The 144179-nt window shown below is 33.7% G+C and overlaps 5 protein-coding genes across 9 annotated transcripts; 3 read left to right on the top strand and 2 right to left on the bottom strand.

Annotated features, from left to right (window-relative positions):
* Positions 1-29900: 29900 nt before the first annotated feature.
* On the top strand, positions 29901-30740 carry LOC133313977 (uncharacterized). The gene has a single exon (XM_061515403.1). The coding sequence runs from the start codon at positions 29901-29903 to the stop codon at positions 30738-30740; it is 840 nt and encodes a 279-aa protein (XP_061371387.1).
* A 37940-nt stretch (positions 30741-68680) lies between these two features.
* On the top strand, positions 68681-79556 carry LOC133313992 (RING-H2 finger protein ATL47-like). 3 transcript variants are annotated; one of them, XR_009751887.1, is made up of 4 exons: positions 68681-68807; positions 68939-70220; positions 78426-78722; positions 79477-79556. XR_009751887.1 is itself a non-coding variant. In XM_061515421.1 (2 exons), exons 1-2 carry the CDS (start codon positions 69074-69076, stop codon positions 78548-78550), a joined length of 1272 nt encoding a protein of 423 aa, XP_061371405.1. In that variant the 5' UTR covers positions 68681-69073; the 3' UTR covers positions 78551-78764. The 3 variants fall into 3 exon arrangements, 2 of the variants coding, with proteins under 2 accessions (XP_061371405.1, XP_061371406.1); XM_061515421.1 differs by lacking the exon at positions 79477-79556 and having other exon boundaries at positions 68681-70220; positions 78426-78764; XM_061515422.1 differs by lacking the exons at positions 78426-78722; positions 79477-79556 and adding an exon at positions 77170-77342 and having other exon boundaries at positions 68681-70220.
* Positions 79557-85961: 6405 nt separating this feature from the next.
* LOC133313994 (uncharacterized) lies at positions 85962-94429 on the top strand. Its single transcript, XM_061515425.1, has 6 exons — positions 85962-86093; positions 86185-86364; positions 86451-86615; positions 92538-92735; positions 93612-93709; positions 93788-94429. Exons 1-6 carry the CDS (start codon positions 86027-86029, stop codon positions 94250-94252), a joined length of 1173 nt encoding a protein of 390 aa, XP_061371409.1. The 5' UTR covers positions 85962-86026; the 3' UTR covers positions 94253-94429.
* Positions 94430-97062: 2633 nt separating this feature from the next.
* On the bottom strand, positions 97063-100208 carry LOC133313999 (uncharacterized). Of its 2 annotated transcripts, XM_061515430.1 has the most exons (7): positions 100112-100208; positions 99934-100014; positions 99633-99809; positions 98627-98797; positions 98214-98426; positions 98040-98128; positions 97063-97826 (listed from the first exon to the last, which is right to left on the bottom strand). In XM_061515430.1, exons 1-7 carry the CDS (start codon positions 100206-100208, stop codon positions 97125-97127), a joined length of 1530 nt encoding a protein of 509 aa, XP_061371414.1. In that variant the 3' UTR covers positions 97063-97124. The 2 variants fall into 2 exon arrangements, with proteins under 2 accessions (XP_061371414.1, XP_061371415.1); XM_061515431.1 differs by lacking the exon at positions 100112-100208 and having other exon boundaries at positions 97063-97813; positions 98036-98128; positions 99934-100010.
* A 17154-nt stretch (positions 100209-117362) lies between these two features.
* On the bottom strand, positions 117363-122461 carry LOC133313990 (probable alpha,alpha-trehalose-phosphate synthase [UDP-forming] 9). 2 transcript variants are annotated; one of them, XM_061515419.1, is made up of 5 exons: positions 122327-122461; positions 119766-120582; positions 118553-119675; positions 118163-118436; positions 117363-118058 (listed from the first exon to the last, which is right to left on the bottom strand). In XM_061515419.1, the coding sequence occupies exons 2-5, from the start codon at positions 120538-120540 to the stop codon at positions 117735-117737; spliced, it is 2496 nt and encodes an 831-aa protein (XP_061371403.1). In that variant the 5' UTR covers positions 120541-120582; positions 122327-122461; the 3' UTR covers positions 117363-117734. The 2 variants fall into 2 exon arrangements, with proteins under 2 accessions (XP_061371403.1, XP_061371402.1); XM_061515418.1 differs by having other exon boundaries at positions 118553-120582.
* Between the last annotated feature and the right edge of the window lie 21718 nt (positions 122462-144179).

Genomic DNA, 144179 nt, shown 5'->3' with positions numbered 1-144179 from the left:
TGTGAAGTGTAAGTATGATGGCAGGGAGTATTTTGCTGACTTTATTGTCTTGCTTTTTGCCTCTGTGAATGTGATTTTGGGAATGTATTGGTTGTCTAAGTACTGTGTAAGGATTGATTATTGCAGCAAGACCATTTCTATTTCCTCTAACGATGAAGAGAGAGAGTCTCCGGGTCTGTCCTTCGGGTTGCAAATGTCTTGAAGGAAGGAGATTCAGAGTTTATTCTGTTGGAAGGTCTGGTTGGCATCAATAAGAAGTCAATTTCTGATATCCCTATTATCCTTGATTTTATAGATGTCTTTCTAGAAGAAATTTTGAATTTTTCGCCAGAGAGAGAAATTGAATTTTCAATTTACTAGTTGACTGGAGTGAGGCTATGTCTCTAGCTCCATACCGAATGTCACCTCTGGAATTATTTAAATTAAAGAAGCAGATTGAAGACTTAACCAGTAAGAATTTTATTAGACCGAGTGTATCTCCGTGGGGAGCACCGGTAATCTTTGTCAAGAAGAAGGATGAGTCCATGAGGTTATGTACGGATTACCGGCAGTTGAACAAGGTTACTATTAAGAATAAGTATCATCTGCCGCGTGTAGATGATTTGTTGAATCAGTTGCGTGGTGCGACTGTATTCTCTAAGATTGATCTCCGCTCCGGGTACCATCAGATTCGGATAAAGACAGATAATTTTTCGAAGACAGCTTTCAGGTCCCGATATGGGAACTATGAGTACTTAGTTATTCCTTTTGGGCTTACAAATGCACCAGCCGTTTTCATGGGTTATATGAATCGGATCTTCAAAGCCTATCTGGATCAATTCGTGGTTGTCTTTATTGATGACATACTGATATATTCAAAGAGCAAGGAAAAGCATTCTGAGCATCTAAAGATTGTTTTGCAGATTCTGAGAGAGCATCAGTTGTATGCTAAGCCATCCAAGTGTGATTTATGGCTTTCTGAAATACAATTTATGGGCCATGCCATCGCATCTGAAGGAGTGGCAGTAGACCCGAGTAAGATTGAAGTAGTGTTAGATTGGGAACGTCCTAAAAATATTACAGAGATCAGGAGTTTTCTTGGTTTGGCTGGATATAATAGGCGTTATATTGAGGGATTTTCACTGATGGTACTACCTTTAACACGGTTAACCGTAAAGGGAACCCATTTGTGTGAACCCAAGAATGTGAAGTGAGTTTTCAGGAATTAAAAAAAAAAAAGTTAAGTAACACTCCGGTATTAATTTTTGCCTGATCCTGCAGGTAAATTTGAAATATACTGTGATGTTCCTATGTTTGGATTAGGCTGTGTATTGATGCAGCAACGTCAGATGGTTGATTATGTTTCTCGGCAGTTAAAACTACATGAAGAGAATTATCCAATACATGATCTTGAGTGGACGGCCGTAGTGTTCGCATTGAAAATCGGACGACACTTTCGATACGGTGCCGATTTTGTTGTCTACAGTGACCACAAAAGTTTAAAGTATTTGTTTGATCAGATAGAGTTGAATATGAGGCAAAGCTGATAGGTTAAATTTCTGAAATATTATGATTTTGAATTGTAATATCACCCAGGTAAAGGCAATGTGGTAGTCGATGCCTTAAGCTAGAAGGCGGTCTGTAGGGCTAATTTGATGATTTAAGAGTATGATTTGATTGAAAAGTTTAGAGATTTCAATACTCCTGTCAGTTCAGAGGATAATCCGCATTTGTTGACTTCTACTGTAGTACTGAACTCATTAATAGAGCGAATTAAAGAGGCTCAATTATTTGATGAAGGAGTTCGGTTTATGAAAGAAAGGGATTTTTTATTCACTGATAAGCTCGGTGTTAAGTATAATTAGATCGGATCATTGTCCTGAAATGTCAGATAGTGGATGAGGTGTTAACTGAGGCCCATATGGGTAAGTGCATTATCCATCCTATTGCTACCCATATGTATTAGGCCGTGAAACCAAATTTCTGGTGATCTGGTATGAAGAAAGATATTGCTTAGTTTATGAATAAGTGTTTGATATGTTGTATAAGTGCATTCATTCACATTCATATAAATATTATATGATTTTTGATGTTATGATGATGCAATGATGATGTATGTTATGAGAATCCTGGCCAGTTACTTTGGTATGTAGACTGCCTATGACTTGACCCTGGGAGTTATTTTCATACTACAGTTTGTGTTGATTGCCTATGGCTCGACCCTGGGAGTCACATTAGACATGTGAGACATGTCAGTTAGCTATTCTTGGGGAGAGCCCTTGAATAGTTAACCAGAGTATTAGTTATGATATTATGTTTTCCATTTGGTATGTATCAAGGAGATTCCTTGTGTAATTCATAGAGTGTAATTTCTCTGCCCAGTAGAATTTGTAAATTGTATTATCGGTGGAAGGACTGATGTACAATGAAATTGAAATTGTATTATCAGTGCAAGGACTGATGTCCAATAAATTATGAATTATATTATCAGTAGAAAGACTGATACATTGATGTTTCAGTGGAATTATTTTATCAGTAATAAGATTAATGTAATAAGTATATGAAAGTCCAATATATGCTAAACAAGTCATGTTTGGACCAAAAATGATAAGTTTAGAAGTTTTACGATTTTTGCATGCAAACAGTGCACAATTAGTAATTCACAGTGCATTTCGTTAAAAACGGTGCAGAAACCCAACTATGAATTGTTAATACTGTTCCTTAGGGAATAAAAGTGAACTAAAATGAGCTCTGAGAAATAAAATGACGAATATAAGTTTGAGAATGAGAAGCCTATGGATTACTGCAGCCCTTGAATATTCCGGAATGGAAGTGGGTTAGTATTTTCATGGATTTTGTAGTAGCATTGCCGAGAACTCATGCTAGTTTTGATTTTATATGAGTTATGGTAGACAGATTCATTAAGTCTGCACATTTCATTCCAGTCAAGATGAGTTTCTCAACTGTGCAGTTGGCTCGATTATATGTAAAAGAGATTGTGAAACATAAACCCTTGAATTTTATGAAGGGAATCATGTGTTTATCTGTTTGTCTCCGACTACAGGTGTTGGACGTGCTCTTGGAATGAGGTAAATTAAGATTTGAAATTATTGTGGGACCACTGAAAGTTCTGGCTCGCGATGAGAAAGTTTTGAGAAACAAGGTTATTCTCATAGTCAAGATACAATGGGAAAGCTTGACTTCTGCAGACGCTACTTGGGAGCAGTAGAATGAAATTCTCCAGCAGTATTATGAGTTTGACGTCAGGTATGTGTAATGTCTTATGTTTGATTTTGTGGGCAAAATCCTTAAAAGGTGGGGTGAATATAATAACCCTTACTAGTAATTGTGGATTTAATATTGAAGAATAATTAGAAGTAAAAGAAATAAAGTCACCTTTGGTGAAAAAGGAGTTAAAATGACAGTTAAGGAGTAAAAATGCAGGTAAATAAAGTTACCCGAAAGTAAAAAGTAAAATTATAAATATTACCATAAAAATATTCTGGACTAGTATACAAAGTTTGGTAGGGAATGGAGATGTGTAGATAGGTAAGCTGTTACCCAGTTAAAGAGTAACTTCAAATAAAAGCCTTAAGAAACCCGTAAGCTTTCATTTCTACCTCTCCGTGCGCGTTGGTTACTATCATTTTTTTTCCTTAGAAGCCAACTTAGGGTTTCATCTTTTCATCCTTCCATTCTCACTCATTTGGTCACCAAAAGGCATGATGCCATACATGAAAATCATGGAAAAAGGTTCAATGAATCCATCCCACGAATTAGTTTGAGCTATCACTGAGTGTGTGAGGAGATATTCCCTTTCCCCTTTTCGTTTCACTATTCATGGAGGGTGAGAAATGGAGCTTTTGATGAAACTTTCTTTGGTGAATGCCTTCTAGACCTTGGATAAGTGGTTGGAGGTAACAAAACTCTACTTTTATGGTTTGATTTTTGTTATTTAAGCTTTGAAATTTGAAATGTATTTTGATGGAAAGCTTGTGATGGAAAAATTGAAAGTTTGTGATGTGTGAGTTTGGTAGGGAGTTGTAGTATAGAATTAGATACTAACATGAATAAAAATTAAAAAAAAAATCCTATGACTTCCTCTACATGTTCAGCCATCATAGGTGAAGGGTAGGATGTTGTGCAAAACTTTATCTTAAGTATTAGGAAGGTTTAATGTGTAGGAATTAAGTGGAAATTTGATAAAGTAGTGAGAATGCTAAAATGGGAAAAATTATATGAAATATGCCCTTATGTTTCGGCCTTGTGGGGCTTTGGAGGGACTTGATGCTCCAAAAAAATTAAGTTGGAACCTTATGGAAACATGCAATTGTATGTGTAAGTTACATGTAAGTGAAGAAAAAGAATAATTAAAAAGAAAAGAACCCTTGCCTATTTCCTTGTAGTGTTCGACCTTGAGGGTGGTATAGGGGTATATTTTGTTACATTTTATTTTAATAAAATGTGTTGTAATTCATTGTATAAAATTGATGAGTTAAGAAGTGAAATAGATTGTAAAATGGTTGAAAAATACCTTGATTCCCTAAGGTTATGTCCGCTGCCTTTTGAAGTAAAATGGCATGATTTATGTTGAAATTCTTAAGGGAATACTTGATTAAATTAAAGAACGCTAACGAGTATAAGGTGGTCTAGACTTGTGTATTGGCATAGCATTCGAAAAAAATATAAAGAAAGGAAGATAAACAATAAAATGTATGCCTTATGAAAAATCTAGGCATGATAGCATTTTATTGATTTGTATTTTGGATTCTTTCGCTAGGTGCGCCTAAGGACTGGAAAAGATCGAAATCTCTTGAAGATACAAAAGTAACTTGTGCCACAAGTAAGCAGATTGATACAGCTTCAAGAGGTAAGCTCTATGTTTAAGGAGTCTTCTCCTGCTTGAGTGCTCCACCATGGTTGGTAAACGATGGTTGGACTGTATGATTGTTATTTAGATACTTTGTATAGATGCATTCATATAGAGTTATTTGATAACATGATATGTTTTGCTCTGATATGACTTCTGTAATATGACTTCTGTAACAATCTCTGGCCATTGATTGTATAGTACCCTGATGTCCGCTTTGGGGTCCTCCCTCGGGACTAATGGTTTACGCCTCTGATATGTCTGGTTCCGCTTTGGGGTCCTCCCTCGGGAACACGTGCGTTGATTTCCGCTTGGGGTCCTCCCTTGGGAATGACGGCGCACATCTCTGATATGTCTGGTTCCGCTTTGGGGTCCTCCCTCGGGAACACGTGCATTGATTTCCGCTTGGGGTCCTCCCTTGGGAATGACGGCGGACATCTCTGATATGATATGGATATATGCTCTGTTCTGTTATGATATATATTATATGTTGTATTCGTATACTCTGTATCTGACTTTCATGCAGGAGTGAGCCAGGGGTATGGAGAATTCTCTATAAACCTGGAGCTTATTGAGATTTGTAATCTCACCCCTCGTTGGGGACATATTTTCAGGTGCCCAGATTCCCGGTGAGTCCTCACTAGGCAGGGACGCGACACGTGGCTGAGGCAGTTAACAGATCGGATTTTGAGTGGCTGTAGGCTACTACTTTTTGGAAGTATATTCATGTCGTTTTGTATTTCCGCCTTTGATGGATCATGACATTGATCCTTTATTTTGTATATGGCATGTATATGTCTTGTACATGTTCTTCAGTTTGATGCATGTACATCTTTGTATTCAGGCATGTTGATATGACCATGTGGTATTCAGTTATGTTTATGTATTGGATTGCATGCTGTTAGATTAGTGGCACGGAGTCAGGTTCTGCATGCACCCATGGATGGGTATCTAAGTATAATTACATGACTGGTACTTCTGGATATATATTGTTTAAACTGTCTATCAGGAACTCTTGAGAATGGGATTGGAAAATCCCCAGTGTCCGTTTTACAGAGGTTACGCTGTCCGATTTTCGACTCCGTCAAATAAGAATTAAATTAGAAGAAGTATGTAATGTGATATGTCATGTGAAAAAAGATTAAAGAACAAGAAAAAGTTAGCTCGTATTTTCGTAAGTTAAGTCTTCCGTTGTTTCTGTTTATATCGTATGCATGTTAATTGAACCGGCTCGAGACAGGGATGTTACACCTTTGGAAGTTGATGCATGATTAATTAATGACTAGAAAGTAAAGGCACGTTCCTATTAGGTGTAATTCATGGATGGATTTTAGGTTGAACTAATTGATAGTTTGGATTATATGTATGGAATGGATAACTGCCAATTAGGTACATTTGTCTAATATGGTATTAATCCCCAAAACCTCCAAATGCAAAGTCCGTTTTATTTTAAAAAGGATGTGGGGTGTAAGAAAGCATCACATAGTTTAATTGGACACGAAATAATTGGTGAATTGTAATACATTAGGAAAGGAAAAATTTTATTCAAGTTTTGACATAAGTTTATATGTGACTCAATAAGTTTAGCTTGCGCTTCTAATTGATTAAATATACCGCGCTTAATACCATTCACATGATAATAAATCAGGTGCACATGGGGTGTTATATTTTATGGTATCATATAACTTTCTAGGAAAATTCCTTAGTGTATTGCAATATCTGTGATGTTATAAGATATGCTTTATCGATGTTTTAGGCTTTCATTATGATTATGCATGTGTGATCACTAAATATGAGCTTAATTAACTCACTTATTTGTGTAACATATGCAGCGTTATGATGAGAGCCTGAGATAACCGTGAGGCATCAGATGCAAATGCAAATATTCAGGAAGATCATATAGCAGCCGCCTTGGCTAATATACAAGAAGAATCGAGGGCTAGTAGACAGCCCCAACAAGAAGAGAGAGAAGCTGATAGATCGGCTAATTAGAACATGTTGAATACTATTATGAATGATTTGAAGGCATTAAGAGAAGAGAACAGACGTTCACCCAATTTTTCACACACTCTCCATGCAAAGGGTGAAGCAGATGATGGGGATGGCCACTATGAAGGAGAAACTAGTCACCATATAGAAGGTGCTCCTGGTAAGGCTAGTCACCAGGTTATATATTCTTAGCTGCTTATAGAGGTGATAGTAGAGCAGGAGGCAATAGAGAGAAGGTTGAATGCTTTGAGGAAGCATAAGGCTCCATCCTTTGATGGAAGTTATGACCCGTTAGTGGCTGCAAAATGGCTATAGTCCTTGGATAAGATTTTCAAGCTTATACAATGTCAGCACCCACAGAAATTACTGTATGCAATCTATATGTTAGAGGGAGAGGCCAATAATTGATGGTCAAATACCAACCAACCTCTGGAAATGCAAGGGCAAGAGATAACATGACAGTTGTTTGAGGGTCTTTTCTTAGACAAGTACTTTCGTAGAGAGGCTAGGTAAAGGAAGCAGAATGAGTTCGCAAATTTGAGGCAAGGCTCCATTACATTTGATGAGTGTCTTGCCAAGTTTAATAAGTTGGCAAAATATGCCAATTACAAAAAGTCATTGCCTACTTCTGCAAAGCTAGTTGCCAAGTTGCAATGGGGCTTGAATGATAGTTGGTAGCGGATCTAGAGATTTCAATACTTTAATCAATAAATGCAAGGAAATAGAAGAAGTGTGTGGTATGTCAAAGAACAAGAAGTCTTCCAATGTTCAACAATCAGAATCAAAAAGAGTAAGCGGTTCTACTTCTTAGAAGGATATGAGGTATGCTGACAAGAGTAATGGAAGAAATTTGCAGGTTAAGCATCCATTGAATAAGTTCAAGAAAATCGACACTCATAAAAGAACTCCTGCCAGAATAATTGCTACCCCGACATATACTGGTTGTGGGAGAGAACATTGGGAACCTTGTTCCTCAGGCTAGCTTATTTGTTATAAATATGGCAAGACTGGCCACTACTCGAGAGACTGTCCTCAACGTGATGTTAGGGCTTCACATGCCTAGGCTACTATTACTCCAGCAGTTGCAGTACCCCAAGCTAGAGATTAGATTTATACCATGGATCAGCAGGAATCGGAGAGAGCTTCGAACCTTGTCAAAGGTATTGTCTATATTAATGATTGTGATGTTGATGTATTGTTTGATTTAGGAGCTACGCATTCATTTATTACGGGTCCTAGTGTTGTGAGACTACATTTGCTTAAGGATGAGCTTTTTCGTCCTTTGGAGGTTGTTACTGCCACTGGGAAGAAATGCACTATTGTTGATATATAAGCAAAGATGTTTCGTTTCAGTATAATGGTCGAGATTATACAATGGATTTAGTCTGTCTGCCCATGTTCGGTTTGGAGATTATTTTGGGTATGGATTGGCTATCCAAAAAATGTGCTATGATAGACTGCTATTAAAAAAGAATTATCATATCCTCTAATGATATCGTCATTGTTTCTTGTCCTTGTATATCTATACTTCAGGCTAGAAAGGGTATAAGGGAAGGGGCATTCGAATATGTCTTGTTGGGAGGTTTAGTGAGCGGCACTCAGGAACAGATTGCGAATATTCCAGTGATGAGGAAATTTGTGGAAGTGTTTCTTGAGAAAATTTCACATTTTTCACCTGAGAGGGAGATAGAGTTCTCCATTGATTTATTGCCTGGTGTAGGGCCTATTACTTTGGCTCCATATCGAATATCGCCACTGGAGTTATCCGAGCTAAAGAAGCAGATTGAGGATCTCTCAGCTAAGCAGTTTATTAGATCTAGTGTGTCTCCATGGGGAGCACAAATTATCTTTGAGAAAAAGAAAGATGGAAGCAAGGGGATATGTACTGACTATAGACAACTAAATAAAGTTACTATCAAGAACAAGTACCGACTTCCAGAAATTGATGATCTCTTGGATCAACATATGAGTGCTTTTTATATTGTAAGAATTAATTTTATCTTCTACACACACATAAATTTGTGTGGGATCCATTTTTTTCTCTTCTCTTTACATGGCCCTCATCCACTTTTATGAGTGTATAGGAGTTATCTCCTACAGCATGAGAAATATTAATACCGTATATATATATATATATATATATATATATATATATATATATATATATAATCAAATAACAACATTTAATATCATCAAAATCATGGTCTAGAATCTTACCCTAAATTCTTGAAATCTCAAAAATACATAATCCTAGCTCAAAGATTGTTCCAATCCAATTTCAACACAACCAACAACACTCCAACACATCATAACAATGATTAAATAATTAATACAATATCCATCACCGGAAATACCAAAAGCCCCAAATTCTATGAACCATAAACCATAATTTTTTGTGAAAACGTACGAAACTTTAAGAATGCCAAGAATCTTTACCTCAAGGCTTTCGAACAAGGTGAAGTTGAGTTCCTAAGCTTTAATAGCTATAAAGCCCCTTCCTTCTTCTAAGTCCTAGGCATACCATGTGCCAAGGAAAGATGGGTTTTTCCATGGCTCATGGTGAAGGGAAAAATGGTGGAAGCAATGGTCCCTCTTTCCAACAGTGGACATACATAGAAGAAGAAAGAAGATGAGATTGTTCCTCACCCTCTCTTGTTCCCGCCAAAGAAAACCAAAAGTGGAAAAAAGAAATTTGGTACCTTTAAGGAGAAGAGGACTGTGGAGGGGGACAGAGAGATGAGAGAGAATATTATTTAGGATTTCTTCAAAAATATCTCCGCTAGCAAAAGACCTTGTCACCCCTAGCTTCCCTTCCTATTACAACCCCAACCACTCAAGTCATTTTAAGGCCCAAAAGGCCCAAGATGGGTGTCTTATACACTTCATTTATTTTAGGATCTTACTGACTTTACATAATTGTATTTTTACCGCAAAACTTTTGTTATTTGTGCTTTTGCTCCGAAAAGTGAATTAGCTAGAAAATTAGATTTTTCATCTAAATAACCCTTTTTAGTTACAAAAATAATTCCCATTTATACCATTTAATTATTTGGATTATTATACAACATATTCTCGTTCATTGGTTTTTGTTTCTAAATTCGCTCCAAGACTTTCATTGTACAAGTACAATCTGTGCAATAGATTCCAGAAAGCAAGTTTGGTATGAGATAGATCTATGCCAACATATTTATGAGCCTGACTGAAGAATTGTTATTGCCTCAGGGTATTTGGATTATACATTGGATCTAGATATTGGGAAAGTATGCTCCAACCAGCCTTAATCACCTTATTTCTCTTCATCTCACTTATGTTGATTTTAATTTCTACTGTTTAAGTATTGGTTGGAAAAGAAAAACTATAAAACATTTAATATTATGCATTTGCATTCTGATACATGTTGTTGCTATTTGGCTCTTAGGGGCTGTTTGGTTGAGGAGTTCTCAACATTTGCCTAGCAAAATGGAAATGGGTTTCTGTATTCTCCTCGTTTGGTACACGGTTTTAATCACTTTTATCCGGTTTGCAGATTTATCTATCTATTTACAAAAGCGTGTAAAAGAGGGACAAATTCACTGTTAACGAATCCATCTTCTAACGTGGTATTGCTGTCAAAATCTGAGAAATGGAAAAGTGGATGAAGAGCGTGACAATTATATCCCTCTTCTTAACTATATGTGACCCCAAGCCTCGGTTACATCTCTCCCAAATATCTCCATTCCATTCGGTCTTTATTCTGAAACCCAAACCGAAGTTGACTCAAGAAACCCAGATGTGAGCATGGGAGGTCAGGTAACAGTAATAAAACTCAAGAAACCCAACAGTGCATAATCAAGACATAGACCTCAGAACCTTGTTTAAAAAAAACCATCCACGGATGTTCACGCATGAAATGTAACAAGAATAAAAAAGAAAGTTGACATCGAAGTTAACTCCATAGCCATAAACCATATGAAACCATGGGCTGATGAGAAAAGTAAATAACCCGAAGGATACGAACTGAGATTGTATACTTTAACTATCTCTGGAACCTAACTCCACCACAAACCCTAAGCTTGAAAGCACGACTCCAATGCATACCACTGCCCTAATTTGCAAGATTCGTTGTGGCTTTTGACTGAGAAACTAAACCACAAGCTCACTCACCGTCCGGTGCTGGAGGTTGCCGCCTGAAGAGAGGACAGAGAGACTCAAGCAAAGTGGATGGAGACGTTGTTGCACATTTTGAAGACGTTAGACGGTCCTTCAAAATTTTATTAAAAGGTTACTTTCGTAAATTCAATCTATTTTCCCATCAAACTTTTATTTTCAACCAAACATACACTCAGCAATTTTAACCCAATTTCCCCACTAATATTTTGTAAAACCAAACAACTTTTTTTACATTTTCCTACCAAATCCACTTTCCAACCATTTCCCTATCAATTACATTTCTCTAGTATTCAAAAAATTTCTCCTCAACCAAACGCCCCCTTAGTTTCTGATACAATTTCTGGTTTTTCCTTTCGTACACTTGCTTTTATTGTTTGATTCAAGGTTGTTGAATCACAATACGTATCGTGTATTGTTTGGACAATTTTTTGGGTCGTGTATCGTGAATCTTAAGATACATAAACATAGTAAAAAAATAATTTAAAAGTATATAATATCATATAAATCCAAATTCTGAAAAGAATCCAATTAGCAAAATATATAAGTAATAAAATTCAAACCAATTATTCTCAAAATTATATCTTTATTTACTTTTTCCAATTAATTGGTACTTTTCAGATTTTTTTATATGAATACTACCAATTTTGGTTTGATTTTTGTATCATACTATACAGCAACACACGGTCCAATAGAAGACTCATTCTGATACAACCATCTGATATATTTCACAGATATTCTAAATCATACTGTACCGTATGATATATATCGTGTATCATGCAATACTAACAATTATGGTTTAATTTACATACTTTTCTGCGTAGGAATGATAATCTAGGACATAGTACTCCTTTTTATCAGTTGATGTGTATACGTATATCAATAAGCTTAGTAATTGGTCCGTTGTCTTTCCTTGACAATTGCTGAATTTGCTCCCTTAAATACACAGGAGAGTAAATTTTAGCAAGTTACTACATGCATGTATATCTTTTCACAATTTCAGTCTTGAGTATGACAGCATTTATCTTCTAAAGAGCATTATTTACTTTAAAATAGACATGTAATTCACCTTTCAACACTTAATAACTCATCAACTTGAATATAATATATAAAGCTACATGCATTTCCTTTTCTGTCTTATAATTCTCTTTTTTAATGTTTGGATTTTACTGCATGTCTTACATTTCTATAATGTAGCATTCTTTTTTTTGTTGGTATTTCTGTCATGTGGCGTCTATTACTACCTATGATGCACCGACAACGACACGGGACACGACACGACAATCTGACACATTAATTCTAAAAAATGCTAAATTTCGACACGCTGAGACACGTTTTGATATTAAATAATATTTTTAATATATATAATATAGTTTACATTTAATACATATAGCAACTCATAATAAGTCATATAATTAATCAAATATTCAAATCTCATAACACAAATATTAAGAAAAATAATAGAACATCCCAAGAGTAACTTATATGCTCCCAAGCAAAATAGTTTGTACTTTCTGTTCCTGGTGCCTAGCTTGATATAGTTGAAAGAATAAGTTTGAAATCTATACGCCATCAATCCACGGCCCTCCAAAATATCTTCCACTACAAAGCCTAATACAGTAATACAAAAACTAAACAAGATAATGTAAATGTACTAAAAAAACAAGATAACGTAAAGTTTGAAAATCCTTCGTGGCGTTAGCTTGTTGTAAACCTTTTTAGTGCGACCGACACGTGTCCTTCGCCCGCAGAATTGTGCCCATGGTTCTTTGCTTCTTCGAAAAGCCATTTTACACTTCTCAGTTCCAAAATCCAACGAGAGCTTTTCTCTAGCACTTGTATTTCAGAAAGCAAGAAAGATAAAGATTATTTTCAGTATAAAAAAAGGATACATTCAATTCTGGGCATGAGTTTAAGGTACATGAGTAGGGTGTTATATCAAGGAGAGATGAGGCGAGAGGCGATAGAGATGACGAAGAAGAGAAAGAGTACCAGCGTCCGAAGAAGAGAAGGAGTAGCAGTCTCCACCGTCCAGCGTGAAGAGAGAACATAGGGTTCTAAATTTTTTAATTTTTATTAAATATTTTACTTTTCTTTTAAATTGTAATTGTTTTTATTTTTACAAAAAATATCAAAACGTATCACGTGTTCAAATACGTTGACCGCGTGTCAGATTCGGTCAAAATTGCGTGTCCCCCTAGTCAACGTGTCCCAAAAAGTTGACCACGTGTCGGAACGTGTCGGTGTCCGACACTCATTTTTCCCCAAAAAAATCGTGTCCTTGCTTCTGAGATTACTACGATGTGTACAAACATTTTGAAATGTATACTAATAGATTATATGAGATCAATTAATATGATTAATAATGATTTTAATCTGCAATTAATCCAGCATTTACAAATCCTAAATAATATTTACAAATGTATCTTAATTGGTGTAATTTTCTAATCAATTACTATAAAAATTCAAATTCCAACATTAAAATTAATTGCTATATTTTAGTATATATAAACTTTGGGTTCATTTTTTCTGCAGTTACTGCATATAAGTTATCTGCAGTTAGCCAATACGACGTCGTTTTGGGACAGAAATCATGGTGTTTTTGTAATTTTAATTTATTTCAGGGTTATAATAGTCTTTATATTTATAATTTTTTAAGATTTCAATACCAAAATGACGTCGTTTTGGAAACAAATGCAAATAACTTTTATGCATTAACTGGAGAAACATTTTTTCCATAAACTTTTCATAAAAACGTGTGGTAAGAAATAGTTAAAAGTTAATTTTAAATTTCTAATCAACTTTGACTTAATTTTTAAAGAGGATTTATAACATACTACTAGATATTAAATGCGTGAATATTGTACACGTAAGAATTTCATGACACGTTTTAAACTCAAAGCCTGTTCCCGTTCTTCTCTACAACTTATAGATTTTTTTCCACATAACCGCATTTCTAATTTTAATTCTCAGTTGCCGTTATTTTTTTAATGTTGGGAAGTTTGTTTGAACCAACGACTTCCCAATGTAAACTTCTTAATAAATTAAAATTTTTGAAATGTATAAGAGAAAAACTAACGAATTTAAAATAATTATTAAAAAAAACCTGTGCAATACATGTGTTCTAAGGTTGTTATATTATAATAAGGAAACAGTAGTTTTCATTCACGATTTGAAACTTTAAATCAATCTTTTTATCCGTGAGCAAAATGCAATCATTTATCGTTAGTAAATTTTATTTATTTTTTATTACCAAAAAAAAATTATTTATTTTCAACTTGCATGGGCCTAAATCACAAATTCTATGGAAAGCTTGTAGGATGAGGCCCATTAGCTCATTAATTCATTTCAACAAGGAGTTATGAACATGGTTCATTTTGGTAACAAAACTGAAACCCCAATTATTAAAAAGAAAACGAAACTCAATGGTCCACATTTATTTCATGCTTACAAAGGCTCATATATCGAAACACATTCTGGGCTGAGTCCAAAAGCTTTATAAAGTCCATTTCAGAACGTGAGGTTGTATTGTGGCTTCAGAGTCACCAACCTACTCATCATGACTAAAACTAAAAAAAGAAAATAGAAAAAAAAAAGTAATAATCAAATTGTAGATTTTTTTTATATATATAATGCTTTGCCCAGAATTTATAAATTCAAAAGCTGAAGAAAGAGATAATTAGGATGGGTATAAGAAAAAACAATTTTATTAGCAGTAAACAGAATCGTCACAGAAAAGAAAATGGGTGGCTGATTTTACTATCTCTTGCTTAGTCTATGAGATAATGATTAAAGATCTGTGTTGTTTTTTTTAAGAAAATCTATTTATTTCTAAACCATTTACGAAAGCTGAACCTAAAACTTTGTAAGCCGGTGGTCACGTCATTTGCTCGCTATTTGAGTTATGTTCAGAGCAGCAGTAGAAGCTAAAATAACCGTAAATCAATTCAAAATATCGTCCAAGGAGTAACATGATGCATTTGGTATACATATATATTTATTGTTACTGTATTAAAACTGTTGTGTTTGAATTAATTTATTTTTAAATTACTACCCATATTATAATTCCATTAACAAATTGTTCGGATTTCAAAAATATCAAATCTAACTGATTGATTATCCGAACCTCTTTTATGTTCTTGTAATAATTAGTACAAGTTTTTCAGAACTAAACATAGTTATTTTAGCAGAAAAAATATTTCTGCAGTTACTGCAGATAAATTATTTATATTTATTCTCAAAATAACGTCATTTTGAGATTAAAAAATTAAAAAAATTATAATTGTAAAGATTAAAATAACCCTGAAATAAATTAAAGTTATAAAATATCATGATTTCCGCCCCAAAATGAAGTCATATTGGACTTTCTGCAAATAACTTATCTACGGTAACTGCAGAAAAAACGAACTCTTACTTTATATATATATATAAAAAATTAGTTTACTCTTTCGAATTTCAGAACCCCGTATCAAGCTTTCCAATATGCGAATGGATCCACTTACCACCAAAAATGTTTACAACCTTTACAACCAACGTAATCACCGTTGATTTTCGTCAATCTAACGGCTATCATTTATTGGAATTAATAATTAATTAATAAATGCGACCAAATAATTTCTAATAAATGATAACCGTTAGATTGACGGAAATCAACGGTGATTACGTTGGTTGTAAAGGTTGTAAACATTTTTGGTGGTAAGTGGATCCGTTCCCTATATATATATAATAAGATCAATTTACACCGATATATGAATAATAAGTCTTACATCAAATTTTAGCCGTTGATTTTCGCGCATCTAATAGTTATAATTTATAAGATCAATTTACACCGATATAAGAATAATAAGTCTTACATCAAATTTTAGCCGTTGATTTTCGTTCATCTAACAATTATAATTTATTAGAAATTAATAACTAATTAATGAGTGTGACCCAATAAATTACAATCTTTAGATGCACGAAAAATAACAATTAAAATTTTGTGTAAAACTTATTATTTTTACATCGATGTAAGTGGATTCTGCCTATATACGTACACACACACACACACACACACATATATATACATATATATATATATATATATATATATATATATATGAGTAAGGATCATTTTACACCGGTATAAGTTACACTCTTAACCTTGGTCATGATCCTATTTATATCTAACGGTTCTGATTTATTAGATATTTGAGCCATTAAATGCAAACAAATCAATGATCAAGATTTGGTTTAAGATATTTTATTCTTACACCGATATAAAAATATCCTAACCCTTTATATGTATATATATATATATATATATATATATATATATATATATATATATGTTGGCTTATCATTTCTCAAGCTGCTGGAGATAACTTTATCTCCGGCTACGAAATCATAACCGTACAAAGATGGATCAACGGTGATAAAGGAAGAGAGAGAAAAAGGGAATCATAACCATTCAAAGGTAAATCAATATATATATAAAGAAATAAATAATCAAAACGACGTAGTTTTGGGGTGGACGAATTCTCTTCATTTTTTTAGTCATTTTTATAATCAGCGATTCTAGGGGGTCCAAATCCTTGATTGGGGGGGGGGGGACACCAAAGGCTAAGCATCTAAGCAATGATGAATTATGAATTGTCTTTTCAATAGGACTTGTTTTTTTATATTTCTTATTACTAGATAATGTCCATAAATTTCACGATAGGTACCAAGTATTTTTGTTCGAACGTTCATATATAACTAATGGAATGCTTATAGTATATTTTCGTCCGTATCAGAATGCGTCGGTCAATTCCGGATAAAAAATGGGTTATCTCATTTCATGGGGGATCGGCAAAGTAGATCATCCAAGGCACATTAGCATGGCGTACTTCTCCTGTTCGAATCGGAGTTTGAAACCAAACTTCTCCTCTGGAAGATAGATGGGGCGATTCAGGTGAGATCCAATTTAGATCCCTGGACTCTAGAGATATAGTAATATGGAGAAGACAAAATTGTTTCAAGCACCGACAGAACCAGAAGCGCTCGACCTGATGAAAAAAATGGGATCATTTCTTATGAAGCAGCTTGAGAAATGTTTTTCCTTATATATATATATATATATATATATATATATATATATATATATATATTTATAATCAACTTACACAATCTTACACCAAATTTTAACCTTTGGTTTTCATAAATCTAACGGTTATGATTTATTGTGTCACATTCATTAATTAATTATTAATTTTTAACAAATCATAACCGTTAAAATCACGAAAATAAATGGTTGAGATTTTGTGCAAGACTTATTAGTTTTAGACTGGTGTAAGTTGATCATGCCCATATATATATATATATCCTGTAGACGAGTACACGGTCGTTGCAGAAGAAGGAGAGCCTCAAAGTTAAGAATAGGCTGTGACCAGTGCTGAAAAGGAAGAGTAGGAGAAAACCATGCAATATGAGATGAAATCCTTGTATGAGAATCACACATTTAACCTGATCGAGCTTCCAAATGGCAGACGAGCTTTGAAGAATAAATGGAAACTCAAGGTGGAGGAGAACAAACTATAGACGAGGTAAAGCCTGGATAGTGGTAAAAGGACGCAATCATAATAAAGGCATAGACTTTGATGAGATATTCTCACCCGTGGTGAAGATGACGTCAATCTAAACTGTTCTAGGCATAACGGCCACTCTAGACTTGGAGGTTGAACAACTTGATGTGAAGACGACCTTTCTTCATGGAGACTTGGAAGAAAAAATATACATGGAGAAACCCGAAGGTTTTGAAGTTTCAGGTAAAGAACATATGGCATGCTGACTTAATAAGAGTCTGTACAGCCTGAAGCAAGTATAACAACCCTAACTGTCAAAATAGGTTACAGTAAATTAAATAAGTTTTTAATTTAAGGAAACGATGAACGGTAAATCAAGTAATTTACATGATAATTAAGTGAAGGATACAGTTCATGTCAGACAAGTCAAATAGGATCTTAATGGAATGAATATAAATGATTTGGGATCAAAGTATAATTATGCTAAAGTTTAGGGACTAGTTTGCAAATATGTAAAACTTAGTCTAAACTTAATTTGGATTGTATAATTAAATTGTTTATGGAATTTTATGGCTTAGAAGTGAATTTATTTTCATCATATGATGTCTAGATAAATTCTTAAAATTAAGTCAAAGTATGGAATTAATCAACCAATATAAATTGAAATATGTCAAATTGTGTATGAAATCAATAAGACTTTGAAAGTTAGTAAAACTTGTGAAATTCTTATACATATTCGATGACTACATGAGTTCCTTGTGTCATTGTACTATTAAAGTCAAGGGAGTCAAATGTTGATAGGAATTAGCCAATAAGAATTAAGGTTGAAAGTCTTAAGAATAAATGAGCCAAAAGAATTTAAGTTTGAAATTCAAATGTGACATGTAAAGATTTACTCACTTGGTTTCATGTAATTGGTTACACTTTGTGACATAGCAAGTAGTCAATAAAAGTAGCCAATGGAAGTGATTTTAAGTGTCAAAAGGTCTTGGTTGAAATAAAGAACCAATTGAAATTTATGTTGAAAGCCTAAAGATTAATGAACCAATGAGAATTCATTTTGAAAGTCATAAGTTGTAGGCTAAGTGAGTAACTTATTAATCAAGTTGTTTGGCTTGATATTTTCAACCATGTTCCTTCTTGTTTCACGCCACCTCATTTCTCTTTAAGGATGAAGTATTCTAGAATGTGGTATTAAAAGATGACAAGGCAAAATGCATAGAAAATCAACCAATGAGAAGATAGCTTGCAAAGTTGAAACACTAAGTAAATATCTCATTAAGTCATTCTTTCCTTCGTTCAAGATCAAAATCTACACTCTCTCTTTGTCTTCAAAAAATGGACACCATGGAAGAAAGAGGAAGCTTGGTAGATTGAGTTTAAGTCATTTTTTAGCAAACACTCATTACACAAAACTTATAGCCCTTGATCTTGTGATCAAAATCCTTTATTCTTTCATTTTGGAAAACATTATACCTAGAGATATTCTCCTCCAAAGGTGGCTGCCATTATTTATGCAATGTAGAAATTCAAGCATTCTTCAAGGTTCTAAGCATGGAAAGTGTTGGAGTGTTGTTTAGAAAGCTACTTAAGATAATATTCCTAAACTTTGATGGTTTAAAATGGATGTGTCGAGTGATTTATGGTTGATTAGGGTTAGGGTTGGCAAAACGGGCCAACCCGGCCCGACCCAACCCTACCCGCATTCAACCCGAAAAAAACGAGTCGGGTTAGGGTTGGCTCGAAAAAAAAACGAGCCAGAAAACCTGATATGCCTCTGGCAGATGTGGTTTTCTAAGTTTAATTTGATAAGAACTGAGTCATAAAAGAGCAATTTAAATAGATATTTGCTTATTATATTGATTCTTTCTATCTCAATGATATTTCTCACCTATTGTTGTGTTTATACAGGTAAAAGAAGTGAAAATTATAAAAATATAAAAAGCCTATTGACACGACTCCACACGGGTGTAGCACACTACAAATTCCAGCACTATGGCGCGAACTGGTGCCACACTGACGCGGACCCGCGCCAGTTTACGAATTTCACAGCAGAGCTTTGCAAGTGGCGCCAACTGGCGCCGGTTCCTTGAAGAAATGCACAAATAGGCAGTGGCACGGCGCCTAGTGGCGCCAAAATGGCGCCAACTAGCTCCGGTCTTCGAATTGCACAACGTCATTTTTGGAACGACACCTAGTGGCACCAACTGGCGCCGGTTTACGAGAAAGCAGGTCCGACTTTTACAAATGGACAGAGGCGTGGCGTGAACTTGCGCCACACCGGCGCCAACTGGCGTCGATTTGCGGGAAAGATACACCGTGTTTTCTGAAGTGCAATTTTGGAAGAAAGAAGTGAGGCTTATAAATAGGATCCTCATGACAGAATTAGGGATCGAATCCTATTCTATTGAAGAGAGACGACGATGGTGCTCAGAGAGGGTTCTGGAGTTCTTCTACTTCTTCTTCTTTCTCTCCTTTTTAATTTACCAGGTTTATATTGAATATTGAATATTTATGCATGATAATGGTTGGCTAGTTTCTTTTTATTGTAGTTAGGGTCACAAACCCTATGTGAACCCTTGTTACGACGGATTAGTTTACTTTTACTCGTTTATATAAATTATCTTTATCTCTACCCTGTGCGTATTTTATATTTTCTTTATTAGAATTGATCAATCTGATAGTTGAGGATAGTTTGAGGGTTAGAACCTAGATAGGAATATCGGGGTTTTGGTCTTGAAATGGGGTAAGACAACAATTTGTATGCATGCTGTAACACCTCGTGTATACCCGGTTTGTTAACATTACATCGTATTAAGCTGCGCTTAATAAAAATTGCGGAATATCTTTTTCTTTTCCAATTATGACGTCATATACTTAGCCAAGTTGATTACTTAATCAATTTCATAAAATATCGCCTGTATGTAAATTGCAATAAGACGTCTACTGAAATACCTCAATATATAAATAAAGTGTGTATCTAAAATCACGGATCTACAACTCGTAGTCCGGACCATAATCCTGATACATTATTACAACTCCAAATAAAACAAGACATAAACAAGACTATGTGTCATGGACAATCCCCATGCTCACCAAATCAACAGCGTCTCAACAAGATGATATACAATCATAAACTGAAGCTAAAAGCATAAAGAAGCAAGCATAACCAGCATCCAACAAGTCAGCATAATTAACAGCAATATCTAACTCAGCTCCGGCCTCCTGCCGCCTGAGATCTCAACCCCAACATTTACCTGAACCTGAAATAAGCGCCCTAAACGTGGGGTGAGATCTCTAACATAAATCTCAGTAAGACAAGGGGTCCTCAAGGATCTTCCACCCCAAGCTCACTTACATGTGCAATATAAGTTCAAAAGCAATTTAACAATATAATTTCCAAAATAGTGCAATGCAGCAGATAATCATGCCATGTGGGTTATAACTATTCTACTGATCAGAGAAATGCAGGAATACGTCTATTACCCACACAGTACCAGCCCATGTTGTATCAGCCCATGTTGTACCCACCCCCAAATGGCCACCCCATGGTTTCCCTTTAAGGCAAACACCACATAAATATCATATAGCAATTGCACTTAACAGCTCCATAGCATTTCAATAAAATAGTACATGAAGAAAACATCACGCATATAACCATACCTCCATGGGACATGGTGGAACGACAACATGGCTAAACCAAGGACACGAAAGCTTATCTTGCAAGCTCACTATCCAATGCCAAGAGTCCACACGGCTCAAGTCCAACACACAGCAGATCACAATTTGATATGGACCAATAATAAATCAATAAACATGCACTACAAGCATAAATATTAATACCACGCCTTCTCATTACGTTTTACGTCTTAAGGCTTCACACAAAGCCATAAGCCCTTAATCACATGATTCTGACTTAGTTCATTAATTACAGAAGTCCAACTTCATCAATCTAGGGTCCACAAACCCCCAATAGCCTACTGTACACACAACACAACTACTGTTCTACGAAATCCCAGAATATCTGGATATTCCTCGGGGTCATATCCGGATATCCAATATCCGGATATCTCACTGGAAATATCAGGATATCCCACTCGAAATATCAGGATATCTAATATCAAGATATCCCACTCGAAATATCAAGATATCCAATATCCGAATATCTCACTCGAAATATCAGGATATCCAATATCCGGATATCTCACTCGAAATATCAGGATACCCAATATCTGGATATCTCACTCGAAATATCAGGATATCCAATATCCGGATATCTCACTGGAAATATCAGGATATCCAATATCCAGATATCTCACTGAAAATATCCGGATATTTCGCGACAGAATGCAGTTTCTGCATTTCGCGATGATATCCTTCCAAGTTTCCATTTTTATCATTTTCAAACGTTAAAGCATGCATTTTTATACTCTTTTACGTCCACATACCAGTTGGTTACTTGTTTAACTCATTAAACATGCCAAGACATCTCATTTAAGCATTAAAACTCAAGAACAAGGTTGGTACAACATACCCAAGCTTCAAACTCAGAACAAAGAGGCTCTTGAAGCTCACTTGACACTCCCAAGGTTCTGACTTTACCCAAGAACGAAAATGGCAACATAAGCTATGTCCTTTCTTCACAAAGAAGGCTTCTTGAAGCTTCACAAGCCAAGAACAAGTGCTCTCACCCAAAGGGACACCAACTCAGCCCCTCAACACCTCACCAACAACCTCTCCAACTCAGAAATGGACACACACTTCCTTCACAAAGCTCACACACCCTCAACCAAGTGTTTAGATGGTGAAACAAAGAAGAAAATGTGAAGACTTGGAGGTTTCTCAAGCAAAGGTGACCAAGGAGAAGGGTGGCAGCAGCCAAGCTCTCAAAATGTCATGTAGGAGGCACCATTTCTGACCTAGAAATGTGTGCCATGGCCTTATATAGGCCCACTTAAGAATGAACGCACAGTATTAACTTTAATTGCTAAGCTTAGCATTTTAATCTCAAACTCAGGATTCCTAACCTACTCAATTTTACAAGAATTATCATATTTTTCTTATATTTTTCAGAGCACCTTCCCGGTACGCGCTTTTCATAACCACTACCAGTTTTCGGCACCAGTTCTCATCATTTGGACTTGAAACTCGTTTTACAAGTCCTACATATTATTCTAATAATTATCATGCACTTATTATAATTTTTCGGGATACTTTTTCGGTATGCATTTATACCGACTAGCAGAACCGGTATCTGCATTTTTCTTCCGAAAAGCGACTATCAGCATTCTTACTCACTAATTATAATTATTAAAGCCTCATAATAATTATTAGGATCAATTATGGAATTATTTCCTAATTTCACATGATTAATTAATTAAATCTCTTAATTAACGGTGCGATTTCTTACACTTGCTATGAATAGATGTATATTTAATTGCAGATGCTTAAATTATTGAGTTCATTGCTTAATGTCATGAGAAACATTGCAGGAATTGGGGTTTCAATTGGGATTAAAGGGTTAACCTTGCAAGGAATTGAGGGTTAACTATTAATGTTTTTAGATAATAATTTATCTGAGTAATTATATAAATGAATATTGTAAATGAATCCAAAGTAAGAAGTGGGGATCATAAGGTAAGTGCACTCTAGCTACGATGCTTTCTCTTATTTACAAAAAATCATTTTCTGTTCTTTTTCTCATAAACAAAAATTCAAAAATAAGTTTTACATCTAATTCTTATTATTCTCAAATCCACAACAATTTTCACACACCTATTTGAACTCTTTAGTCTTAAAATGAACAATTATTTGATATACGATCACAATCCCTGTGGAGACGAACTTTTCTTATGATTATATTACTTATGCGATCGGTACACTTGCCGGTGAGCATCGAAACCCAACCCAACCCGACCCGAGTCGGGTTAGGGTTGGCTCAAAAATATGGCTCGTGGGTTTGCTTGAAAAAATAGCTCGCAAGTTGGCTCGAAAATTGGCTCGCGGGTTAGCTCGAAAATTGCTCGCGGGTTGGCTTGTTTTCAGCCTATCTAAATGTCCCTGTAGTATTAAAGCACCAGCTATGTGGCTTCCATTAGCTTAAACAAAGGGTTACAAAATTAGAAATAAAAGCAAAATATTTTAGTTTCGAATTTTCTTCACACCAAATTCGCATCAACATAAAGAAACAATCAGAACCACTTGCTACCAAGTGGGTAAGATATTTGAACCAAACAGAGCCAGCATAACCTAACAATATAAAATTAGTAGGGATGTGAGAAGATTAGAGACTTAAGTTTAGAGAAAGAAGAAAAATGATGACATGTGTGGGTTTTGTTCATTTTTGTATATTATATTTTGTATTTTTTTATAAAAAAAAACTCAACCCGCGAGCTGACTCATTTGACCCGCGGGTTGGCTCATTTTTTCACGGGTTGAAACGAGTCGGGTTGGCTCGGGTTGGCAGCTCATTTTGGCCAACCCAACCCGGCTCATTTTTGGCGGGTTACGAGCCAACCCATCGGGTTGGCTCGTTTTTGCCAACCTTAATTAGGGTTATGTGTAAACATGGTCCTAAAACGTTATTTTAAGTGGTTTAATGTTCTTTGGTGGTTGATTGTTGGTTCTAAGTCAAACTATGCTTGATTAAGCTTAAAACAAGCATAAGGGTTTGATATTTTTCAAGAAGAACAAATCGGCTAAGAGAGTAAAAATGATGCACACCAGGTGTTTGATAAAATACCTAAGTGAAATTAGATTTTATAGGTGATTAAAATTAGGATTTAAGTGTTGAAGTTAATGGAAAATTGATTGAGTTGATTAGAAGTTAACAAATCCTAATAAAGGCAAATCAAACCTTTGTTTTGAAAAATTTATAATTGGAGTTTTAGGACTCCAAATTGAGTGTGGTTTATACCAAATTAAAGGTACACAAGTCTAATTTAATATATCAAATATTCAGTATAAACTGACCAGAATTGGAATATTCGTGAACTAAATAGTAAAGGCTATACAGGCTGTTAAAAACTATGTTAACATTTGAGCCCAGATTAGAAAGGGAATATCTCATTAATTTCTTAATGAAATGAGATGTAGGAGGTATCGAATTAAATCTTAAGGTGTCTAGTTTCTTGTCTCAAAAGATGAGATTTCTATGAGTGCTGGATCATGCCCAGAATTAGGAAAGGTAGACAGTACCAGAAACTGTCTTGTTGATAGCATGTTACATGAAGTTTGGAAAATTCATAACTCTTTCTTTCCTTAACGAAAAGGGACAAATCTTATATCAAATTAAAGCCCTATATGTCTAGTATTTGATATAAAAATTTGAAAATAAACTAGAGAGGGAAACGTTCCCAGAAAAATAAAGTATCTATTGTCCTATTTTTCTGACGTAGGAATTGAGCCATTTGCTTACAACGGACGTATATTGAGTTATACTTATCAGAATAAGGCTTATATATATTGTTGGAAAGCTTAAGACGTCTAGATTAAGATGGTAAAATATCGTAATTTTTGGTGAAAGGTTTCATGACCCCGTAAAGAAGGTTAATTATACATAGTTAATTAAAAAGTTTAAACGAGTTCATGAACCTTGTTTTATATGAATTCGGCTGTGGTAATTAAAAGACATGGAATGTAAATTCGAGTGAATGTTTAATATCCTTTGCTATAATAATTGAGTATGATTCTAGTGGTTTTAAGGTTTGTTAAGCCTTAATGAAGTGTGAGATGTTCACATGAGTTAGTGGTGCAAACTAACTAGTATTAGGATCTAGTTATTAAATGGTAAATTAAATGTTAAGACTTGTGGTACGACATGAACTGTAAAGATATATAGAGTTGTCAAAGTGGTTAAGAGAGTCACTGAGTTAAATATAAAATTAGCATGTAAGATGTTAATTGCTTAGATTACAGGTAATGTGTCTGATTGATAATTAATGGTATTTTTATAAATGATATCAAAGAATAGAATCAAATGAAGTAAGTGGGTGTAAAGTGTATAAGTATCTTGGACTGTGAGTAGGTAGCAGAGCAAGCTGATCATGTAAGTTCTTGGTTTAGGAGTTTTCTTCTAACATGTTGTTCCATCATGATTAGTGGGATTGTGGTTTCTGAATAGATATAACTGTTGTGAGTGTTAGAACTTGAAATAGTTGCTTTCATATAGGACAATTATGTATATAACCTATAAAACATGATTTATCTATGAAGTGTAAATATACTGATGGTCGTAATGCAATTGTTCAAGTTCTAATGTATTGATTGTTATATCATGATTAGATGTGAAGAGGCTTGATGCAATGTGAATCATTTGTTTGACTTAAATACATGTACATATGGTTGTGTTATGTGTAAACTTCTGTGTGTCCTGGGGTTAGTTCTTTTATGTGCTCCATCATGTCCTTTGAAAAGATTGGTTTTGTGATCTTTGATAATATGTGATGGAGTATGATCATGCATTCTTACCTAGATGTTGTTTGATATATATTTTGATATACTTATATTCTTGTTTGGTATATGTTTTGATATACCTGCATCTTTGACTAGTAGATAGATATTCTGTGGACTTCCACCGGATAGGTCTCCAAGTAGGGAGTTCCTGTTGGTGCGGTGCCTTAGAGTTGTTAACACTCTAGGAATGTCTATGGAGTTATATAATGGGGTCCTTGAACAATATCTCTTATGGATGTTCTCGTATTTGTGCCCAGTTGGTTACTGATTGTTTGATTGATTGGTTGATTGTTTGATTGTATGGTGTACTATATGGGTTATATCTCTGCTAGCACATTTTAGTGTGAATTTTGTAATCATTCTCGTTATTATAGATATTGGGTATTTGATAACTCTCTACAAGAGTTATTTTTGGGCTTAATTGTGATGTTTTGATGTCATGATTACACATAATTCTCTTGATTTTATATGATTAATGCATGAATTCTATGTTTTCATGATTTAATTAAGAATTATGTTCAATATGGATATTTGGATATAATTTGAGCATTGGGAACATTTAATGCATTTGTTATAATACTGCAGCCTGCAGGTCAATGTTGTAGCATCGGAAAGCAGTGTTGTAGCAGTGTAGATGAGGTCAGCAATGCATATTGTTGACATCATCACTAGCAAGCTATGGATCCAAGCCCAAATTGATGGAAGAAGCTTCTGAACGTGTAATCAAAGATCTAATCTGGATACGCGCTCAAAGACATTCAAGAAATCACAATCAAATCTTCATCAATTCAACGATTACAAATCCAATTCAGATTTGAATTACAAATCTGGAAAGATTCTTGGAAGATATGTAGTAGCATGCTCTGTCAGCATTACAGCAAAACAGAGTCATATTCTCAATCAATCACAAGGAAGATTTAAATGAGATTTGCATGAATATGAAGAGCTAATTAAAGCCCAAAACATCATAATCTATAAAAGGAAGACACTTGCACGCATCAAGAACGGCTGGACATGTTTTAGACACCCAATTAAAGTCAGATTTTAGAGAAAGAAAGTGGGGGAAACACTTGGAAGGAATTTGAGGGTTTGACTGAGAGATATCCAGCAAATCAAAGGAAGGAGCTAGGGTCCAATTGAGAGATCATTGAACCCAGTAACTTGTTCCAATATTCCGGCAGCTGAGGCAAGGTTGATGGTGGTGGAGCTCACGGTTTCTGCGAGAGCAGTGCTACAGCAACGTCAATGTTTTCTTTATTTTAGCTTTATGGAATCTTATTCTTTCTTTGTTGTTTCTTTCCGCCAAGTAAAGCTAAATTATTAAGATTGGGTGATAGAGTACCCTTATTGTGATGGAAACAGTTTGCTTAAACTTTATTGCATGATTTTCCTTTCAGTTGTTTAATAAAGTGTTAAATTGTCTCTATTCTTGTTGATTCATCGAGAGAGAGTTGCAAGGTACTTAGGATTTAGGCTATAGAGATATAGGTGAATCCTGAATGTTATTAAGCATGGTGTTTTAACTAAGTAAAATTAGTTAATTGTGGATAGAGAGATCATTCACACCACAAAATCATATGGAACTTGATCTTAAAGATTCATAACTTTGTTGGCCATAGAGATGCGGAACTTAGTATACATGTATTGTTGGTGAGAGCCCTTGCATGCATTAGTGTTCTAATTACTGAATGGATGATTGTTGTAGCATTGTTACTGCATTCTACTGAAATTGCAATAATGGGAAAATTAATCTCAATCTATCTTTGAGTACTTGGAAAACTTATTTGGTTACTGCATTCTTGTTAGTTAATTATTAGTCTTAGTTTATTTTATTTTTTAATTGTTAAATTAATCATTAGCCATTTGCAAATCATCTTTGTTACCTTGATTGCTTCACTTAGAGCTATAGCTTTACTTAATCTCTGTGGGAACGATATCTGAACTCACACATCCACTTTATTACTTGTTGACACGTGCACTTGTGTGATTTAAATAAATGATTGCGAAATTGCACAACAAGTTTTTGGTGCTGTTGCCAGAGATTATTATAAAGGTATTATCTTTTTATGAAGTAATATTTAATCTTATCTGCTTTTTGTCCTATCAAATATTCCAGCTAGTGTATGAACATTCCTCCTAACCAGCCAGAAGTTGCATTTGATCCAGAGATTGAAAGAACTTTTCTAGCAAGGAGAAGGAGGCAGAGACAGAACAGAGGTGTAGCAATACCCAGAACTGCAGACATGGAAGCAGAAGGATCTGTGAATGAGGATGAACGAGCTGAGATGCTTATTAGGGCACATGGAGTCCCCACACTCAACAATCTCCATTTGGGGATTGTACAACCTGTTGTTGCAGCAACAAACTTTGACCTGAAACCAAGTATGTTCAATATGCTGCAAACAATTGGCCAGTTCAATGGAATGCCAAGTGAAGATCCACATCTGCACTTGAAGAATTTCATGGATGTGGCAGATAGCTTCAAGAAGCAAAGAGTCACATCTGATGCATTAAAGCTGAAGCTATTTCCTTATTCATTAGCCATCAAGGCTAAGACTTGATTGGGCACTTTAGCCCCTGATTCAATCAGAAGATGGAATGATTTGGCTGAGAAATTCTTAGTCAAATTCTTTCCTCCAATCAAGGCAGCTCAACTAAGGAATGAGATCATATCTTTCCAGCAGAGAGAAGGAGAATCATTATATGAAAGCTGGGATAGATTCAAAGTATTGCTTCGGAAATGCCCTAGCCCTGACATACTCGAATGGCTTCAGATGGAAACTTTCTACAATGGACTGAATGAGCAAACCCGTGGAATAGTAGATGCATCATCTGGAGGATCCCTCTTAGACAAGACATTTACAGAAGCTTACCAAATTCTGGAGAGGATGGAAAATAACAATTATCAATGGCCATCCGAGAGGACAATTGCACAGCAGAAGGCTACAGAAGTACTGGAGCTAGATGTTATATCATCACTATCAGCGCACATATCCTCTTTGACTAATACTATTAAAACTTTGAATCTGAACACTGATGCTAAAGCACAGCCACAACAAGCACATGCAATTTCTAACATTTCTAATGCTATAACATGTGTTTTCTGTAATAGTCCTCATAGCTATGATGGATGCCCTCAAAATCCCCAATCTGTGTTTTTTGCAGGAAATTATAATAGGAACAATCAATATTCAAATTCCTACAATCAAGGATGGAGGAGCGGTAATAATTTGCCTTATTCTCAGGGGAAACATCAAGGATCAGGCTATGCTCCAACACAGTAGATGCAAAGGCCACCATTCTTGCAGCAGGAGCAGCAATTCCAATAGCCTAGACAGCAAGCTCAAAACTCTAGCTCGTTGGAGAATATGCTGAAGGACTTCATGGCAAGGAATGATGCCATTGTTCAAAGACAATCAACATCAATAAAGAACTTGGAGAATCAAGTAGGGCAATTAGCTGATGCCATGAGAAGAAGACCCATAGGAACACTGCCTAGCAAGACTAAAAATCCAAGAAGAGAATGAAGTGAGCAAATCAAGGCCATAGCATTGAGGAGTCAGAAAGAAGTAGATGAACCAGACCATATAAAAGACTACCGTAAGATGAAGGAGCTAGAAGGCCAGAATGCAGGAAAGAAGGTTGTTGTGGAAGAAGACGTTGGAGAGCAACAGGTTGACACTCAGACCAAAAGTCCAGACAGAATGCTGCAGCAAAGAAGTAGCATAGTCAGCCTGCTGACAAAGCAAGTAGACCACCGCCTCTTTTTCCTCAGAGGCTTCATAAGCAGCAAGATGACAAGCAAATCAAAAGGTTCATGGATGTGCTAAAGCAATTGCACATCAATGTTCCATTGGTAGAGGCTCTTGAGTAAATGCCTAGCTATGCAAAGTTCATGAAAGATATCTTGTCAAGAAAAAATGGGAGTCAAAAGGTATGAGACAATAGCTCTCACCCAAGAACGTAACAGGTCCTTGAACAAGTTTCCACCTAAATTGAAAGATCCAGGGATTTTCACAATCTCTTATTCTATTGGCAACACTTACGTTAGTCAAGCATTATGTGATCTTGGTGCATCCATCAATTTGATGCCCAAGAGTATTTTCACCAAATTAGAAATTGGAGAAGCACGTCCAACCACTGTTACCCTACAGCTTGCTGACAAATCCATCACTTACCCTGAAGGAAAGATTGAGAATGTATTGGTAAGGGTGGATAAGTTTATATTCCCTGCGTACTTTATTGTTCTTGACTTTGAAGTAGATAGGGAGGTGCCCCTTCTCTTGGGCAAACCATTCCTAGCTACTGGAAGAACTCTTATTGATGTTGAAAAAGGAGATTTGACTATGAGATTCAATGATGAGCAAATAACCTTTAATGTGTTAAATGCTATGAAGTATCCAAGTCAAATGGAGGAGTGCTCTGCAATAGAGGATGCTGATGAACCACTGCTACAACAACAGGAACCAAAAACTGAGAAGGAGCCACTGGAGATTGTCATAGCAGAAGAAGGTGCAATTGACAAAGAAGAGATGGAAGCATGTTTAGCTTGGATTGATGTCGAACCAGTGATGTCATTCAAAGAGAGACACTTTGAGTCTCTGAATTTGCAAGAAAGAAAAGCACAACCACCAAAGCCTTCAATTGAAGAACCACCAGTGCTGGAGCTTAAGCCACTGCCTGATCACTTGAGATATGCATATTTTGGGGAGAATAATACTTTGCCCGTAATAATTCCGTATCATTTGACCAAGTTATAGGAAGCGTAATTGCTAGAAGTCCTAAAGAAACACAAGACAACATTAGGGTGGACCATAGATGATATAAAAGGAATAAGCCCCTCACTTTGTATAAATAAAGTTTTGCTAGAGGAAGGCTATAGCAGTACTGTACAGCATCAGAGGAGGCTGAATCCTATGATGAAGGAGGTTGTGAAGAAAGAAGTTATAAAATGGCTAGATGCAGAAGTAATATACCCTATTTCAGATAGTCAATGGGTGAGTCCAGTCCAGTGTGTCCCTAAAAAGGGAGGAATTACAGTGGTAGAGAATGAAAATAATGAGTTAATCTCTACAAGGACTGTAATAGGATATAGAATCTTCATGGACTATAGGAAGTTGAATGATGCAACAAGGAAGGATCACTTTCCCTTGCCTTTTATTGATCAGATGTTGGATAGACTTGTAGGCAAGGAGTTTTACTGCTTCTTATATGGGTATTCAGGCTATAATCAGATTGCTATAGCACCTGCAGACCAGGACAAGACCACATTCACATGTCCTTATGGCACCTTTGCATTTAGAAGGTTGCCATTCGGACTGTGTAATGCTCTAGCAACCTTCCAGCGTTGTATGGTGGCCATATTCACAGATATGGTGGAAGACTTTGTGGAAATTTTCATGGATGATTTCTCAGTTTTTGGAGAGTCATTTGCTTCATGTCTTGCCAACCTATCAGATGTACTTCAGAGGTGTGAAGACACAAATCTTATACTCAATTGGGAGAAATGTTATTTCATGGTCAGAGAAGGCATAGTCTTGGGTCATAAGATATCAAAGGAAGGACTTGAAGTGGATAAAGTTAAGGTTTCAGTGATTGAGAAGCTGCCCATACCCATTAATGTGAAAGGAATAAGAAGCTTCTTGGGTGATAGAGTACCCTTATTATGAGCTAAATTGTTAAGATTGGGTGATAGAGTACCCTTATTATGATGTAAACAGTTTTCTTAAACTTTGTTGCATGATTTTCCTTTTAGTTGTTTAATAAAGTGTTAAATTGTCTCTAATTTGTTGATCCATCGAGAGAGAGTTGCAAGGTCTTAGGATTTAGGCTATAGAGATATAGGTGAATCCTGAATGTTATTAAGCATTGTGTTTTAACTAAGTAAAATTAGTTAATTGTGGATAGAGAGATCATTCACACCATAAAATCATATAGAACTTGATCTTAAAGATTCATAACTATGTTGGCCATAGAGATGTGGAACTTAGTATACATGTATTGTTGGTGAGAGCCTTTGCATGCATTAGTGTTCTGATTACTGAATGGATGATTGTTGTAGCATTGTTATTGCATTCTGCTGAAATTGCAATAATAGGAAAATTGATCCCAATCTATCTTTGAATACTTGGAAAACTTATTTGGTTACTGCATTCTCGTTAATTAATCATTAGTCTTAGTTTATTTTATTTCTTAATTGTTAAATTAATCATTAGCCACTTACAAATTATCTTTGTTACTTTGATTTCTTCACTTAGAGCTATAACTTTACTTAATCTTTGTGGGAACGATATCTGGACTTACACATCCACTTTATTACTTATTGACACGTGCACTTGCGTACTTGTGTGATTTAAATAATTGTTTGTGAAATTGCACAACAGTATTGTTGATGGTTTTATAGAGTTTTTAAATCAATATAAGATGATTTGATGAATAATCAAGAGACTCTAAATTATCGGAGAAAAAGTAAATGGTTATGAAAATATGTGTTGGAATGTGTATGGGTAAAAGAATATGAATTTGGTGATTGTATGCGGATATGAATTTTATCACTGTATAAATACGAAAAATATGTGACTGCATGTGAATATAGAATCTATATCTGTATGATGTTATCTATGTTCTGTGTTTAACAATTCACTAGAAATTGAGCTTATGGATAGAGTTTGCTCCATAAACCCAGAGTTTATTGGGATTCATTTCTCACCCTGTCGAGGGGCTGTAATTTAAATTACAAGTACATCAGTAGCAGGGAAATTTAAAGGGACAAAGAACCAGTGTAGTGAGGAAAGAGCAAAGTATTGTAGCAGATAGAGTAATGGATATTTATTCTAAGACTATCTGTATCTGTATATACATATGTCTATTCTTTTTAAAGTGTAGTGTAATGGAATGGCATGGAGCCATCTGTTTGTTGTATGTTTATAAATTTAGAAATATTGAGTTATTATCTATCAGGTGAAAATATATTATGAGAATATGATCCCTAGAAATGTTCAATTTACAGTCGTTATGCTATATGTGTTTCTGTCAGAAATAATACTTGTTATTATATTCGGGGGAATACTTTATAATTGATTAATAAGGTGAATGTTCAAGTAAGATTCTGTATGGTTATGGGGCCTTATAGAATTGAATCTAAATTGCTTAGTGAAGTAAGGCAATTACACGAAAGAAAGATAAAAAGAAAAAATTAAGTCTGTAGTTGATGGTAAGCTATAGTGATACTTTATTAAGTCTTCTGCTTATTTAATTCAATATGTAGCGCTTTTATTACCATAATGTGAGTTAACACAATGGCGGCCAACGAGATGTTACAGCAAGCACCTCGGTAACGGTACAAAAAGTTTGAATTCTTCATGACTTAGCACATTTTCAAGAAAACTCAAGCAAACTATTGTGTTTTTATCAAAAGATATGATGCCGACTTCATCATCCTCTTGCTTTACGTAGATGACATGCTAATATTGGGGAAAGACACGAGGAAGATTAATACCCTCAAGAAAGCCTTTAGCAAGTCATTCACTATGAAGGATTTCGGCCCAGAAAGACAGATACTCAGGATGAAGATTTTTCGGGATCACTCAAAGAATTGTTGTGGCAATCTTAGGAGAAGTTCATAGAGAAAATCCTAAAGAGGTTAAAGATGGACTAATCTAAGATGGTCAACACTTCTCTGGCTGGGCACTTCAAGTTGAGTCAGAAGCAGGGTTCAACCAGTGATGAAGAAAGAGACGAGATGTCAAAGGTTCCATATTAGTCAGTTGTAGGTAGTCTTATATATGCCATGATATACATAAGGCCTGACCTTGCTCATGCAGTCGGGATTGTAAGCTTGTTTTTGTCGAACCCGGGAAAGGAACCTTGGGATGCCGTCAGATGAATATTCAAATATCTGATAGGCACATTGAATGTAGATAAAAGGTATGTTTTGATGATAACAAAGTGGCAACAACAAAAAGAGAAGAGCTTTGATCAAGAGCAAAAATCATCAACCAATGTGGATATTGAAGATGTATGATGTAGCCACACAAGAAGAGTGATGTCATATCAAAAACTTTGATCAAGAGCAAAAAGCATCAACCAATGTGGATATTGAAGATGTATGATGTAGCCACACAAGAAGAGTGATGTCATATCAAAATGGCAAGATCATTGGATAAAGAGCAACAAGGAATAATTAAAAAAACTTTTAAGATTGAAGAATCAAAGTGATGATGTGGCTGCCACGATGATACTATTGATGATTCCACGTCAGCATAGTTTTGATGATAACAAACAAGTCAAAGAAGATTGCTTGAAGGTGAAGCAACATCCAAAAGAAATCAAATCAAGAAACATGCAAGCCAAGCATCAAGTCAAGTCCAAGATCTCAATGGTATATTTATCTAGGACTTAGGAAAATGTGTAAAGGTGTATAGTATTATAGCATTGCATAAGCTCAAGTCATACACATCATCAAATGCATAAATGAATCTTGAACTAACAAGTCAAACATGCATCTAAAGGTTTTTCAAATGACTTAAGCAAAAAAAAGAGAATCATGGCATTATAACAGTTACATATTCATGGCCTTATACATCCGTCAAGAAAAGTCAAATCAAGTGGTTTAAATCGTTCAAAATTGGTTTGGAAAGAGTACTTACATAAAATATACTTTTCTAGTTAATTTCCATAACCAATCATATGCTTTACAAGTCATAGAAACCATATTGAAAGAAAGGAATTTTCGAAAATGTGTAAAAAGGTCACTGCCATGAAATATTCGGATATTTGACCAAGAATATCCGGATACCAATATCCGGATATCTGATACTGAATATCCGGATATCACATATCCGGATACGTGCGCGATGAATATCCGGATATCTACTATTTAAACGGCTATAAAGGGCTATAATCACATATCCGGATACCAGATATCTACTGTTTTAAACGGCTATAAACGGCTAGTTTTCGAATTGGGTGCCTATATAAACCCCCCCCCCCCTAACATCTCAAATACACACAATTCGGTCATTGATCATTTACCAGGTCTTTATCACTCATTCTAGCTTGCTTTTGCTCACATATTACTCATTTTGATCATTGCATAGACTTGAGCTTATCTTTGTTGTTAGGCTATACACCTACTAGTTCTTCAATTTGTAATATCTTTACTTTGAGAGTACATATCCTCTCTTTATCACCTTCATCTTACATTTTGAATCAAAAGGGGAGTGAACCCTTATGTTGGTCTGCCAAGAGACAGAAGTCTTGGAAAGGGGAGTGAACCCTTGTTAGTCTGCCAAGAGACAGAAGTCTTGGAAAGGGGAGTGAACCCTTGTTAGTCTACCAAGAGACAGAAGTCTTGGGAATTTGTAAAGGTTTGTCAAGCACCCGTGAAGCTTGACCGTTAGTGAAAGATTTGATCGAGCGACTTCAGTCTGGACGTAGGTCACAGTGGTAGTGACCGAACCAGGATATATCAAGTTTGCAAATCTCTCTATCCCTTATCTCTTGCATAAGCATTGATTAATCATTTGAGTATATTTAAATTCATATCTCATCAAATATTTACCTGATCTATTTTTCTGTTATTTAGTCACTACACGCTGTAAATTATTTAAATTAAATAAATTAGCTTTTCATATGTCAAAGTGTACTTGAAATGATTATTTAGAAACTAGAAGGGGGCTTTTGCGAAAATCTTGTAATACTCAATTCACCCCCCCCTCTTGAGTATGGGAGCTACATTCCTAACATTGAACAAGTGTTTGTGCTTTAGGAGAGAAAAACTCGAGTTAGAAGCCTACTCGGATGCCGACCTGGGTGGAGATGACGACTTAAGGAAGTCGACCACAGGTTACCTGACTAACTTTGTACGGTGAGCTATTTCTTGGAAGTCAAAACTCCATAAGTGTCTCGCCCTGTCCACTACCGAGGCCGAATACATTATTGCAACTGAGGTATGCAAGGAGTTAGTGTGGATGAAGAGTTTTTTACAAGAGCTCGGACACAGTCAGGAGAAGTATGTACTAAAGTGTGATAACTAAAGTGTTATACACTTAGTGAAGAACTTAACATTCTATCCGCAGTCAAAGCAAATAGACATGCGATACCATTGGATCCGAGATGTGATAGAAGAAAATTTTGTCCATCCTAACAAAGTCCATTCCAACTTGAACTAGTCGGACATGATGACCAAGACGGTTCCAGCATGTAATTTTGGAGATTACTATGAAGATGCTAGGTTGACTACCTCGGCCCCATACCCTGGATGAGGGGGAGCTTGGATATCCTCCCTCATGGGCATGAATGGGGAGATTTGTTGGGTACATGACCCATGATGGACCCGACCCAAATTAATGGGTGCCCTAATCTTTTGTTGTAAGAGATGCTTAGATGCTAAGCCATTAGAGAGAGAAAACATGCAGGAGAAAAGTGCAAGCTAGAGACGAAGATTCTCTAAGGAAAATATCCAGCGCCATCGCTGAAGAAGAAAACTATCCTATAGAGTAGGATTTCATATCCCCTTTATAGAAAGAAACACTTGTGTGAGGCACTTGAGAGTATATCCTTCCTTTAGATGGTGAAGTCCTCTGATTATTGAATCAGAGTGAATCTTATAATCCCATTATTCATAGTGGAGTTTTTTCTGGACTTGGTCCTATGATTTGTATTCTTCACATTGAAGAGGTTTTCCATGTTAAAAGTTCTTGATGTTTTCTTCCTCCTTATCTTTGTTTTTAATTTGTTTTATTGTTACTTTATTGTCGCTTCTATAGGCCGACTTGAAGAAGGTCGGGCTAATTGAATCCGGAAGCGGGCTCAGAGTTGCTGGGCTCCAAGACATAACAATATCAAACATGTCCATGGATATTTTTTTGTTCTTTTATAAAATGTATGGTTTGATTATGTGATGTATAAATGAGTCCAAGTATCCATTGTAATCAATTAAAATAATGAGTAAATTCTCTAAAAATACAGTCACGAATGTTGTTCACTAAATTGGAGCTATTATACTCACAATTAAAAGGTAAAAAAATAACTCAGGATGTGGATAAGTTTCCTGAAACTTGGCTCAATAAGGACACAAGATCCTCCCCATTAATTTTGCAGCCTAAAAAAATCTTCATCTCGAAGCAAAACTAAAGTGCAAATGAGAAATTGTACACAACTTGTTTGTGTTTATTCATAAAAACGGATGAGAGCCTGGCTAAGACACAAAAATTGGTTGGGCACAAAAGGGTCTAAGTGTAGCAGGGGAACATGGCTCCAAATTAAATTTAAAAGATGGCATGGGGACAAACTAAGTTACTTTGGGTAAAGGGCTTCCTCATGTAATTGGAAGCAAGCATTGAAATCACGAGTACTTAAAACTTTGAAATAACGTTGAACAAGTAACATGTGCAAGCATGTGCGTTCCGTCCCACCACAAGGTCCAGCTACGAATCAATACAAGGCCACACTAACAGCATCAAACACAATCAGGTCACTGCTTCTTAATCACTACATACACCATTCTCATGTTTAGTAAGTAAGTTTGTCAACACGTCCCTACTCACAATCTTAAGACATTAAATTTATAGATAATTTTACTTATATGATTATGAGACTTCGTCATCCACATTTGAAATCACAATAGTCTCCCCACCCCATTTCTCCTTTCAATCAGAAGAGCTCCCCTTTCTATTTTTGAATCAGTGTGTTCGCTTTAATACACTAAGCTTCTTTCTAATGATGTTATAAATATTAACTAGAAGGAAAATATTAACCCAAAAAAAAAAAAAATTGTCGTTAAGTTGTCATTTTTTATTTATTTAATATTTAGCACTTGGATATATGAGTTATCTATGTTATTCGACTAATTATCCAATAACCACATCTTTGAATCTTGACATTTTTTTTATTAAATTCAGTTAAAATTTTCTTTAACTATATAACATTACTCTAATTAGAAATGGGCACAGCCGTTCTAATAATTTATGGGAACATGAATGAATATACATATTTGTCATTTATTGTCTCTAAAATTAATATCCGCAACTAAATAAATGCATGGCTAAGATCTTTCCCTTCTCTTTAAGTAAGATCATCCATCAGGCACTTTATTATTTAAATTTCTGCATTTCAGAAAATAAATCCAGCTCACAATAGTTCAATTCAAGCAATCCTCCTTGCACAGTAGAGTATAATTAATTAACTAAACCTTACTAGTTAGAAGATATTTGTCAAGCCATAACTAGAACTGAGCATATGTCAAGTAGTTATCAGCTATATTCATGAATGAGTAGTGAATATGATCATAGCTTATAATTGTATGCCCAATCAATGAATAGTCATGATCAATGACTTAGCAACCACATGGACTGTATATATATCTGGATCTGTTGCAACATGCAACCAATTGATTCAACATATAAATAGGGCCCTCGATCAAAATAACCATCCAAATGTATGTGTGTGTATACAAATATATAGGTTGGTTAGCTAGCCAGTGAAAAGCACCAATTGATCAATATAGGATCATTGGTACTCATCCATGCATGAATATGTATAATGTAAAGAGGATCATTGGTACTCATCCATGAATATGTATAATGTAAAGCAATAATGTTTTTTTTTTTTTTCTCTTTATGATTTGGTGATTTTGCACAAGCATTCAGCTCCCAAAGAACTTAATAATGTGATTGCCACGAGGGAGACAAGGCCTAGAAATCCGCCAACAAATGAAAGCACTCTAAGAAAACTGACCCAACGTGCCCAAATGGACCACACAACATGAGATCGCCATCCTTCCGGTGAACACGCTTCCAAATCCAGCCACACTACATCTCTGAAACGTTTAAAGCATCACCATTTCAGACATTCAGTCCACCCAAGCACATTGAACCAAGCTTTCCTTGTTTATCAAATAGTAATTAATATCTTATATATATTTATGAGTATGTCTGTTTTCTAATGTACGCATTATTTTACAATGTCACTGCTTCATACAATAAATACATATGTTTACTTATTTAAAACTCATAAATATTAATACGATAATTAATGCTCCTTACACGCACTTCGAGTTGCACCATTTATGCCGGTGCAAGTAATTTATGTGTAACTAGCCTAATTATGCACGGATAAAGCAAAAACTGTAAGTTGGATTTGATTCCTATTAAATATATTTTTGGTAAGGGGTGAAAAATTTTAATTGTGATTGAGTCCTGATTCTAAATTAGTCTCATAATCAGCTCAAAGAACTAAAATTTATTGAAATACCTGGAGGTCACTGGCCTCAAAAAACTAATTAAGGTTAGTACCATATTTTTTTTACCTGATCTATCCAATTATTTAAAAAATTTATGTCTATTTCTCTTTTCATATACATTAAATAGATGGAATCTAATTATAATTTATCAATGTAAAGGGGGTAGATACAAAATTTTCACACAACTATCTCATGTAAAATTCTAGCCAATGAGAATTGATACATCTTTTCAAACCTTCTACCCACGCTAGCCCTTACTCTTGTTCGATTCTCGGATTTTCTTCTATGATAAACGTATGTAATTCTATAATAAACTAGTATTGAGATTGGTGATTTTCCCTAACCTTGCAAGAAGACATGTCTTACCCAAATCTAAACTTTAAAATAATAATAATAATAATAATAACATGTGAATAAATAAATAAATAAATACATAAAACTCACGTTATTAATAATTTATGCATACAATAAGTGTTCGGTAAGTAGATGGACTAAGTCTTGGAATTTACTGTATACATAGGTAAGTTAAGTCTGTGCGACAAGCCACGTGAGTTTATCCAAGTTCATGGCAACTGTAGTTTGCCCCATCAATAGCTGTGCAATATGCATTAACTCAAGCCCACAAGCCTAATGTATGAGGCAGTGTACGTAGCTGAGCACAAGGATCAGATAGCTCCATGCTGTGACGCAGTGAATATTGATAGCTACTATTTGTATATCATGTCGTGTTTGTGTGTTGTGAATGAGTACTGGGGTACGTACGTGTTGAGTGTAACATGTCTTATTTGTAATTCTCAAGTCATTTATTTACACAGCTTGATCTGTGGACAACGTCATCGTCAACCATCACATGGCATGGATTTCAATGATCGTGAAACCTGGGAATTTCTTATTCATCAAATAGCTATAGGGGACCGCTTTATATAGCTAAGCTAGCTATGGAGCTATGGCTAAGTAAGCTATATAGCATATGTTTTGTTTGAGTATAAAGTGCATGTGTGCATGCTAGTAGAATAGCCATCCTAGAGTGCCTAATTGTCTGTGCTTTTATTTATTATTAATGCTTTTATATCCGTAATATCTATATGCATAGTTTATATATATAATATACTTAATTTGGGCACATGGCCGTTCCTATGCAGTATCCCCATGTCCTCCTCGATCGGGAATATCTTCAATGCCATGCATGCATTATTATTTTTTTATTTTGTTTTTTTCATCTTTCACTCGCAATATGATATATGTCCTATTTTTTAAAAATTACTCTTTCATTTAATTTTAAAAAATTATTTATTAATAATTTGACAAAAATAAAAATATATCACAATATGAATGGAAGATGCACTAAGAATTCAGTGCATTTGAAGTACTAAAGAAATTCTCCTCCTCGATGTGGTGGAGATTCTGAAGATCAAGGGATTCATCCTTCTAAGTTTTTTTTTTTTTTTTATAGTCACTCTAAGCTTTTAAAGTGTGTTTATTTCAGCTTTGAAAAAAAAACGTTTCTATAATGTAATTTTTTTAAGAAAATTATTTTATTTACTTCTTAAAAGAATATTACATATATTTTTTTCGTGTTTTTGCTTTTTTTATTTCAATTATCTAATTATTATAAAAGTTTATGAACATGTTTTCAAATTACCAACAAAAAAAAACTTTGTTCTTTTAAAAAAAGTACATGACCGCTAATTTAAGATAGGGGAAAGATATTTTTACTGAAAAAATATTTGTTTTTAAATAATATAACTTGTGTCATTTCACTCTCACAAATAGGTGGGATCCACACCTTTTTTTGTTTGTCCACTCTCTCTCTCTTTCTTTATCTATCTCTTTCTCTCACTTAAAATAACACAACTTTACATCCTTTAAAATGATACACATTTTCCCCTATTTTTACACTGGTATAAAAGTTAGAAGTCTTACACTCAATCTTGATCATTGATCACTTGTATCCAATATCTCACGTTACTAAAAAATTAGAGCCCTTAGATATAAGTGGGATCAACGATCAAGATTGAGAGTGTACTTACACTAGTGTAAAATGATCCTGACCCTTTAAGATGGGGCGGGATATTCTTACATCGGTGTAATAAATTAGAGCCTTAGATATAAGTGGGATCAACGGTCAAGATTGAGAGTGTAACTTACACTGGTATAAAATGATCCTGACCCTTTAAGGTGGGGCAAGATATTCTTATATCACTGTAAGAGTTAGAAGTCTTACACTCAATCTTGAATTGATCCACTTGTATCCAATAGCTAACATTACTAACAAATTAGAGCCATTAGATATGAGTTGGATCAACAGTAAAGATTGAGAGTGTAACTTACACTAGTGTAAATTGATCCTAACCCTTTAAGATGTGGCACGATATTCTTACACTGGTGTAAGAGTTAGAAGTCTTACACTCAATCTTGCATTAATCCACTTGTATCCAATAGCTCACATTACTAAAAAAAGTAGAGCCCTTAGATATAAGTGGGATCAATAGACAAGATTGAAAGTGTAACTTACACTAGTGTAAATTGATCTTGACCCTTTAAGATGTGACACGATATTCTTACACCGGTAAGAGTTAGAAAGAGCCGATTTTTGGTTGCTAGGATAAAATTAAAACTGAGAGACTTAAGAAATAACTGGAGCAATGTAAATATTTTTTGGGTTTTCAAAGATGAAGAGACAACTTACAACAAAGACAAAAGCTAATAAACGAGGACAAGAAAATGGATTTTCAAAATGAGATTAAAACAAGTTGGAATATATGTTCCCTACTCCCAAGATTTATTCAAGTACCTTAACACAGTAACAAAATGTTACTCGGGTTGTTCCAGTATAAGTGCATAATCCTCTCACATTAATTTTCTCTTTAACATTCTACCTTACAAATTCCTATGTAAGGTCTAACTTCCAGAAGCATAATTAAGTTTAAAACCTTTAAAATGAATATGTTCTTCCCTTCATTTGTGATGTAGCTTGTGAAAATTAATAAAGAGCAAACTAAAACACATAATCTGAAGTCATGCTCTAGAAAATGCTCCTCTCCAAGTAGCAAATTCCTACAATAACTTAATGATGTCATTCATATAAGCACAAATAAAAACAAAATTAGATAAGCATTTTATTCCTTAAATGCTTAAAAATAAATTGTTGAACACATAAAAACGGGTATTGATATTTCCCAACCTTAACAAGCTTAGCTCTTGTTATTGAGCATGACTGAATCTATAATAGAAAAGTAGCAAAATAGAAAAGAAGACATTACAACAAAACCTAAGGACAGAGAATAAACTAGAAAATGAAATTACAAGGAAAAAGATGGAATTCTATAGAAAAATAGGTGAGTAGCAAGGAAGGTGATGGGTCACGAGAGTGTCATTTTTTCCTCAAATTTATTTCCTTTTATGTCCTCTTATATTATGTCAAGACACCTCTATTAATTTCCTTTTGATCCTATGGTCTAGATGTATTCTTCTTTCTACAATCCTCTTCCCTCGGTGATGCATCTTGTAAGAACCCGCACTGTTAATTAAGGTATTTAATTAATTAATTATGTGAAAATAGGATATGATTCCATAATTGACCATAATAATTATTAAGAGGCTTTAATAATTATGGTAAGTGATTAAGAATGCTGAAAGTCGCTTTTCGGAAGAAAAGTGCAGATACCGGTTCTGCTAGTCGGTATAAATGCGTACCGAAAAAGTATCCCGGAAAATTAATGTAAGTGCATGATAATTACTAGAATAATATATAGGACTTGTAAAACGAGTTTCAAGTCAAAATAATGAGAACTGATGCCAGAAACTGATACTGGCTATGAAAAACGCGTACCAGAAAGGTGCTCAGAAAAATATAATAAAAATATGACAATTCTTGTAAAATTGAGTAGGTTATGAATCCAGAGTTTGAGATTAAAATGCTAAGCGTAGCAATTAAAGCTAATACTGTGTGTTTTAACCCTTAAGTGGCCTATAAATACAATAGTTGGGTACAAAACCCTAGGTGTGTTTTTTGAAAGAAACTCAGCGGCTGAGTGTGGCTTCTCTTTAGAGTTTCTTGGAGTCCTAGCCTTCTTCTCTAAAGTTTTCATTTTTTTTTTCTTCCTCTCTTCCATTGAAACACCACCCATCCATTTAAAGCTTTAGCTTGTTGAAGGAGAACCCATTGTTGAAGATTTGAGTGCTTCTTCAACCTCTAAAGTTTCTATTTTTCTGTTCTCAAATGGATCTTAGGTAAATTTAACTACCCCTTTGTGAATCCTTAATATTGATATTAAACATTGTTATATGTTACTGTTATTTCTAGAATATCTGTGCGCTATCTTGCTTTCGTTAAGTGGCCTTTCCTTTCGGTTTTTTTATATGTTTGGGCTTCATCGATTTGCGTGATTTGTAAGTGAAGATTCTGCACTTTCTTTGTAGCAAATTGAGTTCGGTCACTGTCTATCTATTCTATTTTGGTATTTGGTTTAAGTTGATATATATGTATATCAACGTTATTATAACCTTGAAGACCGAAGTGTTAAAAAGAAACGAAATTTAAAATGAAAAGCATGCTTACCTTATTGTTATATAAATACATTTAAGAACCCTCAGGGAGCCGTATGTAATTTCGTTCCACAGGGAGCCATGGTTTCGTTTATATATATATATATATATATATATATATATATATATATATATATATAAGACAACGCATACAATACATATAAAAGTCATTTGAATTGAAAAGCTTGAAAAGTTTGTAAAGTTGAAAAGATCTACAGGGAAGCCTTCGTTGTTGGTTTGATATATATATATATATATATATATATATATATATATATATATATATATATATATATATTTTGTTACAGGGAGCCTTTAGTTGGAAGGTGTTATATATATATATATATACATAATAAATAAATAAATATATTTTGTGGCTATATATATATATATATATATATATATATATATATATATATATAAGATAATAATTATCTAAAATTAAACAAGTTAAATGATATATCTTAGAAAGGATCTTCGGTTTGAATTGAAAAAAAGAAAATAATATCCGATTGTCTTGAAATTTTAGAATATGTATATTAATATTATGATGGTCATTGAACCAGATCTGTGAGTGCATTGGATTCTAATTGTGGTGTGGACCCTTGTGATACCGAGTTCGAGTCGAAGGGGCATACGGGTACAGGTAAGCTTTCGTGTCCTCGGTTTAGCCATGTTGTGGTTCCACCATGTTTCATGGGGATATGGTATATGCATGTTGTGTTACATGCTTTTGATGTTTTGGAAATGTTGTTGAGCTATTGTATGTTAGTGCCTTGTTGATATGCATGGAGGTGTTCCATCTATACGGTAAGCCTGAGTATGTAGAACATACAATAGGGTGAGGCTGTGGGTGAGGTACAAGCGGTGTTCCTTGTACTACATGTAGGGAATAGACGTATTCCTACATTTCTCTGGCCAGTAGATAGTGATTACACACATGCCATAGATATCTGTTGCACTACATAGTTTTGGAACTGATAATGATATAAATGCTTTTAGAACTTATATTGCACATGTAAGTGAGCTTGGGGTGGAAGATCCTTGAGGACCCCTTGTCTTACTGAGATTTCTTGTTTAGAGATCTCACCCCACGTTTGGGGAATGCTTATTTCAGGGTCAGGTAATGTTGAGACCTCAGGCGGCAGGAGGCCGGAGCTGAGTTAGATTGCTGTTATATTATGCTGCCATGATTGGATGCTGGATTTGCATGTTGTTTATGCTTATAGCTTCAGTTATGTTTATGGAGTTTTACGTTGAGACTGGTTGCTTACTATGTTTATTTGGTGAGCATGGGGATTGTCCATGACACATAGTATTGTTATGTCTTGATTATGTCTTGAGTCTTTTGGAGTTGTAATAATGTATCAGGATATTGTCCGGATTACTTGATGTAATGTCGTGATTTAGATACACACTTTATCTATATATTGAGGTATTTCAGTAGATGTCTTATTGCAATTTACATACAGGCGATATTTTATGAAATTGATTAAGTAATCAAGTTGGTAATTGATAATGACGTCATAATTGAAAAGAAAAAAAATATTCCGCAATTTTTAATTAAGCACCGCTTAATACGATGTAATGTTAATATTCCGAGTATACACGGGGTGTTACACATCTTGCATATGGAGAGAAAGCATTACACATGTGGTGCTTTTGCTTTTATTCTCTTTCTTTCTCTTTCAAGGTTGCTTTTTTGATGTGGATGTTGTCATGCTTTTAGGGTTGTAAGAACTTTTATTTTGTTTTTGTTTTTACCCTTTTTATCCTTATTTTTCTACTTCAAAACCCTTTTTGCTTCTGTTGTCCATCCTGGCTTGTCCACCTTTTTGCTTACTTCATGTTCACATTTATGGACTCTTTTCTATTCTTTGTTAGGCTATTATGTGAAGACCTTATTCCATTTTATTTTCTACCTTTTGTCTTAACACCTCAGTAACAAGTTAGCCATTTCATGCAAACCCAATGTGAATAACAACAACTTTCTCTTTTTAAGCTCAATATACAAAAATGCTAGCATGCTCTTCACTGAAGTAATCAAACATGACATTTTCATTTTACATTGAATTAGATTATGCTAAAATTTTTAAATAAAAGGTAATTATGTCAATAATTTAACCCAGATAGATCTTTATCAGCCAGTAACCCCAACATTATTACATTGTTGCTAACAAATTATGTTACAAATCAATTTTAAACTCTAGAATAGATTCAAATTGTATAATGATTTAAATTTGTGTACAAACATCATCATAATATACAATCACAATTTCTAGTATCATTCTTTATGTGTGTGTGTGTGTGTGTTTATCTCTATGTATGTGTGTGGGGTTTGCATCTCCTTTCAAATTGCATCCATGCATAATTTCTAATTAATTCCTCTATTAAGGATCTCAATTTGATTAGTTTGCATTGATTTCACCTAATTTGTCACTTTTATTTAGTAGTGGGGTGGAGCAACTATAAAGAATGTAATTTTGTCCTATCCAGTAGAATTTTTCTTTTGCAAATAATCAAAAGAAAAAGAATAGAATAGAATAGAATTTTTTTTAATGAACCAGCCCAAGAGAAAAAGGAAATAACAAAAGGAGAATCAAAAGTCAAGATAACATAAACAAGAAACAAAGGGCAAAATTGTTCATAGTAAAAGGCAGAAAATGACAAAATGTAAAAAATCCATTTTTCCAACAAGACAACTTGGAGGAGAGAAAAATCGGATAAGGGAAAGGCATGTTACGCACACAGAAAGGAAAAACATTAACAAAGGAAATACAAAGAAAAAAGGAAGAAGAAAATATGAACCATTGATCAAGGCAACATTAGGAAGTTGAAATGAAGGAGGAAAAACATTATAAAGGGAAGAAGAATGGAAGGAATACGAACTTTTGCTTAGTTGCTCTTTTTCTTTGCCTCACACACTTTCCTCTTTTCTTTTTCTCCCAATTTCTGGAAAAAAAATTTATTATTATTATCTGGTTTTAAACTTTGTAATAGAATTCTGTTTTTATATTTTTGTTTCAATTTCGTTGTTTTTATACTTTGTGCTTAGATATGCTCCATAGTATGAGCTAAGCTTTGATGGTTAAAATGTACAAATATCTATATCTATAATAATGTTCTGATTAGGTTCCTTTGATAATGAATCGTGGGTCTATATCTGATTTTGATTTGTTGATATGACTGACCTCATTTGGCTATTTTAAGAATTGAATTTTGAAAAGGAGCAATTTCTAGAAACCTGATCCAGATTATATATTGTGGTATCTACTCTTTAGTATTTACTCACAAGTCACTCTAGGAGTAGAGGATAACACATATTGAATTAAAGGTTGCTGAACCTAAAAGCGCTCTTGGGTGTTACTTGATGTATGCAGTTGCGCTTAAGAGCTCAATATTTGCTTCACTCTAACCCCGTAAGTAATACATGATTATGCTCCGTCAATAATTTTTGACACTCTTAATATTATTTTATGAAGTTTCATAACAGTCTCACCAAATAACCCCAACACATTTTATATTGATAGGCCACATTTGAAAATTCATCTTACTTAGTACTTCTTATTTAACGAATTTAATAGCACACAAATTTATTTAATGTAAAAAAATTTCATTAAATAAATGAATCTAGACAATTATTTTTGTATATATAATTCCAATGAATAAATTAACGCTAGTACACTACAACAAAAATGGCATTTCACCACAGCAATCTAGTAATGCGTAAGGTACCTTGCAATTAGTTTACAAAAATATCAGTTTTTCATGTCGGTTTAATAGTAGTGGTTCAATTAAATTGCCTCGAATTGTTTAATTTTCATAATCCTAATTCACCGCACTCACTTCGATTATAGCTCCGCCTCACTTTCTACTTTTTAATTAACCCCTTCATACATCATCTCACTCTTATCTTTCTCGTTTATCTTCTCAGCACCAAGGTTCCCTTAAACAAAAAGGTTCTTTGTTTTCCTCACATTTCTGCCATTGTATTCATTCATCGTTCATCGACGAAGATCTTTGTCCACCATTCCTTTCTCTGCCGCCATTGCCTCTGAGCAATCCATCAAACTTAGGCACGCAACGCTCATCATTTGCCTTCCCGAAAAAAGTGTTACCATCGTCAAGGTAAATTGGTTCCTATTTTTTTCCCTTTAGATTAGGTTTTCATTTTTGTTGAGAAGTTTTGATATATTTGTTCGAATTTGAATCATTCACCTCTCCCATTGTCAATTTTCATCACCTATCATACGAAATACTCATAGTTAATCACCATGTAGATCTTGATTTCCTCAACTTCATCACACTTTCAAAATTCCAATCCACTGAGTTTATGTTTCTTTACTTGCATTCTCTTTTCCTTTATTAATTTTTCTCGTCTTTATTCTTCCTTTACCTTAATTTATTTAAGAGTATTGGTGCATTTTCCTTATTTCTATTTCTCAATTAAAAAGAAATTTGGTATGCATTATCTTATAATTTGAGTTGATAGAATTGTTGGACATTAGGATGCCAGAAACCAAAAATAACTTATACAATGATATATATATATATATATATATATATATATATATATATAGGAAAAAACTACTCTTATGCAACATAAGAGTAGTTTTATCTCCTACAGATCCATCGAAAACTGTGACACTCCTTTTTTTTCTTTTTCTTTTTTCTTTAAATGGCGGGCCCCCCACATGTATCTCTACAACATGAGAGAGGATCTCTCATGCAACATAAGATTAAATGAACCCATATATATATATATATGAAGTCATGGGTCTACCTTGTCAAACTATATATATACATGCTATCTTTTTTTCCTTTTAGATTTATTTATTCAATTTGTTCAGAAATTACTAAAACTTGTGATATTAGCCTCACTATATATGTTTCAAGGCAATCATGGAGAAGATTTTGAGACTTTAGAGAATTGACTTCAAACTAAGCTCTAGAACATATTGAGAAGACAATGTACATAATAAAGCTTTGGTAACTGTTTAGGAAAAGAAATGGATAAAAGATAAAGAGTTGTTCCAATTATTTGTTTTATTTGTTGTCATATGGAGAAGTTGAAGTTCCAATTGATATGTGATCCTTCGAGAGTGATGGTCGAAACTACTCAAGAATTGGTTCCTGCAGTTATAAAGCACTGACATGAATCGTGAGCTTTCGTTTTAAAATAGCATATATGAAGAAAACCATGGTACGATATTTAATATATGGAAAAAAAATGTTTGTCCTTTTAAAAGATATAATTTTGTGTCATTTTAGATCCTAACCATTGATTTCTGTCAATCAACGATTATATTTATTGCGAATTAATAATTAATTAATAAGTTTGACCTAATAAATTATAACTGTTGATTGACGAAAATCAACGGTGAGGATCTAAAATGACACAAAGTTATATCCTTCAAAAGTACAATTTTTTCCCCTTAATTTCTTGTGGAAAATGGTGATAACTTGTGTTGGGATATTCAAGTGTGATGAGTCCCACATTGGTTGGTAATGGGCTAAGTGAAGAGTATATAAGTGGAGGGACCCATAAACCCAATGTCTTAAGGTTTTGGGTTGAGACATGGTGTCGGATCCACTTGCTACGGTTGGTGTAGCCTTAGCTCATTGGTGGTGGCTCCCCGCCACGGGCTTCCCCCTGGACCCGCCTGACATTGGTATCAGAGCCAGGTTGAGCTCGAGCTAGCCTGGTGATTGGCTAGGAGGAGGGTCGAGTACTTTGCGCTTGGGGTACTCGGTTGAGGGGGAGTATACCAATGGTGGGTTTCACACTTGAGGGGGAGATTGTTGGGATATTCAAGTGTGATGAGTCCCACATTGGTTGGTAATGGGCTAAGTGAAGAGTATATAAGTGGAAGGACCCATGAACCCAATGCCTTAAGGTTTTGGGTTGAAACATGGTGTCGGATCCACTTGCTACGGTTGGTGTAGCCTTAGCTCATTGGTGGTGGCTCCCCGCCACGGGCTTCCCCCTGGACCCGCTTGACAACTTAAACATGAAAATAAATGTTGCCAAGAATTTGAACGTTATTGTAAGCTTACCATGTGCTTAGTTTCTAGTTAGATCTCATATAATTGCTAAAACAAATATAAAGATCTTATTTAATAGGTGCCATATATTGATGCAAAGGTTGCTGCACTAGTTGTTGATGCCATGCTAATTGAGGTAGTTTGATATGCATATGCTTTATAATATGACTAGGCTCTCTTATCAAGAGTAGTTATGTGAAGCCATTAATGCAGAGCAATGAAACTCCAATTATTATTTTACATGGTTCTGGCCTATGTAGCACCGATACGACACGTGACACGACGCGACATGACACTTCGACACGTCAATCCTAAAAAATTATGGATTTCGACACGTTGGGACACGTTTAATATTAAATAATATTTTTAATTTATATAGTGTATATTTCATTTAATATTTAATAATTTAACAAAAAAATAAAACTAAATTAATAATACCCATCAACACGTTATAAAGATGGAAGCTTTAATAAAAAAAATAAGAACTGGGATGAGAGAGATATAATATCAGAGAGAGATCAAATCATATTAGAGAGAGATCAGAGACAAAAAAATACAACAAGAGCGTGATAGGAATTGACAACAATGATGCTGAGATGATCTCTTATCTACTTAAGGGGAAAAAAGACAAAAAAAATAAAATTGCTATGATCAGGTGGAAGCTTTATGAATATATTTAATTTTTAAAAAAATTATTTATGAATATATTTAATTTTAAAAAAAAATAATTTTTTTTTTAAAAAAATTAAAAAAAAATTACGAAAATGCCATTTGACCGTGTCGGACACGGTCAAATTCGCGTGTCGGAATGGTCAACGTGTCGGAAAAAGTTGACCGCGTGTCCGACACCGTGTTGGAGCGTGTCGGAGCGTGTCGCCGTGTCGGAGCGTGTCAGACACGACTCTCCCTGTTTTTACAAGTGTCCGTGCTTCCTTGGTTCTGGCAGGTGCTCAAAATATGCAACATTTAAAATTAGTTTATGCATTTTAAATTAGGGTAAAGAATTTCTCCAATCAATGGAGATAAATTATCTCCGGTGAGTCCAAAACAACATCGTTTTGGGACAAAAATCAAGATATTTTTGTAATTCTAATATATTGTAGGGTTATATTAGTCTTTATCATTATAAATTTTTAATCTTATAATTCTAAAATGACATCATTTTGAGCTCACGGGGAGATAATTTTATCTCCGGTGACTGGAGAAATACTTTTCTAAATTATGGGAAAAACGTTTGTCCTTTCAAATGATGTAACTTTGTGTCATTTTAGATAAAACGACGTCATTTTGGTGCATTATTGATAATTTTTTACATTCTTTCTCCTCCATAAAATTAGGAAGAGAGAGAAAGTGGATGAGAGTTAATATAAAAAATACCAATTATACATCAAAACGACATCATTTCATCTAAAATAACACAAAGTTATATCATTTAAAAGGACAAATATTTTTCCCTTTTAAATTATTCCTTTCCTCTTTTCTTCGCTAAAATTTTGTCATGCTTTCTTTTCATTTATCCATAAGAAAAATTTTATTCTTGTGACGTGGTGTAATGTTGTATAAAGGTGTGATCACTTCTATCAGGTACATGTGTATTAGTTATGAATCTCTGTAGGCCTTAGTTATCAAATTTTGTGAATTGGAGTAGCTATTCAATAAATTATATGCTTTGATTTGTTGATTAGTAAAAATAATAATATTTTATTTTTTTGACTGGTAGAATTTCTCTATTATGATTAGTGTACATTTAGATCAATTTTAAGTTAATTTTGAAAGGAAATTTCTTCAAACAATTTAAAGAACACACTATTGATACCTATCTTGTATAATTCTTAAAATAATTATCTCTATGTTCAAGGAATACACTGCATGTTTCTTTTATTTTGTTATTCAGATAAATTTTAATATTCCCTAAACATAGATTATTGAATATGGAAAAAATTTGAGAATTTTTTTGAGGTGGCTTACAGAGAAATTAATTAAAATCTAGTAGATGATACTATTTTTCTATAGTGTGCTCTCGTTGGTTTGTCATTGCTGCTCATAGACTAGCTTTTTTGGCTCTTCTCAGTTAATCAACAAATAAGGACCAATGTGCAATGATGATAGACATGTGGTCAGTAACTTCATTGCTCAGGTAATTAAGTTCTAGGATGTCCCATTCTTTCTTTTTTAGTTTTTTGTTTGGAAGAGGAGGGTGTTATCTAAAATAAATAAATAATACTAATATTTAAGAGAAAAATGTCTAAAATTATGAAAAATATTTATAAACTATGCAAAATATATACCTCAAAAAGAAGAAGTTGTAATTCTTGAGTTAATCTTTCCTCGTATTTTAGGAAAATTCTAATATATTCAATAAAAATAATCAATATATAAATTCATTTAACATCTGAGCCTAAACTAATATTCACTTAATGATGGTTTCTTTCGCAGTAATAAGGACTTTTCGATATAGTTGCTTTTAACATTTTGATAAAAATTCCCTATTTTTCATTTGGTTGACTTAGACAATAATTTACATTTCCCTATTTTTCTTTCAAAAGTATATACATAATAATAGAGTTCTATACCTTCACCTTAGGTTGCCTTACTATCAAACAAGAACAATAATTATTAAAATGTTCCTAATCCGATAATTAGCCCACTCAACAATATTTTATTTATATATTGTTTAATGTGTCTAAAGCATAGTAGATTTTCACTTATGTGAGTATTTATATGTTATAAGATAATTTTTGGCTCCTTGCTTACCACTAACAAATTAATCTTTTACATCAGATGTATCCCAAATTCAGATGGTTGTTTAGAAGTTTAATAGAAGCCATGGAACCCTTTTTTAATTCGTGGGTTTACTTTGAGTGATGTTACACCGGGATCAAATTATATTATTCCCTCACTAAATGACTTGGTCCACCTTTACCATAAGGCTTGTGTTCCTCTTCAACAATTATATTTTTTAATGAACATTTTAGACGTTTTGTTGTTCCAAGTTTTTCCAGTTTAGTTTTGGAGACCTTCGTTAGCATATATATTGAATTATTTTATAGTTTTCTTTTAGCTAATTGTATTTATATTTATTTGTTTAATAGTTTATTTTTATTTTCTTACTAGTCTATTATTTGATGGTTTACTTTTGAATAGGTGGGCCTGGAGGTTTATTGTAACACCACGTGTATACCCGGTTTGTAACATGTCATCGTATTAAGTCATGCTTAATTAAAATTGCGGAATATTTTTTTCTTTTCAATTATGACGTCATTATCCTTACCAAGTTGATTTACTTAATTCATTTCAAAACATTGCATGTATGTAAATTGCAAAAGACAGCTAACTGAAATACCTCAATATTAACATCAATATGTCTCTAGTCACGGAACTACAACACGTAGACCGGACAACCCTGATAGTTTATACAACGCAAACAAACTAAGACATCGTCAAATCAATGTGGCATGGACAATCTCCATGCTCACCAAATAAACAGCATACTCATCAAGTCACAATACAAACAACATGGTAATGGTAAAAGCATAAAATCAAGTAGGTGCATCAGCATAAACAGCAAACATGATAATCAACTAAGCTCTGGCCTCCTGCCGCTAGAGGTCTCGGCCCCTGGGTTGCCTGAACCTGAAATAAGCGCCCCAAACGTAGGGTGAGATCTCTAAACAGAAATCTCAGTAAGGCAAGGGGTCCTCAAGGATCTTCCACCCCAAGCTCACTTACATATGCAATATAAATTCTAAAACAGTTCAACAGTATAAGTTCCAAAATAGTGCAATGCAACAGATAATCATGTCATGTGTGTCAATACTAATCTACTGGCTAGAGAATGCAAGAATACGTCTATTACCCACACTAGAGCAAGACGCCACTTGCACCCACCCACAGTCTCACCATCTTGTATGACACCACATACTCAGGCTTACCGTCAAAGTGGAACAACACATACATATTACAAGCCATCGCACATATCAGCTCAAAAGCATTTCAAGTATAAAAGCATGTAAATACAGCATGCATATAAACCATTCCCCCATGGGGTATCGTGGAACCATACAATGGCTAAACCGAGGACACGAAAGCTTACCTTGCAAGCTAACTATCCAATGCCAAGAGTCCAATCAATCTCAAAGCCCAAACACAGTAGAATCACAATCTATTTTGGACCAATAATCATATCAATACACATCATACAAGCATATGACATAAAGACAACGTCTTTCCTTTACTTTTCACGTCTTAAGGCTTCTCACAAAGCCACAAGCCCTTAATCACTTGATTCTGACTTAGATAAATCATTACAGAAGTCCTACTTCATCAAACTAGGGTCCACAAGCCCAAAACAACATTTTGTATGAACAGTGCAGCTACTGTTCTTCGAAAATCCAGAATATCCGGATATTCGTCAGGGGCATATCCGGATATCAATATCCGGATATCTCTCTTCCAATATCCGGATATTCAGATCCCCATATCCGGATATTTCGCGACAGAATGCAGTTCTGCATTTTGCGAGATATCCCTCTCAAAGGTGGTTCATTTCATGCATACAGAAGCTTAAACATGTGATTTAAGGTGTGTTTAAGCTTACCCAACCCCAAGTTATTAACTTTAATTCATTACATACATCAAGGTTTCACTTTTAACCAAGAAAACTCAAGTACAAGAGTGATGATCATACCACAAGCTCAAAATAGAGCAAGAAAGTGCTCTTGGAGCTCAACAACAACTCCAAAGTTCTGACTTCGAAGATAAACGAAAATGGCACACAAGGTGGTTCCTTTCTTCACAAAGGTAGCTTCTTGGAGCACCAAGCACCAAGAATATGACACCACAATCCCACAACCAGCAACTCATCCCCTCACACCTCACAAGGCAGTACCCAAAACTTAGAAAAGGCTACCTCTCACCCTCACAATGTTGCTCACAAGTGTTTACAAGGAGAAGGAGAGAAGGATCAATGCAAAATATGACAACTTGGCTCAAGAAATGAAGAAGACCAATGGAACAGTGTTTTCTGGTCAGCCACCCCACAAGTCACGTAGAAGTTTGATATGGCCTAGGGTTTTGGGCCAAACTTACGTATTTATAGTGTTTTAAGTCTTAAACATACAGTATTAGCGCTAATTGCTACGCTTAGCATTTTAATCCCAAACTTAGGATTCTGAACCTACTCATTTTTCTAATATTTATCATATTTTTATTTTATTTTTCGCATCACATTTCCGTTACGCGCTTTTCCATAGCCAGTATCAGTTCTGGTACCAGTTCTCATTATTTTGACTTGAAACTTGTTTTACAAGTCTTATATATTATTCTAGTAATATTTCCCCACTTATTATAATTTTCCCAGATACTTCATCGGTACGCATTTATACCGAGTAGCAGAATCGGTATTTGCACTTTTCGTCAGAAAGCGACTTTCAGCTTTAATAAACACTTACCATAATTATTTAAGCCTCATAATAATTATTAGGGTCAATTATGAAATTATTTCCTAATTTCTCATAATTAATTAATTAACTTCCTTAATTAGCGGTGTAGATTCTTACATTTATGTTTCTCCTCTTAACAGAATTCGTGGTGTTGAGATTTGTTCATATCTTATCTAGAAAAGTAGTAATTTCTTGACATTGAAAAATCGTGTGACATTTTAGCATATCTTGTTTAATTCTTTTATATAAATATGATTTAGTGATAAGCCCTTTTAAAAGACTAGGATGCATCACCAACAATTCTTGGAAGACTGATTTAAAAAATGTGTTGTCATATTTTGTTTAGTAAAAAAATGAAGTTAATATTTTGTATAGATGTCTTATGACAATCACAAACTTAAAATTCTAGCTTTATTTGGAAATTATTTCTCTTAAATGATATAAGTGGAAGACTTAATTAGCTTTTTTTTTGTTAGTAAACGAAAACTCCATCAGCTTATATTAATTGGAAAAATGATGTATTTTGAGAAATTGTGTAGAAAACTTGATTAACTCGTATAAATTGAAAACAACAAAAAATTTATTTTGTATAGATGTCTTGTGACAATCACAAACTTATAAGTTTAGCTTTATTTGAAAATTATTTCTCTTTAATGATGTAAGTGGATGACTTAATTAGCTTTTTTTTGTTAGTAAACAAAAACTCCATCAACTTATACGAATTGGAAAGAGGATGTATCTTGAATTGTGTAGAAAACTTGATTAACTCATATTTTGTTAAATTGTGTACTTAACTTCTTTTTTATTAGCTCCCTTAATTTGTTTTTTTGGTTCTTGCATCAACTGTAATTTTTATTATTTGTTTTTTATATGACTGGGAGAATTTGTAATATTTTTTATTTTAAAAATAAATTTTTATTATTAGCCACGGTTTTGTTTGTGGCAAAATAAACTTTTGATTGTTGTGATCTAAATAGTTTTGCTACGAATGTAGAATGGCTAACATAAGAGAAACTGTGGCTAATTAACTGTTACCACGCACATTTAGACCATGATTAAGTGAAAAATCACCGTGGTTAAAATAATGTTTTAGCCATTTTTTTTTCAAATAGTGGATAATTAATTTAGCCACGTTTTTTTAACATATTTTGCCACAGTTTTTGTTATGGCTAAAGCACTTTTCTTGTAGTGGTAAGACATTGATAATTTATGTCCGAACTGTTGTGCAAAATATACTATTAAAGTATGATAATTTATGTCCGAATCGTCGTGCAAAATATACTAGTAAAGTATGTAAATGCACCGCCAAAATCAGGATTTACAATTATCGAGTTTCAGTTGTCTAAAGATTAATTACATGACTCTGCTACTAATTTATTGATATCTAGTACAATTAACCACCCTTGCTTTTCTAGTTTTCAGAACGAATCCGATAACTAAATAAGAATTATTGTATATATGTATAAACTCACAGTTGTAAGTTACTTAAAAACGAGTCAAAGAAAGAAAATAATATATAGTACAAGTATATGCTAGTTTTCTAGCATTCCAAGAGTCAAGATTTGAAAACATTCCCTTTCCTTGAAGCCTGTTTTGATGTAAATATTATATTAGTTATCCAAAAAAAAAATACTGTATTATAGCAACACACATGAACATGATAAAAACCTCAACAACCTAAACATGGTGATCTTATTATTAGCTACCTCTTTCTAGGTGTCCTAGAACCTTTTCTCAAAAGAAAAAAAAAATAAAGTCCTATTTATTGTTAACTTTTTGTTTTTTATATTCGTTGAAAAGAGCAATTGCTACCTAATTAATTCCAGCAATTAAATTAAGGGTTTAGTGTTTGTCATTTTAAATGATATAAGTTATGTCATTTTAGGAGAGAGGTAGACACAGAAAAATGGAAATCATGGGAGAGAGAAAGTGTGGTTTTTTTTAATTTAAAATTCAAATAATTTATTTTTTCTGTATTTGTCTCTCTCTTAAAAGAACAGAGTGTTATGTCATTTAAAATGACAAACACTTTTCCCTTAAATTAATGGAGGTTTGAACAAAGAAACTTATTATCTCCTCTTTCGGAGTTGAATCCTAATACCATGTTGTGCAAGAGTGTTTGTATACCTAATTTGTTGGTTATCCAAAAAGTAAAAGGGAATCATAAATGGAAGGTCATGGCCTAATTAATTATGTTAACTACAATATCACAAACCTTGTAGCAAAAACCGGCCCATAATTATGAAGCCAGGCCTAGCTTGGTCCCATTTAATTAATCAATTCAAGAGACGTAGAAGTAGAGGCAACTAAAACAAATGTGGCCTTTCTGGAATTAGAAACATGTTAAGATAATTATGGGGCGCCATTATATTTAAGATTTGTATAAACTAGATATTGAAATGGACTAGCATTGCATTCGTTGGCAAAAATCTTGCCCATTCCCTCACTTGTTAATATTATAATCCAAGTTACATTCACATATGATTTCATGCAACCCACCAGCAATGATAAATACAAAGATATTGAAAAAAAAAATCGAGAGAGATACCTCAATGATACAAAACAGCCCATTTTATAGGGAAGAAAATTTGCTACATTCATTAACCAATAACTATTATATATTAATTTTTAAAAAATATAAAATTGACTAATCGTGAACTCTAGCTATCCAATTTTGCCAGCCAACACATTATGGTGTTAAATTAAATAAAATCATGGCCAATTTGAAGTCAATCGAGGGGTCTTCAATAACATAAAATAAATAAGAAAAGTTTCTTTTCTTTCTTTCTTTTTTTTTTGGTAAACAAAATGTTTTTTTTTCTTCAAATCTTTAATCAGTAACAAAGACTAGGAATGTTCGCGGTCTGGATTGGATCGGTTTTAGAAGCAAAAGTCATCCGATCCAATCCCTTCGGTTTAATCATGTAATCATCCATTCGGTTTGAAGTTTTTTTCAAATCTGATCCGATCCGATCCAATCCAATTTTTTTAAGTTTGGATTGGATCGGTTTTCGGTTTTTGGAAAATCCTAAAATTTGTTTTATACTTATTATGCAAATAACATCTTGTGTATAATAGGCTTTGTGAATTTTTTTTTTTAAATACAAGTACATCAATGAACGATAATATAGTTTTTTTTTTTACGATAATATAGTTTTTTTTTTTGCAATGAGATATGAAGCTCTACAGAGATAAAATTTTGTTTATAAGATGTGACTAGGTTTTTTCTTGGGTTTAGTTGATAGATTAATGAGTTTTGGGTTTAAAAGTTTTTGGACTATGATTGAGGAAAGACCCAAGTAGGTAGAGGGGAATTAATATATTGGATTGGATGGGTTTTCATCAACTCATCCGAAAACCGATCCAATCCAATTAAAATTTACGTTTTTTTTTCGATTTTTGATTTTTCGATTTTCAGTTTATTTGGTTATCGATTTTTCGGTTCGGTTACCACGGTTTGAATCGGTTTGGATCGGTTGATGAAAACTCCTCTTCACATCGATCACTATACAGAATTAAAATAGATATATATAATTAAAAAACGATATAAGAATCATTGTAAAATCAGATGATAAACATTATATAAATATAGGGTTTATCATCTATCATTTAACATGACCACAAAAATTTTCCTACACACACAACATTTTGTGGGGCCCGCAGCAAAAAAAAAAAAAAACTTCGGCACGCAAAACGAATCTCTATAACATAACACAATCACTTTTCCTACAACATAACTCTTATAAAACCCATAAATATATGATGACATGTGTGCAGATAACATTATGCAACAAAATAGAATATCCAATGATAGAAACCTTTCCCAATTTTTCTTAGTTTAGAATATTTTCTTAAAGAAAAAAAAAATTGAACGCATGATGATGATGAGTGCAGCCAAGCTCACTTCTATTGAACTCTACTGGAATCTGGTTGGACCTCACCAGAAGGAACAAAACCATGTGACCCCGCAAGTTGCAAGCCGAATTTCAAGAGTGGGGTCCAGCGAAGGAAAATTCTGAGCCGCACGATGAGCTGACCCATAATCGGGATTACGATGGAGCGTGACGCAACGGATCAAATCCCGTGACAGGAGCGAACAACTGTCGGGATTCGAGGATTACTAGGACACGCGCACGCAACAGAAGCCGTTAATAACGTGGCTGGCGCGAGCGTGCGAGAAAGAAAAAAAAGAGAGAGAGAAAGAGAAGCTGTCAGACACGTGCGTGGGCCGCGCCATTCCAAACATGGGCCGGGCCCACCAGCCCAAAACACGCCAAACTAAACCAATCGTGCGAACCAGATGAGATGACGTTAAATTAAAAAAATAAATAAATAATAAAGAAACGGGATTACGTTCACAAAATTTCAAGACTCAGCTCGGCTCGGCTTGACATGGCTCGGCTCACATGGCCCGTTCCTGCAACTTTGATCTTCCTTTGCCTTTTTCTACATTCATTTATAGCCCTTTCATTGCTCATTCCATGTCATCTCTTCAACTGCATCATTCTAAATCATTTTCTTCTTCTCATTTGTTCCTTACTTTGTTATCCTTCTTTTTTTCTCATTTTAATTTTCTCCTTAATTGTGAGAAGTGTAGGACATTGAGTATTATATTCTGTTATTATTATTTGGATAGAGATATATAAATTATAAAATTGTGAATGGGTTGCAAAGATTTGGCTAAGGTGAAGTGGAGGAGGAGAAGGAGGAGGAAGGAGGTGGTGGGGAGGAAGATGAGGAAGTTGCGGAGGCTGATTCCGGGCGGCGCCGGGTTGAAGGCGGACCGGCTTTTTCTCAAGACGGCGGAGCACATCTTGCAATTGAGGTTACAAGTGAATGTATTGAAGGCTCTTTCCAAGATATTCAATGCCTGATTAATTACTAGCTTAGTGGAGCAATTTTTTTTTATAATGTTGTATCATTAATTGTTATATTATTTTCTATAATGCCTTTCTATATGTTTCCTTTTGGAATCGTTTTATATATGTAAGTTCTCTCCTCTCCTTTAGTATTTATATTTATATATATATATAAGCTTTAAAATGAGAACTCTTTGTTCAATTGAAGCAGTTTCTTAGCTTCAAAAATAGAGCTTTTGCGTATATATTATATATATCATATAAATATGCGTGTGTGTACAATTAATAACATAGTTGTTCCTTGATTCTCCTTCTTGATCTTTTTTACTCTTTCATTTGTTTGGTTCTTCTGCTGTAGAGTGTCTACATATATGTTTACACTTAAGAGTTCAGTAACACCTTCAGGTTTGAAGAATCTTAAGTTTTCAATTTTTTTTTTTAATTTTCTTTTTTTGGTTGATTTGGTTACTACATATATGTTTTACACTTAAATGTTCAATAATAGCTCTAGGATTGAAGAATCTGAACTTTTCATGTTTTTTGGAAGATTTGGTTAGTGATGATGAACACTGATTATACCGCCGGTGGACTCTTGCACCACACACTCAGTTACTAACCGTTTTCCTTTAATTACTCCCACCTTTCAACCTTCTTTTTGATGTTGTTGTATATTGATGCATTATATGCATATATAGATTTATGAAAATGCCGTAATATGAACGACTATGTACTACTGTTGCTATATATGTAAAGCTGCATTTCCTTTTGACATACCAGGCACACGGTGCTGGCTATTGTTGCTATACTTCAATTTGTTATTTCCTAACTTGGCATTTTTTTTGTATTGAATATGACAAATTAATCCATTAATTTGATTATTTCATCACATATATGTGTTTCAATTTCTCTTTCTCTTCTAAGGTTTTAAGGTTAATTAATTAGTTGCCTATATATTCATATGGATTGTTCAGCATGATTCATGTATATATTAGGTTTAAGTATTAGTCAATCCAAGTAGAAGACTAAATTAACATGGGATGGGGGAATTCCCCATGTGGATATATAAAGCTAAAGACTAAAGCATTATTTGTCAAGATAGTGTTAATATGCTTACCATTCAACACTCTAAACAATAAGAGAGAGTAGTTATACCCACCCAACCTCTAAGGAAAAAAAAGAAAGAAAAATGTTATAGGATTTGTCCCACCCCTTTTTGCTGTGATTTCAGCATGTAGTAGTACACCTACATTTTGCAGTTACCCAAAAAGGAATCTCTGAAGCAGTCTAGTCGGTGAGCATTGCTGGCCCCTCTCTAAAGCTAGCTCTCTGTTGATAACCGAACCCTAATGGTTCCTTGTTAGGTACATTGCCATCATTCTCACTCTAATATATACCTATACTTGAATATCACCGAGTGTAAATTTTTTTTCAAACTGTTATGGTACCATAGTCGCTGAAGTACTTAGCTACTATGGATGGGACACGTGCTACACTCCCAGTGGCTGAAAAAGCCTTGGAGACCTGTTGCACCATAGTCGCTGAGATACTTAACTACTATGAACTCCCAATGGCTGGAAAAACAACTTAATATTTTAGCGATTATAATGTCGTGGTAATTTAAAAAAAAAATTGAATTTCATAATATTCAGGTATATTATACTGAGAAAGAGTGTATTACATCAATGTTCCTACTTTGTTACTTTGGAATATGGATATAACAACTTAATACTTTGACTTTTATGTTCCAGTACATATATATTATAACAGAACTGTTGATACGAGGAACATATATGTATATAATTGTGCGTGTGTTTACATTTTACATGAGCTACCAAGATATTCTTAGCCACATAAGTCATATATAACCGAGTTCTAGTTATATAACCCCTCATAATTAAAATGGTAAATTGGCTGAATACAGTAGTAATTAATAGATTGCTTTACAATCTTTAACTTTTCAGAATTTTAGTAAATAAGATATTCTTGGTTTTATCAACGGCATATACATAGAGTATTTATTAGAGTCAATATTTTGGACCTAGTGGTTCTACCGCAAAGAGAGAAGCTTGTGACGTGAATTGTGCTTTCAAGTTCATATGGATACAGATAGGAAACACGCGTTAAGGAATAATGGAATAAGTAATTGGCTCAAGTAGTTAATCATATACCTTCTACTGCTATGCAAGCTTAAAATATGAACAACTTGATATTTAATACATTGTGGCCATATTACATCATTTAAAGAATATATGTTAACAAAGGGTTGTTTGTTTCTTAATTGCCGGGAATGTCTTTTTGCAAATATTACGAGGGTGAAAAAAAAACTGATGGACAGATGCAAAATAATAATTTATTTTTATTTTTATTTATTATTCTTTTTTATCATGGCCAACCTTTCACGACTACAAGGAGCTATTTCAACGTTAAATTGAACCACCTACACCAAGGACCTAAGAGCTCCTCATGAATTTGTCATATAGTCACATCAGGAAGAGAATCTCTTTGCAGCCATAATTGTTATAATTTTTATAATTATTATGGGTGGTAATCAATTATAATTTTTCTTATTTTAATAACACAAAATGTTAAATCATAACTCATACGGGTAACATTTATAAATTTGCTTGATTAAGTGATCCTTTAATTTGAACTTGGATATCTGTAACATTGATTAACGTTGATAACAATGTAGACCTAACTCATAAGTCAATGATAAAAAGAAGTCTAGAGTTAATAAATTTGGCTAGATTCCTTTTGCAATTACGATATGTTGTAAAATAGTCTCTTTATACAAATACTTTTTTCATCAATAGCTATAAATGGGAAGTGATGTAAACTGCAAGAGGAAGATCCTAGTATTTTATGTTGGAATTTATGAACAATAATCCATTGGTTATGAATAAGAAGTGGGTTAATAAAGAAAAAGAGCAAAAGGAAGATGAAGAGGTGTGTGGGTATTAACAAGTCCCACATTGGACAAATAATAGGAAGTGAGAGAGTTTATAAGCTCCCACCTCACTCTCCTAGATTGGCCATTTGGGTCACTACACATTTTGTCGAGGGGGGAGCTAGGTGGGCTGTGGTTCACCACACACACGCGCGTCGCCGGATCGATTCGGTTCGGTTCATATGTGTGTACCTGTTCGTCGGAACGGTCACCAGTCGCCGCCGGCGATTGTTCATCGTGACCGGTCAGTGTCTATTGACACCTTCAGAAATTTATCCGATTTTTCTGCACTGAAACTCTGCCAGAATTTTTCTTCTCTTCCGGTTTGCATACTTTTGTTCATCCTCCAGTGTACTTTCCTCTTGCAATTGTTGTGTTCGTTTGGGCTGTTGATTGGTAGTGCCACCATTCTTCAGACGAAATCCGTTCTATCCTGGAAGACAAGTGTCCATCAACCTTTGGCATCTGTGAGGGGGCAAATTGTCTTAAGGAGACACGCTCGGATTTTACTCCTCTGATACTCATTTTTTCATTCTTCTGATTCTGTCTATTTCATACATATCAAGTAAGTCTATTCTTTAATTTTATAATTGCACAGTGATAATTCTGATCATCTATCTCCTCTGCTTTATACATGGGTTCAAGTCTATTAGTGATATATAATATCACCCATTGTCTTCTATAACAATCTTAAGACAAAATGGTGTTTTGAACCTATGTGTGGCTTCAAGCAAACTCACAATATAGGGAGATATCTTGGGTCCATGATGAAACATGGTCGAGTAACCATAGACCATTATGCTGATGTTGTTGCAAGAATTAGGCACAAGTTATCTGGTTGGAGTAACCAGGTTTTATCTTTTGCCGATCGAATTATTCTTTCCAACTCCGTTATTTTAGCAACTCCTACATTTCAAATGCAACACAATCTGCTTCCTGTAGCCATTTGTGATGAAATAGAGAAGTTGCAGCGTGCCTTTATTTGGGGTGATAAAAATGGTCAAAGGAGATCTCATCTGGTTGCATGGGATAATATTTGCAAGCCTAAGAGCATGGGTGGCTTAGGGGTGATTAACCTTCGTGTCCAAAATATGGCTTTCTTTCACAAGCTTGCCTGGATGATACTTACTTCGCCCGATTCGTTGTGGGTTCGGGTTGTAACAAGTAAATATAAGAGAGGTTTGGATCTTCGGAGGGAAGTAAATCATAAAGCATATGATTCATACTTCTGGAAAAATCTGTGTAGTGTTTGGCCATCTTTTCTTCAAGCAACGCAGTGGGAGATTGGAGACGGTAATGATGCATTATTTTGGACAGACAATTGGTTGGGTTTAACTGAGTGTCTTGCCTCTCTGGCTACCCGTACTCCAACAGGTTTGGAGTTGAGTCTCTCTGTTAGTGCCTTCGTGAACAACAATACTGGTCAATGGAACTTTCCCTATATTCGTCAATATCTCAATGATTAAGCTGTTGCAAGGATCCAAGCTGCTCTCATTCCTAGCGCATTGGATGGAAATGACCGCATTATTTGGAGAAATCAAAGGGTTGGCTGCTCTTTAGTTAAAACCGCGTATTATAACATGCTTAGTTTCCCTCTCATGCCGTTGAAAAATTCTTGGACTACCATATGGAAATGGCATGGGCCTCAGCGTGTTAAATCTTGTATGTGGATCATAATGCATGGCCGCCTTCTTACTAAAGACCACATATCTAGATGGAGTGGGGAATCTGGTCATTGTAAAATGTGTCCTGGTGAGTTGGAAACAAATCTCCATGTTCTAAGAGATTGTAAGCATGCTAGAAGTGTTTGGAATTCTCTGGTTTCAACTAATCGGCAAAGCTTATTCTACAGCTTGGATCTTAGAGATTGGGTTGAAAATAATATCTCAAAAGCTTGGAATCAAAGTAATTCAGATGATTGGCGTGATGTCTTTTTTATCTCTTGCTGGTTCATTTGGGGATGGAGGAACAAAAGTGTCCATGATACTAACTTCAAGCATCCAACCCATGGAACGCACATAATTGCTATGTATATAGAGAAGGTGCTTAACTGCATGGGTAGGAAGGCTATGGCTACTACTAGCATTCATCCAATTCATATGAGTTTATGGAAACCTCCAAGGCTAAATTGGGTGAAGATTAATATTGATGGGGCAGTTGAAAGGAATATTGAGGTGGCTGCTTGTGGTGGGATTATCAGATCTGATGATGGCTCTTGGTTGGGAGGCTTTGAGTATCATATTGGTGCTTGCACTCCTTTAATGGCGGAGCTTTGGGGAACTCTAAAAGGTGTGGAATTGGTTTGGCAACTGGGATTTAAGAATGTGGAACTAGAAGGAGATGCTTCTGAAGTATTCTCTTTGCTTGCTGATTGCAATGCAGCTTATCAGCCTCGTATAGTGGCTAAGATACAAGCACTCATCAGTCAGGATTGGGAGGTAACGCTTTCTCATATTCCAAGAGAAGCTAATTCCTGTGCAGATTGGTTAGCCAAGTCTGCTCTTCACAAAGATACTGGATTCTGGAGTCATAGAGTTATGTCGTTTCACCTTGCTTAGTTATTTGATCACGATCCTCAGGGAATTTCCTCTTGTAGGGATATAGACCCTGGATAGTTGTTTTTTGTTTCTGGTTGTTTGTTTGTTTTTGTTTGGAGCTTCGCCCCTTAATATTTTCAAAAAAAAAAAAAAACTTATGTGGGGTAACAAGACAGTGGATTAATTTGTTGTCAGATTTAAATAAGTCTCCAAATTTTATATGTACATGAGAAATTATATGGAGAAAGCTTAAAAGGCGAGCTTGAAGAGAGTGAGTTTATACTACATAATATTTCTCTTAAATATGAATGGTGTCTAAAACAATGGAAGGATTATATTTACAAATTTTTTATTTACAAACTACATTATGTATTTCTGAAAGTATACTAGATTATACTATGTACTTCCAGAAATACATAGTGAAATTTGTAAAAATTTATAAAATAATTTTATAAATGGAACTTCCCTCTAAAACAATAGTTTATATGAATTTGATTCCGTCCCTGCCTTCACCAGTGTACGTGGCATTCTCTGTTATATAAATCAATAATTTTCGTTTTCTATAAAAAAAAAAAAAAATGGACTTGTGAATTCATTTTCGACTATCATTATTGATGGAACGGAGGAAGCTAGGGAAAGAAATCGAAGGATAAGATCTTTTTTGAAGAAAAAAAAAAATACAAAACAAAAGGTGGACAATTGCATTAAGAACTTCTTTTTTGTTGTAATTATTTGCAATTATTTTATTATCGTTATAACAAAATTAAATTAACAGTTTTTAGTTGATGTTATTTTATTACTGTTAATTTGATTTTTAATATAATGTAAATATAATCTCTCTCGGCATGAAAAGGAAGATTCCATGGTATTTTATGGAGCAGAAAAAGATAGATATCTGTTATGCTTTTTGAAGAGAGAATCAGAGTCTTTAGATGAAGGACACTCGGACAAATCAGAGAGACCCGAGCACAATTAGAAAGGAAGACATCATTCGGTTCGATTCTAGATACTGGTAAGGACAAGAAATTGGATGAGACAAGGGATATTTGCTGCTTTAGAAGGAGACTCTCTCTTCCTATTGGCTAGTTGATCTCATTTTCTTCTTTTTGGTTTTTTGGAAATTGGTTTTTATACTCTTTCTTTTTCTGAAAAAGAACCATGTTAGCATTTAAAGTACTTGTTTTTAAAGCCTTGAGCTAAACTCATATTAGTTGGTTGGATAAAGTATCCTTTGTTTGAAATTGAACAGATGAATGCTTAGCTTTTTGCTGTCAATGTTAATCTATGTGTTTAATACTGTGTTTGTTGAAATACATACCTTGTTTATTTATTAGCCATTTATGAGCAAGGGAATGTAGGTTTGTTATTCTGGAGGAAGTCAAAGCTAGACTTGTATTAAACAGTGTGCGTTAAATGAGTTTAAACTAAATCCAACTAATTTGGTAGTTATAGGAATGGACTTATATCACACAACCTCTTAAAACTTGAACTTCAGTGAGCTTTTATTTTGCATAAGAATATGTTTAAATCAAAATCCAGAATGAAACTATAAGATTATTGGAAATCTCTTTAGTAACTATATCAACTTTTTAAGTATGGGTTTTAGGTTTGTTTCCCTCAAAGTGGTATAATATGTTGATATAAAATGTTCTAGTAAGGCAAGAGTATACACCTAAGCTTAACAAGAGAGTCACTATTAATGGATCTCGTATAAAAGTGAATATTTAGTGGTCCCGGTACATGTAAAGAGAGAGTGAGAGAGAAATAGGGGAGAGAAAGGAAAAAATAAGGAGAGACCATAGAATATTTTTTCCTAGATAATTAAAGGAGGGATTGTGAAGGCCGGGTGAAATCCAATAAAGTTTTAGCAAGAACATGTAGTATATAGAAGATGCTCTTCAATAGAGAAAATGATGTATTAATAGGTGGAAGAAGATTCCTTTTATAAGAGAGAGTCATAATTATTTTCGTGCAAGTGGATCTCACTAAGGAGAGCATCTTATGTACATCTGTAATAAATACATCTGTCATTTAACAAGTGACACTTGGATAAAAAAAATATTTTTCTCTCGTTTTCATAAAATATAATAGTCATTCCTTATAAGATGCATATACATCGAAGTAAGATCAGATTAGGTGGCCGGCCCAATAAATAAGATTAATGTGGCCCAATAAAGGTGCTACAACATTAATTGCTACAATATTCGAATGAAAAGTTGCAGAGAAAGGAAAAATTGAAACCGAATATCTCTAAACCTTGATATTTTCATTTGATCTTTGATTGCATCTTTTCTTGCTTGCAGTTACCGCTTACACTCAATCACATCACAAAACATTAAATCATGAAGTGTTTTTTTTTTCCATACTTTCTTAAGCAACTACTTATTAGCTCTTTACACTAATTTAAGCTGTGTGAATTTTCCCTGTGTATTACTTGTTGACTATAATACACATACAATTTGTTTGAATTCTTTCTCTTTTTTAAGCTAAAATCTACTTTTTATTTAAAATTAAAAATAAAAGTTAAAAGTTGCTTGGTGATTATTATGATTATATAAAAAAAATTAGCTTAAAAGCTATTCATTTAAAAAAAATACACATTTTAAGAAAAGCTGATAAGAACTTAAAAAGAAGTTATTCCTACAAGTTTTTTACTTTCTTTTTCATTATAAAAAAAAGTTTTTTTTATTAAAAGAAATTTTATAAAATTTGTTTGACCTAATTTCTATTTATAAAAAGAAGAGAAGCGAAAAATAAAAGGATTTGCAGGTAGTATCTTAATATAAGTAATATTTAAGCTAATTAAAGGTATCAGGGTTACTACTTTTTTAACTTTTTTTTTTACCCAGAAGGTGTGCAATAAAGATAGCCCAGATCAGCATTGGGCTTAATGGTGTACCTACATACAAGAGCAGAGAACTTTTAATTTGGGCCCTATTGATTATATAACGAGGACTTAGTGCACCAACTTGACATTGGGCCACATAGAAACTTACAGAAGAGTAAGATAAAAGATAAAAGATTAAAGTACAGATTCTACTATTCTAAGCAGCCAACACCAACAGTTTGATAAAAGATTAACCTTGACTCTATGCTCTATGAAATTGCGGTTCAAGTTCCAAAACCAGAAGACCTTGGGTTTTAGCAGTGACTCCTTTTCTATTCCTCTTTCCACATAACAGAGTGAGAACAAGTCCCACAATTAAGGTAGGTCAACTGCAACCTTCAAATTTCTCAAACATGTTTCCTTCCATGCAATTTCCACACTGATAGTCTTCAAAGAGCAACAGAAATTTTTGAGTAAAGTTTCTTTCTTTTTTTCTTTTTTTCTTTTTTAGAGTGCAAGGATTGATGTGGCTATTGATTGTTTTTCACAATGTGTGTGAGCTGGGTTGAATCCCCAAAAAAGCAAAGATAGTAACTTTGGTCAAGTAAATACAAAATTGACACTGAGACAAAGGCTATTTTCTAGAATGTATTGGGTTCATTCTCAAATCTGCCATAGCAGTGATGCTATCAACAATCCCACTGTTATTTCCCCACCTTCTTCTACTTCTTCTTCTTCTGCTTGTTCTTCTTTGTCTTACAGTTCTGACTACAAGAAACAATTAGCCCCACCACCTTTAGCTTCTTCATCTGGCAATAGACTAAGCCCTGCATTTGTTTTCATCATAGTCATTTTAGCTATTGTATTTTTCATCTCTGGTATCCTTCACTTGCTTGTTAGATTTCTCATAAAGCAAAGGTCCCCTTCATCAATTTCTCAATCCAATAGGTACCCTGACATGTCTGAATCCGATCCTTACCAAAGACAGTTACAGCAGCTCTTCCATCTTCATGATTCAGGCCTAGATCAGGCTTTCATAGATGCCCTTCCTGTTTTCCTTTACGAAGAGATAATTGGTTTGAAAGAGCCTTTTGATTGTGCTGTTTGCCTTTGCCAATTCTCAGAACAAGACATGCTTAGATTGCTACCTATTTGTAATCATGCTTTTCACATTGACTGCATAGACACATGGCTGCTGTCTAATTCAACTTGTCCTCTCTGTAGAGGGAGTCTTTATGAACCAGGCTTTTCCTTTGAAAACCCAGTTTATGACTTTGAGGGTCTAAGGGAAGAAGATGGGGTTTCAGGCAGTGTTGTTGCTGATGCTGCTTCTGTTAACAAACATGCAGAAAATCACATAATGAGTGGGAAAAGGGTGTTTTCTGTTAGGCTTGGAAAATTTAGAAGCTCAAATAATGGAGATGGGGTGGAAAGAGTTGAAGGAGAGAGCAGTACAAGTATTGTGGATGTTAGGAGATGCTATTCTATGGGGTCTTTCCAGTATGTGGTTGCTGATTCAGATTTGCAAGTGGCTTTGTGCCACAAGAAAGGTGATGGAGTAGGTATTGGTAGCAGTATGAGACAATTGAAAGGGAGATTTGCCCAAATTGGGAATTCTTCCACTGATGGGGATGTTGAGGGGGGAAAAATCAACATTGCTAGGAAAGGTGAAAGCTTTTCTGTTTCCAAGATCTGGCTATGGTCTAGGAAGGATAAAGTATCAAGTTCACCAGAAACCCATTTGGGTAATTCTAATGTCACTGCAACTTTGCCTCAGATGAATAGAGCTCAAGGTACGTGAAGCAACTTAGTATTTTGCATTTTGGACTACTTTTCTATTTTCAATGAGCCTGCTCTTAAAACTCATGCTTTCTTTTTCATACTTTTTCTTTTTTATTGATAATACTTGTAAATTATGCCAGAAACATCCAATCAAGCAATATCCTTTGAATGAGAATTACTCTTGAGTGTGAGTAAGGAAAAGCATTTCCCTTTATATAAAATCCTATTTCTTGGCTGTAGTATAATATCTACCCTTAACTTGCAAATCCTGTCAAGATGATCACAATCATGCATCTGTTTTGCTCTTATGAAGTTCTTGGAAAGCAATACTTGGAAGAAGTTATGAGGAAAATGAGAGAGAGAGAGAGAGAGAGAGAGAGAGAGAAATGTAGCAAGCAACAATGACACCAGATGATTTCAAACATTTTTGGAATGTGGGCCCTTGATTGCCATGAGATGTTTTTGTGACAAAAGTGGTCTTTATTAGCAATTTCTTGCAATGAGTAGGAAGATAAAAAAGTCAAATTGGGAGTGTTGCTTTTTGGATGCTTTGTTGTCTCTGGAAGCTTGCTTTTATTAAACCTAGGGGTTAAAAGGAAGTAAAAGAAACAACAAAGCATTCCATTCCATTCCTTTTCACTCTGTTGAAGCTGCCCCTTTTGGGTGGGTTTAGCATTTGATTACCAAGATGACAAGATGGCTGAAAAGTGGGGTGCTCAGTATTTTCCCATCAGGACTAAGGACTTGAGAGTTTGGGACATGATATGAGTTTTCCCTGTTAGTGCTCCCAATCTGCTTATTCACATTTGTCTTTCGAAATTTTGGCTAATACTATCATACAATAGTATTTTGGGAGGATTATATTTACAAACTTTTAACTCTTACAAACTACATTATGTTCTCATGAGAGAATACTAGGTTACACTATATTCTCTCGGGGGTACGTAGTGTAATTTGCACAAATTTGTAAAAAAAAGTTTGGAAACGGATCATTTCCCATAGTATTTTCATGAAAAAAATTACTAGTTTTGATACTTATAACTTTCATCTAAATTTCTGTTTATAAAAATTAGTTGTTGAAGGGTTTTTTTTTTAGCAGATGTCGTTGAAGTTTTTAATTGTTTAATCTAAACATGTAAACAGTTTTTGTTTAATTACGTTATTCGAGTGAAACTTCCAACTACTTGTTGGAAAACTTTACCCAAAGAAGCATGGGATTTGTTTTTATTTGACCCTCACATAATTTATGTGAAAAAATAAAATAAAAAGAATTCTAATAACATTTGGTATACATCTTGTAATGATGCATTATCTCATGTCAAGCATAGGTGTGAAATTAAACAATAAATGTACATAAAACGGGGAAGGACCAACTATAATCCCATGATAAAAAAAAAATTGTAAATGTAAAATGATATATGTAGGAGATCATGTGTGAGTGAGTAGTTTATTTTTTTTCTTAATTAAAAATATTCTTTTATTATACCAGTAATGTATTTTAATGATTATTGAAATATTAATTATGTGACATTATATTTCTTCTTGAATTTATGTGTGAATCGTACAACACAATTGCATTGATTATGTTGACAGAGGCACTGGTATAACTAGAACCCTGTTAAAGTCGGTTTATGGTGGGGTGGATTTTGCCGTGAAACAATGGAAAGAGGGTTGTGTATGAAGAAGGCATGAGTTATAGGGTGAGTGAAGTAATGCGAGAATAAGTCAAAAAATCCATTGCAATGATGTTGAACATGTGTTATATAAGATGTTTAGGAACGTGAAAGGGTGAGTGCAGGCATGAGGTTGAATATTCATTAGTAGGTGATTATTTGTTTGAGTTAGGATATTTTTTCTTATACAAGTGGAATTGAGCACGTAATTTAATACTTATATTCAAATCCCTCTCACCACTGGGGCTTAAGCTAGGACATATTTTGTATTATGATTTTTATTTTTTATTTTTTATTTTTACTTTTTTTTGTAATGGGGAATGGATATTGGGCTATGCAAATGGCTCAATGGTCCAATCTAGAACAATACTATAATAGTATTTCGTTAATAATTTTAAAAATCTATTTTAAAATATAATTTAAAGTTTTCTATTTATATCCACCATGTCATTATTGACCTATGATGGTGGTCACCGACTGAAGATAATAATATGATATAGCAGCAGAGAATGAACCCAAGAAAAGAAAGAATATTATGAAAACAAAAGAAGAGGAGTCTTAGTCTAGATTAGTATTTCATGTTATAGATATAAAATATGTGAAGTTTATTTATTTATTTATTTATTTAACAAGAGTAAATCTCACGTGATTTGTGTTATAACATGAGATATTAGTTTACTACAAGATGAGACTAGTATTTTCATAAAATAAAATAAAAGCTTAGTTTAGAATAGGTTGTTGGCTTGTCTGAATCTCAGTCTCATATTGAGAAGATACCAACCGTGATAGACAGAGACTTCGATTTTGTTTTTCTTACTTATTAAGAATGATTCAACCAAGTCACTATAAGTTAATATCAATGGTCTCTCTCAAATCCATTCAATGAAAGAGAATAGTATCGGCACAGTTTGAGGTGGGGTAAAAGAGTTGTTCATAAATCAAATGGGCAATTGAGTGATTTAGGGGTTTAGGGGTTTGTATCTCTGCTGGCTTTCTCTTCTCCCACCGACCCAAAAAGATAGTGGGGCTCATCATGTTTTTTAAATAAATAAAAAAAAAAGTATTTCTCTAACCACCGGAGATAAAATTATCTTCAGTGAGCTCAAAATAATATTATTTTAAAGTTATAAAATTAAAAAATTATATTGATAAAGACATATATAACTCTACAATATTTTATAATTACAAAAACACCTTGATTAATGATTTCTGTCCCAAAATGACATCGTTTTAGGCTCACATAACTTATCTCCATTTACTAGAAAATCCTCTGTCCATAAATAAATAAATAAAATATTGTCAACACTTCTGCCGTAACAGCACTGGTCAAACTCAGTCTTGGCAGTTTATTAATTATTTAATTTAATTTAGATCTGAAAAGCAGAAGTCCTAAGTAAAACTAAATAAATAATTTAATAGCTAAAAACTATTAAGAGTTTAACTTTAACGTAAAAGATTTCATCTTATCATGTATTGTCATAATAAATTATACAATCATAAACCATCTAATATAATGATGTATTAATTTTTTTACGGTATTATTTAATAATACATTGTCAAATTAAATTACATTACCATCCAAATATCAATATCAATATCACTTTTATCTCAAATTAGTTGAGGTGGGTGGCAGATGAATCCAAATAAAAATTTAAAAAAAAATGATAGAAATAAAATTAAAAGTACTATAAATAACATTAGAAATACAAACGTTGAAATAAACAATTCAGAAGAAGAATAAGATAAAATAAAGTGAAAATAAAGATATATAAGAGAGAAAAGAAAAAAATAGGAAAGTAAAAGTAAAAATACATAGAAAATAATTTTTTTAAAAGAATAGAGGGATAAAAATAAAGAAAAAGAGTAGTAAGGGAAGAAATAAAGGGAGAAATAAGGAAAAGGGATTAAAAAAGGACAATGTGAAACAAAAATGAGTCTAACCCTTTACAATGTTAATAATTTTTTTCTAATTCGGCTTAAGACATAGCATTTGTTAATCTATATTCCATTTAATTAAGTCGTACTTTAATATCATCCAAAGATGTATTGGTTTATTCTAGTACATCAAAATTATATCATAAACTAAAGCATACAATATAACAATGAATCTTCAGTTGTCTTTTTTTTTATACAAAATAATAGTTACGTGCATACATTTTGTCAACAATGTATGTATAATCCATTTCATTAAAAAAAATTACATACAATGATAAGACTAGTTTAAAGATGATTAGGTGTATATAGATATTTGCAACTATCAAACTTGAGACCAAACGAACAACCTTAATGATCTTTAACTATCTACGATTGAAATTGATTCTCTCATATTTTATTTAACATGATCATATTATGTGAGAGAATTATATCAATATAAAATAAATTAGGGGTGATGATTTTATAATTATCTAATATAATATTTTCTCTTTCTCTTTCCTCATTACCTTTAATCTATCTTTATATAATTATAATTTTTTTATATAACATAATTATATTAATTAATACATAATAGGATTCACTCCCCGTGCCATCTTAGTAACTATTGATGATTACCATATACCATATGACTATTATTCGCCTAGGATCTGTAACCTTCAATGAATTTAAATCCAACAAGTGGCACTTGAATGGTATTTATAGCACCATCTAACGGTTTTGATGTTTGATTTTTTTTTTTTTTTTTTTATGTTTGACTTTTAATCACCAACGCGTAGTACAAAAGAAAATGACCATGCATGAAAATTACAACCTTGCACCAGACACTAGGGGAGGGGAGCGTTTGGTTGAGGAAATTTTTTATGAATGATAGAGAAATAATATTTATAGGAAAGTGAGTTTAGTAGGAAAATATAAAAAAAAGTTGTTTGGTAGGAAAAAATTTAACCGGGAAAATTAGGTAACTTTTATAAAATTTATGTTTGGTTGTAGGTAAAATATAGATGGAAAAAAAAAACAACCAACAAAATCTCAAATAGCCATGCAAATGGGGGGAATACCACATCTAAAGTGGGAATATTTGTCCATCAATTTTGATCCAAATAGCCATGCAAATGGAATACCTAGCAAACTCATTTAGGTGGGCAAATTTGAAAGCTTGTCAACCAAACATGGGCACCCAATTTTCCCACTTCACATTTTCCTATCATTCTTCTCAAAAACCTTCAACCAAACACCCCATAGGATTTTTTTTGAATACCAGGAGTGTAATGAACACAATATAGGGGTATTCGCACTTTGAATTGTATTTGTTTTGGAAATAAAAATCAGCTAATTCAATCATTTTGATTTAATGATGTAATCATTTATTCGGTTTGGATTTTTTTTTCAAATCCAATCCAATCCAATTTTATTCAGTTTGGACTAGATCGATTTTCGATTTTTTTAAAGCCTAAAATTTGTATGATAATTATTGTGCAAATAACATATCTTTTATATATATTGGCTTTGTAAAGTTTGTATGATGATTATTGTGCAATGTAGAAGCATAAGTAAACAATAATCTAATTTTCAATATAATACAACAAAAAGTTGAAATCAAGTAAACTCGGATTCAAGTATCACCTGTTGGATAAGAAGGAAAATTAGACAAAAACAAAGTAAGAAAAATTAATCTCAATTACTAATAAGATATCTCTATATTAGTAATTGAGATTAATTTTTCTTACTTTGTTTTTGTCTAATTTTCCTTCTTATCCAACAGGTGATACTTGAATCCGAGTTTACCTGATTTCAACTTTTTGTTGTATTATATTGAAAATTAGATTATTGTTTTATAGAGATATCTTAAAATAGACCCAATGGGTGCAGCTCAGTTGGTAATTTGGCGCTGAGTTAGTGGGGTTGGATATGTGTTCGATTCCCGCTGAATGCATTCTTAGGGAGGGGGCTGAACCTTTAGCCATCACTGTTCCCTCGCACTCCGGATTAGTCTCATAGCCGGCTCAAAGAGTCGAAGCTCGTGAGGATACCGGAGGGAGCCAACTCGTCTCAAAGAGATAATTAGGGTTGGGTAACTCCAAAAAAAAGAGATATCTTAAAATAGTTTTTTATTTCAAATTTTAGCACATAAGTTTTATAGTAGTATCAGTGTATCTCATTCACGTGAAAATTATAAAATTAAATAAAATCGAATCCTTAATTCAATTCAAATGTTATATTTATGTAGTAAAAAATTCATAATTTTGTAATATCCTATCCAAAGGTTGAAATCACAATATCAGATAATAACGGAAACTTGTTATAATGTACCAATAAAAGAACAAATGGTGTAAAATGAAGTTATATGTCTTAAAACTTAAAAAGTTAAACAAAGATGCATTAACGACATGGAGAAACTAATATAGCAGCGAAAATGTAGAATTGAAAAAGTAACAGTTAAACCATTTGATTCATATTATGAAAAACATAAAAGAATTGTTAGCAACAATTAGGCATTAAGGTAGAGGGGAATTAATACCACTTGGGTTTAACTGATGGGTTAATGGGTCTCGAGTTTAGAATTTTTTGGGCTATGATTGGGGAATAGGCCAAAGTAGATAGAGGGAAATTAATACCACTTGGGTTTAACTGATGGGTTAATGGGTTTTGGGTTTAGAATTTTTTGGGTTATGATTGGGGAATAGATCCAGATAGGTAGAGGAAAATTAATATATTGGATTGGATCGGTTTTCATCAACCAAATCGAAAAACGATCCAATCCAATTAAAATTTGTGATTTTTTTTTATTTTTGGTTTTTCAGTTATCGATTTTTCGATTTAGTCACCGCTGTTTGGATCGGTTGATGAACACCCATAACTCAGTTCACCTATTTTCTAAAATTAATAAAATTATATACCATTTCAATCCATAACTTTTTTTTAATATTTCCCTTTGTGTCTTGAAAATTTTCCAATTTGGGGAAGGGTGTATATACCCTGGTGGTACCGGAAAAGTGTCCCTCATCTTAGCAACCAACGCAGTTGTTTCATATATCGATAATATTTCTTAGAACATTTAGCATCCCTACACTGTGAGTTGGACTTTATCACGATAGGGACATTATTGTGGAATCAAGGTTTAAAGAACAGGTTGACAATGCATTATAGAGTTCGTTAGGGGTGTTTAAAATGTCCAAAGAAATTCAAACTTATCCATAATCAAATCAGTCCACATCTAAAAAATAAATTTTTCTAAAATCGGATTTTATGTCAAACCACTTTTTATTTTCAAGAACAGTTTCTTTACCAATCCAAAAAAATAATTGGATATATATATTTTACCATATTGAACTGTTTTTGTTTTGCTTTGCAGTTGAAATGTTACTAATCCAAATCGTGAGCACGAGTTATGAATGCTACTCCCTCGCTGCATTTATTCTTCTTTGTTTTTGAAAAATCCTAACTCCCCATGTTGATTTCATTCTTCTTTCATCCAAATCTCATCCATCCTTTGTATCTCTAAATTTCTGCATACGAATCCTACCCAATCTCCCAAAGTTGCATTTCTTCTTCAGTTCTTCTACTGGACTGGGTTCTTCATGCTTAGTTTCTATATTTCCAAAAAATAAATGATTATCAATTTGTTTTCTTTTTTAGCTTTAAGTTAACGATATGTACGAGGAGGAATAATGTAGTGGGTTCCATTAAGCAATTAGGCAAATTGGAAACTAAATTGGTTTGTATAGATTCTGGATATGAATCACCATAATGTTGATGCTGATGCTGATGCTGACAAAAAGATGCTTAAACAAATGGCAACCACTCCATCTCAATCTGTTTTGATGTATTGGTTTGTAAATTTCTAGTAAATTACTTTACTACACAGCTGCTACATATCGAACATTCATCCTCACGAAATCATTCTGCAACATATGGACTATTTCAACTATCATACTTACTTTACAGCACCAATGTTGTTTCCACTATTGTTGGCCACAACATAGTCCATTTCCATGCTGCCGTAAGCAGCTGCTATAATTTTCCTCACTTACAGTTTTCCTCACTCACAAATCAGGATAAAATTTCCCTCAAAATAAAGACCTTATACAATTTCGACAGAAGAAATCATGCAAAATTTATATCAACATCCTAAACCAAATCATATCAAAATCAAATCCATTGTATAATATATAAAAAAAAAAAAAAAACAATGAGAAACAACATTTCATTACATTTCAACAGTAGTCATTCCATTCCATTTCATGACTACCTTTCAACAGCAATTACAATAGGTACACTTTTTCTCATTCTAGCCTACTTCCTACATAAATACATATGATGAGCAAAACAATAATGGTAGCAACTAACACCCTACTACACCTACCCACATGCCTTATTTCCCTTTTCCACCCTATACAATTTTGCAACCATCTTTACTGATAGCTCGTTAATCTTGATTTGGTGCTCATTAATCTTCATTTTATGCTGATGTGTCTCTGGCAGATGTAGTTTTCCAGGCTAAAAATGATGAGAATTAAGTCATAGAAGAGCACTTTTTATACATATTTGTTTATTATATTGACTTTTCCATCTCAATGACATTTCTCACCTATTTGTTATGTTTAACAGGGAGAAGAGGTGGAAACTACGAAAAGCTTGGTGATGCGACTCTACACGGGTGGAAATTCCATGCTACATCGAATTGCTGGGCCAAAATTCCAGAGAAGTGGCGCAAGTTAGCGCCACGTGCATAGGCCAATTAGCAGGGATCTGGCGCGGACCCGCGCCAGTTTGCGGGAATTACAGTACCGTGTTTTTGTTGATAAATGACCTATGGCCTGATTTATGGCTTAGCTTACATCTATGTGACTTACCTTGATTGAGATTGAATTACTGATGTGTTGAAAATAAAACAAAGAAGTTGAGGTAAGCTCCACAAAGGTTAAGTGATTAGGGGATGCATATTTCATTTGTACCCTTATAAAAAAAAAGAAAAAGAAAAGGGATGAATATGCATAAAAGGTGGCTAAAAGGAATTAATTCCCGAAATTCTGTGGGAATGTTAGTGGAGCAAAATCATTGAGTTGAATGTGCTAAATTGAAAGAGTATCAGTTTTTCAATCTCATTGTTGTTTGAGCTACTATCCATATATTCCTACCCTTTTAACCCGACCAAGATACAACCTGTGAAGTCCTTTTGATCAACTGGTGCATGTGTTTGATTCTTCATTTTTAAGAATTTTGAGAATATGATCAAGCTTATGGTAGTGTTATAGGTGTGTTGGATTGAGTGCTCATGATACCCTAAAACACTGAGTGTTGAGTGAATATTATTTATCTTTGTGAGGGGTAATCAGTGTAGACTTGTATCTTTAAGAAGCTGATGACATTGTTGGAAATTTATGATATTGGATCAGTCATGCTTAGTATATTGTGTCTGAGAGTGTCTATGTATTGTTAAGCTGGATTAATTGATTGTTTTTGGATTGAGTCTTGTACATTGCTGAAGACAACAACGTTTAAATCTGGGAATAGTTTGATGTGTCTCTGGCAGATGTAGTTTTCCTGGCTAAAAATGATGAGAATTAAGTCATAGAAGAGCACTTTTTATACATATTTGTTTATTATATTGACTTTTCCATCTCAATGACATTTCTCACCTATTTGTTATGTTTAACAGGGAGAAGAGGTGGAAACTACGAAAAGCTTGGTGATGCGACTCTACACGGGTGGAAATTCCATGCTACATCGAATTGCTGGGCCAAAATTCCAGAGAAGTGGCGCAAGTTAGCGCCACACTGGCACAAGTTAGCGCCACGTGCATAGGCCAATTACCAGGGATCTGGCGCGGTCCAGCGCCACAGTGGTGTGGACCCGTGCCAGTTTGCTGGAATTACAGTACCGTGCTTTTAAAAGGGTAAACTTGGGAGAAGAAAAGATGGCTATTAAAAAAGGTGCTCTTCACAGAATTAGGTATCGCATTCTGGAGAAAACCGTCGTGCTTCAGAGAGAGAGCTTCCGAGAGATCTTCTTGTTCATCTTTGTTCTTCTATTTTCCAGTTTCCAGTTTATGTTGAATATTGATATTTCAGCCATGACCATGGTTGGCTAAGTACTTTTTATTGTAGTTAGGGTCACAAACCCTATGTGAACCCTTGTTACAACGGATTGATTTATTTTTACTCATTTATATATTTATCTTTATCTCTACTCTGTGTGTAATTTATATCCTCTTTATTAGAACTGATCAATCTAATAATTGATGATAGTTTGAGGGTTAGAACCCCAGATAGGAATATTGGGGTTTTTGACCTTGAAATGGAGTAGGATAATAATTTGTATGCGTGCTAGGAATAGACGTATATTTGATTGCAGATGCTTAATTTATCGTGTTCATTGCTTAATTCCATGAGGAACATTGCAAGGAATTGGGGTTCCAATTGGAGTTAAAGGGTTAATCTTGCAAGGAATTGAGGGTTAACTATTTAATAATTTTTAGATGATAAATTATCTGAGTATTTATTTAAATGAGTATTTTAAATCAATCCAAAGTAAAAGGTGAGATCATATGGTGAGTGCACTCTAGCTACAATGCCTTCTTATATTTTATAAAATCAATCTCTGCTCTATTTTTCATAGCAGATGCTCACTCACCTTCACTTATAAATCATCATTCAACTTCAAGCCCATGGAGTTCAACTTGAACTCCATTTCAGCTACATTCAACTCTAGCTTATTAATTTTCCAATTTTCCAGCTCCATGGTATCATTTGTAACATCATCCGCCCATATGAAAAAATCACAATATGGCTTCTTCTTCTACCAGCAAATGAAACCAATCTCAGAATAACAATCAACTTTAATAAAAATGAATTAAACCACTGAAAGTTAGATAATGTTTATAGTTGTCCATAAAATGCTCACCTTGAAATTGAGGCACTCGAAGAATGCTCTGTTTGGGTTTCTCTGAGTTTTGGAGGTATACACAACACTTGGTCTCCCGAATTTACACTTTGGAGCAGCATTCATTCTTTGGGTTCTAGCCCCAACTAAGCTGTTTCCACTTGACCCCCTTATCCCATAAGAAAAATTCATCTTCTCATCCTAAATACAAAATACAGACAACAAAACCCTAGACCCTAAATTACAAAATACAGATGACCAAAATTAGCAATTTGACTCAGATGTATTAAACAAAAAAAAACTTCCTCATTCAAAACCCTAAGCAGTAATTTAACTCAACGTTAGAACTGGAGTTAGCAAAATGAAGGGAGATGCGCTCTGGAGTTAGAAGCCCTACAGCCTTGCGCACGACGTCGTTTTAGTCATTCCACGTGGGTTGCTCTTAAGTTGGTAGGGTGACACCCTAAGCCACGACGTCGTTTTACCCATCCTACATGGCATGTGACTCAGATTACTAACATTACACATGAGCAACTTTATAGACGCCATTCAATCATCACTGACAGAAGGTCTAACGTGACCTGCGTTTGAATTTACTAAGGATCACGTGACTATTTTTTTTATTAGGGATTAACTTCGGCCTTGTATTTTTTCTTGAGGACCAAAAATGGTATTTGTTCAAAATATTATATGTGAATAACATATATTTGGGATGAAAAGTATTTATGATGTGAATTGATTGTTATATAATTTATGATGGAAAATAATCAATTCTTGTAATATCATAAAGTCTTTATGTGTACTGTGACAGTATGATTTAGGAAAATAACAATTCTTGCCAAAATTCACTTTGTGCTATTAATGGATATAAGAGGTTTATATCAAATGAAGTACCTGATATTATGTGAACTCTTGAGGGCTATCTTAGTGATGGCATAACCAAAGTCAATATAATGACTTTGAATGTTGTAAATGACATGAAAATTGTGTATTATTGTATGGTTCAATTGGAATTTATTATTTGGTATATCTGTTATTTTAACGGCAACGACCCCAAAAACTTGTTGCGAAATCGACAAGTATACCATTCGTTTCAAGTAATAAAAGTAATAAGTAAATACCGTACCCTCGAGAATTAATGCACCAAGTACTAATTTAACTATTCCCCTTGATTTGGAAGAAAAATTAGTTTGATTGTGAATTTGAGTGGTTGTTGTAATTTAAAAACAGAATTTTAAAAATAATAATATTTAAAAGCATGCTAGAATAACAAGAAAATATGACATTGAGTAAAAATTATAAAAAGACTGTAGCTAGGATGCACTTCACCTCCGATCCTCCCTTATATTCCTATATTGTATTTTATAATTAACTAATTTGTTTGCTCAGACAATTCATATTTCTCTATAAATTAGTTGAACCCTAATGTCTTAGTGATTTCAACCATTTAACCCAATTAGAATCCTAGTGTCCTAGTAATCCCTCTTGAATTAAGCATTAAGCAAATGAATTAAAAGTTTGCAATCTATGTAAGCATATGTCTAGGTCATGCATAAATTGTTATTCTACCATTGTCCAGATTAAAACCCCAATATGTCTATTGTGAGCCCTAACCCTCAAAACCTTATAATTGGAGTGATCAGTTATAATCAGGATATGAAAAAATTAACACAGGCAGAATAAAACAATCTAAACTAATTAACTTATAAAAACAATATAGGAAATATAAAGGATTCACATCGGGTCTGTGATCCCAACTACAAAAAGAACTTAGCCGGACATATCTGGCTTTAACAAATTAAAATAGTAAAAATAATTCATAACAAGAAAAGAAAAGAAGAGGATGATGAAGGATCAATGTTCTTCGGTCTTCAACTTCGGTGGAATCCTGATCTCTAGCGTGAACCTCTAAGAATTCTCTCAATTCTCTGTTCTCACAATTCTCTCCAGCCAAAGATGTTTGTCTCTGGGGGTCTGAGTCTCTATTTATAGACTCTGTGCCCTTGCTTAGAAATCTTGATCATATCTTCATTGTATATCTTGGTCAAATCTCCTTTGATATAATTTGAGATAAGTTAAAGATTTTCCCGTACCTCCCGCGCTACTAGCGCCAAGTTCACGCTGATAGCGTGGGAGTTTTATTTAGCATACAGCAGGCTCGCGCTACTAGCGTAGTTCCCGCACTGACAACACGGTTAGCATGAATGGTTGGCGCTGCTAGCGCCAGTGCCACGCTAGTAGCGTGGAGGTTCTGTCTTGAAAGTTGCTTATGGAGTTGACAGCGCCATACACGCGCCAATAGCGCGGGGCTGCAGCCTGGTGCTTCCAATTGGGCTTCTTTCTGGTTCATTTTCCTACAAAATTGTAAGAAAATTAGTGACAAGAGATCTGAATGGGATTCATCAATTTAATAACAATTGTAGCCCTTTTTATTCAAGATTGATCAAGATTCTTTCTCTTTTTGGCTTAAAATCATATATATTCTAGAGGCATATCATTTACCATAACATTTGTGGGGGGAATTTTAATAACACACTATATAGTCAATAGAGTACCCCCACAAATATGGAAAAATAGGAAGCCTACCTTGAATTATCTTGAAGTGTGAGGGTGTTTGACAAAGGTCGCAATTCCAAAACCGAAAAGAATTTAGATCGAACCAAAGACAGTGGACTGTGTGTTCAATGGATGTGCACATAATAAATGTGCATATTGATTGTGATGTAAATTAGATCACTGATTCTAGTGACACCAAATCCACAAGTGGGTATGTGTACACACTTGGTGGGGTGTTGTGTTTTGGAAATCATTTAAGAAAACATGTATTACAAGGACGACCATGAAATAAAATTTATTGCCTCGGATAGAGTCGGTAGGGTAGCCAAGGGGCTGTGTAACTTCCTTGAGGATATTCTGAAATGGCCGAAGCTAGTGCCTGCACTCTGCATACACTGTGATAGTCAGGTACTAATCGGAAAGGTAAGGAATGTTATGTATAATTGTAAGTCTCGATATATATATTGGAGACATGATACCGTGAGGCAGTTACTCTCTAGTGGTATTATTATAGATCTGTTGACTAAAAGTGTAACTAGAGAGATGATGTATAATCTGTCAAAATGAATAGGTTTAAGGCCATTAAAATATTGATCATTGCGGACACTCTACCTAGAAGAGTGGTGATCCCACAAACTAGGTTCAAAGAGAAAACCAAGTGATGATTGATGGATAAGCACTGTGGAGTTTTTCTAAACTCATACTCATTCCTAGACAAGGTTGTGCATAATTAAAGGGTAAGCAAGTAGACTTTTAATGATTTCTGATTATGATGTGTTCAGATGGTGTATGTTGAGATGCACCGCCAGAAATCACCTATGTGTGTGTGAAGTGAGGGCCGCTTCTATAAGAATATTACAAGGTCGCATTCTCTAACGCACCTGCAGAACCAAGGGGTGTCCACCAACCATGTCCAGGGAACAAATGTGTGTTTCCTATTGTCTTTGTTTACACACAAAGGCTACGATTAAAAGGCACTGCGTCCACCAATTGACTGGGTAAATCCGATAAGTCTCACTAGAGACGGTTACAAGGCATTGCATCCACCGATCCCGATGCAGTTGTTTCTCATTGATCAATCGCACATTGCATTTGAGTCTCATATGCATATGGTCTCAATAGTTGAACTTCTTATTCATGTGGGGATTGTTGAAATTAATTATATTATTTATGAATAAGAAGTTTGCTTTGAAAAGATGTGTCGTTCCGTCGATGAATGAATGTGTCGTTTCATCCTTGAATATGTGTGTCTTTTTAATCGCGACCCTATGTTTTCAGTAAATAAATAGAAATTTAGAATTTTAGTATAATTTTTTCTTTGCATTTGCATTCCATTATTCTAGTGCGATTAGTCAGACATATATTGAGTTCGATGAGACTATTATATACCACGAGAATAGAAGTAATCTGTTTTATCATGAGAAACAATTGTCCATGAATTTTTGGCACCATGGAAAGGGTAATGTTGTCTTAAGAACACAATGTCTAACAATAGGAAATTTTTTAAATACTACAATTATACCAAATTAGGTACATCATTTTACTAAAACAGGAAATTTTTATTCCATTTTAATCCCTCATTTTTTATCCATTTCCTTTTATGCCCCTATTGCTTTCTAATTTGGGAACGATACTACCTACGACGGTAGTACCCAAAGTTTGCTCCTAACAATGAGCTCGGATTTTTTTTATTGCATTCACATATTTTTGTATTGTAAGCTTTAATTATGTTTTATTGTATGTTTCAATTTCTTATGTACGTTTCATGAAATTGTAAATATTATTGAAATGATTTTTGTAACACATATTAATCCCTTTTTAATGATTTTATCATATTTTTTCTAGCAATGGTCTCGGTGAGGAGAATAGTTTTGGTGTAACATTACCACCAAAATTCAAAAAAGGGACCACTAAATTTTAGTCTTGGTCACCAAAACTTTTCTTAGTAGGTCGTTTGGTATGCGTCATTCTCCAAAAAATTTGGAAAATTGAATTTTTCTAAATTTTAAATTTTTGAATATTATCATAAACTGAGAGTGGAAATCATATTTTTAAAAATTGAAATTTTTGAATAAAAAAAAAAACTCTCTAACAAACGCCCAGGAGTGTTTCAACGGGTCAATCATGTGAATCAACGGGCCAATCATGTGAAGTTGTTGAGGGATTCCCTAACTTGAAACCCAAAGTTTAAGGCTTGCTTAATGTGGCAGCTTGTGCTTTTAATATGCGGATGAAACTTTTCCATCTACTTCTGCTACAAGGAATTCTTCTTGACAATATTTTGACGGAATTTTTAATTTTTAAAGTTCGGTAAAAGTTAAAATTAAAAATAATATCTTAAAAATTAAAGTTAAAGTTTAGGGATAATTTCTTTTTCTTATTTTTATTTTCTTATTTATTTTTAATACGATTAAATCAAAATCTTAAGAAATAAAAAAATAATAAATATTAATTAAGATTTTAATATAACGATAATAGAAGTAAGATAATATCTTATCCCATCAATAATTATATAATTATTTTAATTTCAAAGTTACTTTAAAATTATTTAATAAAACAATTTAAATAAAAACTTTAATTTTAATTAAAATTACTATAAATATATTTACAAGTCTTTATATTACTAATCAAACTTCACATATAAACTTAATTATTTTTAAGATCTTCCATTAAACAAGTATTTGGCATAAGAGAAAAGAGAAACTCAAAAAAAGACAGTTAATAATCAGTGAAGCTTTGCTTACTCTCGCAGCAGAGCCAAGGAGTGAGGCATGGCTTCTTCTTCTACCTTCCTTACAGTCCTTCTCTTCCTCCTTTTCACCCTCTTCTCCCTTCACGGTAATTATAATCACCATTCATTTAGTACCTTTTTTTTATTTATTATTAAACCCTATTATTTCTTTTTCACATTTTTTTTTTCATTTTTCAGTTCACGCCACCAAAAAAGTTGTCATTCCAGAAGACGGTTTCACCGTCGCCACCGTACTCGACGGCCACAAGGTCAGCATCAAGCCCCATTCCATCCTCCAGCGACCCGGTTCCTCCGATCTCATTGTCCTCGATTTCCCAAACAGCGCTTTCTACACCGTTCAATTCCCCATATCCCAAGGTTCTGACTTTTTCTTTCTTTCTAATTTTCTGGGGTGTGCCAAAGTTTCGATCTTTTCGTGGTTATTCTTCGTTTTTCTGTTGCAGAAAGCGTTTTCACTAGGTTTTGTGGAACTGGGTCTCTCGGGTATTCCGATGGTGAATTGGGTTCAGCTCAGTTTGACAGACCCAAAAGCTTTGCCGTTGATCTAAGAGGGAATGTGTATGTTGCTGACATTTATAACCAGGTGATAAGGAAAGTCAGCGCCAATGGTATGTTTGTAAATAACTCTGCATAGTTTAGTTTGGTTCCGTGTTGTGTGTTTTGCTTGGTTTTGCATATAAAGTTTCAGCCTTTAGCATCGTGAACTTACTTTGTACATTGAGATTTGCCCTTTTTTAAGAGTAGCTTAAAAAATATTTCTTAAATGCTTTGTTTTTTTTTTTTTTTGGTATAAGTGGAGGGCCTAGCCCAGAAGCACTACACAAAGAGCTGATGCATGTTCACAGAAACCTGCTCCATCATCAGTTTAGTACAAAAAGAAAACCAAACGGACTTAAAACTATCAGTGGGAGATTCAAACACCCCCAACTCACCACCCTGTAAGTTCAAACCTCCCTTGGCTAAACCATCAGCACAAATGTTAAAATCCCTGGAAATATACTCTATCTGAACGCACTCAAAATCTTGAGCTATTTCCTGAATGCTGCCTATTAGAGCAGAATAACCACAGGGCATAGCAGTGTCTTCTGCACCGCTAATAGCTTCCTGGCTGTCGCATCCAAGCCACACTCTATGAATCCTCAGGTCCCTAGCAAGTCTCAAACTGTTGAGATATATAGTCCCACATTGGTTGTATGTGCAACTAATGTGGCCTTTATAAGATCTTGGGCACTCCCACCCTTTGAGTTAGCTTTTGGGGTGGTGTATCCCAAGGTTCTTTACATGGTATCAGAGCCTCGCCGCCCCCCACTTTCTCTTGTGGACTTTCTTAGCACAAGTAGGCTGGGCCTGTTGCATCTTCCACTCTTCAAGCCCAGTGGGCTCTCGTGTGAGGGGGCGTGTTGAGATATATAGTCCCACATTGGTTGTATGTGCAACTAATGTGGCCTTTATAAGACCTTGGGCATTCCCACTCTTTGAGCTAGCTTTTGGAATGGTGTATCCCAAGGTTCTTTACACTACCGGCCAAAGAGAGACATTTAGACTTCCATCCATGCAGCCTATCCTGGACTCTAGCTATAACAGCAGCAAAATGATTTCTGTTCATTCTCCCATGTCTCATCCTAGTACCCAAATAACAGCCCAGACTATCCACTTTTTTGAAACCACTGATCTCAGAGATGGAGTTCACATCCACCTGAGGAGTATTCCTAGAGAAATAGATGCAAGACTTTTCAATACTCACACTCTGACCAGACATCAAGGAAAACTTCTCCAGACAATTAACTATACAGTTCAATTGGCTAAGGGAGGCTTCAACAAATAAAATGATGTCGTCAGCAAACATAAGGTGGGAAATGGGAGGACCAGATCTACCAGCCCTTATAGGATGCCAATTCCCCTCTGCCACCTCATCCTGGATCAAATGGGTTAACTTCTCCATGCATAGGACAAAAAGGTAGGGAGATAGTGGATCCCCTTGCCTAATACCCCTCTGAGATTGGAATTTATCAGTTCTAGTTCCATTCCAAAGGATTTCTAAAGCAGGACTGGTTACACATCCCATAATTGCCTCAACCATAGCCTTCGGAAACTTTAATTCCTCCAAAACAGAGTTGATGAACTTCCAGCTAAGCTTGTCATAAGCTTTTTCAAGATCAATCTTGATGGACAAGAAACTCTTTTTACCTTTCATCCTATGCATTGAGTGAATAAGTTCTTGCATAATGATGATATTATCCTGGATGTGCCTCTTAGGAACAAAGCTTACCTGGTTAGGAGAGATGAGCTTGTCTAGGAAGGGCTTAATTCTGTTAACCAAAATCTTGCCGAACCCCTTGTACACTGAGTTACAGAGTGCAATGGGTCTGAATTGCTTCAAAAAGCAAGGCCTTTCCACCTTAGGAATCAAGACAATTAGGGTGTGATTAATCTCTCTAATCTGAGCTGGATGCTTCATATAGCCCTGCATACTCTTACAGATTTGCTCCTTAAGCAACTCCCAGTTCTTCTGATAGAAAATGGCTGAAAAGCCATCCGGTCCTGGGGCTTTCAAGGGAGGCATTTGGAAGAAAGCCCTCTTCACTTCCTCCAATGATATTTCCAAATTCAAACTTCCCAACTGATTATCCCTTATAGAAGGCCAGGAATTCTGGGTTTGGAACCAGGCAGGCTCATCTGGGGGTTCCTTAAATAATTTTTGATAAAACCCCCTAGCTAGATCTATAAGCTCCACATCAGAAGTAACCCAGTGCCCCTCATCATCCTGAAGCTTAATGACTTTGTTGATTTTCCTCCTTATCACAGTGCTGGTGTGGTAGAATTTAGTGTTCCTGTCACCCCCTCTTATCCACTCCCCTCTAAATTTCTGGTACCAAATCTGCTCTTCTTGATCCAGGATCACAGATAGTTCTTTCCTCAACTTGTCCTCCTAAACTTCAAGATGAGAGCTATTAGTTAGACTGGTTACCCTTTGGATTCCTTCCAGCCTAGCTATAAATCTATTCTTCCTTAGCTCAACAAACCCAAAAACCTTCTTATTCCACTCCTTAAGAAAAGGGATCAAGGTCTTCAAACTCACCAGAAACTCAGCATTAGGATCCCAATTGTCCTTTAAGAAAGAAAAGAACCTAGGGTCCTTCAGCCAAGTAGCCAAAAACCTGAAGGGTCTCTCCCTCCACTTGCTGACTTCCTGATCCAAACTAACCAGAATAGGACAATGATCCGAAAAAAGTCTGGGAAGAGTAACTACATCAGCATCCTCGAACAAAGCTCTCCACTCTTCATTTGCAACTTCCCTATCCAATCTTTTATAAACTCTATCAAGATGTAAGAATTTAGGGCCCTTCCAGGTAAATCTATTGCCTCCCCCTCCGAGATCCATCACCCCACAAGTACACAACACATTAGCAAAGTGGTTACATCTATTCACATCCACCTGGCCACCCCCTCTTTTTTCTGAAGCATGTGAAATCTCATTAAAGTCTCCAGACAACAACCAGGGTTCATTCATATTCCTGCTCAGATGCTTCAGCTCCTCCCAAAGTACTTGTCGTTTATCCTCTTGAGGGCTAGCATATACTGTTGTCCAAAAGAACCCCTTCAAACCAGGGAACTCCACCCTGCAATGAATAAACTGATCATGTTTGACCCTGAGGGATACCTTCACCTCATTATTGTTCCACACAATCCAGATACCTCCCGAAAAACCAAGAGCATCAACAATAAGATGATTAGAGAACCCCAAGCTTCGGATTATCCTCAAAGCTTTATTACCACTCACCCTAGGTTCTAATATAGGAGCTAACCCAACCTTATGCTTCCTGCGAAACCTATTAAAGGTACCCTTAAACTGTTTTTTAGCAGCTCCCCTACAATTCCATGTGAGAATATTCATAAAGAATTCGAAGATGAGTGCAAGGTTACCAAGTCCTTGCAACTTTGGCCCTGACTATCATTCCTAGCATTACTCAGATCTGTCATTTCCTTGTCACAGACATCACCACACTCTACAATCATGGAATTAATTAAAGCACTACAATGGGAAATTTCCACATCCATACCTGTTTGGCAACCAGCCCTGAGAGGAGCTTCACTACCCAAAGAGTCAGGAGGTTCCAGGTTTGTTATAGGGTCCTGACATCCCCCCTCATCAATAGCTAGATCCTTGCTATGGTGACTGATTTTACCTTATGACCAGAAACAATCATCTTCCATCACTAAATCACTCCATAACTTCCCTTTCAAATTGGTAGCAGGTTGGGAAGAGCTCAGGTTTGATTTGCGGGTGGACACACCACTGCTAGTGCCAGAAACAGTCTTAGAACTCAGAATAGCTCCTTTACCTTTTGCAGAAAGGTTCTTTGGGACAGCCTTTTTAGTTCCTACTGAACTAACCTTGTTACCTGATGATTTCTTAGCCAGAGAGGGAGCTGCAGCAGTAAACTCCATCCCCCCACCAGAGGCTTGAGCCTTGGCCATAGAGCCTGCATTCTCCTTTTGCTCCTTCACCATAGGTGGGCTGACTTCAGGCTGCTTATCTTGCACACCCTCCTGACCAGATGGTCCCCTGCTGGTTACTGACCCAGTTCCCATAGATTCCTTCTTGTTAGAGATATCCTCTCCGAATCTTCTACTGATGAGAGGATTTTTCTTATAATAATTCTGCTGATTATTCTTTCTGCGTTGGACTACCATCCAGGCTCCTACTCCCTGAGCACAGGGATTCTCCATTGGTTGATCAGATTCCTTCTCAGCCTTTGCTGGTGAGGCAGGTTTGGCAAACTCCAGACAAGAACTCGAGTTGTGTCCATACCTCCCGCATCTCAGACAAATCAAGAAAAGTCCTTCGTATTCAACCTTCTTCCTGCTCCCATCCAGAATATATTCCCCCCTTATTGGCTTAGAGAGGTCAACCTCGATGCACACTCTTGCAAAACGAGCTCTATCCCCTATCGAAGTGGTCCTATCCACCTTAATCACCTTCCCAATCACTGTTCCCAGTTGGTTGAGGAATGGGAATTCACAGTACTCCTGGTAACCGAACCCATGCTGCCACCTTGTGAACATTAGCTTTCTCTGGATCAAACTGGGGTTCCCACTTACGCGAGGCCAAGTAATGCCCCAAAATAACCCAGGGTCCACCCGTAATTGCCAGATTGAGATCCTCCAAGCTACTGAACCGTACTGAGAAAAAATCATTGCCAAGGTCAGCCACCATGATGCTGCCTGACTTTGCCCAGAGAGATTCAAGCTTCCTTTTCATGAAACCCACCCCAATTTTCCTTCCAAGGAGTTTGACAATGAGCGCATTCTTCCAGCGTTGACACATCCTAGCTCTGGCCTCCCTATTGCTTCTGATCTCAACCGATCCATCCTCCTTAAACACCGTCTGAAACCCCCATTCTGATATCTCACCCAAGCTTGGGTCTAAGGGTTCTAATTCTGAATCTTCATCCTCAGCTAACCAGGGGAGTGAGTCTCCAGCAACCCCATTCTCCGCACCGGTTACTTCCGCGAAGGATCTCTGCTTCACCAACCCAGCAGATCCAGCTTGGAATTCCTGCACCTTCTCCCTCATACGGGTCTCCTTAAGAATCTCCTCCCCACTCTTGGTTCTCTTGGTACTTTTTCTCTCCATTGACAAAGAAGCATTGAAGTTATCCGACGCAACCTCCATTGAAGGCTGAGATCGAGATGCTGACAAAAACCCTAGCAGAAGGGAAAAAATCGCTCGTGTAGCCCTACGCGCCTAACCCATTCTTTTTTCCTACGTCTCTTAAATGCTTTGTTGGGATGGTGAATTTTGTAATAACTTTAGATGGCTGTGTTGTCTTATGTTATCAGCAAATAATGGACATTCCTTTTGTTTGTTTTGGTCCTGACTAGGTGTTACCACAATTGCTGGAGGTTTCTCAGAAAAGTCAAGCAGCAAGGGTGGATCTGCCCAAAATGTATCATTTTCAAATAATTTTGATCTGACTTTCATTCCTGATTGCTTCTGATCTCAACCGATCCATCCTCCTTAAACACCGTCTGAAACCCCCATTCTGATATCTCACCCAAGCTTGGGTCTAAGGGTTCTAATTCTGAATCTTCATCCTCAGCTAACCAGGGGAGTGAGTCTCCAGCAACCCCATTCTCCGCACCGGTTACTTCCGCGAAGGATCTCTGCTTCACCAACCCAGCAGATCCAGCTTGGAATTCCTGCACCTTCTCCCTCATACGGGTCTCCTTAAGAATCTCCTCCCCACTCTTGGTTCTCTTGGTACTTTTTCTCTCCATTGACAAAGAAGCATTGAAGTTATCCGACGCAACCTCCATTGAAGGCTGAGATCGAGATGCTGACAAAAACCCTAGCAGAAGGGAAAAAATCGCTCGTGTAGCCCTACGCGCCTAACCCATTCTTTTTTCCTACGTCTCTTAAATGCTTTGTTGGGATGGTGAATTTTGTAATAACTTTAGATGGCTGTGTTGTCTTATGTTATCAGCAAATAATGGACATTCCTTTTGTTTGTTTTGGTCCTGACTAGGTGTTACCACAATTGCTGGAGGTTTCTCAGAAAAGTCAAGCAGCAAGGGTGGATCTGCCCAAAATGTATCATTTTCAAATAATTTTGATCTGACTTTCATTCCTGGCCAATGTGCTTTGCTGGTGTTAGATCATGGGCATCAATTGGTCCATCAGATTAATTTGAAGGAGGAAGATTGTACCTTTGGATCTAAATCTGGTGAGGTTTTAGAATTTGGGGCATATATGAATGATATAGACTTTTCTTTTTCACATTTTTGTGTGTTTAATTTCTATTTGCTATTCCATTTAGGTTAAAGCATATGCTAATCAATCAATCTTACACAAATTAATAAGTTTGTTCACTAAATCCATCATTGAATTTAAAATTTGCATTTAGTCATGCTTTTCAAGTGGTCACCTTTTAGCTTTATTTATATTTTGCACAATTCCAAAAAACAACCTTGACTAAAATTTTACTCTTCCACCTGTTAGGTATCAAGGGTATTTTTTATGCTTCTGCTGCTTTCATTTACTTTAATAAAACATTAATAAAAGACAATGATATTCACCCTGTCCATACTTTCCTTCATTTTTTCTATTAAACTTCAACCCCATGATGCTTAATTGTTTTCCTAAAGGAATTTTTAGATCTATCCGTTTGCTTTTTTCCCATGATTCTTGTTGATGATTAATTTTAGAGTATATTAGGGATATGGATACGGATAATATTTGAATTTTGTAAACAACTTCTATGTCTATCCTTGTTTTTGTTAGTCGCTTAGTTGTTTAGATTAGATGCAATATGTGGTAACAACTTAGTATTCATCAACTTGTATTCATGTGTCTATACATTGATGCCTTTTCATTAATGAAATTGATCTGGATTCCATCGAATTTCCAACAAAGCAATTCAAAATGTGGTATTTTCTCTCCATTGGATTTCATCTCTACTTTTGTTCTTGAGTGAGATTTTTTCTCCATCCTAGCTACATGGGCTTTATATAAATATCCTGTAGCATAATTATTCTCTTGACTTTTATCTACCTAGAAACTATGACTCAATTATAATGAAAAAACTATCTCTTTTGTCCAGGGCTAGGTGCAGTTATGATTTGGACTCTAGGGTTAGGACTTTCATGTCTACTTGGCTTAGTAATTGGGATTGCTATCCGCCCATATATATTCCGTCATGTAAGTTCCTCCCAACATGTTATGACAATTTTTATATAGCAAATGGTTTACTTATACCTTCTTTAATTATGTAGACAGAAAGGTTCCAGCCCTTACCATTTCATCGAGACATGGAAGCATTGCCTAACCAGTCTGGGGAAGTTAGCACTGACACTCTACTGCGGCATCAAAAGCGCAATTGCTAGCTGTAGTTGCTCCTATGTTTACACAACCTTGATGAGACTTTGGAGATTATGTCTCTCTCATCTTGTTCTAATGTTTAGAATCAACATAGTTTCTCCAAGGCCACATCTAAAATCTGTGTCTTTGCTAGATTTAGATGCCTGCAATAGTGGTGAGATAACAAAGTCAGGCAAGTATTATGACCAATTAAAGGACTTGATGAGTTTTGATGAACACCTTGTGGATTCTACCAACACAACCTTCAACCATGGAGCTGATGTCATGATACAGTCTAACACGGGTTTTGTAGAGGCACATAAAGATAACAATCTTCATCAAGGGTCATCTGTGTGTAATTTGGGTATTGTGAAGCGAAGATGAAGTTATATGTAAGACAGTACAATGTTATGTATTGCTTTATGTTAAACAATCAAGCAAATATATAAATGCTAGGTTATCTAGTTGGAACTATTGTCAGAATGTTTATACGATGGTAGAGGTTGTGAAGTTAAGTCTGGGTTTGTAAATTAAGAGAAGTAAATTTGATCATTAAGTATAGAACACATTTTAAATTAAACAATCAACTTGTTTCCACTTAGATTATGATGTCATTATAAACTATTTTCTTAAAGAATTCATTGAGATCTAAATTTTTTTAATAGTTTTATTTTAAAAAGTTAGTCTCTGTTTATCTTTTATTGAATTATTTTTTATATGATTAACTCTTAAAATTATTAATATCTTTAAAAAATATTGATTTTATTACCTCATGCGCTTGTTCAAACTATCTTAAATGTAATTTTAGGGGTACGTTATATTTATAAATTTTTATAAATTACATTATATATTATTGATAGTATATTTTCAAGTAGTATGTATTACTTATTAATTTATAAGAATTTGTAAAAAAAAATATTGTAAATATAATTTTTCTCTTGATATTATTATCTTTAAATTAAACAAATATTGAAATTGTGATGAGTTGTGTAGGGAACTCCACAAGTCACATCGTAATACAAATTAATTAGTTTAGAAAAATCCGGCCATCCTGTCTGTGGAATGGAAATTTGGAGTCAACGTAGTCGTCGGTGTCACTCTTCTCATCAGCAGTTTCTATCGCTAATAAATACCGTTCCATAATTCCACGGTGGATGTGATGTGACTTATACCTTTTTATAATCACTTGTTTGGCTAATCCCCTTCCCTCATCAAGAGCCACTTTAGTTTTGATTCAGAAACTTTTCTGCAACCATTTTTAACCTTGGCATCCATATAAATCTTATTTTACACACACACACATATATATATATATATATAAGATTTGCATTTATCATTTAACATGACACAACAAAGTTTCTTACACATACAATATTTTGTGGGGCCAACACATTTTGAAGCAAAAAAAATAAAAAATTACGGCATGCAAAATGAATCTCTATAACATTACACAATCGTTTTTCCTACAACATAACTCTTATAAAACCCTATATATATATATAATTAAATCATTTCTTCAGCAGCTGCTGTATATATAGTAATTAATTTTCTATTATATGTACAACAATTAATTTTGATCATTGATTTTTCATATTTAATGTTTTCATCGACTTTTGTATAATTATGATTCTTCAAATTTAATTGTTATACATACAACAACTGCAAAAATAACAACTTTTATATTTTTTTGCAGTTACTACAGTTAAGTTATCTGTAGTAAGTAGGGGTGTTCGCGGTCTGGATTGGATCGGTTTTGGAAGAAAAAATCATTTGATCCAATCCCTTCGCTTTGATCATATAATCATCCATTCGGTTTGAATTTTTTTTCAAATCCGATCCGATCCAATCCAATTTTTTTCGGTTTGGATTTGATTGGTTTTCGGTTTTTTGAAAATCCTAAAATTTATTTCATGATTATTGTGCAAATAACATATTTTGTATATATTGGCTTTGTAAATTTTTTTTTCATTAGTAAACTATAATATAGCTTTTTTTTTTGGGCAATGAGATATGAAGCTCTACAAAGATAGAATTTTGTTGATGAGATGTGACTAGATTTTTTCTTGGGTTTAGTTGATGGGTTAATTGGTCTTGGGTTTAGAAATTTTTGGGTTATGATTGGGGAAGACCCAAGTAGGTAGAGGGAAATTAATATATTGGATCGATTTGGATTGGATCGGTTTTCATCAAACCATGAACCATCCAAAAACCGATCCAATCCAATTAAAATTTGCAGTTTTTTTTCGGTTTTCGATTTTCGGTTTATTCGTTTATCAGTTTTTCGGTTTGGTCACCGCGGTTTGAATCGGTTTGTATCGGTTGATGAACACTCCTAGTAGTAAGCCCAATAGGACGTCGTCTTGGGACGAAAATCATGGTATTTTTGTAATTTTAATTTATTTTAGAGTTATTAGTCTTTATAATTATATTTTTTTAATTTTTCAATCTCAAAATGACGTCGTTTTGAAAATAAATACAGATAATTTATCTGCAAACATATTTTTTCTGATATATATATATATATATATATATATATATATATATATAATAAAAGTGAATGGAGTTCTATGAGAAGAGAGTGAGAAAGAAAGAAATGAACCTCACTCCATTTCTCCATTTTGTATGAAAATATTAATTTCTAAATTGACCAAGATTGCTTTAAATTTGAATTTGCCTTTAAATTTAAATGTCTTCAAAATGAATAACTAACAATATATCCGTCCTTATTTAAATTAAAATACATCACAATTATAATCCACATAAAATTTAACAATAAATACACATTTACTTGCTCATTCTGAAACAATCCCTTTTCTTTTTAAAAAAGTTTTCCTTATAAATTACATTTTACTATAAACTTGTTCAACTTACTGTACGTCTGGTTAATATTCTAGACTACTAATTTAATTGGAATTACTTTTGGAAAACCAAACCACAAGCTTATTAATTGAAAAGTTATTAATTAGAAAGAAAATGTTATAATGGTTTTTTTCCATAGAACTATTTGACATTTAAACTTGATAAGATCATCAGAAGAAAGAGCATGCAAAATTTCTTTCACTACACACTAGAGCAACCTTAATTTGGCAAAATTTAATAAACAATTCATATTATGATCATCACCAGCTTCTCCTTACTAAGATCCAACTGAAAGATGAAATCATAATACTACTACCTATACTTGATTTCATTCTCCCCTTTCCAATCAAAGCTGGAATAAGGTTTAGTTACTTCTAAATGTCCTAACTGTATATACTCAATACCTAGGGGTATAACCCATGGAACTCATTCGAGACCGCATATTGTGATGTTCATACAGTGATTCCCCATAATTCACAGGCTTGATAACCACATGCTCCTGCTTCCCATCCTGTTCCTGCACTGCCCCAAACACTATCTCATTGGTTGTCTCATGGCTCTGCTCATAGTAAGTGTGAGGGGTTGAAGAACGGTACTGATGGCGATGATGATGATGATGTTGTTTCTGTTGCTGTTGTTGTTGTTGCTGCTGCTGTTGAAGATCTCCATCCCATCCGCTATAGAATGCACGACTTTGCCGCAGTTGTTGCATTTTCTCTGCATCCTTGGACATGAAAGCATACGTTTTACGAGGGGTTGGGGTTCTTGTGTCAATAGATGGTGGCTCATCTTCATCAGGAATCACAAAACTTTCCTGCACAGGCCAAGCATTTACTTGCTTCTGAGGTTGCTGGAGCAGTTCTTGTCTTTGAAATTGGTAGCTCTGGGGTTTTTTTCTAAAAGAAGGAAATAACCCTCCCATTATCTCTGTCATTGATGCGCCGGCATTGGCAAGAAGCTTCCCCAGGGATCCAAAGAAACCTTCTTCCTGCTTATCAGGTTCATATTCTGATGGAATTAAAGGAGGCCTGACAGATTTCAATGGCTTTTGATATGCACTTGGAGGAAAGGAAGACATTACTGTTACTGGAACCTGAGTCTACAAAAAACATGAGATGAATTATTGATTGTAGTTTTATGGAAGTGTAGCTGCAGTATCAAAAGCTGTGGTTGCCAACACTATAAATGTTAATTTATTCAAGAAGTTCTATCAATGGAGAATCATATTCATTTATGACTAATTAAGTTATCATAAGTCTATATTAGTTTCATTTGGTATAATGCATCAGAAGGAAGAAGACTAAGCACTCACATCCTGGGATGCTACAATTGAACCAAGTCTACGCTGTAGCAATGCCAACATATAACCAAAGAAGCCAGCCCCAACAAGCACTGCAATCCCTGTAACATTGAAGACGATCAATCTAAATTTGTAATTAACAATTAACAGATTTTTTACAGAAAAAACACAAATGATTTAGTTTACCAAGTGGGAATCCCCTTGCATATTGATAGGCACAATCATCAAAGTGGAGTTGAATCTCCCTAATGGCTTGGTTTCCTCTGTCTATGATGAGTAGAGAACAACTACTTCCAACATAAACCACATCAAAGTCATCAGAGAATTTAGCTTCTTCACTTGGTCCATCAACGTGGCCCCCTCCACGGCTCCATTTTCCTCCAGCAATAGTTGTGACCCCTGAAAATATAGAAATATTAATTGAACGAACAGTTCCACACATGACAGTTTTACAATCAAAGATTACTGGGCCAAGGATTTGAAAGTTGTCCAGAATTTCTAGCAAGGAAAAGTTAGAATGTTATCATTTAGGTACTAGGCAAGACACAATTGATAAAAGGGAACACCCAAAGGGAGAGGAGGATGAAAGATTACTCTACCTGAATCACTAATTTTCCTTATTGCCATATTTGCAGTATCTGCAACATAAATATTTCCTCGGTCATCAACAGTTATCCCCTTTGGGTGGTTCATCCTAGCCTCCCTTAGCTTCCCATCAACATGTCCAGAGTATCCTTCAGCTGATCCTGCCACCAGCTTTGGTCTGCTATCTGCAGAATTGCCGCAAACATGATTTCTATAAAGTGAATAAAATATACACATGCAAGGAGTTCAACTGTCACAGAGCAATTATATTGAAAAGAGAAGTTCCACAGACACAGTTCAAAATGCATCAAAATCATGTGGTACATCTTCATTAAGCTCATAATCATGTACTAGGCTGACATGATATCATGTGACATAATTTAACTATAAGTTATTTAGATTCACATCGCTTCAATTAACTGTTCCCAAGTCTATAATGCAAAAAGGAGTTGAGCTGAGGAAAAGGAGAATACAACATGATAGATGCCACATATAATTTGTTAGTCAATGAGACGGGGGAAAATTGATTTCAGCAACACTTTAAGCTGTTCAAAACTGATGGAATGAAGAATGCAGGAATTAACCACAAGAATAACGTGGCAACTGTAGGCTTCCATCGCAGGACTCTGCTTCCTTGAAAGAACAAAGTTGTGAAGCTTACAAGTTCCATATTCAGAGAAAGTTAAATCTTATGTAAACACTAGTTCATGTGATGCAATGAAGGGATCAAAATGGCAACAAGCTAGCTAAGCCAAAAACTAGCTAATCAGCATTCCAAATCCGGCAAAAGACAGCTGAACTACAAATTCTCAACAACAGAATCAAACCTCTAATCTCCAAAACGTTATGATGATTTTTAATTCTTTTCCAAAATATCATGTGTAGCCACCAAATCACACTGAAATAGCATGCATATATAGTAATCATGATTGGCATTGACAAAAATGATAAAAACAAAAATAGCATGTATTTGGCCAATCACTCAGAATCATAAGCTATGAATCACATTTCCACACTTACACAAAGAAAGTGAGGAGGAAATTCTATAAACGTTACTATTAGCCGAATCCAGAATCAGAAGCTCCCCATTGGGCAACACCTCAACAGCAAAAGGCTCGATTCCAAGCTTGCTTCCATCAAACACAGTCTCCACATTGTACCCACTCTCGAACTTCATCATCGACCGGCTCGAAACCGCTGCAACATCCAACCAAAACCCACATTCAAAATCACAATCCAGCAACACCCAGAACAAGAAAAATCCAGAAAAACATGAAAACAGAACAAAAATGTGGTTCTGCATTACGATATAGATCTATACCCGTCTTGGTGGTAGCCTTGAGTGACCACACCCATTTGGTGAAAGCAGGCACAGCATTGGAGACAAACCCACTAACAATTTCTGAAGACATAAAGAACCAAGTAGAATAAAATGAGCTAAAGAAAAAAACTTGGATTGAATGAAAGCAAAAGAACAAGCACAAATGAATGGGACTTACTTGCAGGTGAAGTAGTGAATGGTGCAGCTGAGACTAAGAGGGTTCCAAATAAGAGCTGAAGAGTAAGGAGACCCAACAACAAAAGTTTCTTACCCATTTGATCCCAAGGGTGGAACGAAGTAGCTGTGAAACTAAGGAAATGCAAGGTTTCAGTAATGGTGACGAAACCCTAATTCATGGGTGGGGTTGATGTTAAAAAGCATGAAACTGAAAGCAAAGAAAAAAGTGTTTTTTTTTTTTTTTAATGATTTAATGTTAATGTTTATGGGGTTTTGGGTTCTTAGCAGGAAGAAAGGCAAAGCCAGTGAGTGAGAGTGAGAGTGAGAAAGTGAACGAAAAAGGCAAAAGAAAGTTATAAGGAAAGATATTGCATAGAAAAAGATGGGGAAAAAAGCAAACAAGAGTTATTAGTGGGGCATTGTTCTAGAGAGAGAAAGAGAGAGAGGGTCATGTACTATCATTAATGTCTTAAATTTTATTTGTTATATTATATATTTTTGTCCAGAATAAAATTGTTTTGTTTCTGAATAACGACAAAACCCACAGAACTACAGAAGTACATACATCCTCCGTTTCAAATTTTTGCAGTTATCAATAAAAAGTTTAAAATATTGATGGGAATTAGAGATTATAATTGTATTAAAAAGAGCAGGTTATATTTTCAAATATTTTATTTATAAATTTTTATAAATTATATTATATTTTATTGATAAGATATTTTTGAATGAAATGTTATTGGTAAGATATAATATATTTTTTAAATTTGTAAAAAAATTTTTTGTCAATATAATCATTCTTGTGTTAAAATATTATATTAAAATAATTATATTGTTTGTAAAAAATATGATATTATATGATTTCATTTAAGGGGAATATATTTCTTACGTTGCATGTGATAAATTTTTTTTTCCATTGTGTCAATTTTTTTTATCCTTTTACTTTTTAGACGGAGTTTGAAACTAACAAAGCAAAATATGTCCTTATGTGAGTTACTGTATGATAGCATATAGAAATATCATTGCACAAAAATGATATTAAAATTAAGGCAATTGCTTAGAGAAAAATGGAGAATACGATTTATTATAGGATGGATATTTGTTTTTTTTAAGAATTTATAAATTTAGTGTTTATTGTTATTCAAAAAGTGAAAAATAACATTAGTTCTGACTTCAATGGATAGACCTTCTTGAGCTCACATTTCTTGCTCTTAACAACCAATTTTCTCTTTACATTTCCTCATAAAATGTTAATTTTTACTCTAGGCACCATGAAATTATTGCTCTATTGATTGAGAAGGGTGTTTAACAAGTTAAAGGTTATAATTCCTAGTTAACTTCTTAATACATTAAAAAAAAAACTGATATGCATGTATTTATATGTGAAGAATGTAATTAACCATAATTATCATTCAAGTTTTAAAATCAAATAATGGTAACTCAGTTGGCGTTAGAGAACTGAACTGGTGGGGAAGAGAGTCTGTATTCGATTCTTCCAAGTATCTTCTTTGAAAGGAGTTTAAAACCTTAATTCGGGACCCGCCCCGAATCAGACTAGTCGCGAAACGATAAATCTATTGGAATATCTAAAAAAACCACATTCAAGTTTTAAGCTTTTAATCACATATATAATTAAAAAAAATTAATATAAAACTATTAATATAATCACCACTTATTAAATTGGGTTGAATTAATTACATTACATCATATAAAGCTTGTAAGCGAGTGATTACGAATCCAGCTTATATTTCTAATAAAATTAAAGAGTTAGATAAAATAATCATCATTTATCATGTTATGTTTTTAGACTGAAATAATTATTTATAATTTTTTCTTGCCTATTGTTAAAAAATAATATAAACAATTAAAAATATCATCACCAAACAGTTTAAGCTTTTTGGTTGAATTATTTATTTACAGCTAAGATATTCCATATGATGAAAATGTTCATCGGTCAATTGTATTTTATACAATAGTAAAGTCATATCATTTATCAAGTAATTGATCTCTTAAAGAAAGTATGTCATATATATTGAATATAGATATTATTTAAATTATGGGTTTGATATTTGTCTTTTTAAAAGATAAAAAGGTGTGTCATTTTAAGTGAAAAAAGAAACAAGCAATAAAAATTATGGGAGAGAAAAATGAGTTATTTTTAATTTAAATTTAAAATAAAAAAATATTAATTTGTATCTTTCTTTTACTTAAAATGATACAACTATATATTCTTTAAAATGATAAATATTTTTTCCTTAAATTATTATTTTGAATAAATTTTCCATCATAAAAGAGTTATAAATGTAGCACAACTTGCGTATAAATATTAACAATGTGTTATAAAAAAAATACTATACTTGCATCTAACCATATTATAATAGCGAAATTATCAAATGACGTTATGAGTAATTTATATTAACCAACATCTTAAATTGCGGGTACTTAAAACACGAATTTTCTATGTTGTTTATAAGGGCATACATGTCAGGTTGTTTTGTTAAAACAAATTGGTTGAAGTTTGTCGGTATAATAGTATTTTTAATTTGGAAAAAGTTTACCAATGTCCATGTGGTTTGCTTCAGAATCACCTATGCTTATGTGATTTTTTTCTATCACACATGCCTCTGTGATTTATAAAAAAGTATATTTTTTATTACATATGCTCCTGTGATTTTTTATTTTTTACAAAACACAAAGGCATATGTGATAAAAAAAAATCACAAAGACATAAGAGATTCTGAAGTAAACCACAGGAGCATTGGTGAACTTTTCTCATTTAATTTTTATATTTCAAATTGGAGAATCGATGAGTATATCGTACTTATTAATGCATTGGTCTTTTTTTTTTTTTGTATGACCATGGAGGTATCCCCATTAATGCATTGGTCTTTGTTACTATATAATCAATACAAGTACATTTTTTTTTGGAGATCAAAGGAATTACAAAACAGAAAAACCAAAATTAAAAAACAATCCTAGGAACATATCCTAGGCCAACCAACTCCAATGATATCACAGAACAGAACAGTCTGCTTAAACAACTCCAATGGTATCCATATATGAAAACTAATTACTAGTTAGCTACTAAAAGAATTACTATAAAAGTTTTCTTGCTAATATTATGGCATAGATAACATCTTTTCTAAAATCTCATGTAGAACAAACATAATCTAAGCATATATTACAAGTCTAAGATTTTCAGTACTCCCTTTCTATTTATGTAGCACTGATACTTATACGGAACATGGAACACGACATAACACAACACTCCGATACGTTATTTTTAAAAAATATTAAATTTTGACACGTTAAGACATGTTTTGATATTAAATAATATTTTTAATTTATGTTAAGTATATTATATTTAATATTCAATAATTTAACAAAAAAACTAAAGCTAAACTTATAATACTCATTAGTTTTGCAAAAAAATATAAGATATCACAAATATTTATATTAAATTCAATAAAATGATAATAGTAATTCAACGAATCTAATAATTAGAACTAAGAACACAACGTAACACAATCTTTAAACCTTTTTTGAGAAAAGTGTCAAAGAGTCAAAAAATATTGAAAAGTATCAAATACAACACGTCGAGATTTTTGAAAAATAATTTTATATAAACTTTCATAAATGAATTGGTTTTGTGGTCCAGCCAGCAATCAATGAATGAATGAAGTACCATCACTGGCCCTCATTATTTTTTTTTCCTTTTTTTTTATGACTAGTAGTGGTAAGTGGTATAACTATAAAATCTCTTGGTGCAAGGAATGATTAGTATATATAAACTTTCATAAATGAATTGGTTTTGTGGTCCAGCCAGCAATCAATGAATGAATGAAGTACCATCACTGGCCCTCATTATTTTTTTTTCCTTTTTTTTTATGACTAGTAGTGGTAAGTGGTATAACTATAAAATCTCTTGGTGCAAGGAATGATTAGTATGATGATTAATTTGTATCATCAAATTTCAAATTTTCTCTGCATCTTTCTCTGAGTGCGTGTCAGAAAGAGAAGCACAATCAGGCATGAGAAATAAACATATTGGTTTAGGATAGACCAAGACCAAGTAGCTAGCCACAATAATCCATGAAAGATTGTTGTTTTGAAGGCCAGGCTGCTCCTGATGCAGAGGAGTCAGAGCAAGCTGGCAATGATGCCATGCCACGTGATGATGAGACTGTAATTGCATAACATCCAAGATCAGATTTGAACAATTTTATTTTATATTTTTATGTAACCCCTCCAAGGGAAAAAAAACAAAGAGTAATAATAGTGCAAGACAAATGTGGCCAATTTTCTATTCCTTCATGAAACAACCAACAACAAAACAGTCTCCTTTCTTTCCACTCTTCCAAAAGCATTTTCAGGTAAACAGAAGGATGTCTAACTGAACAAGATAGAAGAAAACAAAAAAAAACCCTTGTTTGTATGTTTTGTGCAGGTAAATTTCTGCTGTAAGTAACATATATATGTCTTAGGTTGAGGCCATTTTGCTTCAGGTTTTGGATGCATTTCCAGGTGTCAAAACATGCAGGTCCAGCCCCCACACGTTTCTGTTGTCCCCAACATTACCAATAGGTTGCATTCACAAGGCATTCTTTATCTTAGTAGACTAATACATTACATCTAATATATTCAGGGGGAAACTAGTTAGTCAAGTACAAATGCTCAATCTTCTTTTTAAGACAAAAAATTGTAAGCAATGGTTTTCTTTTGTTTTTGTTTTTGTTTTTTCCAAAAAAAAAAAAAAAAAATTTAAGTCATATTCATTCCGATATAGTAGACTGAGTGAACTGAAAAATGGGGGGGCAGTGGTTCACTTGCATAGAAAGGGGAATTTCTTTTTATGTCTCTCGTTTCCCTTAGCTCATTCAAATTTAATTGAAAGAAAAAAGCCATGAATCTTCTATCACTAGACACTAGATATAGCATTTTATAAATGACTCTTGAGAGTTGAGATATATGTACAGCCAAAGAGATCCAGTTCATTCGAAAGTAAGTACAAGAATCACTCAACTTAACTTGTACAATATTCGTCTTATTGTGTAGTGTCCTCTTGTGACTATTCCAAAGAAACTATTCTATATCAACGGCATGAATTTCGACAATAAGTTATAGGTTTATGACTGCTAAGAATATGAGATTTGATATTTTGTGGCTTTAGTAAGGTGTGTTGGGACACAGCTAATTCTCATGCATGCTACCCCACAATTCGATAAGTATCAGGCATTTCACTTTTTTTTTTTTTTTTAATATTCTATAATCTCAGGTCATTTTTAAATGATATATTAAAGAATAAAAATTGCAAAGCAGAAAGATTAAATAATCTAACTATTTTAAGGGATAAATCATAAGTCTATACCTTATCAAATTGTTCAAAGACAAATGAAGTACAAGAAAATGAGTGGAGAAGTAGTACTTCAATATTTATTTACGAGAATAAAGTAGACATATAAAATTGTACAAACTACTTAAGAGGTCTTAAATTTGTGAACCACGCAATAAAATTATCGAAAATAGTATTTCATATAGTAGACTAATACAAGAAACTTGCCTATTGAAGAATTAAATTTTTTTTTGTAAAGGAAGTTAAGCATTTTGAGAATTTCTTATCGACTTGGAGACCATTTAATCTACTAAAAATATAATGGATGGAATCACATAATCATATATGCCATTGGATTAAATTTAAAGGGCAAATTACATTTAACCACCCTCTACTTAAGGTCATTTTCAAAAAACCACCCTATAGTTTCAATTGAAACATTTAACCACCTCTCACTATTAAATCATAATAATTAAACATATTTAATAACTTTAAGACAAAAATACCCTTATATCTATCCAAACACCAACCCCTTTCCTCTAACCTTCATTTGCCATCACCGGTCATTGTTTTTGTTGTTGACCATTGCCCATCATCTCTAAATAACCATCAGTCATCTCCTTCGGACCATTATTTCTTTCATTCCTTATTGTTTCACTTCCTTTGTCACTTTCCTATTGCCTAAACACCACGTCCAAATCTTGACCAAATATCCACCACTTTTCTATTCTCTCTTTCTTGAGAATGAGATTTTGACAATATTTGATACTTTTTTTTGGTCAATCAAATAACAGCAATATTTCTCTCATTACAAGTGCCAAGCAATGACAATACATCATCACCATTATGCAGTTCGTCAACATATTAATCAAATTCTTATATCCCCAAGTATTTTCAAATAAAACTAGGAAGAGGTTCGTTATAAAGACAAACCTTGGAGAAACCAAACAAAACAAAAGGTGATGAATCGAGGAAATCTTTGAACTGCCAACCTGGGATAGTATTTATCAAGTACTCAAATACGCTACTTGTGGAACTGGCTTTTTCATTTGTGGAAAATGCTGATGCTTTTGAAGATGGATGTGAATCCTCCGAAGAATCAAGCACATAATTATCATTCTTGTGATGGCTGAGAAGAGTGATAGTTGGAGAAGGGTATTTTTGTCTTTAAAATTATTAAATACGTTTAATTGTTTTGATTTGATAGTATGGGGGGTTAATTGTTTTGACTGGAAGTGTAAGGTGGTGTTTTAAAAATAACCCTAACTATAAGGTGGTTTTATGAAATTTAGCCAAATTTAAAAACTAAATCTTAATAGTAGAGAGTATTACTCTCAAAGTTAATGTTTACTCTCGTACTAAATCTTATTATGAAATTTGATGAAAAAATATGGAATAAATAAAAACTTGCACATTGTGTATATAAAGGAGTTTATATTGGCATATTATTGTAGTTCAGATATGGTTACCTAGACATAATGTGATATTGTACTTAAGCTCTTTTGCAGTAGGCTTGACGGTGGTTATTGCAAGATGTTCCTTTGGGTGCTATGGTAGAACAAGAGGGTAATGCACTTGCAAGACATTATGACGCTCGAGCCAGTAAGAGCCATAAGTGTAGTGTGCAAGGTAACAAAGATACCTAATGTCCTTTATGAATAAGGGTGAATACCTTGTGTATATTTGGTAATTATCCAAGAGTCCCTTAGGGATCTAGGATTACTCAATTAGTGAATAAGCCTAATGCACAATGGGCCTAAGATGGATAGTATATCCAGAACAAAAGCCCACCAAGCTTGGTGTGTCACTTGTTGGAGTGCCGAGTTTGTAAGATATGCTGATCCCGGTTGTTTAGGTCCATGATAGGCTTAGGGTGCTTTGCTAGGTTGCAACTTGCAAGTGCAGTTTGTGTCTCAAACAAGGTAGTTCGATGTTCGAAGCCTTTCTCTACGGTTTAAAGATGGAGGTGTTAATACCTCGAGATATCAGCTTTAACCTATAACAAACAACATTAATAATGTGTCTAACCGAGTTAGGACATTAGCTATCATCATTCAAATATAACTAATATGTTGTGTGGTGGGTGAGGTGATTATACAAATAATCATTCATACGAGAGTAAGAGTAGAGTGCCTAGCCAACCTATGTCTTAGAGAGTGCCTAACCTTGTCATGTCTTGGAGAATGCCTAATCGAGTTAGGTCTTGGATAGTGTTTAGTCGAGCTAGGTCTTTTACATAGCCCATAGTTGGGGTTGCAGGAAACACCCTAAAAAAATGGAGTATGTAAAGTTGTAAGAAGATGTCATTTATTAGGGTTTTCATGGAAAAATCATAATCAAAAGAGAATATTGAAATGGGTTATATTTGAACAACAGATGTACTATTGAGTAGCTACCCTTATCGATGGCCGAGATGAAATGTCGATCTTACGATTGTGGAGGAATCTTGGTGGCTATCATCCAATTTGAAGAAATATCGATTGACCGACCGACAAACCATGTAAAATCCTGACTAGAGGACCATGGAGGCATATTACTCTCCAAGTTGATAAAATGTTGATCGATCGACCATATAAATTGCCAACCTAAGGAGTATAGAGGCATATCTCTCTCCAAGTTGATAAAGTGTTGATCGACCGACCAGTCAATCATATAAAATGTCAACCTAAAGAGCATGAAGGAATTCACTCTCCAAGTTGATGAAATATCAATCGACCGATCACATAAAATGCCAACTTGGGGAGCATGGAGGCATATCACTTTTCGAGTTGATAATATGTTGACCGATCAACAGGACGACAATATGAATTTCCAACCTGAGGAACACTGAGGCACATCACTCTCCAAGTTGATAAAATAATGACCAACGGACGGCCAAACATCCAACTAGTTGACTGTATAAAATGCTGACATGAGGAGCATAGAGGCATATACATCTCCATGTTGATTAAAATTTGATTGACCGAATGGCTGGAAATGTAAAATCTCGACCTAAAGAGCATGGAGGAATATCACTCTCCAAGTTAATTAACGGACCAATTGACCATATAAAACTCCGACTTGAAGAGCATGAATACATATCACTCTTCAAGTTGATAAAATGCTTACTGAGTGACCGGCTGATCATCCGACCATATAGATTGTCGACCTGAGGAGCATAAAGGCATATTACTCTCCAAGTTGATGAAATTTCGAGCGGCCAACCAATCGTATGAAATGCCGACTCGAGGCACATAGAGGCATTTCTTCAAGTTGATAAAATATTGACCGGCCAACCAACTGACCATATAAAATTCTAACTTTGGGAACATGGAGGCACACCACTTTTCAAGTTGATAAAATACTAACCAACCAACCAACCATCCTATAGACGGTGCCAATTTTTAATTGTGGTTATTTAGACATAATTTGAGGTTGCAGTTGAGCTTCCTTGGAATAGGCCTGATAGTTGTTGTTGTGAGAAGCCTTCTCCAAGTGCACTGGTGAAATAAAGGGGTGATATACCTACAAAACATTCTGACACTCAAGTCAATAAAAGTGATAGGTGTAGTGTCTAAGGTGAGAGAGATACATATGTTGGAATGAGGGCAAAATCAAACTTAAATATAACAGATGTCCAAGAATTCCCTAGAGATATAATATTTCTCAATTAATGAGTGGACCCAATGCATAATGGGCCTAAAATAGATAATATATCCATAACACTTATCATAAAGAATATGCACAATGAAGCAATTATGATTTTAAAGTTAAATATTAATAAAAGTGATTATTACTCTTAAAGTTAATCTTTAGACTTAAATTAAATCTTATTATGAAATTTTATAGAAAGTAGTGGAATAAAAAAAAATTGAGAATAAAGGAGTCATTGTGTATATTGTACCGGATATGTGTGATAAAACAATAACTAGTGTACAAATTCAGAGTTGTAATAAAAGATATTCTTGATACAATAGGTTTGTATTGGTGGTCACCTTTGAATTTTCATGTTTTAAGCATACTAATTGTGTATATTGTACCGGATATGTGTGATAAAACAATAACTAGTGTACAAATTCAGAGTTGTAATAAAAGATATTCTTGATACAGTTTTCATAACCGTATTAGATCAATTAGTATGCTTTGAAAAATCAGGAAGTCACAAACTAGTACTTTAATAGGTTCGGCCCATCATCAACCTGCAAAGATCAAATTTAAAAAACCAGTAAAAGAATAAATAAATGAAATAGTCATGAACCAGGGACGCCTTATAGTGGTTCACAAGGTTAAGCCATTTTTTTTTCTTTAATTTTTTTAACAGAATTTGTAAAACTTTTTTGCTATATGGGTTATTTGATTCTTAATTCATAACCAAAACTCGATTTTTTTCTCCCTTTAATTTATCAATGTGGGACATACGAAAACTTTTAATACAATAATAGTTTGGCAAATTTGGCTTTTATTTATAACGAGAAGCTCCAATTGTCAGAACAGTGACCTAAATGCCATAAATTTCAAAAAATATTGCCAAAATTCTATGCGAACAGTAAAATTTTCTAAGTGTCACCCGTGCAAATTCGTTACAACAGGTAGCACTTTTAGTTTGCAAACGTGGCACATTTCTGGCGGCCACCTAATTCACTACTAGTAGTTAGGGCCGGCAAAACGGGCTCGTCTCGGCGGGCCGACCTTCCCCTCCCGCTAAACGGATTGGGGCGGGCTGAGTTTTGCAGCCCACTCTCAAAAGCGGGGCGGGACGGGTTGACTCATTTTCTGGATGGTTGATGGCGGGGCAGGTTAGTGTAAAAAAGGTTTGGGCCGAGTTTTTCAGCCCACTCTCAAAAGCAGGGCGGGACGGCTGGCTCACTTTTTTGACATGTTAATGGCAGCCCGGGCTAGGCACCAATTTTGCCACCTTTACTGGTAGTAGAGAATTAGGTGATCAAAATATCAGTATGCTCTGAGCAAAAGCAAGACATGTGATAGCCTGGTACAAATTCGCTATTATAGGCTAGCAAATATAGTGGCACACTTTTCCATGATTCTGAATAAACTCAATTCAAAAAGAAACGGTTCATTTACAACCATGCATCGATTAAATGTAATTGTATCAGGGATTGAATAATATTGGAACCATGCACTTTAAACTGATAGGTATGCTTTATTGAAGAAAGCGCACAATAAATAATTGCAATTTTATAAAATATAAGTTTGTGTATATAAAATCGGATAGATTATACTACCTACTTGTTAGCACCTATTTTTGTCTTATATTTTGTGGTTTATAACGAAGAGAATAAAGGGAAGAAGAAAAGGAAGAGAGGCATTTTTGGAAAGATTTGTAACATGAATTGGAAATGAGTAGGGCTAGCTCCGACTGCGATATCTCATTCATCCACCGACCGATCAAGCTGAAATTTTTTTAGTAAGATCTTGACTTATTGCACATCATATTCAACAGGATTGGATGCCTGTACTATTCCCATAAAATTCAAAACCGAAATAGGTTTCTCGGGAAATTTCTACTGCAAGGAGCATTTTTGGGAGGACTATTTCTCTCAAACGAACCGTCTGATCGTCCTCAAATTTGGTCAGCGTGTTCCTTTCATATGATAATTCAATATGACCGGAGCGATTCGCGAACTGAGCTTCCTAGCATCAGATATAATTTTCGCAAGATGGGCTGTTAGTTTTGTTAGAAATGATGCAGTTTCGGGAATCCGTATTGCATGGATCGTTTCTCTCAAATGAACCGTCTGATCTTCCTCAAATTTGATCGGCATGTTCCTCGCATATGATACTTCAATATAACCAGAGCGATTTTCAAGCTACGCCCTCTGGTGTGAGATATGGTGGTCATAAAATGGCTGTTCACATTGAGAAAAATCACTATTTCCTAAGTGTCCCACATTGCCTATCTCTCACCTCTTCCTCTTCCCTTCCCCCTATATAAAGACCTCTACCCCTTCCCCAAAACTTAAAGAAAAAATTGGAGAAAACCAAATTAAAAACACCAAATTGGAGAAAATCAAGTAAAAAAACACAAGACACTTGGGCTTGGTTTAAAACTAAGCTAGTGTCATAGTAAAAAAAATTAGTTACTAATTTTCCTCTTGTAGGAAAATTGGGGTGTTTCTCCACAACTTGGCTCCATACACCAAGTTTTGGTCATCTTTGAGGATAATTGGGGTGGTTCTTCACAACTTGGCTCTATGCAGCAAGTTTTGGTCATCTTTGAGGTAAGTTCTTCCTCCTTTAGTTAATAATTTCCTTTGCATGCTTCTATGTTCTTGATTTTATTAGGAATTTTCTTATGTTTTTCATGTTTTATTAGAAATTTTCTTATATAGCTTAGAATTTATATTGGGAATTAATTTAGGTGTGACGCTTGGTTAATCTCATAATCTTTTGATTTATTATAGCCACTATAAAATATTTATTTTAAATTAAAATCAATCAACACACAAATATTTTTTACAGAACGACGGAGCTTTGATTTCCCTATTGCACCGAGGGATACGTCGGAGCGGGACCCACCCGTCAAGCAATAAAATAAAATTTCAAAAAATTAGTTTCCTTTTCTTTAATCAATGTAGTTCAATTCTTTGGGGTGAAATAAATATTTAAAATCTTATCAATAATTTGCACATTTAGTATAAGGTAACCGTTTTTTAAACGGACGGTGTAGGGTGCCCCTACTGGTAATCGACTCCTGAATCCAATTCTGATTTCAAAGACCAGTTTTCTCAAACAAAAGGGTTTTTCCAATGTTTTCCCAAATAAACCTTGGTGGCAACTCCATTGTTTTTAATCGTTCAAATCTTTCGCCGTCACGTCGCGATTCGGTCGCGACACTATTTTTTTATGCATACCTTACCTACCATTTTCTATCACTAATAGATTAGAATCTCAACTAACTTTTATCATTTCTATCTGTTCTTAAGATTGTGATCTAATGATGACGAAGAATGGTAGGTGAGGTAGGCATGAAAAAAAGTATGTAAAATAATTTATCCCATAATAAAGGTTTGGGCCGAGTTTTTCAGTCCACTCTCAAAAGCAGGGCGGGACGGCTGGCTCACTTTTTTGACATGTTAATGGCAGCCCGGGCTAGGCCACCCATTTTGCCACCTTTACTGGTAGTAGAGAATTAGGTGGTCGAAATATCAGTATGCTCTGAGCAAAAGCAAGACATGTGATAGCCTGATACAAATTCGCTATATAGGCTAGCAAATATAGTGGCACACTTTTCCATGATTCTGAATAAACTCAATTCAAAAAGAAACAGTTCCTTTACAACCGTGCATCGATTAAATTTAATTGTATCAGGGATTGAATAATATTGGAACCATGCACTTTAAACTGATAGGTATGCTTTATTGAAGAAAGTGCACAATAAATAATTGCAATTTTATAAAATATAAGTTTGTGTATATAAAATCAGATAGATTATACTACCTACTTTTTTTATGCATACCTTACCTACCATTTTCTATCACTAATAGATTAGAATCTCCATTAACTATTATCATTTCTCTCTCTTCTTAAGATTGTGATCTAATGATGACGAAGAATGGTATGTGAGGTAGGCATGAAAAAAGTATGTAAAATAATTTATCCCATAATAAATTACATATATACATGAATTAAATATCTTATTTATATTCAACAAGTGCTCAAAGTCAAGGACAAGGAATAAAAAAAATATTTAACACAAATTATAATATAGTTTACATTTTGGTGATGGGTGATTTGATATTGGTGACTCCAAGAGTGGTTTTTGGTAAGAAAAAGGTAAGATTAGATCAAAGAGTAGTTTTGGGCCATATTAAATGTTATAATTTTGTGTTAAATATTTTTTATTTTTTTATTCCTTGTCCCTGAGCACTTGTTGACTATAAATAAGATATTTAATTCATATATATATGTAATTTAGTATACACAAACTTATATTTTATAAAATTGCAATTATTTATTGTGCACTATCTTTAATAAAGTATACCTATCGGTTTAAAGTACATGGTTCCAAAATTATTCAATTCCTGACACAAGAATGTTTAATCGATGCATCGTTGTAATGGAATCGTTTCTTTTTGAATTGAGTTTATTTAGAATCATGGAAAAGTGCGCCACTATATTTGCTAGCCTATGTAGCGAATTTGTATAAGGTTGCCACTTGTCCTGCTTTTGTCAAAGCATACTAACATTTTGACTACCTAATTCGCTACTACCAATAGCGAATTAGGTGGTCACCAGAAACATGCCACGTTTGCAAACTAAAATTGCTACATGTTACAGTAAATTTTCACGCGTGGCACTTTGGAAAATTTTAATGTTCGCATGGTATTTGGAAATTTTTTTTGAAATTTATGGCATTTGGATCATTGTTCCTCAATTGTCCACCTTTCACTCATTTAATGCGAGACTAGTATAAGTGTAGAAGTTTTATCTCTCTCCTTTTTCTTACTCAACGTGAGACTAATATGGTTTAGAAAAATATTATTGTTAGTATAGTGTTTTTAGTTTAGTAATTATTTATGAGATAAGTCTATTTATTTATGTTAAAAATCCACTTTAGTATTATTTTTTTTCTTGGTTTTATTTTATCCCATACTTACTAGCCACGTTTAAGAGCTAATGCCGCAATGCAGGCCTTTTCTCCTATGACATTAGTCCAAGTTGGTGATTCTAAATAAGCTATGGAGATAGGATTTCAATTCAAAGGGTTTTCACTTCAAGGAAGAATAAAATAAAGTATATGGTCTATTTTGGATAAATATATCATACAAAGTGATAGGAAGATGATTGGTAATATATAGAGAAATAAATAAAGACATTCTTGCAATGGTATAAGAATAAGAAGTCTATATTAAATCTTGGTCATTGATTTATTTACATTTAACGATTCATAGATCTAACAAATTAGAGTCATCAGTACACACACACACACACACACACACACACACACACACACACACACACACACACATATATAGGGCTTATCGTTTCTTAAGTTACTTGAGATAACTTTATCTCCAGCTACTAAATCATAACTGTACAAAGATGGATCAATGGTGATAAAGGAAGAGAGAAAAAATATAAATCATAACCATTCAAAGGTGAATCAATTAATATAACGAAATAAATAAACAAAATGATGTAGTTTTTGGGTGAACGGAGATAAATATATCTCAAGCTGCTTGAGAAATATTTTTCTTATATATATATATATATGAGATATGATTATTTGACACCGGTGTCAAACTTTGAAATTTGACACCAAATTCTAAACATTGATTTTCACCAATCAACGGTTATCATTTATTGAGAATCAAACTTATTAATTAATTATTAATTTCCAATAATAAAACTTATTAATTTATTGGGAATCATATATACAGCTGTTGTACGTTCAACAATTAAATTTAAACATTTGTATGTACAACAATTAAATTTAAACCAATCAATGATTTAAATTTAATTGTTGTACGTACAACAACTGTAGAAATGATTATATACGTACAACAACTGTAGAAATGATTATATATATATATATATATATATATATATATATATATATATATATATTCTCTTTAGCTTATGAAAACATTGAAATGTATAAGAAAATATACCACTCAGAATGTATTTGAAAAGAAAGACACCTATTAATAATAAGGGAAGACATTCTTTTATTTTAAAGGAGAAAACTTTTCTCCTACTAATGACTCATGGCATAAGTGGGTTTTACCTTGAATTTTTTTTTTTCCATTATTTTGTAGACCCCACTTATGCTACATGATTCCCCTAATAATAAAAGGGTTAAAGACTTTTCATGTTACATGAGCAGAATTTCTTCTCCTGAACATACAACAAATATGTGGGTCCCATTGAAACTTTTTTTTTCTTTCCTCTTTTCAATGAGACCCATATATTTGTTGTATTTATAGGAGAAGATATTCTTTTTATATGACATTAGAAATATTTAACCCTAATAAAATGAAGGAAACTTGTGAAAGGCACCTTACCCCCGTACCTAGGGGTGAAAGTGGGGCGGACCGGCCTACGGCCTAACCTATATCAGGTCGGGCTTGGCCTATTACATATAGTCAAATAGAACAGGCTCGGGCTTTTAAAGAAGCCTGATTAGAAAGTAGATGATAGCCTTTTTTTTTTACATGGCGGGCCTGTAAGTCTACAAGTCGGCCTATATCATATTATTTATTTTAAATTAAATAAAATAATATAATTTATAGTAGTACCAAATAGTGATAGTTCAGTTTGTGCATGTGCGCTAAGTAGGTGGTGGAAAGACTTAGGTTCGTTCCTTCACCAATACTATCTTTGAGAGTGACATAAAATCTGTATCATTCTCTACAGTATCATCAGAATCAACATTTAGTGCTGGAGGAAGAGTTATCAATACCTATCGTTTGAACTTGGCTGAAGATACCTTCCAAGCTTTAATATACGCCGAAGATTGGCTACGTAATAGGTATGACTTGAAGAAAAAACAAAAAGTATAAATTTCATCAATTGAAATTATTTTATAATTTAATTATATTTGATTAAATTTTAATAGAAATTTGACTTTATTTTTTATGTATGAGGAACCAACATCTCAACATGTGAGATTGCCTATATAAATCTATTAAAAGTTTTTTGTTTCTTAACCTTATTTTTTTGTTTCTATTCTTTATTCTTGTTTTTTGTTTTCTACATTTACAAATTGTTTGCCAACTTATGTAATGTTGGAATTGTATTTGTAGGGGAGAGAAGATGAAGAGAAGTTTTTGGCTACTACAAGCATCATGATGTGTTTGTTGGATTCATGTAGTTATTTTAATTTACATAGTATAGATTTGTTTGTTGGATCTGATGAAATATATGTTATTTAGTTTGAGCATTTTGCTTTTGAAAGTGACTTAAATTTAGATTGTGATGAGTTTTGTTGTGATTCATGGTTCTGTTTGGGCGTTGAAATAAAGTTAATTCATGGTTATGCTTGGAAGTTAAAAATTAACAGGCTAACATGCCAAGTCAGACCATTTGTTTTTTTATAAACGGACAAAATCAGGCTAATAGTAGACTTGTACTAGACTCGGGCCAGGCCAAATTGAAATTTTTTGACATATGCTTAGACTTTTCGGGGCAAAGCTCGGCCCAGGCCAGCCAACTTTCACCCCTACCCATACCAAAAGAAATTGTCTAAAAGCTCAATCAAAAAAATGTACCCAGAAAAACTAACAAATAATGAGACGATGCCTCCAAGCTGCTGAAATATCAGCTAATAACACAAGCCTATTACTAGAGGGCCGTAAATAAGTGTAAAGACTCATCTTTCGTGTAATTAAATGGTAATCGAAAAGCCAATCAGGGTGCTTAAATATCCTCGAGTCTTTGAATAGCCATGTTCCTATGCGAGTCATCGGGCTAGATTCATGAGTCTCGTGGTGAGCAAAGTATATGCATTAACTGAATCACTTTCAAGAATAAATATCTCTTCATCGACTCAACCATCATTCAAAAGGATACCTTATGACACCACCGCAGCCTAACATGCCAACGAAATGCGCCATGGTGTTTAGATGTTAGTGTTGTAATAATTATTGGTCGAGCACTAGTTTGTTTTCTTCGTAGAACTATTCTTAAGGGATTTCAAACGTTATTATTTATTGATTTTAATAATAATTATTTAAAATTCATCAAAAGTAATTGAAATCAATAAATATTTCAAAATCAAGTAATCAACCAAGTTCCTTTTTTTTTTTTGAAAAAAAATTAATAAATACTTGACAATTTCTTGTATCTTGAAAAAAAATAAAAAATGGTATGTAATAATCCCCAAACTAATTTTCCTCCTCTTAATTTGTCAAATTTTACTTTTCCAAAAATAAATGTTTTTCTGCTGATAGGTCACCCACCAAATTGCAAAAGATATCTCAAACCAGATTGGCACTATGTATTGTAACAAAAACATTGTAGCTATACAAGTTTTGGTGCCCCTTGTTCAGAACAAACAGCAACACTGTCTAACAACTCTAAGCACAACTAACGCTCTCGGCGGCACCAGCAAATGTAACAATTGATGTTCCCATGTACAAGTGAAGAATTGTCAGACCATCAATGAACCGTACTATTTAACAAAAGCCTTCAAGATGCCATGCAAACCGGTTCACAAGTCCAGAAAGAATCAAGATCTGCAACAGCAAGGTCGCGCTCTCCATTTTGTCAGGTTAGGATTAAAAACCAAAAGTTTTCTCTGATTCACCAGAGAAGAATCCTCCCTAAGCAGCATAACGAACCAACAATGCTGCCCTCAAATTGTGCTCTCAAAAGAAACCTGGAATTGGGCAAGAAGCCTGGGTTTCGGGTTAGATGAAGTAGCAAGGCCCTGAAGCAACTTTACCACATCAGCAGTGTCATCAAGAAAATACTTGGCCTTGCTAGGTTTCCTTCCTACAGTGCATGCAAAGATATCAGGAGCAGATGGTAAAGATGGGCACGAGACTGTCCTCAAAATGCTCTCAAACATGTCTTCATCAGACCTATCATCTCCAATGCACATTACAAAATCTGGGGGATTACCGCCATTAACCATAGTCGAAAGAACCTTTTCAGCTACCAACCCCTTGCTTACTCCCTGCAGAGAGCAAAGCAAGACTTTGATTAAGTCCATTCTAGCTTGAGTTTCACATAAATATAAAAAGAGGAAGATGAAGGGGAAGGAGTTCGAAAAACTCTTACCTGGGGCTTAACTTCAACAATATGCTGGCCTCTTTTAACAACTGCTGGTTCATTAGCAAGCACACTTTCCAAGTGATCCAACAATTCTTTGGCTTGGCAAGAACCAAAATCAGGGTCTGCATCTTGATGATGCCATACCAAAGCACTTTCTTTAATTTCAATATTAGATCCATCAGTTGCTTCTGTATACGACTGCATGACAGGTTCCACTATCCTTTTCCAATCAAGGTCCGCAGACAAGTGACTGGTTTCCCATTCGGAATCTCTATTCCACCTGCAACCATAAAATGAAGATAAAATACCTTAGTGTTGTGGTTTTTTATTTGGGGGGGAAAGGGAGAGGACGAAGATACAAAGGTGCCCAATCTTCCTAATAGTAAACTGGCATACCTTAAAAAGTACCCATGTTCAGCTGCAAGTCCCAGCATTTGGCATGAAGTAAACCAATCACTCAGAGAATCTCTTCCCCTCCCGCTGACAATGAACACAATATTCTTGGTATCATTACACAGAGCATTTAGCACAGATATGACTTCAGGGCTGGGGATTTTATTTAAAGAAGATTGAGGTACAATAGTACCATCATAATCAAGAAAGATGGCCCTTCTACTCGTTCTCTTGTACGCTGAAACAACATGGTCAATGTACAACTTCCTAAAACCATGAAAAAGCGATACAACTCTAAACCCCAGACCAAAACCAATACCCCAGCACCTTTTGGAATAATGATCTTTGCAGGCTCTCTCCAAATCCTGCATAAAGCTGCGTGCCCAATATGCAACATCATGAGAACTGACATACCGATAGTGTTTCTCATGGCGCAACTGCTTCTCTGAATCACTCATAGTAATTGCCGCATTCAGAGCTTCAGCAACAGCATCTATGTCCCAGGGATTGACCCTGATCGCCCCACTTAGAGAAGGCGAACAACCAATGAACTCAGACACAACAAGCATGCTTGTGCGAGGAGAATCACTTTTTCTACCCATTGATTCATCCAGTCGTTCAGTTCCCTGTCTGCAGACAATATATTTGTAAGGGACTAAGTTCATGCCATCCCTTACAGCATTGACAATGCAACATTCGGCTACAGCATAATAGGCACTCTTCTCAAAACGAGGAACAGGGCGATCAATGAGAATGACGGGCTGATAATGACTTGAAGCATAAGTGTCATTGATCCTCTGGGCAATTAAATATGTTTCCTTCTTTGCTTCCTGAACATCCTTTCCCGAACCCCTCGCAGGATTTACAATTTGAACTAGGACAACTTTGCCCTGCAAATCTGGATTCTGCAGTAGCAACTGCTCCACAGCTAGAAGTTTCAGATTGATGCCCTTAAAAATATCCATGTCATCAACACCGAGAATTACCTTCCTACCCTTAAACTCTTCCTGAACCTCTTTTAGTTTAGCAGATGTAGAAGAAAGGTTTAATACAGATTCAAGCCTACCCATGTGAATGCCTACAGGTAAAATTTTAATAAATATAGTGCGGCCAAAGTAATCAAGTCCTATATGTCCTCGCTTAGATTCATAGTCCAGTCCTAGCATTCTACTGCAGCAAGAAAGAAAGTGACGAGCATAATCAAATGTGTGAAAACCAATTAAATCAGAATTTAACAATCCTCTCAAAATTTCATCTCTGACTGGCAAAGTTCGATAAATTTCAGATGAAGGAAAAGGACTGTGGAGAAAGAACCCAACTTTAACTCGATTATATCCTTTCCTCAAGAAAGTAGGCAAAACCATCAAGTGATAGTCATGAACCCAAACAAAATCATCATCAGGATTAATTACTTCCATAACCTTGTCTGCAAATACTTTGTTAGCACAAACATAAGCCTGCCAAAGCACGCGGTCAAAGCGATCACCATGATCTGAGCATATGGGTAGCATATAGTGAAAGAGAGGCCAAAGCTGCTGCTTACAAAAGCCAAGATAGAACTTCTTCTGGAGATCATGGGGTAGAAAGGTGGGTACACAATTAAAGTCATCAAGTAATCTCTGAGCGACTTCTTCCTGCTCACTGGCATCTATTTCGACCTTAAGGGAACCCACATAAATGACCTCAGTATCAGAAGAAAAACCATCTTTTAAATGTAATAAAATTGAATCCTCATCCCAACAGAAGCACCATTTAGCAGATTCTGTATCTCTTTTAGCCTGCAATGGCAGCATGTTTGCCACAATGATTTTCCTCTCTCGACATCCAGAAGAGCTAACATCTGAATCCCCATCATTACAACTATAACCATCCAGGTCAGAAATAATTCCAGGAACAGTCATAATCCTTGGAATAGTTCTTGGCGTGTGAGGAATAGCAAGCAAGTCTCCACCAGCTAAGTCTAAGAGATTAGCATATGATCTCGATGACATGACTGATCAAGGGGAACCTTTCTTCTTTTAGTATCCTTCTTTCTATCAATTCATACCAAAAAAATAATTAATTTAAAAGACATTTCGAAGAAGTATCCTACAAGTAACATATCAAGGGCCTCCAGGTAAAAAAATTGACACTTCAAAGACTGCATTTTACATGGGATTAACAAATACTTGTGCAGCCATTATCTGATGTGAATCTCATTATGATCAATTTCAGGCACATTTACTAGGCTCTCAAAAATAATATAGAAAAACAAATAAGCAAAGAGGTAACTGCACTAGTGAATCAGCAACATTAAGGCAAAAAAAAGAAAACTAAAAAGTAAACCACTAACAGCACTTATATGATGATATAAGTATTTCCACTAGATGAAGACACATTCTCTCTTTGCTATTCTACCATTTTGGCATGGATCAAATACAGTACCACAAGGATATCAGGGTAACAATGAACATCTCTTTGATATTTACACCACACCAGAAAACAAAATTTGGCATTCACAAAAAGAAGACATTCATAATGCACTTTACATCTCAAAAGTGCTAATATGATATTAGGATTACCACAGTGCTCACAGGTATACCAGGTAATTTCAATTTAGTTCGTGACATATCTCTTCTGTCCAACATTACATCCCAAATCATGAACCATCATCACATAAGAAAGAGCCGAAGGATTCACTTTGAAAATAATAATGCCATTTCGTCTTATCTATAGCACACCTAAATACAAACAGCATCTATTCCCAACATAATACTGACACTCTTTTACACTGACATTGATTCCACGGTTCAAACTACAAAGCCAGTATAATTCTCAGCAGGTAGGATGTGAGAACTCTTTAGGAATCCTATTTCAAGTGCCATTCTCCAAGTTTATAATATGTGTAAAACAGTGAAACTCTGAAAGATAAACCCCTCATTCAGTATGATCAAATATGACAATCACCACATTCAAAAAATACACAATGGTTCAAAAATTTCAATCAAAATACATTGGTGGATAATACCCTACTACTATCTCGTTAAAAAATAGTTTAGAAGCCACATCTAGCCAAACAATATCTATTTAAAGGAAAATTTGAAAATCACATAAATGTGTTCCCATTTTGTATTATCTCTTTAAAAGATTTTATCAAAAAAGCACTGAAAGTGTGAACTTGCAGGGATCACCAAAAAACAGTGCAAAAATTAGGAAACCAGGAGTCAAGGACCATAAAATACAAAAACATAAAAATAAAAATAAATAAATATATATATATATATATATATATAAATAAATTCCGAAAACACAAACAAAAATAAGTTTATCACAGTAGCGAATATACTCAATCAAACGAGCACAGAAAAATCAATATAAGGAATGGGGTTTAAAAGTGTTAGATCCCAACACGATGGGACCAAAAAGGAAAAAAATCCAAGATAACATGAATTCGCGACTCGTAACCAAATTCAAAGGTTTTATCACATTGTCAAACGTCACTTCAACGACGCTGTCGTTTAACAATTCACTGCCCAAACACCAAACTCACACCTGCGGCACAACTACCAATTTACAAAACCAAACAAAAGACGCAAACGAGTGTTGAATATTATCACGATCGGGAGTGTTTGGTTCCCGAGAAAACAGCGGAAAACGTGGAAACCGTAAATGCCAATACTTCAGAAAACCAGTAACAAACAATCCAATCAAAAGCACGGATCAGAAACCAAAACAAAAACACAGAAAACAAACCTAGAGAAGTCACAACTCACACAAGTCACGAGCTCCGAGTCTCACCTTTCCGGCGACGGCGAGATTCCGGCGAGGTCGATTCGAGGAACACGGTGATGAGAGAGAAAGTTGGAGGCAGCGTTAGAGAGAGAAAGAGAGAGAGAGGTTTCGATTTTGGAGAATGAAGACCAAAACGAGAACGGCAGCTGCAAGATTTTTCTTCTTTTTTTATTTATATATCTGAGTCACTGTAGAATAAGGCACAGTATGGATAGAATTTTTCTTTTTAAAAAAAAAAACATAATAAATATAATAATAATTTGTCATGTCTGCTTGACAAGTTGGATAGAAATATGGATAGATAGACAGACTCATGTGTCCATTAATAACAACCTTTACTGCAGTTTGCTTTTCTAACCATGGTTCACTTTTCCTTGTTTTTCAATTTTACCCTTTTCTTGTGGTGAATGATTTCTCCTTATAAATGTTGTTTAATCTTTTTATTTTTTATTATTTCCTAAATGATTTCAATTTTACACTTTTCTTTGTTTTGTTTTTTTTACATTATCCTTTATCCTTTTCCTTATCATCAAGTGCGGTTGAATATCTTATTCCAAGTTTTCAAACACAGCACCTACTCCTCTATTTGTCATACAGTATCATTATTAATAATCATTAATTGGATTTGTTTCTTTTAATTAAAGATCTTGAATTCAAATCTTAAAAATGAAAAAAATAAGATTCAGAGAATTACTTTAATATGGATTGGGTTGGATAAAAAAAAAACATTATCTATCATTCGTCCATTTAATATTTTATTTACTATATTACTATATATATCATGTTCTGGTCCTCTTCTTAATTAATTATTGTTTAACCTGCTTAAATAATTATCTAATTATGGTCAAGTTCATAAAACTTGAGAAGTGATGGTCCTTCTTTAATTAGTCCCTTTCTAAAATTTATTAATAAGTTTCGAAATATTTTATCTTTGTCAATCGGGTCCTTTTAATCAGGAGAAACTTTTAAAAAATAAGTGTATATTTATATTTATATCGACAATGCTGAGTTTAATAATATGTTTCACACACCATGAATGACCTTTCAAAATTCCGATTCTTGAACACACGAAAAGCCTCATATAAATTGTTCCAAACTTTAAACAACCCTTCGGAGATAAGTTACCACAACAACTGGTGTTGCCCTTTCTATTTTAGATAAGCAATCTTTTCTCACAAATCAATATCATAGCAACTAATCCTTAAACTATTATCCACGTTATTTTTTAAAATTTCATTTCATGTGGCAGAGGGAAGGAACAGTTGCTTTATGTGGCTCTAACTTTGCATGAAAATGCATGTGTGATTTAACCGTGCAACTATATATAAGATAGATTCTATGTATGTCCCATTTTATGGATGTTGAAGATAATAAGGTTCGAGTACTTAATCCAATATATGTTAATTTTACACCAAAAACATCACCCGTATGAAGTTGTTTTGTTCATGAATGAAAGTCACATGTCACAACCTAATTAATGATCACTCCAACTTAAGATATTAGTTAATATTTCTTTTGAGTAATTTAATGAATGTAACTCCTAACGAGCACCATAACAAAGAGTGTTCGAAGTTAAAGCCTAACGACATTATACATTAGGAAAGAAGAACCTCCACTTTCTAAGTAAAGGAATCAAATCTTTGTCTAGCATATTCTCTATCTGCTTAATTTTTTTTAATAGACTTTATTATAAATTAAGACAAGTGCAATAATTCATTCCAGGCATTTGAAATAATTAATAAGCATCAATAATAAGCACGTGAATTAATTAATAAGAGATTGTTTCAGTTTAATATCAAAATTAACATCGATAGAATGCTGAGATGATAAAGGGTATTAGTGGGAAGTGAAAATGAAAGGGGTAGGAGTAGGAGGAGCAGTGAAAGTGTGGAATAAATGGAAGAAAAGTTGAAGTTTGAAAGGAGGGGAATGAATGAGATGAGCTGGTAGCAAGTAAATGCCAGCTAAAGGTGAAAAGAAAAGAAGAATAAGAGAAGAAGATAAGGAAGGTACGTGTTTGGATCTATTGCAAAGCTCGAAGTTCTTGGAACGAGGAAAAGAAGAAAATTTTTGAGTCGTGGAGCGTGCGGAGCTGACTCAGATCCACGTACACTCCCAATGGAGATAAGATTTTAAGAGTAATCGGTCTAATGAAAATATATATTATATGATAAATACTCATGTAAGTTATTGGACTGAATTTAATAATGTTATTTATTAAATTTAAAAATCGATTCTAAGCATTTAAATTAAAATACCCTTTTCATAATATTTTAAGATCATGTCAAATACACTCACATCCCGGTTGGTGTTTGGATAACAATTATGTTAGATTTTATATATATATATATATATATATATATATATATATATATATATATATATATAAAATGATATTTTGATAAATATCATGAACTAAGTTGGTAATAATATATGTGAGAATGCTCCAAGAAATGAATATAAGTTTGAGTTAATCATTTATCCACCTTTGCATCTACCTCCGCTCACACTCCCTCTCTATCATTAGGTACCACTCCAATCTCACTCTTTTTCATTTAATCATTGCGACCTTGTAAAAGTTATCTATGTTGCAGAATAAGATAATCTGAGCTATCTTCTCATCTTGTAATCAGAAAATGGAAAATATTTAGGAATTGTGGTAAAGTAGGGTTCCCAAATTTTCTTCTATAATTATATTAAATATCTGGTGTTCATATTGCTTTTTCTGTCTATATTAGTTGCAAATGTTGACCCTTGCTTCCTATTTTGAGTTAACTTTCATTTATATGAATTGTTATTTGTTAACCATCTAAGATGCGACAATTTCATAAAGATTTGCTCTTTCTAACTTATATCAGTATAAAAATATTTATTCAATTGATATGTACAACAAATTATTTTGTTTGCGGATCATTTTCAATTGACGCTGATGTTAAGTGGCCCAACATTTAATGTTGATGTTAAGAGGACTCAAATTTATTATTGTATGAATACATACCAAATGAGAGCTTGGGAGAATGGTTGCATGGTCCAAAGAAATTTATGAAGTATATATGTTTACTATAACATCTTTTTTTTAATGCATTTAATTTTTTTTAAAAAAAATTATCCAGGGGCGCTGTCCCCGTACCCTACCACTAAATATGTTGACATAAATAATATTTTAGTCATCTACCTTTCCCGCTCACATAAATTCCTGGTTTCGCCACTGTTTTCACCTAAACTTTCTATAGGCGCATTGTACATTTATAGAGCTTTCCCCTTTCTTTCTTTATTTTTATAATTATCACCAAAAATTTAAATTATTGTCATTGTTGTTAAATTAACTTTATAATATAATTATATGACAACTTTTTTGTGTTCCACTAATGTGTCCTACAAATATATGTTAAAAAAATTATTAAACATAAAAAAAAAAACAAAATATTGAATATCTACAAAATGTATATTAATAAACCCCTTGTCCTCTGCAAACATTATGCAAATCATAAATGAAGAATAATGGCAATATTGCCAAATCCTCATTCATGTCATTATTATAGTTTTTGTCTTCTAACCATTTTACCCGCTTCTCGGATTCGAGAAATATTTTTTATAATTGAACCATAATGATAAGAAATTATAGATTACCATGCTAGTAACATGCAGGCGTGGACCACAGTTTTAAAAATAAAAAATACAAAATAAAAACACTTTTAGGAAGTGTTTGGTAGCCGGTATTTTTCAGAATTTTCGAAAAATTAAATTTTTTTAAATTTTTAATTTTCGAATATTATTAAAAACTGAATGTTTTCGTCATATTTCTGAAAATTAAAATTTTCGGATAAATTTTTTTTTTCTCTGTCAAACACCACCTGAAGTTAATAGCTAATATTTAGAAGGTTATTCTATAAGATGGTTCACTTTTGCAAGCCACCGATTTATCGATTAATTCATTCAAAAATAAAATAAGTCAATTATATATATATATATATATATATATATATATATATATATATATGGGTTTTGTTCTTCTCCTGGGAGAAATTTTTTTTTTTGCAACCCACACAAGTTTTAATAGGTCCCACCATATTTTAATTTAAAAAATAAAATAAAATTATAAGAAAAGTGATGTGTCGTAGGCAGGAGAATAGCCTTTTGCAGAAGCTATTCTTATATATATATATATATATATATATATATATATAATGGGTAATTGTAGTCTCATGTCATATAAAAATTTTATTATTTCCTACACACTCAATTTAAAGTGGGGCCCAATAAAAAAAATAATTAGCACAAGTATCGATGTATAAACATAATATAAAAAAAAATTCCTTGCATAAGAGTAATATTGTCCATATATAATTACTGAAATAAGAAAATATTAAATGTTTTTGTAGTTTTACTATAAATATTTAGGGAAAACTGTTTATCTCTTTAAATGACACAACTTATATCTTTTCACTCTTACAAAGAGGTGAAATCCACACCTTTATTTTTTTGTCAATTTTCTCTTCTCCTTTATTTATCTCTTTGTCCCTCTTAAAATGACATAATTTTATATCTTTTAAAATGACACATATTTTATCCAAATATTTATTGTCATTTCAGCATGTTCACAGTTATTTTTTATTTGTCTCAATCATATCATAACATATTATATAAAAGGGTGGCATTAGCGTAATTAAGAGGAACTTTCAGCCTTACGATTTGTGTTGAACCTGAAAGCCACTCTTACCATTTTCCTCGTCTCACGAAGTCCACTCAGGCACTCACCACACCCCAACCACGCGCACCCCTCCAAAGTACGGACACGTGGCGCGCGTGGCTGGAACGGTTAAAAGAAAAGGGTGGGGCCCAGTCGTTAGTGGTGGGCATTTAGGAACTGCCGATGACGCGTGGGCAAAGCACGTGATGCCGATGCTTAATTGAAGGGAATGTGGGGCCCACCTTATCCGGTCACATCATTTCGTGAATGACGGTTATTTGGGAATTGAGTTGAATTCAATTGCCTCATTGCGTTGCTTTCCTCGGGTCTTCTGTTCTGTGTTTATCCAAAACTTCTTATGGCCCCCCCCGTCTTGTAACTGAGATTTTTTAAGATTTTTGAAAAATTAAATTTTTTAATTTTTAATTTTTAAATATTATCGTAAATTGAATGTAAAAATTATAATTTTAAAAATTGATATTGTTGAATAAAAAAAAATTCTCCTTTATCAAACACCCCCTCAAAGTCATATAGGTGCTATATTAAAAGCTGATGTTTCTTTCACCAAAAAAAAAAAAGCTGATGTTTTTATCCAAAAAAAAAAAAAAAAACTGATGTTTTTTTCTTTAAAAAAAGAAAAATGGGTTTTGAAATATTCCATCATTAAAGTGAAATTTCAAAAGTTAATTATTACAAAACTAAAGGAGGGCAAAGAAAACATAAAATACAATATAAATATTTCGTTAAAATATTAAAGTTTTTCCTAAAATTTATAAGTAAGTACTAAATAAACTAGACTCATTGGATTTGTAATTATTACTTTTTTCAAGGGAAATAATTATGTTATGTAACATGATAGGAAACCAATTTTCTACACTAACATCGATTATTGTGTTAACATTTTTTTTGTTTTTTGTTTTTTTCACAATGGGTCCCACCAAAGTTTGTTAGTGTAGAAAATTAGTTTTCTATCATGTTACATAACATAAGTATTTCCCTTTTTTTCAAAGAGCCAAATTGTGATTACCATTTTTTTTTTTTGTAAGAAATAGTGATTACGTTATAGCTGGATTTTATTTTACGTTTCATGCAATCAGGGCAGTAAAAAAAAACATTGATAAAATTTAATCATAATATATTGTATTTAATTTTTTTTATAAACATAATGCACTAAATTGGGTGTATTAAGTTAATAAATTACAAATGCATAACTATTTATAGTAATTAATAATTAATCATGTATTCTCTTCGTTTCAAAATATTTTTTTTTTTGAGTTACCTAACCCTAATTATTTTTTTGGCTCCTTCCGGTATCCCTACGAGCTTCGACTCTTTGAGCCGGTTATGGGACTAATATCCGGAGTGCGGGGGAACAGTGATGGCTAAAGGTTCAGCCCCCTCCCCAAGAATGCATTCAGCGGGAATCGAACACATATCCAACCCCACTAACTCAGTGCCAAGTTACCAACTGAGCTGCACCCATTGGGTCGTTTCAAAATATTTACTTTAAAAGTATTAATTCATTCTAAATTATGTATCCTTTTATAGTTTTAAAATAATATTAAATATTTTTAAATTTTATTATTGTCTCTTGGTATCTTTATTCAATAAAATAAAAAATTAGAAAGATAATTTAATAAAATGTTATTATAGTTTTAAAAAATATTTAATAACTTACTTTATTATAAAATAAAATTATAACGATAATTATGTTAAAACAAAGAAAATATTAATAATTTATCAGCCTAACCTAACTTGAATATATTATGCTTAAATATTTCTGTTAGACAACTAGTTAGAATTACTCATGCATATAGAAATCAATAATAAAGCTAACAAAATCAGAATAAATTTTGATAACCCAAGTCACAAATTTTGTTAATCCTTTCAGAATACTGAAATAAACATATTGTTCTAGATATTATTCTAGGTCTTGTTACTGGGATCAACCCCAAGACAGGGAGGAATTCCTTTTCAATTAGGGCTTAAGTCTCTTATAACAACCCAAAAAGTCAAATTAAATAATTAAGAATTATTTAATGGTTAAAAGATATTAATTAGATGAAGAATCTAATCATTCAATTTAAGTCACTTTTTGGAGTAAAAGTGTAAATAGTGAAAGTTTTGGAATAAAAATATAATTATGCAAAAATTATTCAAAACTTAAAAATAATATATTAAAAAACTATTTTTATAATGTTCATGAGTTTAAAACACACGATAGATGCTAAGTTATTGGTTAGTTAGAATAGATTTATCTAGAAAAGCAATGATAAATGGCCATAAGTAAGCTTTGACTAAAGTCAAAGCTTACTTAAAGTCATAAAACATGTTCATTTCTCTTAATCTTTCCATCTTCATCATGCTTTATTCTTCATTAAGCCAAACCTTCATACTTGAAATACTCATTTCTATAATAGTCACCAAAATGCTTAGGTTGTGTAATAAAAATTGCTTAGTTTCCTATAACTAGCACAATCCACCTTTTTATTTCCTTGGAGAAGCCTTGAGTAGAGAGAAAATCCTCTCTAAAGTTGGTGTCATTCGGGAGCTTTGTGAAGGAAGAGGATCTTGGTTCGTTTAAGCTTGGAAAGCCTTTCTTTCATTCTTCTAAGGGATTTCATGGTAAGAAAGCAACCTTTCTTGAGTTTTTGTGATGATTCAAGTAATTTAGGTTTTTCTTGAGAAACTATGAATATTGTGAATTCATGACTTGAAATAGGCATGAGTCCCTTTGGAAGAAATGTTAAGGAGTTATATTTAATGGGGTAAAAGCATTGAAACTACCATTTAACTCACTTTTGAATTTTAGTTCGTGAACAAAGTAAGGGTTTCTTATGATTTAATTGTTGGAATTGGATTTTGATGGTGGTTTCATGTTTGATTAACTATGTAGTGTTGAGACAATTAATAACTCGGGGGGAGATCAAGCATTAGACTATTCTATAGACCAAGCCTTTGATTCTTGAATTAGCAAGAATTGGGTAAGTCACTAAACCTAAGACTTTGATGGAAATTGGAGGCTTTGATATGCTGAATATTTTGTTATGAAAGTTGTTTGATTGGTTTATACCTTGAATATGTTGCATTGGTGAAATAGCCTAGTGTGGATAGGTTACTTAAGCTTGAATTCTTAAGTTGTCAATTGTAGGGTGAGTACTATAAACTCATGTTCTGAGAATATTCAAGCATTCGCTTAATAGCTTGTAAGTTGTATGTGTTGATAATTGGATTGACATCCTTAAAATATGTGATTTTGGTGTGGAAGGGTTAAGGATTCGATTCCTTGGGCTAGAAGAAAGCTTAAAAAGAAAGGAACTACAAGAGGTAAACTCTTGGCTCTTGGGGTTTTATTCCCCTTTTTGTTCCACATGCTCTTTTGGGAGTTATGGTTATGATTGGATGATTGAATGAATGTTAGATAAGTAGTATAATTGCATTCATATAGAGATGTCTTATCATTGGTGAATGAACCAATGGACAAGTATGTAGTAGTTTATGTGATGTTTGATTGAATTGTTCTTGGCCAATAAACTCCTACATGAACCTTCTTTGGTGCATTTATCCATTGGGACAACCCTTGGAACTATCATGTATGGAACTTCTTTGGGGCATTTATCCATTAGGACAACCTTTAGAAGTGGACCTTCCTTGGGCTATTTATCCTTTGGGACAACCCTTGAAATGTTTATATGTGTGGATTCTTCTTAGGACATTTATCCATTAGGACAACAACCATTGTAAGATTCAGATTTTGTCTATGATTATATGAGGTTATTATACTATGTTGTCTAACCTTTCATACAGGAAGTGAACTTTTGGGTGGAGAAATACTCGAAGAATCCATGGTTTACTGAGATGTGTATCTCACCCCTTTTGAGGACCATATTTCAGGTACTCCAGTAGCAGCAGGAGAGCCCTCACAAGGCAAGAAGCCACACAGAGCTTGATGGCTCATATGCTTTGGAGACTTGAGTGTTATGTTGATGTTTATGATATATGAGTATATGTACATTGGTTATGATTGTATAATGTATTCTTAACATAGGAGTTATTTGATGATAACATGTATTTGACGTCATTCATAATAAGGGTTATATTTATCTCATTCAACATAAGATAACTCATTTTCCTACACACACATAACAAAGGTGGGTCCCACTTTTATTTTTTCTCTTTCCAATCATTTGTGGGTCCCTCTTATTATTTTGTTTTACTAACATAAAATAACTTATCTACATTAACATAAGAAAAAGATTTCCCTTCATAATATTGTTCATATTACCTATGTAATTTGAAAGACTAGTATGCCTTATTTATGTAAATTTGAGTACTAAGAGATATGAAAAGTGATGAACACATGTGTAATTTAGTAAATTTGTATATAACATGTGTAATATGATTGTAAATTTGGATTAAGATCCAAGTGAATGAATTAACAGGTGGATGAGGAGTTTGTGGTTTTGTAGTATGATTTGATGTATGAGATTTATGAAACTATGCATAATAGCCTGATGCCATATTGATGGATTGATGAATGGATAAGGCATGACAAGTTAAGGGATAAATGAATATATATGATGTACTAGTGAAGGCTTGAAGCCAAAGTTGATATATCTATGAATAGATGTTGTATTTCAAGCATGTGAATAGCTAGGTGTAGAAATCATATGATTTATGATTATGTTGAGGTAAAGTTAAATGTCGCTTAAGAAGTTAAAAAAAAGGTTAATTCGCCTAAGTATTAGAGTATTGATTTGATTTAGGTGATAAGTAAAGTAAATTCATTATTTATCTTTGTAATTATTTTTGGCTGCACTTGGTACCATAATTAGTTAATACACCAATGTACACGGGGTGTTACACCCGTGAGCCAGGGTTGTGGGCCTACAACCACAATGGACCCTTTCGGCTTAGGCTTCAACCTATAAGCCCAGGTCGTGGGTTTGTACCCACGATCTTCCTCTCATTCTTTGATACCCACAATCACCTCTTAGAAAATTGCTTTGAGGTCACGACCATAGCGATAACTGCTCTCTAGGATTAGTATAAATACATGAATAGTGTCCCTAAGGAACAAACTTGACACACATAATATTACACTGCATATACCAGCGTCAGAGCATTCACTATTCTAGATATCACACACATACCCCTTGTTGTGCACCCATCATACTTTGGCTACGGTTCTGGACCACCATTGCCAGATATCCTTTCCAATTGCTCTGTAGATACAATTACTAGCCTCTACACTAGACATTGGTTTTCATCCCTGAACACACATATACATATCCTTTTACCTTTTTCCAACAAATGTATATTTAAATTGGATTAATTCTAAATAATGTTTTTAAGTTTCTCTCAAAAAAATTTAATTATGAATTACTTCATGTTTAAAATAAACTAATACGAACATCTTAAAATGTTCTTCTCTTGTACTAAAAAAAAATGTTCTTCTCCACATGTTGTCTTAATCTCCTTTTTCTATTTTAATATCTTCAATTAAAAAAAGTTAATATCATTTCAGAAGTACAATTAGAAATTAGATTATTAATGTTGGATTAAAGAATTCCTTTTTGTCAAATTTTTAAATATATATTATCTAATCATAAAGAAAAAACACACAACTAAAACAATTTAGACCAGCAATGAAATTTTAATATTGAAATTTTTCCATTTCGATGGATAGACATAACAGTCTTGCGCAACAAATCTTGAGATGACATTTTCTGTGAAAATCATATCCGTTACCATTACAATTTGTAAATTGTGCGCCAACAAGTGTTTCATAAATTTTAGACGTTGTCTATTGACGAATATACATTCGTATATATAGCGTTCCATCTAAAAGTATGTCTCAAATTTTTTCATATAAGTTTGAATGGAATTTTTCATACATTACTTAGTCTTAAGTAAAATGCACCATTTAACGAGATGTGTTTTTCAAGGGTTAAGGAAGGAATTTTCAACACACTTGTTCAGACAGGTTTTCATCTTGTCGATTATTCTGTAAAAAATATTGATATAAATTTGCATCGTCATCCTTCCATAACCCTTCATCCACCCAAAACCCTAATCCCATCTTCACCAAATTTTGTTCAACCCTAAAGGTTTGAGATCTAAAAGAAGTTGAATTTTGATGATCACAAAGCATAAGCAAGCTCAACATGCAAGAACAATGTGAAAATCAATGCAACAAGCCCTAAATGAAGTTATAAGACTAGTGAAACATGCAAAAACCAAGAAAAAATTCAAATTGGCAAAGTCAACTATAAAGTCAAAAGCTACAAAGTCAAATGAAGACCTAAAATGTCAAAGCTTAAAGAACGAGGAAGTGAAGTCAAGACAGAAGCTCAACTAGTTAGATATGTCAAACTAGGTATTAAAACCAAGGGAATGAGAAATATGGAGCTCTTTTATCAAGAAATGCATTCATACATCACTAAAACATGCATGAAATGAACCTAAGCAATCCAATCATGCATACAAGATCACACACATATGATATTATACTATACATAGGCTAGACATATTCATTCATGTGTTATAAGTGATTAGAAATAATTTTAGATTAAAATTAGATTGTGGGTTGCGTTAATTAGTGTTTATGTTCTGTAGTTTACTTGACTAGAATAGGACATTTACCCGAGTAAATTATTTACTCGGGTAACCATAAGTGACTTACCCAAGTAATTATTGATGAATATTTTATCCGAGAAAGGCTTCAAGATTTACTAGAGTAAATCTATAACAGAACGATAAAATGACCTTATCTTGAGTCTAAGGACTATATTTTTCATTGGACTTCTATATAAACCAATATTGAGGGGTTCAAGGTACGAATTAACAAGAAATTACACAAAATTACAAAGAATTTGGATTGATAATAATTTTTTAGGCATTTTGGCATACTTGGAGAGAAAACTCTATAATTCTCTATTCTTTTTTGTTTTTTTCTGTTTTTCCTTTTTTTATTGGATTGAGAAAACGTTGTTCTAAATCTGTTTGAGGTTGAATTGTTGCTAGAACATATTTTTGGTGATTGCAGAGATCATATAGGTGTATAGGTTGAGAGAGTGACCAAGCTTGGTCAAGATTCTTGTAAAACTCCATTGTAATTAGGTTTTTCAGACACCGATTGAAAGTTTTAAGTATAATGGATGCGCGACGATAGTCTAGACGTAGCCTTCTAGTGGTTTGAGAGTGAATCAGAATAAATTTCGGTGTTTGATTCTCTAGCCCCATATATTTAATTTTCATGTTTGATTCTGATATTGGTGCATTTTAATCTCTGTTTTGAATAAATTTTTGGGTTAAATTCGTTTATTTTCAATTTCTTTAAGATTTCTATTGATTTCTTAGAGAAGAGAGAAATGGGTAAAGGTTTCTTACAAAACAAGTTACCAAAATTCACCCCCTTCTTGTGGGTTCAAGTCATTCTTGATTAACACATCTATCTTTCTGCTCCCATTGACTTTATGTCTCCCTTTCACTTTATTCGTTTGCTTTCATGGAAAATTTGATCACGATTTCACTTTTGTCAATTTCGTTGGTCAATATTGAGTGTTTTTGTTGTGGACTCAATCATGGTGTGGTCGTGGTCATTGTCTACCCTAATTGGGTAAAGGCTAAATGCTTAGCTTTTATTTTTCTACTTTTGTATTTTTTATATCAAAATAGTATATATTTGTGACTATTTCACATAAAATTTTCTTATTTATTGTGTGGATGGGGAGATCTTAAGCACCACATGATGAAGTTACCGAACAATAAAAAAAATAGTGCTCGTGCTTCAGGTTTGACGAATTTGGGTCAAATTAAAGCAACACATGCATTACTTATAATACATTATTTTTTACTACACAAAATATAATAAAAAAAATAAGTCTATCCATATAATTACACAAGTTTTGGTGTTAACTTTTTTTAGTATAAAATTATATTTTGAAATTTTGGTTGTCCATTATATATTGCATTTTTAAGGATTAATATTGTGCTTTCTTTTTCATTATGTTTAGGTTTTATTATTTTTGCCTACTAATTGGGTTTGTACTTTGTTGTGTTGATTTTAATCATATACCATTGGAACAAATGATGTTATTCTAAATGCCCCCACATGGTGTGGAGATAGCATTGTGTTGACAAACTAATTAGGTGATGAATATTTTTTCAATTAAACCTTAATTATGATAGATTTGCATGCTTGAGAATTATTGATTGTATTTTGATAGTGATTGTTTGAAAATAACTCAAAATTTGGATTTTTTGATGTTCCAATATTTGATAATCATATCTTTTGCTTGTGTTAATCAGTGTTTAAAAACTCGGCCCGACCATTGACCCGCCCGAGGTCAGGAGTCACGAGTTCAACCGGAGGGTCACAGGGTCACTTTGCTGACCCGGTTTTATACATTAAAAAAATATAAATATATATTCTATATGAAAAATTCAAAAAATTCAAATCACCAATCATTATATATTCAAAATATACTTAACATAATTCAACCAATTACAACTACAAATCAATATTCACAAGCTAATCAAATTATCAAAGTATAAAACACATATTCCAATGAAGTTAATGAAAAGTTATATCATCAAACTCAGGCTCATCTTGTTCTTCTCATGCACCTACAATAATATGTGAAAGAAGATCCCTTACGTAATAGATAATAGCGGAGGAAAGGCGGCGACACGACAAATTAACGGTGGGGAAAGAAGAACCAGCACGGTGGAGGAGATCACTGGAACAGGAAGACTGAGTCTGAGTTAGGGAGAGAAGATCGGAAGAGAAGAAAAAGAAGGATTCAGATTTCAGATCTAGTTCTAAATCTAGGCAACAACGAGTTTTTATTTTTTGTTTTACACATCAAGTATCGTCATTTTGTGTATAATTTTTTTAAAAAAATACAGTGACCCCTTTGAACCGGGAGTTAAGGGTTTAACCAGGGGATTTCGGTGGTTAGATGGATCAACGTGCAAGTAGGGTCTAACTACTAACCTGAACCCTCAGAGAAGAGGCGTCAGTGACCCGGAGGGGTCGACACTGGAATGGGGTGGGGTTTTAAAACACTGGTGTTAATTGCTTATTGGACGTCCTATTGGCACAAAGACTATCTGATATAATGCTTCAAATGGTAACTTTTAGGATATTGGTTTTTATTCCATTCACATTTTCTTTGGGATATGTGTAATTTTTTAGTGATTGTTATTTGAACATTTACAGGCTTCAAATATAAGCATGAATTGTTTCATGAAGATTGGAATAATTTAGAAATTTGTTTCGAAATCGAGTGTTGAAGATTTACATGTTCACAATATATGAAATTGTATTTAATTGAAAAATTACAAAATAGTTAATATTTTTTATTAGCGATTTTACTTGTTTACATTGCAATTGTCAAAGTAAAGATGGATATACAAGAGAGAAAAATGGCCTTAAATGTTAAAACTAAGGAAGTGCAATTTATAAGGAAAGAAATTGTATGGAGAGAAGCTTTGCAAATTCCGCCGAAGCAACACTACAGAAGGCCAAAGCTGAAATATAGAAGATGTCTTTAAATGATGATAGTCATTATTTGTTGTTTATGTTTGGATTGTAATTTGTGAAATGGTTCATTATGCTAAACTTTATTGTATCTTTTATGATATATGGGTTTTATAAAAGTTATGTTGTAGGAAAAGTGATTGTGTTATGTTATAGAGATCTGTTTTGCGTGTCGTAGTTTTTTTTTGCTTCAAAAAATGTGGACCCCACAAAATATTGTGTGTGTAGGAAACTTTTTCTTATCATGTTAAATGATGAATGCAAATCCCATGATATATTATATGAAACTTATATTTTAGACACTTTTAAGTTGATTTTAAAGTTCACACATACATGGCCATAATGCACAATAGCCATCATATTGCTTTGAATACCCTAGCCCATTCAATAATCTTAGTTGTTGTGTTTTGTAAGTCAGTCTTTACAATCTGAATTCCTTCCATATATTTCATAACTCACTAATTGAGAAAGGATGTATGAGACATATCGACAGTAAGTTATTTTCTTACCTCGTGTTTATCGTCTCTTTCCATTCAAGGATGTTTTACGTAACATTTCATGTATACAAATTATAATTTTATGGCATAAGTATTTATGTAGTCATGTTAGTAAAGTGTGTGACTTACTGGGTACACTAAATTACCCAAGGATAGGGACCTTATGTAGATTACATTCACATCAGGTGACCTGTAAGGAGGACGACAATCACCAAGAAGGAAGTGGTGTCCAACGTAATGGAACCATATAACATGATCATTTCCATAGAGTTGAGGGAAGACAAAGACATAACCACAACTAATTATTACTAGTTTTTATTGTTGATGAATGTATTATGTTTGGTGGATTTGTATATATTTACATATTTTAATTTAATGACTTGTACTATTATAAACATGTTTTTTTGTTAGAGGACTTATTATGATATCATGGATACTGAAGAGTTTAGAATTAAACTATTATATTTTATAACATGCTATTTTCATTTTGTTATGTGTTGGGTGATTATTAGTTGTGAAATTATTATCATATATGTTCATAAGGTGCTTTGTTCACTTAGCATCTAAGACAAAAAAGCAAGGGTACTTGAGGCTAGCACATATGTATGAGGTTATAATATTGATGTTAGGTGTACTCCCAACCATTTCAAATGTATTGGCGAATATTGTGATGTTTGTAATATCCATTGAGCTGGCCATTCATTTGCAGCATGTTGAACATGACAAGTTTCAACTCAAAGTTGTTTGTTGTAAAGTCAGGTTGTACAATCCCCGAATGAAGATTGTTAAGTGTTGGAGACTCCATGTGTCCTAATTGGGATCTCAGCTCTGTTTGGTTCATATCCATCAACACGATATTCGTCTCCTTCGTTCCTGTCTGCTATTCTAGGTACTGCTATATCTCTGTTTTGTCTATGCCTCCTCCTCCTAGTATGAAAAGTTCTTTCAATCTCTGGATCAAAATAGACTTCTGGTTGGTCAGGGGGACTGTTCATAAACTAGTTGAAATACTTGCAAAAAAACAGAAAAGAGAGTGGATCAAAGATCACTTCACAAAGAAAATAACTTTATAAATACTCATCGGCAATGACGCCAAAATTTTATTGTGTAATTTTGCAATCAAATTATAATAATCACACAAATACGCAAGTGCTTGTCTCAACAGTGTGAGTCAAAGTATTGTTCCCATAGAAATTATGTAAAGCTACGGCTCTAAGTGAAGCAATGACAGTGAAATAATGAATAATGACTAAACTAAGATCTAAATTAACTAAAATAATGACTAATGACTAAACTAAGCTAAGACTATTGATTATTTTACGCAAGTGCATTATCTCGGCCTACAGATTGAGCATTTTCCAAATATAATTATTTTATTACACCAATTTTACTATATAAGTGACCCAATGATGGTCCATTCACTAGAAGTGAATACATATCTATTTAGACTAAAAGAATCTAACGAGAAGGAATTATGACTTGAAGCTCCTAATCTTAAATGTCATAGGAACACTATTATACTCTACAAATTACAACAGGCCAGATATTGCATTTGTAGTAAAAATTCTAGCAAGACATAGCGTTTCTCCTAAAGACATTGAAATGATGCTAATCATATTTTGGTCATCTTCAAGGATCTATCCATGATATGGAGATTTTACATTGGTAGAATATTTTGATGCTGAATATATGTCTAATAAACACAAATTAGATATGCATCCCTTTGTGGAAGCACTGCAATGCTATGGAAGATTGTAAAGCTAAGTAGCTACTTCCTTAGTAGATTATTTTCATCAGGGAAAGCAAATTAAGTATAACTATCCCTGAAGGATAGAGCCTTAAATGTGTTTACTCTTTTTTCCTTTGTTAAGTTTTTTTCCAAAGGGTTTTCATTAGCTAAAGGTTTTTCATGAGGCAGTTTATGTAATGCTTAGATAGCGTATGTCATGTACTTTTTTGTTTATTTTTTACATTGGGTTTTCTAGCAAGTTTTCAACGAGGCATGAATATTAGTGCATTGATGTCCATATGAAAGTGTTATAAATGGATATTATGGAAAACTATAACTATTACTCCACTTCCTTAGCTCCAACAATAACCATATGACTTAACTGAGGAGGAGTTATACACATTGTACTTTTTTTTTCTTTTACCAAGTTTTTTTATCCAACTGGGTTTTTCTTGGAAATATTTTTAACGAGGCAGTCTAATTAAGTTAGCATATAACAAAAACTTGTATGCTAATTATGAATATTGTACTCTTTTTCCTTAGATAAGTTTTTATGCGAAAGAATTTTTCTTAGTAATAATTTGATAAGGCATATTTATAGTGTAGAGTCATCCAAGGGAGAATATTATAAAATATATAAATAACCTTTGACTTTCCCATAACTTTTGATATACTTTGTGTAACCACTACACTAATGGTGTATTGATATGTAATTACCCCCTTATTGATGTATAGAGTACTATATAAGGATATGACTCCTATAAGAATGTAGATAAATGAGAATCAATATTCTACTCTACTATGTCTCATCTCTCTTAGTTTCTCTTCTTGTTTTATCAATTTTATAACAAATATTAATATTTTTTATAAAGGATAAAATCACCATACCTATATGGGCAATATTACTCTTATGCAATAGGAATTTTTTTTTTATCTTATGTCCATACATCGATATTTGTGTCAATTATTTTTTTTTTTTTTTTTCTTTCTATTGGGCCCCACTTTAAATTGAGTGTGTAGGAGATAACAAAATTTTTATATGACATGAGACTACAATTACCCTACCTATATTTCCCATAAACCTTAGGATACACGTCAATACTTCAAACCTCATCCATTACCATTCCCTCAAATGGGGTTAGGTGAATTTAATACAAATGAATTAATTACACTTGTCGTGTCCTTTATTCTTTTTTCTCTCAATTTTAAATATCCCTTATATGGCTCTATTTTTTGTTATCCTCAATTATATAACATCAGAACAAATTCAAACCTTATCTTGCCGACAAAAGTTTTTATTTTCATAATTGTCAGAACAAGGAATTGATTTGATCCTCAAAGAAGAAAACAAACATGAAGTGTCCAAAATTAACCCTTAGCCCAACCTTGCACTGTGGAAGAAGACCAACCCTGTGCAAATCCAAATCTTTGTCCCATTGACTTTGATTTTAGAATGGAATAGAATTAGGGGAGAAGCAATAACTTCTATATTACAAATTTGAAAGGGACAGGTAGAGGATATGCCTTTGCCTTTGCCCTTTGCCCAAACTGTGTTCTAATGGTTCCATTATTTTGTCCACTAAACACCATTGAAATTGCTAATTAAATGAATCTATATAAGTGGAAAACAGATATGGCGGCCAGAGCAAATCTTTCTACTTTCTATCTATTTTCCATGCCAACTTTCTTCTTATGGCGTTCTTATTGTTTCTGGGTAAGATACCTGAAAAGGACATGACCCATGTATAAATCCTCTTTCTCTTTTTCGTTTTTTTCTTTTCTTTTCCCAAACATACGTGTCTGTTCTATTGTGTTCTCTTCTTTAATTCATTCTAAAGATATGCTTGGATAAGTGTACAAACCAATAAATGAGCAAAATAATCTTATAAGTAAGACCATAGAGATCGAATCATTTGATAGTTGTTGGCGTTACATTATTATTATATATATATATAAGACATTTCATATCTCTATTTGCGTCAAGCAATGGAAACCTGACACCCTTTAAAAAAGAAATAGGTAGAAGTTGAAATTGAATGTAAAAACTCTATTCAAATAATGATCATAGAGGCCAATAGCATAAAAGAATAATCTAGCAAAAGTAATGTTTTCCAGTCATTCTAAGCACAATCTCTTAGCTTCTCGTGATCATTATGGTTGCGTTGATTGTTGAGAATTTTTTTCCTAGTAAAAATGTTTAAACACGCACACATGTGGGATTCCTTGAAGAATAAGAAACATAACAAATTTAAATGCACCCAAATGACATACTTTATCATATATGGAAGAACGAATGCATTTTGAATTTTTCTCTTCTTTGAAAAATATACAAAAGGAATCTGCTTGAGGAATCAAATTCTCAAAGAAAGTCATAGTTTACGCATAAATGATAATTCTTCATAAAATAAAAGGGAAATATCATAGAGTATAACTTTATTTTTTATTTTAAAGTAAATATCATTTTTGGTCCTTAGCAAATTTCACGATGCCTACTTTAGTTCTTAGCAAATAAAAAAGCTATTTATAGTCCTTAAGAAATTCAAAATGGATCTATTTAGTTGAAATCGTGGTCTCTCACAAATTCAAAAAAAAACCCACATTAGTCTCTCAAAAGGACTAAAATGAGTCCACTTTGAATTTTTTAGAGACCACGAATAGCCTTTTTATTTGTTAGAGATTAAAGTGGGCATCGTAAAATTTGTTGATGACTGAAAATGATATTTACTCTTTCCTTTTTATTTTCTCAATTATATAAAGATTATATCACATTGAAATACTTTCTCATGTACTGACAAGAATTTAGCGTGATAATGTGTGAACTGTATTTTTAAACACATGACCAAGTTCAAATCATGATAAAGAAAATCGTTAGGAATGTTAGTTTTTTAATACTCAAAGAATTAGTCTCCCAAGTCACAATAGTATATGTAAAAATACTTTCTCATCTTAATGCTGAAGCTTGTCGGGCTCAAGATTTCAAGGCAAGTAAGAGAAAAACTTCAATAATGCACGGTGGGCACTTCGGTGCTTTTTAGGGGTAGCAATTCGAGTTAATATGATATGATACGGTAAGAATTTGACTCAATACAAATACATTTAATTCAAATATGACACAAATTTAAAATTAGGTTAAAATATTCGATACGAATCCAACTCGCTTATTTTGCGAGTTAACACAACATAATATAAATAACCGACAAACTCAGGATGTATCGCTTATTAGTGGATTGACATGATACCACATAATATGAATAACATGTTAATTCCAAATTACGTTATTTATTATGCAGGTCAACACGACATGATAAGACACAAATAATTTGTTTTCGACACGAAACGATACGACTTGAATTTTTTCGGATAATTTTTGCTAATCCAAAGACTATACAAATTTAAAAATTGGTTGACAACAAAAATATTTCGTATCGATTTCATTTCATGTCAGCGGGTCGTGTCGAAAATTATCTCTATTTCCCCCTCTTTTATCTATTTTTTTTTTTATATTTTGTTTAAGTCCTATTTTTTTTTCTTAACAAAAGAGAATACTGAATTTAATGCTCTCAGTGTATTGAAGTTTTTCACGGCAAGCAGATATTCTATCCGTTTGATAGATTACTGCAGCATGACAAAAGAAAAAGAATACATTCAAAAAGAGTAATGTTATATATATTGTTCAAAAAATAAAAAATAAAATTTAGTAAGAATTATTCAAAATTTAAAGATAATTATCAGATGAATATAAGTAATAAGAATTAATCATATATAAGAAATTATGAATAATACCAAAATTTTCAATAATAATTTTGGCAAAAAAAGAGAGTAAAATTTTCATTTAAAAATGTTACATGTCAAACAAGACTTGACACCGCAACAGATACAAAAATATAGGATCTAGAAATTTCCGTTCCGTGGTGAAGGATAAATGGGAATATTCAACGAATGTTCCTTTTGAGAGGAACTTGCTTGGCACTGCGCTGCATCGTGCTGTAAGCAGTTGTTTTTTACTTTTTATTAATATATATAATAAAAAGTAAAATAAAATGCATTTTTTATTAAGTCAAAAGTGGAATTTAGTAAAGGTCTATATACATCCACCGACCGACCTTGGAGATAAGTGGGGGTATATTCGACGATTGTTCGTTATGCGACTTTTGTCATTTCAGATTTTCTTAAAATGTATTTGTATTTATCTATTTATTATTGTACATTTTATTAAATATTTATATTTTTAAATTAATTAACTAAATGTTTTAAAGAATATTATGACATTTTCACAAATAATTATTCACATAAGTTATATGGGCAGAATCAAAATACGTCGACATACAAATAAAAAATTTATTAGCTGCTAATTTTTCTTAAACTCACATAATTAATAAATTAAAGTTATTAAATATAAATAAGATTAACCTTTATGATTTGGTGTAACACTTATGCTCATCTAAGTTGATATTGCCAAATTTATATAGGGGTAAATATTGGGAAAAATGAAAAATGTTATCGCAGTTATAAATTATTATTGCTTGCATTTAACTGTTGAAAGTGGATGATCAACTTACATAGTGTAAGAATAATAATAAAAACTTTTACATTCATTAACTTAAACTCGCAAGTAATGAGCCTTTAATTATTCTATATTATATCTTTCTTAGAGATTTTTTTATACAAGAGTTTTTGAGCTTAAAATATAAATATTACACAAGCTCATTTTTTTGTTTCACCTTGTAATCCTATAGTCACATAAACTCTGATATCAAACAAGTTAAGCTTTGCTCTTAACTCACTAAACTTGGCTTTTGATTTAGCAGGTTAGGTTAGGGTTAATTCGCATGTTAAATTTTTTCCTTCACCAAAATTTTTGTTATCTAAAAAATAAATATATATAATATATAAATTTAAATATTTATAAATATAAAATAAATTATAAATATAATATAATAAAAAATATACTCTACATATATTATTGTATAGAATATATATAATAAATATATATTTTAAAAATTCAATAATAATTTTTTCATTTATTTTAGTTGTTATTTAAACTCTTTTAAGTGTAAGATATTCCTTTCTCTGTTTATAATTATGATTTATTCCTTCTTATATGTTATTTGCAATCAAATTAACTATCAAATTATATATATATATATATATATATATAATCATTTTTTCCGTTAACTAGACGTCCAACAATAGATTCTACATCATTAATTAATTATGATTTCCCAACTTTAATGTTTTTATCCATGTTTTTATAGTTATGATTTTTCGAATTTATTTGCTAGATGTCAAGCAGATAGAGAAAAGTAAAACCCATATATATATATATATATATATATATATATATATATATATATATATATATATATATTGTAGGAAGAATATTCTTACTATCGAAA

The sequence above is a fragment of the Gastrolobium bilobum genome, unplaced genomic scaffold (assembly GCF_033153095.1).
Source record: "Gastrolobium bilobum isolate Gb01-03AN ecotype WA unplaced genomic scaffold, APGP_CSIRO_Gbil_v1 utg35590, whole genome shotgun sequence".
Taxonomy (NCBI): Eukaryota; Viridiplantae; Streptophyta; class Magnoliopsida; order Fabales; family Fabaceae; genus Gastrolobium; species Gastrolobium bilobum.
This window is presented reverse-complemented; position numbering and strand designations above follow the sequence as displayed.

Coding starts and splice junctions, on each gene's coding strand:
- LOC133313977 (XM_061515403.1), top strand. CDS start 29,901: ATGGGAGTCAAAAGGTATGAGACAATAGCTCTCACCCAAGAACGTAAC.
- LOC133313990 (XM_061515418.1), bottom strand. CDS start 120,540: ATGTCATCGAGATCATATGCTAATCTCTTAGACTTAGCTGGTGGAGAC. Junction 118,437..118,552: donor GAACATGGGTACTTTTTAAG/GTATGCCAGTTT, acceptor TTATGGTTGCAG/GTGGAATAGAGATTCCGAAT. Junction 118,059..118,162: donor TTGTTGAAGTTAAGCCCCAG/GTAAGAGTTTTT, acceptor TGCTCTCTGCAG/GGAGTAAGCAAGGGGTTGGT.
- LOC133313992 (XM_061515421.1), top strand. CDS start 69,074: ATGTATTGGGTTCATTCTCAAATCTGCCATAGCAGTGATGCTATCAAC. Junction 70,221..78,425: donor TCAGATGAATAGAGCTCAAG/GTACGTGAAGCA, acceptor TATGTTTAACAG/GGAGAAGAGGTGGAAACTAC.
- LOC133313994 (XM_061515425.1), top strand. CDS start 86,027: ATGGCTTCTTCTTCTACCTTCCTTACAGTCCTTCTCTTCCTCCTTTTC. Junction 86,094..86,184: donor CACCCTCTTCTCCCTTCACG/GTAATTATAATC, acceptor TTCATTTTTCAG/TTCACGCCACCAAAAAAGTT. Junction 86,365..86,450: donor TCAATTCCCCATATCCCAAG/GTTCTGACTTTT, acceptor TTTCTGTTGCAG/AAAGCGTTTTCACTAGGTTT.
- LOC133313999 (XM_061515430.1), bottom strand. CDS start 100,208: ATGGGTAAGAAACTTTTGTTGTTGGGTCTCCTTACTCTTCAGCTCTTA. Junction 100,015..100,111: donor ATTCACTACTTCACCTGCAA/GTAAGTCCCATT, acceptor TTATGTCTTCAG/AAATTGTTAGTGGGTTTGTC. Junction 97,827..98,039: donor CAATTGTAGCATCCCAGGAT/GTGAGTGCTTAG, acceptor TGTTTTTTGTAG/ACTCAGGTTCCAGTAACAGT.